Source organism: Parasteatoda tepidariorum, chromosome 5 (assembly GCF_982258835.1).
Source record: "Parasteatoda tepidariorum strain Cologne lab strain chromosome 5, Ptep-v5.0, whole genome shotgun sequence".
In the NCBI taxonomy this organism is placed as follows: Eukaryota; Metazoa; Arthropoda; class Arachnida; order Araneae; family Theridiidae; genus Parasteatoda; species Parasteatoda tepidariorum.
Genome location: NC_141759.1, coordinates 96075193 through 96215584, shown reverse-complemented (window position 1 = coordinate 96215584; position 140392 = coordinate 96075193). Strand labels below are relative to the sequence as shown.

General features: G+C 31.8%; 1 protein-coding gene across 2 annotated transcripts; it reads left to right on the top strand.

The window, feature by feature from the left end:
- Positions 1-25975: 25975 nt before the first annotated feature.
- LOC107443541 (rabphilin-3A) lies at positions 25976-131914 on the top strand. Of its 2 annotated transcripts, none has more exons than XM_087164563.1 (19): positions 25976-26180; positions 56636-56750; positions 58296-58431; positions 59867-60010; positions 78276-78402; positions 80579-80665; positions 82822-82987; positions 85213-85317; positions 85813-85977; positions 89425-89582; positions 91000-91087; positions 105710-105780; positions 107469-107543; positions 109335-109444; positions 110954-111074; positions 116745-116896; positions 123413-123491; positions 128958-129054; positions 131081-131914. In XM_087164563.1, the coding sequence occupies exons 3-19, from the start codon at positions 58361-58363 to the stop codon at positions 131203-131205; spliced, it is 1941 nt and encodes a 646-aa protein (XP_087020689.1). In that variant the 5' UTR covers positions 25976-26180; positions 56636-56750; positions 58296-58360; the 3' UTR covers positions 131206-131914. The 2 variants fall into 2 exon arrangements, with proteins under 2 accessions (XP_087020689.1, XP_087020688.1); XM_087164562.1 differs by having other exon boundaries at positions 25981-26180; positions 116742-116896.
- Positions 131915-140392: the final 8478 nt, after the last annotated feature.

The following is a 140392-nucleotide window of genomic DNA, read 5'->3' as shown; positions in this document are numbered from 1 at the left end:
GCTTTAAAACATAAATGTAACTAGGTTCTTAAAACCCTTGATGCCCTATTCGTTCTCCTTCTCTTTTGTAGCTTGCGGCATCTGCCTTTTAATGTAACAAGGAGTAAAACCTATTTTTTATATTGAGCTCACAAGCTTGTATATTAATTGTGTGAATAATCGCAAATAAGGTTACCCATATTACATATTTTAGAAAAAAAAAACAATAGAAGCTTAATACAAAATTTTGCCTCGCATTTAGTAGGATTCAAGAACAAACATACGCAAAATAAAAAATATATAATTAATATACCGCAAGAAATTTTTAGTGACAAAAATATATTAGTTTATGCTTAAAAATTTCCTGATCTAATTTTTTTCTTAAAAAAATAAATAAAATTCTAATGGCTAAATGAGATAAATCGTAGATGAGGTGAGAGACACTACGATCATAAAGTTGTCATCATATATTATTATGATTATTTTTTAATTTTTTCTTGGCAGATTTGGACTTATAGCATATAAAACTAATTTTAAAAAAAGACTGATTTTCTAGTTGCCCATAAGAGAATCCGTTAACTGGGAAATGTGGCTCAAATAGTTAAATTATAATTTAATCCCATAATTTGATTTTTGCATTTTTCAATTGCCTGTGATTAAGCTTGAGGCGCCAATCGAAAGATTTCTTCACACTCTCATATAGAAAGATAAGATAATATCAAGATAATACCAAGGAAAAAATATTTTAACTTGTGAAATATGCAAATTGAAACGTGAATGAAATTAAATAGAAAATTTCGAAATTTGAAATGCATTGTTCGAATAGTCGCATAGCATAAAGCGTGGCTTGTACCACAGAAATAGAAAAAGATTGTTCCGATTTCAACAGGATATTCCGTAAAGACCGTCCTTGATATGCAGTTCAGTATCCTTATCAAAATTATAGCAAAGAAGGATATAGAAATTGGGTTTCAAATTAATATTTAAGCGAGTAAAAAACGAAATTCTTTTCAAAACCTAAATAATCGCAATAGAAGAAGGCAGTAAATATCGAAAAAAGTTTGAAATATAAGGTGCTCCTAATCTTTTTACTACTAAATTCTGTTTCAATCGCAATCAAACATATCTTGCACTTATTATTCCAGTCCTCCTGTACCATGATTTGTCTAATTTTGAAAGCGTTTTTTTCTTCTATTAAAATTAGTTTGCTACCCCCAATGTGAATACTTTATCTGTTCTCATTTTCTAATACATATTAAAGATGGTCTTTCTACCGCTTCGAGCACAAAAATTGCAATGAATTACAGTTGACTGTTTTGCTAAGCTCATCTGTGAATTTCTGACCAGCATAAAGGGCTAAATAAGAAACACGAAAGCATTTCATGGAATTAAAATTAAACAATCAAACAGTTAAGGACATTATCAAAAATTCATTTAAAAATAATTTGTCTGAAAAGTGATTTTGCAACGTTTTAGAATTTTTTTCAGTTTATTGAACTCACTAGCATTTGAGTGGTAACAAACGATTTTTAAAAAATTAAATTCATGGAAATTAACATAAGCATGACAAAAACTTAAAGTAGGCATAGTAGAAAATCAAAGACTAGATTTATGATTTAAATATGTTGATCGAACAATCTTACTCTTATCGCCAACTGAAATTAGATTTTTGAGTAAGCCATTAAAAGAGATACATGGCAGGGCAGAAATTGTTCTTATTTTATGTGATTGTTTTGTATCTCGCCATCGAAATGAAATGTGATGATAAAAATCCTGCTCAACAAAACCTTCCTTTGATCCCTGAAAAAGAACAGGAAGATATGGACCAGCCTATGATTGAACAGAAGCGAGACATGGATGGATATGGTTACAGCGGTGGTCAAGGCCAATTTGGACAAGCACCTGTTCCGCAAGGTCCTGATGAACAAGCATATGCAATGGGGGATCAAGGAACAGGACAAAGTGACAAAGTGCCCGAAATGCAGTTTCCTTCGAATCAAAATGAGGGTAACTTAGGTCAAGATGATTATGACCAATATCAACGCTTTAATCCAAATCAGCAGCCACAGCAACCGCAACGTCCTTTGAAATTGCTCCGAAATTATTACGGGGGAAAATGATTTAAATAATACAATATTTTGTTCTCTATTTGGAAAGCATTAAAAAAAAAAAATTATCACTGGTATTTTTAATGCAGTGAATTATTTCATTTAAGTCAAATATATTTGCATAGCATTTTAAAAATAGGCATTTGCGGTATACATTTGGCGAAAAACTGTGAAATTTATGCATTAACTCCGTGACCAGGTCACTCAAACTCCGGGTTCCCGAAAAAACAATTTTCATCAGTTAGATTACATTAGATGAGTCAAATCGTGCATAAACTCAGTTAGGATTAAGAAAAAAATAGGCCATATTTTATTTTTGTAAGTCATAATGTCATATTGTAGATGCCATATTGAGTTGCTTAAAAAGTTATTTGTTGTTTTTTTCCATTTTTTTTTAATGAAAATCAAAAGCAATTTTTTCATACTGATTAAATATTTTATTGAATCATTCTCCCATTTTGATCTAATATCCTTTCTGGAAGAAACCTGATTTAACGCGCATAAGACTTTTGTCCTTTGCTGGTAAAAAACTGATAATTTTTAACCTTATTTTAAAGCAAAGGATTCGCTGTAATAAAAATTTCGTAAAGACCGGATAATTGTTTTTAAGAAAACTTATTTTTCTTCCTCAGAGATGATTTCGTTTTCAAAACTTATAATTTTCTTGACGTTTGAAAAACAAATCACAGACGTCAACGCGACGGCACAAATTTCTTTCCGTTAGAACATGAGGATCCCATATGCTGCTCTTTGAGATTAAACTTTAGGCTTTTCAATGATCATAAACGGTCGAATTCGATAAATTTAAGTACCGCAGTGGACTGATCGTTAAGACACGGCTCCCAGCAGATCACCGAAGTCAAGCATCACTGGCCACGGTCAGTGTGCGGGTGGGTGACCACTTGGATCAGTCTGCGTAGGGACCGAGGGTGTGCGGTATTGGTCCTCGTAAAACTGTGCTACCGTAAAGTGCTCGACTTCACGCGCAGGTCGTCGGGCAACCGAAACGGGAGTGCCACCCCCTCCGCAGTGGATCAAAATTGTGATGGCATGTCTTCGGATCATCCTCCGGGATGTTTCCCAGACCGTCGCCAATAGCCCATTGTGCAGCTCTAGTGCGACGTAAATTAACAACAACAACATCGATAAATTTAATGTCTCAGTTTTCTCACAAGATGCTATTTGGATTAATTGATACCTTTATTGTGTCTTCATAAGCCTAAATTGGAGTGGTGCAACTTAATCGAAATTTTGCAAGATTGAAATTTTTACAAACCAGTTTTGGCACCTGGTGTTGTACTGCCAGCAGGCAATCGCAACGCTTGAACACGCCATCTGGGGAGAAGACCGGTTCCATGCCTTTGGCCCTTTCCCTCTCCTCGTCTTTTCAGTTATATAGGAATGTACTGTGATATTTTTCGTTTTCTTAATATTTTTCATGTTTAATTGTTAAAAATATTTTTAAAATTTCCATGACGCTTTCTTTTAGAATTATGTTCAATGTAGTTTTCAGTTCCATGTAGTTTCCTAACTTGCAAGATTTTAATCTATTTGAAAATCAAGACAGAAACTTGCGTTCTTCCTTCTTCTATGACTCTCCACACGCTTATGGCGAGAGCATGCGGAGTGTTGCCATAGGTAGAGAGTTCTGCTCTACGCCACCCGTAGCCCATTTCGATCGCCAATATATGTTCTTCATAAACATAGGAAATTTTATTTTCTTACTTATTATTTTTATCTTTTCGATAAGAATACAGTTCAAGTAAGTCAAAAAGTAAATAAGTCGAAAAGTAAATAAAAAGTAAGTATAGTGCGGCTTTGAGGAGAACTCCTCTAGACTGAAACTTTGGAGCTGTCTGCTGCTATGGCAACAAGCGAGAGCACATTTCTAATGGGGGTTAAATAAAGGAAAGAAAGTGTCGAATGATATACTCACGACGATATACGCTATGATTAAGACAAAACTATTCACCCCACACCCTTATTCGAAGTGACCTTTCCTCGTAACCATAGTACCCGCCCCGACGCGATACGGGTGTCTGGGGGAGTTCTCCTGAGAGCCGCACTATAAGTCAAAAAAATAACGTTTTTCCCTTTCCGAATTTGAAACGTAAGAAACGAAAAACTACTACTTTAAATCATTGTTTTTTTTTTTCACAAATAAGCCTTGCTAAATTAGCTGTCGAAATATAAAATGATTATACACATTTTTGGCTGTGAAAAAATGTATTAAGTCCTCTGTTGGAAAAAAAAGAGATTACTTTCTAAACAACCCAATAAATGATCACATTCCATATTAAGAATTAAGAACAGCGTTACAAATTTTGTCTTGCATAGTGATACTTATATATATGGTACTATATAAGTATCACCAAAATTTGTTGGCAAAAGTAGACAATCTTCTATAATTTTTTAGCTATGTCCGAAAGAGATATTTTAATACTATTTTGTAGCCTCGCAAATATCGACATGCACTGATGTAAAGGAGGAATAAAAACATGTCTTTCTTTAATCTATTTAATTATTATTATTATTCATTTATTTATTTTATTATTTTCTTTTCGCATGTCAAGGCAAAAAATAAACTTTTGAAATCACATTTTATTTTCTAAAAAAATATTACGGCATGCAATAGCGTAAAAAAATTCTCGATTATGTCAATGAAATAAAAAGAACTGTAACCCTGAGTGCCTTTTGCTGTACTTATCTAATTTTCACAAATATATAGCCAATGTCATGAATGGTAATTAGTTATAACTAATGAATGATAATTAGTTATAACTAAGTAATAATTATGTTACAGAATCAGACGCAAATGCGCACTGCCTCTAAATAAACATATCTGAGCCGTGGTGGCTCAGGAGCGTTCGCCTCAATATGAGGTGATCAGGGTTCGAATCCCAACCACAGCTGGACTATACGAATTCCACCCTCGTCTCGAGCTGACCACAGTGCTAACGAAAAATATCCTCTGTGGTAGACAGACGGATCATGAATTAGAGTCCCCTTGCAGCCAGGCTAGCAGTGGGAGGTTCTCGTGGTTTTCTTCTCCATGAAACGGAAGTGTGGGTTAGTTCTATAAAAAAAGTCCCGCACGAGGGTAAACTTTTTACCAATGTTTGATCTAGGTGTTCCCTTGTCTTCTGGACTCAGTTCAAAATTACAAGGGTACGGAGTTGAACATTGGTAGTCGTAAACTCAAAATTAGGTCGTATGTTCAACGATGGTTATAAGGAAAAATAAACAACTTAACAAATTTAAAATAAAACACATTTGAAAAAATAATAATAAATTGGGTATAATATGAAAAAAAACACAACTACTTCTACTTACTAGGAATAACATTTACCTTTTAGTTTAATTAATAAGCTGAGTTCTAAATATGTTTGCTAAATTCATATTTCAAAAGGAACTAAACTAATACAATTCCAACCTGCCGAGTAGCGACTTATAACAACACACTTCATGTAATGTTTACTTGTTGCTAAAAATCAGATTCGCAGAAAATGCTGTTTTTTAGTCAAATTTAGTAGGAATAACACATCCTGTGACGTAGGCTATAGTATACCCAACTATTAAACATATCTTTTTTTTTTTTCTCCGAGTGATCAGGATTTTTGATCAATTATTAGTATTCCCAGTCATACGTGCCCCGTATTTTGAATAGAATATATTGCACATTAGAGTTGTTAAGTTTAAAAAGAAAAGAATAAAAAACATAGATATCGGGTTTTGATACTAAAATTATAAGAACGTGCAAGAACTTTAAACGAATGTGGCACTACGTTGTAAAGGTTAGTATGAACACGGCAATGATTAACTAAAATATTTCACGAGAATAAACAAACCATTTTAAAATATCAGCAAAAGTTGCAATAAGATAATATATTTCCCGCAGTAAACAAACTTTCAAAAATTTTATAGCTAACCACCCACATCGTTTTGTTTTCTAACTTTTTCTTTTCAATTATAAAGTTAACAATCCTTCTAAGAGTCTTCATCCTTTTGCAAAGGGCAAAAAACTGTTGAAAAGTCGGCAAAGCAAACTCCAATTTAAATGGCAAAATCGACCGTGACTTTTTCTCTAATTTTCTTGTGTGTGATTTTTGCAACGAATTGCGTTGAAAATGCTCCCGAGCAATTGGATCAAGCTCCTGCAAATGTCCAGCAAGATTCATTCGAGCCATTGATGGTACAAAAACGTCATCATGCATATGGACATCAGCAGTATTCACAGCGCCAAAAGCCTGATGATGGATATTGGCGAGACTTTTGTCAGCGGTATATGAATTACTACGGGGGGTACTCACAAGGTGCGAAGGCCAAACCTAACAGACTGGCGAAGCTATATTACGGCAAAAAGAAAAAATGAGGGTAACCGGGAATAAGTGAAATGAATCGAATAATTATAATATGAAACAAATTAATTAACGATGCAATTTGTAAATTTCAATTATTTAATGAAAATTAATTTCTCAAAAATGCATTTGTCTTTTCATTATTTTTTTTCCGTATGTATCTGTAGGATTTACTGTGGTACAAAAGTGTGACGTGTCTGCTACCATTTTCTGAACCAATCCATCTTATTGTTGTTGTAGTTGTTGTTAATTTACGTCGCACTAGAGCTGCACAATGGGCTATTGGCGACGGTCTGGGAAACATCCCTGAGGATGATCCGAAGACAAGCCATCACAATTTTGATCCTCTGCAGAGGGGATGGCACCCCTGCTTCGGTAGCCCAACGACCTGCACGCGAAGTCGAACACTTTACGGTAGCACAGTTTAACGAGGACCAATACCGCACACCCTCGGTCCCTACGCAGACTGATCCAAGTGGTCACCCACCCGCACACTGACCGCAGCCAGTGATGCTTGACTTTGGTGATCTGCTGGGAACCGTGTCTTAACGATCAGTCCACGTTTACTTATGATTACATTATGATGATTATTATCCTATATTTCCGTGCATTATTTTCAACATTTGATAAATTTTATTTTAAAATCTCCTTGGTGATTTTTTCAATAGCTAGTTTTCTGGCAAAAAACTGTATCAAAGCCTTCGGGAACTGAGATGGTTTAGGGACAAGAAATAATCTCAAAAAATGGTGTAAACTTGAAGTCAGACTAGTCACTATATGTATAAATTTTTCAGTAATTTTCCTGGCACTTTTTCTCTCACAGATGCTAGTAAATTAGGCCATTTTTTCATTTATTTAATTTTTTTTTGGCTTAATCCTTGTATACGTTAAACGGTGGGTCTGGCGACATTGGCGATACTTGGAAGGGCGATAAACTTCGCCCTTCCAAGTTGTAATTGCAATTTACTATTGTACTTCATAGATGCTTGCCTTTTTATGATATGTTTATTTATTTATGTTTTATGTGGTTTTTTTTCTTCATGATTTTGTCATGTTATGTGTATGCATTTACCATTTTTAGATTACGTATTTCTGTATTTTTGTCTCCGTCAATTCTCGGCGACAATCGCAAAAACGCAGTTTCGGCGTTGGCAACAGTTTGGCGATAAGCTTCAATGCGTCATCATTTCGACGTTGGCGACATTTTTAAAAATCGCAATAAGCGTATTACGTATACTAGAATTTTACCAACTAAATAAATAGTTCCATCCCCGCCAGTCGAAGATTCCCCGTGTTGTAAATGGCGACTGATGCCAGTTATATCTGTCGAGTTGCAAAGTCATCCATGTTCCCATAACAAATCAGTACCTCTGTGCGTACAGATCTAGGAGTTTCCTTGGATTGGTTCAAAATTACAAGGCTACGGAGTTGAAATTAGTAGTCATATACCCAAAAATTGGGTAAACAGTTCAACGGCGGATATAAAATAAATAAATAGAGCCGCGATGGCTCAGGGGATAGAGCATTTGCCTTCCAATGAGGTGAACCAGGTGCGAATCCCGGCGATGGCTGGTCGATACGAATCCGCATCCGGCTTGCACCAACCACAGTGCTGACGTGAAATATCCTCAGTGGTAGACGGATCATGGGTTAGAGTCCCCTTGTCGTCATGATAACCGGGGGAGGTTCTCGTGGTCTTCCTCTCCGTGCAACGCAAATGCGGGTTAGTTCCATCAAAAATCCTCCACGAAGGCAAATTTCTCCCAATACTTGATCCAGGGGTTCCCTTGTTTTCTGGAGTACGTTCAAAATTACAAGGCTACGGAGTTGAACATTAGCAGTCGTAAACCCAAAAATCGAATCGGTTGTTCAACGAAAGTTCTATAAAAATAAATAAATAAACAATTGAATTTATTTGCACTCGGCAAATTGAATTTATTTGACTTTATATCGGCGACTTCATCGCTTGTTGCATCAAAAGAGAAAAGTATCCTTTTCCGTTAGTCAGGCTGAGGACAATTGATATCAATTATTTTTCAATCGCTTTTTTTCTTTAAATTGTAAACAAAATGGAAGTTCCCCAAAATAAATAAGTAAATAAATAAAAAATGACGAATTTATCTGTGCTCAGCTAACGAAAAACTTTTTATTTTTCAATTTAATTTAAGTACAAGAACCGAGCAGTAGAGCTTTGGTAATTGCGGTTCGTGCAAATGTCCTCTATCAAAGTATTTAATCTACCAGGGTCAAATATTCTGATAACCAGCTAATGAAAAAGAATAACATTTTAGTTTGAAACTTCATCCGCTATTTTGAAAATCGATCGTTGTTTACCTCAATTGGCGCTAAAGCAAACATCGCCAACGAAAATTTTGTAGCCAGAGGCGTGAAAATATTTGTGGATGTCGGGGGGGGCTCTTTAAATAGATGCTTCTGAAAAGAATAGTGTAGTCACTAGAGGGGACATGAAAGAAAAAAGAAAAACCAAACAGTCAATTTAATTAAAAAAAAAAAAAAACACAAGAAAGATGAGATATATATAGTTACATGCAAATCTGAATCCAGTCTTTGAATTCACTTTTAAATGCATACGGAAATTCTTCTAAGGAATAAACTTCATTATTCCAAACAAAATATTATTAATTTTGCTTCAAATGCAAAAAAAAATTGAATCTTAATTATTTAATTAATTATTAAATTTGTTTGAAAATTATAGTTCAATTCTTTATAAAATATTTGAGTCCATTATTTATCAGATAAAAAGTTTAATTTTGCTTCAAATGCAAAAAAAAAATTGAATCTTAATTATTTAATTAATTATTAAATTTGTTTGAAAATTATAGTTCAATTCTTTATAAGATATTTGAGTCCATTATTTATCAGATAAAAAGTTTAATTTTGCGCTAAAGATATATACAATTGATTTAAAGTTTTATAGTCATTACAACAATCAGTGTACGTTAAAAATTGATTGTCTAAAATAAGTATAGAACCTTTTTAACCAGAATCATGTTTTTATGGAGGAAATGGAGAATAATCCCATTTACTCAGTACCCATATCTGCATTTTTAATTAAGCAGTTGTGTTTTCTTTTTAAACTTGACTTGCCTATCCCCCAAAAGTAGTCCCTGATGTGGCTTTATGTGATTAAAAATCAATTATTAGAAATATTTCATAGCAATAAAATTGGTTTTTAATCCTTAATCATGTGAGGATTTGATGGACTTCGATATCTTCCTTTTTATTGCTTAAATATCAATACATGCACTCTAATAGCCATGCTATTTTAATTTTAATAATTTTTTAATTATGATTCTAAATAGATATAATAAGATTGTATAGGTACGTATAATTCACAAGTACTTAAATATTCGTGTTTCCATACAGTGATTTTAAGTACCAGTTTTATGGCGAAATTTCAACAATATAAATGTTTCACCTAAAAGTCATTTTACTATTTTTCTAACAATGAATTGATATTTTAAAATTTTTAGCAAGATAAAACTTAAACGAAATTTCATTGTTAAAAACCCTTAACTTCTTCTTAACAATTCAATTTTAATCGTTAGTTCATGAACAATAAACCACATTCATTGTTAAAACACTATATAAACTCCTTCTAAAGCATTGTTGGTCATTCTAACTTGTGCTTTCAAGATTGAATGTGCTTATTAGAGTTCTTGCTAAACAGCAAATTGATTTTGGGAATTGATTTCCTGCGTTTTGATAAAGAGTTTGAAAAATGGGAAGATTCGGTGTTATCACGGAGAGTGATGATGATGATCAAGACGAACCCATTCCCCCTGATTTATCAGGAGAACACTACCAACACAGAAGAGATGCCATGAGAGTCCTAGAAGCCAATCAGTTTGTATGCATCGACAAGCTTGGGTCTGGCGCCTTTGGCGATGTGTACAAAATGATTGACTACTCCGGCAGAGAAGTTGCCGTTAAAGTGGTCGCCTTAGAAGCAGCCAAAGGAAATGAAACCGAAATTTGGCCAAAACTATCTCACCCAAACATTATCCCCGTTCTCGAATATTGCTGCTTCCATGACCCAGATGTAGCAATTTTTGTGATGCCCCTGCTAAGGGACACTTTGCTACATGCAGTTCAGGACAGGCCATTCTTGAGTCAGCCAAATGTCCTAGACTGCATAAAATCATGGCTTCATGGCATTCTCTGTGGCTTGGCATATCTGCACTCAAATGAGGTTTGTCACTTAGATGTGAAAGCAGATAACGTCTTGATCTCGCACGATAACAAAGCTGTTATCTGCGACTTTTCATTTCTTGCATCAACAACGAAGGCAATACCAAGGTGAGCAATTAAAGATTTGTTTAAAATTTGTCAAACTGTGTAGCTTGGATTATTTTAAGATAAAAATTACTATTCTACTCCGTTTTTTATTTAAATTGTTTTTTCTTTTAATTTTTAATTTGAGTTTTTTTTAAGTATAACTGACATTATTATCTTATAATCTATTCGACACATTTAAACCGATAACAAAATTTTTAGTTTTTCGAGAAAGTCTCCTTGAACATTGTATCGAAGCAAGCCTCTAATATGTAAGACCAAGATAGTACGGCGTTAAGAATGAAATTGTTAAATTGCTTTGAGTTAAAATAGGCTTAAGTTATTTTTTTAATATTAAATTTAACTTATCTTTTACCTACATAATATTAGTAGTAAAATGGACCTAAAATTACAAACTGCACTAGGAAGCTGATGGATACCTTTAATTTTTAATACACAATCGCCATTGCTCCTTGAAACAGCTTTGGTACGTCTGTCACCTTAAAGCTGAGTAAAATCCTTTAATTGTGAAGCAATCTTCAATATCATTATTGAACCGGGATACTTTTGTCTCAGAGTAGGAATTTAAAGAGTACTTTTGTTTTATTTTACAGGTCTGAACTTGGATTGCCACCTTTATATAGACCTCCCGAATCTTGCCCATCTTTTGGTAGTGAAGCAGAGATTGAGGGCAGAGCATATGATATGTGGGCGTTTGGAATGATGGTTCTGGAGCTATTTACCAACCAAGCTCTTGGTGGAACATCAGCCAACGCCGGAAATTGGGAAAGGGATGTTTATCCAGCCCTGTTTAACATCCTTCAGGTAGATTCATATTTATTAAGATTTTTTAATCAATCTTTTTAATAGAATACTAAATTTATTAGGTTGAATGATTACTTCTGGTAATCCAAGCAGCACTATATTTAGTTTACTAAAACATTTTTTCGACAAAACACAGCTAAATTGAAAACCTCAACAGACTCAAAGCATATTTATTGTATTTGGATCAAAATATAACTTTAAGAACTTTTTATGAAAGAAATCAAACTTTAAAAATTATAATAACTATATTTTTTATATACAAAAATAATTTTTAAAGCTTTTTTTGTATAAAATAATTTTTTACACACACAAAAAAAGAAAAAAGTGCAAAATTAATTCTAAATATAAATGTGCTATTTTTTTTCCTTGGAGAAAGTGGATACAGTAATGCAAAGGAAGGATTCAGTGTGAAACAATGTCAAGCCATATGTTTTCTGTTTAGTTGAAAACTTCTATTTTACTTACTAAAACGTGGTAACATTTTTAAATAATAATCTATATTTGTATTAGTTAATATGTGAAACAATGTCAAGCCACATGTTTTCTGTTTAGTTGAAAACTTCTATTTTACTTACTAAAACGTGGTAACATTTTTAAATAATAATCTATATTTGTATTACTTAATAATCTCTTATGCAATACCGTTATACTTTCCAAATCGTCAGAAAAAATATAGAACTTTAAAATGCTACGAATAATTATCAAATGCCTACACCGTACAAAATTCCGGTATGAAGTACCGGCACTTTGTGTGCATCATACAGTTTATTATAAAATCCATTTTTTTCCAAAATCCATCTATACTGTAATTTTTGCAGTAATAGTTATTTAATTAAAGGTATTCAGTGATTTTAAGGTAATTATTGCTGTAAAATTACGGTATATTAAATATTTTGTACCGGTAGAAATAAATTTTATGATAAAAGAAACCTGCACCCTGAGAGCAAGTAATTTTTTATCGTAATTAGATCTGGAATTTTGTACAGTGCAGACTCTTTTTCAAATCTTTGTAAAACAATTTTTGAAGTTTCTCTTAAGTCTTGTCATTGTTTAACACGTTGAATACCATGGGGGTCACCGGTGACCGGCACTGATTTTGTTCGTAGCGCCACGGGGGTCACCGGTGAAGCCAAGATTATTAAAAAAGCATAATTCGAGTCAATTTTCAATTTTTTAATATTATTATCATTACTAAAATGGTTTGAAGAAATTAATGCAATGTAGAACACACAAAAATAGTTTTATTTATATACAGAGATGCCAACTTGCTCCGGACAGCGAATAAATATGTTCAAGTGGTAGTTTATAAATTGTGATTCTTGGTTTAATAAATTCAATTTAGTGGATTTTTATCCACCACTATTTCTAAACAATTCGTAGGCTTATATAATTCACCACTTTCTTCAAACATGTCATGCTAAACCTTTTAAAAAACTAGCAAAATCTGTCTTATATTTGAAAATTTAGTTTGTAGTTATTTACCGTTTGGTTAGACGGGCAAGCCATGTGTTAAAGAAAGATATCCAAATATTTGTTGGGACGATCAAAAATTTTTAATAACATGAAGGTAGTTTACAAATGTTGTTTTAAATTCTAAAAGGTTATTCATGATTAAAAATTAATTGCGTTTTTTTTTCTTATTTAGGGAGAATTTTTCAAGAGTTCCATTCGTGGAATGTTCTGTGAGACGGGCATTTCAGAAGGGCAAGTGAAACTTGCTTTGAATTTTATTCACACTTTTCTGATGCCTGATCGGAGAGAGAGGTGGAACGCCACAAAGGCAGCTGACCACTGCTTTTTTGAGAGTGGTAGCCGAATTGGAGCAGGGCCACATCCAAAGTGGATAAGTTTTGGTAACCCTAACATAGAAGAGCCCCGAATGGTTAGCGTGAACAGAAATCGGGGAGTGAAACGTGAAGCTGATGAGAGTGTTGAGCCACTTAATGCTAAGAGAGCTAACACTGAATGTGAGGAAAGAGACCAACAAGAGAAATGCGAGGAGTGCAAAGATATTGAGGTATCGGATAGAAAAATCGAGGAGTTAAAAGAGAAAGTCGAAGCGTTGGAACATAAAAATGCAGCATTGGAACGGAAGGTTCGGAAAAAGAAGATGCATTTGAAAATCGACGAATTTGCAGAGAGGAAAACATCTGTTCCTAAAAAGATCACGATTTCTAACTGTACCCAAACTACTAGCAGTCCGAAATTAATAGCCGTGGATGATGATTCGCCTGTGCACATCACCACGAGAAATAACAACTCAATTCGTGACGATACCTTTATGAGTTGGGTACGGAGGAAATTAAATGCCTGCAAAAATCGAATACTTCGATTTTGTTTTAAATAGTTTAAGGTTGAAATGAAAATTGCTCTCATTGTGTTGTCTTCGTAATGATCGAGTGATGTGTCAGCATAGGGTTACCAAGAAAACAAGTTCGGAAAAAAAATAGTTAAGCATTCTGAAGATAAATTTACTCAACGACGATGACAGATCTTTTTTCACTGGCCCTGCTCTTTTTCATGAAGTAAATATGATTCAATGGTGGTTGATGAAATATATGATAGACATCATTGAAAACGAAATACTGTTCCTAGCATCGAAATTTAAAGAAAATTAAAATTGCATATTATTGCCAGAATTTGAGGCAAAGTAGTGGAAAACGTAATGAATATGAAGTTTTGAACTTTCTGCAAAAAAAAGAAGAAAAAAACAGTTATGGAATCTATGGAATCGTACAATTATGGACTATCGATGTGGTATGCTTCTTAGTAGATGATTGGTCAAAGATTGAACTCATGTATGAAGCTGAAATGATGACCTTGAATAAAAGTTGCAATGAGTTAAATTTAAAAGGAAGAAAAAACCTTTTGAGTTTTAAGAAACGATTCATACAAGCTCTGACTAGCATTACAGATTTGATATCAGAAATTTTCTGAAGACAGTTTATCTGTATTGTAATGAAACGTTAAAGGACTTAGCAAACATTTTTAGTCAGTGAAATTGCAAGGACTGTTCAAGCAGCTGAATATAGTATTTTGTGCAAAAGATGGACACCTTTGAAGAAAATATGGTGCGTTTCGATAAATCATTGACCCAAAAGATATCCTTAGAAAAACATCATTAGCGTGAAAAGACAGGTATTAAATACTCATTAATTATATATGTTTTTTTTAATATTTATTCATTAAATATTTGTTATTGCAAATAAAAAATTGTCTATTTTCTGACAGATGTTTTCATGGAGCTAAAAGAAAAAGAATCTGTAGAAAGGACTATAAATAGAATTCAGTATCCAAAAAAAGAGAAAATCTCAAGTGCAAAAGATGGACATCTTTAAATGAAGTATGATGTGCCTTGATAAATGATAGGACAGACTGGCATTTTTACATAGACATCATTAGCATAAAAATATCAGGTATTAAATACTCATAATATTTAAATGTTTAGCATATTTATTCACTAAATTTTAATTACTAAAAAAAAACTTTATATATTTTTACACAGATGTTTTCACACAACGCAAAGAGAAAAAGAACCTATAGAGAGGACTATAAATAGAATTCAGTATCCAAAAAAAAAAAAAAAAAAAAAAAAAAATGAAGTATGACGTGTCTTGATGAATGATCGAACAAGCTGACATCCTTACATAGACATCATTAGCATGAAATTAAGCAGGTATTAAATACTCATAATTTTTAAATGTCATTATGTTTATTCATTAAATTTTGTTATTAAAAAATACTTTATGTATTTTCGTACAGATGTTTTCATAGAATGAAAGGAAAAAAAGAATCTATAGAAAGAACTATAAATAGAATTCAGTATCCAAAAAAAGAAAATCTCAAGTGCAAAAGATGGACATCTTTAAATGAAGTATGATGTGCCTTGATAAATGATAGGACAGACTGGCATTTTTACATAGACATCATTAGCATAAAAATATCAGGTATTAAATACTCATAATATTTAAATGTTTAGCATATTTATTCACTAAATTTTAATTACTAAAAAAAAACTTTATATATTTTTACACAGATGTTTTCACACAACGCAAAGAGAAAAAGAACCTATAGAGAGGACTATAAATAGAATTCAGTATCCAAAAAAAAAAAAAAAAAAAAAAAATGAAGTATGACGTGTCTTGATGAATGATCGAACAAGCTGACATCCTTACATAGACATCATTAGCATGAAATTAAGCAGGTATTAAATACTCATAATTTTTAAATGTCATTATGTTTATTCATTAAATTTTGTTATTAAAAAATACTTTATGTATTTTCGTACAGATGTTTTCATAGAATGAAAGGAAAAAAAGAATCTATAGAAAGAACTATAAATAGAATTCAGTATCCAAAAAAAGAAAATCTCAAGTGCAAAAGATGGACATCTTTAAATGAAGTATGACGTGTCTTGATAAATGATAGAACAAGCTGACATCCTTACATAGACATCATTAGCATGAAAACAGCAGGTATAAAATACTCATAATTTTTAAATGTTGTATTTATTTATTTATTAAACTTTCGTAATTGCAATCACACTATATAAATGTTAAATTTATATTATTTTTTTAATGTTTCAAAATTGCAAAAACTTCATATTTTTTAACAGATATTTTGCTCGAATAAGACTTATGTGCAAAGGATAGTCATCTTTATTGGAAGTATGGCGTGTATCGATAAATGATTTCTCCAATCTACATAAACACCAATGGCATGGAGTCGATAGGAATTAAATACTCATATTTTTTAAAACTGTTAACATTAGTTAACTGTACAAATTAGTACGGTCAGTTTTCAAAAAATGGCTCTGGCTTTTATGAATGTCTCATAGTGAGAGCTGATTTCGGTGGTTTCAGAGAGGTTAGGCATCTGTCAAAATAATATTCAGTTTATATCGCTTTGAGTTTCATACAAAAACCCTGTTTTTTACTTTGTTGAATACGTCAAATTTTGTGGTAAACTAAGGTTTTATGTCTCTGCTTTAATTGCAAGAAAAGAGCAGCTGAAGCGCATCGAATGCTTGTAGAAGTTTATAGTGACAATGCTCCTACTGATAAATCATGCAGGGAATGGTTTCGACGTTTCAAAAATGGTGAATGGTGAAAGAAGAATGATGAATGATACTATGAGCTGCTACAACCTGGTGATTCCATTACGGGCAATCGGTTAAGACTACAATTGATTCGTTTGAGCCGTGCATTACGAGAAAAACTGCCGGAATACGAGCAAAGACATGATAAAGTTAAACTTCTGCATGATAACTGTCGGCCTCATGTCGCAAAAGTCGTAAAAAGTATTTGGAAACGCTCAAGTAGAATATTTTACCGCACCCGCCGTATTTACCGGACATTGCTTCTTCTGATTACTGGTGGTTCCAGCGGATGCAGCACGATTTGGCAGGTCATCACCGATTGATTTCTTTCGCAGAAATCGAATATTGGCTTCTAACTTGTATCGCCTCAAAAGACGAGACATTTTTTCGAGATGGAAATCGAAAATTGTCTGAGAGGTGGGAAAAAGTAGTAGCCAGCGATGGAAAATACTTTGATTTATCTGTTCATTCATTTTGTTCAAAAATAAATGCATTTTTGACCACAATAAAAACGGACCGAAGTAATTTGTACTCCCAATATATTTATTAATTTTTTGTAATTACAAAAAAAAAAAAAAATTGTATTTCAGAAATTTTCGATGAACGACAAGAAAATGAAAAATCTGATGGAAACTGATGGAAGCTCTGAGAGAAACAACTTAAATAATTTGGGAAAATTAACTGAGAAAGATAACTTTTGTTCTCAAAAAATGATTACTACGAATGCATCAATGCTGATGATACAAATATAGAAGAATAATTTACTATTTTACATTATTATTTATACCCTAATTGAAAATATGTTTTCACGAATGTTTGTATTTGGAAATTAATTCTTATAATAAATGACTTAAATTTTACGATTATTTCTCATGTTTCATTTATCTTCAATTTCAAATATTCACGTACAATGTCTATTTATCTTGTACTCACATTTAATCCAAGAATAATTATGTCGGACAGGAAAAACGCACAATCAGATATTCTTCATAGTTCTGAAAGTAAACCATCATAAATTATAGGAGACTTCCGACAAATTTTTTTTATTCTGCAGAAAATAATATTTAAAACAACTTAAAAACTTTTTCAGAAACATCTCATGCTTTGGCTTGCGGGCTTGATAGAAATGCCACGTAATTTTGACCACGGTCAGATGACGTGGAAATGCCTGAGCTGGTATCCCTCTCTTAAAACTCCTCCCTTAACCAACGAGAGGACTTTCAACCGCAACTAATTTATAGCGCACTTAGCTGCTTATATACGTTGTTTAGTTAGTCGGGTGCTAGGATCGAACTCAGAGCCCCCATTTTTTTTTATCAACGGTATGATCGCATTGCACCACTGACAATCCTAACTAGATTGCCACCCCGGCCTGGTTGTTAGGGCACTGGACCCATGTCCAAGAGTTCGTGGGTTCGATACCCGCCTGTCGAAGACTCCCAGTGCAGTAAATGATGACTGATGCACGTTAAATCTGTCGAGTCACAAAGTCCTCCATGCTCCCATCACAAATTGATACCTCTGGGTTTACTGATCCAGGAGTTTCCTCGTCTTCTGGATTGATTCAAAATTACAAAGCTACGGAGTTGAGCATTAGTATTTGTAAACCCAAAATTGGGTTGGCAGTTCAGCGACGGATATAAAATATAAAATAGCCCTCAGCAAGCCGGTGTGACTTAGGACAGTGTTTCCCAAACTTATGATTTTTGTGCACCCTTTCTAAATTTTTCGTAACGCTGTGTCCCACTAATAAAAAAATGAGTGTATTTTTTACTATAAAAAAAATTGCACAAAAGTTAAAAATCACAACTGGCTGTTGACACCACTAATTATTAACTGTTAACTCTGCAAAAAATAGCGAATAGAAAAATACGTAATCGTCAACTTTTATGGCTATGGAGTTGAACATTAGTAGTCGTAAACCCATAAAATTGGGTCGGCTGCTTAAGGACGGTTATAATATAAAATAAAAAATATAGTTTTAGATAAAGCCATCACATTTTTATTATATATTAATTTATTTCATTACATTAATTTCTATAAATTTATTTCTATTGCAAGTCATTTTAATTCATTACATATTAATTTCTATAGACATAAATTTCTATTATATATTAATTTATGTATTACTTCCAATACATGTTTTACCGAAACATTAACACGTAACCATTGCTACCATTAGAATTTTTTGTTCTTCAATTCTGTAGGTGCAAAACTAATACTTTGACTTTCGCGACTAAGAATTTCAGCTCTCTTCATAAACATTTTAGTTAAGACCACAAGCGGATTTAGTTAAGACCATATTTTAGTTTGGACCATAACTTAAATTAGTAACCGCATCCGGAACAACTTATCAGAATGTTCCTCTAAAATTTCTTTAACCCCTTGGGGACGGGTGATTCAGAAAAGCATTCGTACAAAATCAGAATCAAGCTGTAATTAAATAAAAAGCGGTAACTTAAATGCAGTCGTTTCTAATTTGACAGACTTACTTTGCTTTGACTTTAATTATTGTTAGTTTAATCATATATATAATCAATGTTAGATCAAAGTATAACTAAATAGTTTTATTTTGAACAAAGTAATGGTGAATTAAATAAATCAAAGAATTATAACTCCGCCCACAAATAAACTGCTAACGAATTACTTTGATTACCAGTTTTATCTTTTTACCCTGGTTGATACGGTTTTATGCTGTCTCGTACTTGTGACAGTTGGCCTCGAAAGGGTTAAAAAAGAGCGAAATTTCATCTTTTTCAATCCAATTGCTTTCGAGTTTTGGTTATGCGAATGCGAAGCGAGTGTGGCAGCAAGTTTGTGAAACATTATGTGGCGGAGAAGAAGGTTTAGTTTGAGATGCAGCTGAAGTTTTAAATTCAATGGGTTAGAATGTGGGACTTTATATTTATAGTGTCATTCTAAATTAATTTATACATTTTTATTATAAAAATTCTTGATCCTGATTTAGATTTGTGTTTGTACTTTTGAAAGAAAATGGTTAAAAATCGAAGAGGATATATATACTGTCTACTCTTTTTTTAATGCTAATTCCAAAAGTTCAACAAAACACGATATCACATTAAACCTTAAATAAAAAGTTTCGTACAGGAGGCATACTTTTAACAATATAATTAAAATATAAATAAATAAAAATTGTAGTACCACTTTTTTAGTTAAAGTTTAAAATACTCATAAACATAGGTTCTAAATAAGTATCTCCAATACTTCCTAATTAAATTTATGCTGGTTATATAACTAGCATAGGCCTCAAAAATTTATGATACATTAACCTTTTCGGTCCGACTGATAAAAATAAGTGCCAGCATAAAACTGTATGAATCACGGTAAAAAGATAAAACTGGTAATCAAAGTAATTTTTTAGCAGAGTATTTGTGGGCGGAATTATAATTGTTTGATTTATTTAATTCACCATTACTTTGTTCAAAATAAAACTATTTAGTTTTACTTTGAATTAACATTGATTATATAGTATGATTAAACTAACAATAATCAAAATAAAAGCAAAGTAAGTCTGTGGGGAGAGTAGTTACAGACCATGTCAACCGTCATCTATGAAAAGGTACCCCAACATAGAGTCGAGTTAACATGTCTTATATACTAGTGAAATGTAGTTGTAATTTTGTAGTGGTAGATACGCTACAAGTCTGTCAAATTAGCAACGACTACATTTAAGTTACCGTTTTTTTATTTAATTACAACTTGATTCTGATTTTATACGAATGCTTTTCTGAATCAACCGTCCCCAAAGGGTTAAGTAAATGCTACAAGAATTTTGAATTGAAACACACGTATAGGACTGCTAACTTACCAGAAAAAAATTTAGATAAACCAATCTATACGAAATCAAGCTAGACTTTATTTTATAATAAATGAAATGGTATTACTACCAGTTTCAGTTGAATCGACTTCAACCGAATCATGCATTTTTGTTTGGGCACATTACATAATTTTTTTTTTTACAATGCAAAATATTAATCATGCAATTACTTTAATATTGAGAAATTGGTAATTGATTTAGTATTAGTAGGTAATTATACAACCCATCCAATTGGCTACAGTAATTTTCATTTTTATTTAAAATTTTATTTTTTATTTAAAGTGGTATTATTTTTTTTTAAATTTAAAATAATTTAGGATAAATGCGTGTTTAAGCATTAGAAAAAATATATCTCCTTAAAATTGTAACTTAACTGTCAATTAGAAAATGGAACAGGAGATAAACTGAAAGAAAATATGTCACACCAAAATACAGATGATACAATAGTTGAAAAGGTTAATTGAAATGTTAGTTCACAGATAATCAAGGAACCGATCATTTAAATTAAATTTATTCGGCAATTTAAGAAAATTGAAACTTGTAGAACGTTTGCTAACAAGGGCCAGATTTCGTTATACTTGCGACAAGCTGGAACGCATGCACCTTGTTAAACTATTATGTTGCTATTTAACTACGAAATTAACTACGATGACGTGTTCGTAGGTAAATCACGGTTTTTTTTAAATTTATTTTGAAAAAGTCATATCTATAAAATTTGATTTATCAGAAATTACTCGACCGATTTCGCCCAAATTTTGCATTTTGCCATTTTAAATTATGTTCTTTAAAATGATGTAAAAAGAAATTCTATACCTAAAAATTCAAAAAAAATTTCGACTATCATTAAATTAAATGATGAAAAATAATAAATACTTGCTAAAAATTATATTTTGCATGGAATTATTTTTAGATAAACGAATTTCATAATTGTGGGCAAAAATTTTAAAATTCGCTTATAAAGCTCTCGAGATACGGCGAAATACGCAAAAAGTAAAATTAGCATTAAACTTTTGTTAACATTAACATTGTCGAAACTTTGGATCCCTTTCCTGAATAAGCTATTGGGACCATATTTCCCAGATTGCGGCTACCCCCTATATCCGAATTTCGAATATGTCGAAAAAATACATCTTTATTTCAGAGAAAGCAAGTTTTGTGTCAGGTTTTGTAACTTAAAATATAGTAAGTACTAATTAATTAGCATATTGGAGGTCACTCCTTCGAACCATTAAGATTGAGTTCTAGAACGTGAAGGTTCGATTATAAGATCAAACGTTATATAAAATGGCCCGTTTTCTTTCCTTTTTTTTGTTCACAGTACAATTATAACAGTTAACAAAAAGTGATAGATAAAAAAATTTAATCCTCCTGTAAAAAGGAGTTAAAATGAAAGGTTGTTATTACCAGTAATTTGTCTTTTTCGAAAACTCTGAGCTCTGACGTAAATATGAATTCTATAGCTGTTTATAAGTAGTGCATTAGTCTCGCATCTTTTTCATGATAAAATATTCATATGAAAAATATAAAGAACGTAGGTGTTGATCACCATTGGATATAAATAATTTAAACCAACTTATAAAATGGGGCTTTTTCCACTTATCTTCTAGTGTGCTTCCACTTTTCTTCTAAATAAAGCGCTTTCCAAACAGACGATTTTAAAAATTTAAGTTTTAATATTTTGCTAATTTATAAAAAAAAAATTTGCATTAATAAATTTAAAAAAAAAATTATTTTTAATTTTTTAAATTTTTTATTTTTGGTGTGTAAAGCTATAACTCTTTAATTACAATTCTTCCACTGATTAAACAATTTATATCTTAGAATATTTTACAATTCGAATAGTTTTAACATTTTTTATATATAAAGTTAAAACCATTTTCCGAAAAGTCAGTTTACAATATAGAATAATTATTCATACGTTGATCATTAATTTCGTGCGGAAAGATTGTAATTCTACTATTTTCATCTTTCGAATAATTTTTTTTTAAATATACAAAAAATATGTTTAGTATTAATAACTGTTTAACATAATACATATTAATTAAGTTTATAAGAGCCATTAAAATCTCGTTTCGCAATAAAATGTGGATGATAACTTAAAGTATCATGAATCTAAGAGTAACATTTTGAGTCACGTTAAGAGTAAAGTCGAAGTGTAACATTCAGTGACATTTTGAGTAACGGTCAAAGTAAAATTTTTCACTTACTTTGAGTAGCTTTCAAGAGTAAGGACTTTTGAGTAAGGTCCAAGAGTAACTAACGTAATTTAAATAACGAATAATTAAAATAACGTTTAAGAGTAAAATTTTTGAGTTACATTTAGAGTAACGTTCAAAAGTAACATTTTTGAGTGATATTTAGAGTAACGTTCAAGGCTAACATTTTTGAGTTACAATTAAAATAACGTTTAAGAGTAAAATTTTTGAGTTACATTTAGAGTAACGTTCAAAAGTAAAATCTTTGAGTGATATTTAGAGTAACGTTCAAGGCTAACATTTTTGAGTCACATTTTTGAGTTACAATTAAAATAACGCTTAAGAGTAAAATTTTTGAGTTACATTTAGAGTAACGTTCAAAAGTAACATTTTTTAGTTATATTTAGAGTAACGTTCAAGGCTAACATTTTTGAGTTACAATTAAAATAACGTTTAAGAGTAAAATTTTTGAGTTACATTTAGAGTAACGTTCAAAAGTAAAATCTTTGAGTGATATTTAGAGTAACGTTCAAGGCTAACATTTTTGAGTCACATTTTTGAGTTACAATTAAAATAACGCTTAAGAGTAAAATTTTTGAGTTACATTTAGAGTAACGTTCAAAAGTAACATTTTTTAGTTATATTTAGAGTAACGTTCAAGGCTAACATTTTTGAGTTACAATTAAAATAACGTTTAAGAGTAAAATTTTTGAGTTACATTTAGAGTAACGTTCAAAAGTAAAATCTTTGAGTGATATTTAGAGTAACGTTCAAGGCTAACATTTTTCAGTCACATTTTTTAATTACAATTAAAATAACGCTTAAGAGTAAAATTTTTGAGTTACATTTAGAGTAACGTTCAAAAGTAACATTTTTTAGTTATATTTAGAGTAACGTTCAAGGCTAACATTTTTGAGTTACAATTAAAATAACGTTTAAGAGTAAAATTTTTGAGTTACATTTAGAGTAACGCTCAAAAGTGAAATTTTTGAGTTACAATTAAAATAACGTTTAGGAGTAAAAGTTTTGAGTTACATTTAGAGTAACGTTCAAAAGTAACATTTTTGAGTGATATTTAGAGTAACGTTCAAGGCTAACATTTTTGTGTCATATTTTTGAGTTACATTTTGAGTAACATTCAAGAGTAACATTTTGAGTTACACTTTGAGCTACGTTTAAAGAGTAACATTTTCAGTGTCCATTAAAGAATATTAATAATGACAGATAGTGACAAGTAAACCGAGCAAGAGTATTTTTCTGTAGTATTGGGAATATATAAATACATGCAAATAATATACAGTGCCGCTCAAAAGTATCAGTACACCTAGAAACTTATAAAAAAATGGCAAAATTCAAAGTGTCATAACTTCTTTAAAAATGATCAAAAATGCTTCTGCTTTATCTCATTTTGAAGCTTAAAATCTCTACTTTTATGTACTCTAATTGATTTTAATTAATATATTTTGCAACTATGTACAATTACACTCTAAACAATCATAGAAAATTGTATTAATTTTTTGTTAAGTTTGACGCGATGTACGGGCACAAAGGGGTTAGATATTGTTAATTTTTATTCTACCATTGAAAAATGTGGACTTTTAGCTTTCATTTAAAAAAAAAATTCCTAAAAAACATGTTTTTTGACAAAGTTATTGTCAAATAAAAAAAAAAATTTTTTTTTCAGAATTTAATGATTTTTCAGCAATTATAATGAATTTTAGTGTAATTATAATATGATATGAAAATTTTTTAATTAAAATAAATTAAAATTTAATATTTCTCGATAATATTATTTCATAATTTATTATAAAAATTTAAACTTTTTTTTTGGAAAATATAATGGTGAAATAAGAATCAACGTACAATGTACATACATCTACATACAATGTACATACAACGTACAATGTACATACAATTTTGTTTTCATATTTTTTCTGAGAAAAATACGAAAAAATAAATTTCAAAATATTAAATTGTAAACGTTGATTCTTATTTCATTATTATATTTTCCAAAAAAAAAAGTTAAAATTGTTATAATAAATTATGAAATAATATTATCGAGAAATATTAAATTTGAATTTATTTTAATTAAAAAATTTTCATATCATATTATAATTACACTAAAATTCATTATAATTGCTGAAAAATCACTAAATTCTGAAAAAAAAACTTTTTTTTTATTTGACAATAACTTCGTCAAAAAACATGTTTTTTTAGAAATTTTTTTTTAAATGAAAGCTAAAAGTCTACATTTTTCAATGGTATAATAAAAATTAACAATATCTAACCCCTTTGTGCCCGTACATCACGTCAAACTTCACAAAAAATTAATACAATTTTCTATGATTGTTTAGAGTGTAATTGTAGATAGTTGCAAAATATATTAATTAAAAACAATTAGAGTACATAAAAGTAGAGATTTTAAGCTTCAAAATGAGATAAAGCAGAAGCATTTTTGATCATTTTTGAGGAAGTTATGACACTTTGAATTTTGCCATTTTTTTATAAGTTTCTAGGTGTACTGATACTTTTGAGCGGCACTGTATATAGTATATATATATATATATATATATATATATATATATATATATATATATATATATATATATATATATATATATATATATATATATATATATATCTTAATTTTGGGGCACGTTTGTCATGTTTGTTATCTTAAAAGTTTACTTTAACAGGAATATCAGTGACAAAGGGACAGGGATAGAGGGGAAGTGACATTTTACAGATTCAAATTTATCAGTTAATTGCAATATTTATGATAATATCAATTTAATTAAAAATTATAATTGCATTGTTTCGACATTTAAAAAAAAAGATGTTTGTGAAGAAAATAAATTGAATGAAGGCAAATAACACATTTTCTGGAGAATAGCCCGTAACTATAAGTTGATAGTCAAGATAGAAATTCTATAATTTCCACTTTTTTTTATATTTTTCAACTCAAATATTCAACTATAATAACTGGCAGTATATTAAATATTAAATAAAGTTTTTAACGACGCTAAAAAATTCACTTCATAATAAAATTAAAAAAAATAAGAAGAAAAAAAGTATATTTTCATATCATTCTGTCCGCGCAAGCTTATTGTAATTCTTCAATTTTCATTTTTATCACTTTGAAATAATTTATCTCTTTCCTGAATAGTAAAAAAAAAGAGCTCCTTCGTGCAAGGAAATTCCATCTCCATCATTTATAAGCTTTCATCCATCATTGATTATAAATTTGTCTAAGATTTATCAGTTACCCGTCAGATGGCGCTATAGGGCATTGAGTCGTCAGCATGCGATGATGTCGAGGGCGAAGATCTCCGTGAATGCAATGTCCATTCGAAAGTGACGATAAAAAAACAGTTAATCATTCGATTTGAAATGAAAAAATAAAGAATGAATTTGATAATTCACCCTCTTATTTCTTATGAACAGTTCATGAAATTATTTTAAGTACCTAGTACCTTTATAAGGGTGAGTACTTTTACTTTAATTGTTAATGATATTTTATAACACCTGTCAGACCGCTAAGCCATATGTTGCGTGCAGTCAACAGTTGTCGACATAGAAGGTCGATAGTGGTGGGGGATGTAAGGTTTTATAGTGGGGGAGTTTATTTAATTTTATTTCTCCCCCTCTTTTATTTTCTTTATCGGAAACGAACAATCTGTTGTTTGTTTCCGGCTTTTCAAAATGATCCCGTTTAATTTGATACCTAGCGCCGATCTTTCCTGTTTCACATAAATCGAATCCTAATATGACATCCGAATATTTTTTTTTTCTTTTCTAATTTTTTTAAAGATATACTTGCTGACCTGTAATATAGTTCGAATACAAGTTTAGATAAATATTTAATTTTTTCTCTTTACAAAATGTTAATGTTCATAAAATTTTTGATTTTTAAAACAATAATAAAAAATGTTTTAATTACTCAGTTTAGTTATTGTTTCACAATATAATTTTTGAAATAATAATAATAAAAATATTTGAATTATTTTGTTTCATCGTTGTTTCTACGACGTTCTTTTTAAAATTATAATTAACTTGTTTTAATTAATCGTTGTTTTACAATATAATTTTTTAAAATAATAATAAAAATGTTTCAATTTTTTTGTTTTATCGTTGTATTTCAATATAGTTTTTAAAAAAGATTAAAACTTTTTCAATTGGTTTGTTTTGTCGTTGTTTCACAATATAATTTTTATAATAATAATTAACATCTTTCAATTATTTTAATTAATCGTTGTTTCACAATATAATTTTTAAAATAATAATAATAAAAATATTTGAATTATTTTGTTTCATCGTTGTTTCCACGACGTTCTTTTTAAAATAATAATTAACATGTTTTAATTAATCGTTGTTTTACAATATAATTTTTAAAATAATAATAAAGAAGTTTGAATTGTTTCGTCGTTGTTTCACAATATAATTTTTAAAATAATAATAAAAATGTTATGAGTAGTGTGTGTTTCGATAAAAATGTTTCGATTTAAAATGCTTAAACTATTTTGTTTCGTCGTTGTTTCACACTTTAATTTTAAAAATGTGTGTTTTTAAAGATGATTGTTACACTTTGTACAAAAACAAAAATTAAATACTTAAGATTAATGAAATTAATACCATTTTATTTCTAAATATTTAAATACATATGATTTTACACACTTCTTATTCACTAATGAAAGAATCTTCATTAATATTTCCACTTGCATTACTCAGTTTCTCAGAAGTAAAATTAGAAATTAAACACTAAGTAACTAAAACTTTTACTTATGTCTTTTAATTATCAATAAATTGTGGTGGTCAAAAACTTTTTACATTCAATGCTAAAATAAAAATTTTGCTACAACTTTAAACATTTGGGAAAAATCGGCTGTAAAAATCCGGAGAAGTTGACAAGTCTCATTAAAGTATGCATTTTATTATCACAGTTAAAAAGTAGGAAAGTTGGCAGCTGATATGGTATAATTATAATAATTTACATTTATGATACGATATAATTATAATAATTTATATTTATGATGTGATATGATAATAATAATTTACAAAAGACAGTGAATTAAAAAGTCATATTTTTTCTTCAATTATACAGAGTCCTTATAAAGGTCAGACAAACGGTGTAATTTACCCTGGTCTTGCATCTATGACTCTAGCGGATTCACTCCAAATATATATTTAAAAAAAATAATTTTTAATAATTGTTAAAATTTAGATAATTTTTTAAAAATTATTTTTAAGATTGAAAATTTCAAAAATGTGGTAAATAAATAAATAAAATTTCTTATTTATAAAATAATTATAAATTTCATAAATTTCTTAAAATATAATAAGAAATTTAATAAGATATATAAGTTTATAATAAGAAATTTAAGTTAATTAATTACTTATTATTTTTAATAAGAAGAAATTTAATATTATTATTTTAAGTAAGTAATATAAGTAATATAATTATTTTAAGTAATTTCTTATTTACCCTAAGCAGTGGTCTTCATATCGTAATGAATAAAAATTATAAAATCAGAAAATAATTTTTTTTTCTTCCGTTTATAAAATTTGGGGCATGGTAACATGAAAGTTTTTATTTATACTTTATAGGTCCGGTGTCTGATCAATAATTAATAAGACTTGAGTGATGAAATTGAAAATAAAATAAAATGATAGAATTTTTTTTTTAAATAGTGTGCTCTTAAGAATGAAACATATAATTTATTTCAATAATTTACGGTTTAATGGTAAATATGGGGCCCCGCAGAAAGACAGGTTGAAGAATTCAAAGTCTAGCATTAGCTACATAAATAAATGAAAGTTTTAATGCTTAAAATTATTTATAAAAAATTTTTGCGCTGCAAAGCGCGCTGTTTTTCCTGTCATATTACATTGGCTACTGGAAAAAAAGGCAGAAAATGGGCAAGGAAGTCTGACATTTTGATTACTATAGTGATTACGTGTTACATTATCAACCAGCTGATTACACATTTTCTGTGTCAGTAGCCTCATTTGTTTCAATATACTGATGGGAAGTGTTAAAGTATATATATATTAACACATTAATATTTAAGTCTATATTTTTCAATGTAGTAAATTAAAAATAAACGTCATAAAAACAGTTAAAACATTTCAGTAGGAAAAAGTATACGTTGTAATTGCATTTATGTCAATTATACGGTCGGAAAATATTAAAATAAAAATATACATATTTTCGTATTAAGGTTTAAATTTGAATATAGTAAAATAAAAAATAATCGTCGTGAAATGCGCTAAAGTATTATTTAAGAAAGTGAAGAAAAAAAAACATAATTTAATCGCATTTATGTCAATATATTGCAGGCAAATCTTAAAGTAAAATTTTAAATATTAACCTGGTCGAATTTAAGTTTCAAGTTTTCAGAATCGGAAATTGATAATAAATAACGTGAAATCAACTATAACATTACTTAAAAAATTAATTCAAAACGTAGTTCATACTTTTTACATCCAAATTTGTGGAGCATGTTCTATCACGAACAGAATTCCTGTTAAAACTTATATTTAATGAATTTAAATTTTCAACAACTTCTTTTTTTTATGGATTTTCAATGACTTTCAATAAGACAGTTGTGCTTTCTATTGTCTTATTCCTTTCTCATAAAAAGATAAGCAGAGAATGATGTGCATGAATTTTCGCGTTTAATGGAATACTCTACATTTTTGAGCTCCTACTCAAAATAAATACTCGTATTTACTTAGATACAAAGGGGCGCTACCTGCTGTTCGATCCTTTAGTCAACCCCTAGAACTACCTTTATGAAGGCAATTTATAATAAAGAAAGACCGCACAAAGCCCGTTTTAGCTCTCAATATAGAATAATCAAAAATGTAAATGTAGCAGAGAAAACGAGAAAAAAAGAAAAATAAATAATTATTACAGATTAATACTTTTAAATCAGACTAAATGAAATATTCTATAGATAAATAATACTTTTATAACTTTTATTAATTTTACTTTAATAAAAACTAAAGAAATCTGAATCTTAATATAAGAAAATTGGGTCATTTATTTCCTGGCCAGTAAGAACGTGCCGATAATAATTGAAATGGTTTTATGCTATTTGTTTTTTAAGTTATTTAGGGAAAATAGGATGAAAAAAAAATTCTCAGTAATAGTTTTTTTTAGTAAAATAATATTCATATATGCCGTTATAGTGTTCTAAAAATATCCAGCTAACACAATCATTATTTAACAACCAGTACGAGATCAAGAAAAAAATAAAAAGATACAGATAAATTTTTAATGCTGGAGAGTTAATAAATTTTTTGTAGAAATTGTTTTAATTTTTATTAATTTTTTTATTTATTTTAATTGGAAATGATATTTGTCTTAATTTTTTGTTGACGTTTCTAAGTACTAACCCGAGACAATAATTGGCCTATAACTGATAGCCTATCTGCCTTTTTTAGATTTTGTTGACGTTTTAATTACATCTTTTCTTTTTTTAAAATTAAAACTGTCTCTTCAGTACAGCTCGATTCGGCACAATGCGCAAAAATAAGAAACGGATCACCCTGAATAACTTTTGATTTACAGATCGGGTCTTCACGTTCTTGGATTCATTCTTTATGGTTCAAGGGGGTGACCTCAAATACTTCAATTAATGAGTGCAGACCTTATTTTAAGTTACGAAATAAAAAACAAAAACGTTCTTTCTCTAAGTAAGCATACATTTTTTTTCCTGAGGGATTTCTGACCCTCAAAATATAGGGGTAGCCTCAATCTGAAGAAGTCATATTTTTAAATTCGATTTCTCCGGAACTATTCGACCGATTTTGCTCAAATTTTGTATTTTCCCATGTAAAAATACATTCTTCAAACCGATGTAAAAATCTGTATGTCTTACAATTCAAAATTTTCTTCGACTATTATTACATAAAACTAGTGGGCTGCGCCCCCTGCTCGGTAACGCTCGCCAACCCCCGAAAATTGCTACTCAATCTTATATGGTTTGCTTCGCAAACCAAGCTCGCTACTAACTTAGGTACATTGCAAATGCACAAAATTCTAAGAATTTAAAACAATCATTCAAATCCATATAACAACTTTTTTTTAAAAAAAAATTACATCTTTTTAGTGAATACTAAGTCATTAAAATAAATTTGAATTCAAATAAAGACTCATTGACTGAGACTCATTTTTCAATGAATAACTAATAACAATAATAAAACAAATAAATTCGTGATTTGAATCAAAAATTGTCGAATAAATTCATAATATATAAATTCGTGAAAAAAAGCGCTTTCGTCAAAATACTAAAATAGAGATTTATCGACAAGGACTACTCACTTCTGCCTAGCTTAATAGTATGAGATTGCCGCAGCTGAATTGTTATTTCAGTTTCCGTTTTTAAAAGCGCTATATGTTGAGCCACCTCTGCTAGATTTGGCATGTGATATTTTTAGCGGCAATCATTGGTTGATTTTCTAGGGTTGCCATTCGGGGAGTAGTAAAGAGGCTTTTTTTTGTCGCCGTGTAAGAGAAATATATACAGGGTGTCTATAAAAGAACTCCGGGGTTTTAAAAATTCATATCTCACTAACTATAAAAGATAGCAAAATTTAGTCGATTTCTCTGAAAAGAGTAGCTCAAAAAGTTTTACTCATACCAATTGGGAATGTTTGTATCAACTGTTAGCGACGCTGCAGGGTGTTGACCTTGAAATGACGTCGCGAAATTTGAAATGATGGCTACTCCGCAACAAAAGGCTCAATGTGCTATTTGGCTCATAGAAACGAAGTCTTTAGTTACCGTACAAAGTGCAGAGAAAATTCGTGATGTTCAACATCTCAGGGAACGAATAGTCAATTGTATGGCAACCGTCCCCCCCAGACATGCTCGCCAGGACATGGGAAGAGGTAGAATACCGTTTAGACGTCTGTCGTGCCTCTAACGGGGCGGGGCTCATATAGAACTTTACTAAGTGTAAAAAAAAACTTGAAAATGTAAACTTTTCAGTCATGTATAAAACATGTATGTATGTTTTTTATTTCATTAAAATATTTTGCCTCAAAACCCCGGAGTTCTTTTATAGACACCCTGTATATAGATAATAAAAAGTAATAAATACTCACAAAATTTTATTTTTTGCATGGAATTATTTCTGTGGCTAAACAAATTTTGTAATTCTGTGTGAACATTTTTTCAACTCGCTTAAAACTCTCTCGAGATATGGTGAAATTTGCAAAAAGTGAAATTAACGTTAAGGGGTTCGAAATTAATGCCGCTTTTCTGTCCAAACTATTGGGACTATATTTCCCAGATTGTGGCTATCCCCTATATTTTGGGCGTCAGAAATGCGAACCCGTTGGAAAAAAAGGTATATTTATTTAATGAAAGTACAACTTTTTGTCTGATTTCGTAACTTAAAATATCATTGCATATTAGTATATTTGAGGTCACCCCCCCTCGAACCCTTAAGTTTGAGATGATTCAATTATTGGATCAAAAGTTATTCAGGGTGGTAGGTTTATTTCTTTGTGTACTGTACATCGCTATTACTTTTAAACTAAAGTTAGTTAATGAAGACAAGATAAATAAAAACAAGTTTTTCTCCGTAATTAGTCTGATTTGTCTTTTAAATTTTAGCAGCTTTGTATCTCCCGCATTACATCAAAAATATTCCAATTATGCAAAATAATCAGTTTTTTTTGTAAAATAAAAGAAAGCAAAATATTTAAAACTGTTTCTTTGTTTTTGAAATAGCTTGGCAGATACAAAGTAGCCTATGGAAGAATTCAAATAAATAAAACTTATTAGATTATGTTTCAGCAAATCTAAGTGAACGCTTTTCTTTAGAATTATATATATTTTAACATTGCAGGAATTTAAATAATATGATTAATAATTTTGAACAGAAATGAGCTTTTGTGGATTCAACTTGTTTAAACAAATATTTACTTGTGATTTTTAAAATATTATTAAAGCTATAATATTGGCCGCCTAAGTAATTTCAAACTATCTTGATACATAAGAAATTAACAATTTAAGAATGTAATAAGTTAAAGTGAAATAGTAGATGAAATTCACGTAATTCACGATAAATTTTCACGCAATACCCGTTTTTTATTTCAGGAAAATATCTTTATAGATGTAAAGAAAAGTATTAATAGAATAAACTAAATAAATACATAATAAAAACTATATTTTATAAAAGAAAGTTGAAGTTAATTTTTTATTCTATTGAAATTTCCCGTCTGCATCCCATGAATATATAATTGTTAATAGATAGTGCATTCCGAATAAAAATTAGTTAATGTAGAAAAGGCTAGTTTAAATATTTTATCATTGAAAATTACCTTTCATCGATTACTAAATCCCTCCGGAAATGCTTTCAGCTAGAAGCTGCAAATTCAATTTAAATAGTAATTCGAACACTGTGCGGCGTATCTTTTCCAAACTACTTTTATTTTTTAATTAAATGTGAAAGTTGCAAACGCTAAAAGGAGTGTCTCTCGCGAGCTTTTAAAGCTCTATATTCCGCAGTTACAAATAATTCCGACGATAAATGTAAAATGTCTATATCTATAAATTAAGTATGTGCCACAGTTAAATATACGTAAATTACTTGTAAATAGACTCAAGGTTTAAAATTAAAATATTAATATTCGCAGACGATATATCAGAAGTTTAAGTTTCATCCAGTCATTAAAATGTCGTCTGCTCTGTAGTTGGTGCCTTGAAATATAATATGCTGTTATCAAAGGTTTTAATTTCTGAAACAGATTTTACCCTTAAATAAATAGTCCCGTTACCATATTATGAATAAATAATTCTAGGATTTCCGAAAAGTTATGACATAATTTTCGTAACAAGTGGCCGTTGTTCCTTTGTTTGAATGAGCTTCAGTTTTTCCTATGATTTTTGTTTAGTGTAACAGCTGATAATAAAACGAATCTATCATAGAAACATATAGAGGTACAGTGCTAGTTAATCATTATAGATTTGTAATCCAGCATGATAATGCAAAGCCACACATAAGTTCGGTAATTCACACAAAAATACTGAAGCTTTTATGGCAATTAAGGCATGTGTTACCCTGCCTACCTTACTTAACTTTCCCCTACAAACATCTGCTTCTTTTGCTGTTTTTATGGTATAACATTCAATTAATATATCGTTGTAAATCAGCACTTTTTTTTCTTCAGTTTTTTGCTACTAAAAATGAGTCTTTCTTTTATAATAATTTTTGCCCACACTTTGAAATTACAGGGAAACATTATCGAACAAAATTACTAATAGGCGATTCATTAGTCAATACAATTGATTCATTAGTCAATTCAATTGATTTTCATTCTAAATAAACTTTAAAAAAAAAACGCAAAGGAAAAAATCTTTGCCACTGACTGAGTGTTCTATGAAAATTGGTGCCAAAAGTTTCAAATCATATAAAACGACTGATTCTTTGAAGAACTATACCATATTTATAAACTAACTAGGAGGCTCCGCCCCCTGCTCGCTAACGCTCGCCAACCCCCGAGAATTGCTACGCAATCCTATGTGGTTCAAGCCGTGAACCATGGCTCGCTGCGCTCTCTCGCCAATGAACACAATGTTCTAGCACAAAGACATAATATATTATCACCAAAGACATAGTATTTTATCATCAAAGACATAGTATTGTACTTATGTAGATGAGCCGACCAGTCTGTGTAGGGGGCAGGGAACTGACCTTGCATCAGAAAGGTTCTGGGTTCGAATCCCGGGCAAGGCATGGATGTTTCTTTCCCTCCTGTGTTCCGTTCCTTTCTCCTTTGTGTGTGAATGTGTGAATGTGACCCGCCCTATAAACGGGTTGTGGTAGTGTGACGTGGGCGACGCTGTTCCACCGCCGTGGCTTCGCCACAGGTGCCCACTGGGTAACGAAAAGAGAATTATCAGTTCTGGCACTTTCTGTGGCCAATGGACAATAGCTCCAAGTGCCCGCCATTAAAAAAAAAAAAAAAAAACTTATGTAGATGAATTCTACCAATGTTCTTATTGGCTTTTAAAAAAGTATATTAGCTATTTAGATTGTACATGGTGAAAAAATCAAAACATTAGCTAAATAAGAAACATATTAGCAAAATAAATTATCAAATATTGCTTCACTAATATTCTGCATTTTAAAGCGTGAAAATTCAATGCATAAATAAACGCGAAATATAAAAAAAATTCAATGCATTCAATACAAACACTTAAACGTTTTTTAGACGTTTAGGTAGCTCCCAGTAGAAAAATATCAATTCAACAGCGGCCTTTTAAAGCATTCTCACTTCAATTAATTCCTAATTGAGTTTAAATTAAATATTGTCATGTTTTTAGTGCATGAATCTGAATTGAACAACCTGATAATGCTCACTCTGGTTATTGTTATCTGGTTGCTCACTACGTGCTCTTGCGCGCCGAATCCAATCAATTAAAAATGAAAACTGTTGCCAGCACGAAAAAAGAAATATCATCGGTTTTATTGATACATACGTACGTATTAGCGTTTTATACAATATATATATTTCTTAAATGGCAATGGTTTTAAGAAATTGAAGCGACACCGCAGTATTTCAGAAAGCACAAATTTTGAACAAAAGTTTGCCAAATAAATTTGTTTTAAATCTGTTATTATCTTATGCCTCGCAATTGCTTCAGTGATTTTCCAATTAGGAAATAAAGACAAGTCAAATGTATTGAAATATTTTTTTTTTAAATGCAAAAAAAAAGAAAATTTAGAAACTTTCGATATTGAAAATTTTTAACGGTGAATAAAATGTGATTTATGTGTTTAGAAATGTTTTTTTCCCTTATTTTTTTTGCAGTTTAAATTGTGTTTCTTATTTTTGTCATTGTCAATTTCAAATTTCATCCTAATAAAATGCAGATTTTTTTTTAATTAAACAAATAAAAATTTATCCGTTATTGATACACTTATTTTTGTAACAATATTTACTACCTACCTGGTAGCGTTAATCTTTAATATATTAATTCCATCTATTTTTAATTAATTAACTCTTATCCTGTAATCTGGAAATTGCAAGAATATTTTTTCTTCTGAAATTAAAACTCCTCACAAATTAAATCGCGGTTAATATCCCGCAAATAATTACAGTACAGAAAAATGTAAAAATTGCCGTTGTTTGTTTTTAATAACCATTAATTGAAAACTAATTAAATGAATATCTACTCCTTTTCTAATTAAAAGCTTTTCAATTTGTATTATTTTTTGTTTAATTCTAATGAGCTTCATTTTTATACCCTTTTAAGTTAATTAATTTTGAGAACAGAATCACTGTTTAATAAAATTACTCCAATTCTTCTGAGATTTCGGGAAATTTACAAGCATTAAGAGATAATATCAGAAAAGTATGTAACAAATAACAAAAGCTGTGTACGACATCCTCAAGAGATATCTCTAATTTAAAATTTTCTCTTTCATGATTTGGTAATTGCACATTTCGTTAAATCCTTTGAGTGAAATTTTAAAATGGAAAAACATTTGAGAATGAAAGTCTGAGTCTTTTTGCGGAAACGCAATTAAATCCCAGTAACAAATTCAAGTATGACTTTACAGTTCAATAGCTTTTATAGACTCCATTTCGAAAATAATTTCTCATAGAATAAATAGACTGATATTAATGAAAAATATTATTCATAATGTCTTTTCATCATAAATAATATTTATGCGCCCCTCCGAATCAGATTCAATCCTCGACTCCGCCAAGACCTTGGCCAAGTTCGCCAAGGCCAAGATCTGCCGAGTACATGCGTACTGTGGAATCGAAAGTTCTGGTTGGTCGCTGAGCAGTCCCTTTCTTATCTATGTTTAAATTGAGGAAGTGGTCTCCTGACTGAGTGGTGCTGCCATCTATCCGGGGGGTTCGGAGCTAAGATGCGCTTTCACCCTTCCGGTGCACTTTCCTGATTTAAATCGCAAAAGGCCAATGGCTGGTGAACTTGGATTGTTCAAGTTTCATTACAAACAACACAATATTTATTAACTAATGGTTTCCAACCCCTGCTCGTTTCGCTCGCCAACACCCGGAACTGCTTTCACAGTACCTTTCTGACAGTTACACAATTCGAGCTCACATTATTAGCCAATTGGTTAGTTATGTATTTTGCATGCATCTTTGCATGCAACATATTCATTCCGTGAATATATATATATATATATATATATATATATATATATATATATATATATATATATATATATATATATATATATATATATATATATATATATATATATATATATATATGCTTCTTACTGCTACATGAAAATTATATTTGAATAATTCATATATTCTTTATACTTAATTTTAATTATCAGTGTTTGAAGTAATTACTTTTTTAAGACCTTTATTCTAAACAACATAAGTAAATTAAAGCATTGGTCGAAATAATTATGCTACCCACACAAATAACCTTATAGAAATATATAACCTTTCTGCCAAACTTATTGATGAGTTTGTTTCAGCATTTCGCTACACACGCGAAAAGCATTTAAACGGGAATAGGTTTATTGTTAGGAAAATTAATAATTTTCTTTTTCATGCTTATGACTGCTCTTTCACTTGATATTTCAGTTCCTTGTTGCCCACATGAAAAAGAAAATTCATTTGTTTAGTAACAATATACACACGCATTTAAGTTTTATATAATACAAATATTACTAAAAATGATACGTTTTAGAAATTTTGTGCAACTTTTTTATTAACTCGCGACCCTATCTGAAAAGGGTGATTCTTACTATTAAAATTTCGACCATTTTTCGTCTAGCTAGAGCACTTAAATCTCTATTAGTTTCTGTACTTGATGACGACGCAAATTTCAATTGTTTCCTGGGCATCACAATCAGAATTGATAGTCATGTTTTCAATAAAGAGAATTAATCTTTAATTAAAATTTCAACGACTGTCTGGCAAAAGTATTTAATCCTTCACGGTCGTCTTAAATTTAAACATAGTTCTCACACCGGTCGGAATTAATTTTTGTCAGAGTAACATAATATGCAGGATAATGAAGATAAAAAAGAGCAAACACTTAAACTTAATTTGTAATATATTATTTTGAATAATTTATCTATCTTAAATATACCTACAAAGTCTATCGATTTTAGAGAACAATGTTATTGAATACTCTAAGAGCTATATGGTTTTCTGCTGTGGAGTCTGAGAGCAGACTAACGACTGGAACGGTTAAATCCTTTCAAAACTGAAAGCAGATATACGTCAAGAACTGTAAAAAGCCTTGGAGTCTGAGAGCAGACTAACGACTGGAACGGTTAAATCCTTTCAAAACTGAAAGCAGATATACGACAAGAACTGTAAAAAGCCTTGGAGTCTGAGAGCAGACTAACGACTGGAACGGTTAAATCCTTTCAAAACTGAAAGCAGATATGCGACAAGAACTGTAAAAAGCCTTGGAGTCTGAGAGCAGAATAACGACTGGAACGGTTAAATCCTTTCAAAACTGAAAGCAGATATACGACAAGAACTGTAAAAAGCCTTGGAGTCTGAGAGCAGACTAACGACTGGAACGGTTAAATCCTTTCAAAACTGAAAGCAGATATACGACAAGAACTGTAAAAAGCCTTGGAGTCTGTGAGCAGACTAACGACTGGAACGGTTAAATCCTTTCAAAACTGAAAGCAGATATACGACAAGAACTGTAAAAAGCCTTGGAGTCTGAGAGCAGACTAACGACTGGAACGGTTAAATCCTTTCAAAACTGAAAGCAGATATACGACAAGAACTGTAAAAAGCCTTGGAGTCTGAGAGCAGACTAACGACTGGAACGGTTAAATCCTTTCAAAACTGAAAGCAGATATACGACAAGAACTGTAAAAAGCCTTGGCTTATGGAGTTGAACATCGAAAGTTGTAAACTCAGAATTGTGTCGGCTGTTCAACTCTGGTTAAAAATAAAAAATAAGAATAAAATGTCGAAAAATGATCGACAGGTATGCATCTTCTATTTTACATTTTTTGAGTACTTTAAATAAATCGTCGTATGTCACGCTTGTAACCTTTTTGTTTGTGACCACCTTCGCCTGCATTTTATGTGGATTAAAAGGGAGAAAAAAATTACTTTTTCTGATTCATGGAACAAAGAACGTACTACGCATTATGTCTGCAATAAACTCTTGATCTCCAGTGAAAATACTCCTTCGACACAGTTCGGACTGACAAAAATAAAATTATTTAAATCTTTAAAATTTTTAAATGCAATTTTTTAAAAAATTTAATTTACAGCGGATAACAGTTTAGAAGTTTGTTTTGATAATCCCTAAAAAATAATTTTACTGAACCAAATACGCAACATTCCAAAAGATGCCAATTAGTCATATCGAAACCAAGTTGCCACTGGATGGTTTTCATCAAGCACATCTCGGTATTAAAACATTAAGTAGGTCGCTACTTATTACAGAATCATTATTTCATAACTACAATGCCTGACGTAACAACCCCCCCCCCTCCTCGCAGACTTCCTCTCGGGCTGCGATTTTAATCTATGAACAACTAACTCACTGAACGAAATATGCAATTTGCATAAGCAGTTTCGGCATAGAGAAAAGCTTAACACAAAAGGAGGCTTGCATACATTTCCGATTAGGAAAGCGCAGATGGTTCAAGACTTAATTAAATAGGGATGGCTATAAAAATGTGACCGCAATCATCTCTAGTTGCCATGGAAACAATGGAAATGGACGGACCCATCTTCCGCATCCCGTCTCAGGAGATGCTCGAGAGAGATCTTTCATAGATGAAATGAATAAAAAGGTTGTGTTTTACTCTCAACTTTCCCCCCTATTTATGACTGATCTCAGGGATATTTCGACGCTGATGTCAAATCATTTTGTGTTTTATTTTCTTTATTTTTCCCTAAGGGATTCCCTTTCCGAAAGTGTAATCGAAAGTGAGACAAGATTTGATATGTTTGTGATGTTGTATTTTATTTTTGATGTAGTTTTGGAGGGCATTTTTTCTTTCTTTTTAATGGGAATAAATCGTGTCCTCGTGAATGGTATTATAAATTATGTTCGAAAGATTAAGATATATAATCGTAAACTAAAATTTACAAGTATGTTTTAAAAGTTCATTTTATGTACAATAGAATTCCGATTATCCGACATCTAGTTATCGGACAATTCACTTGGCTTACTAGCGTCCAGGTAAACTGGTAGTACTAATACTGGTAGCAACATTTTTAAAGTTATTTTGACGCTTTACTTATGATATTTAATATTTTTAGAATAGAAAGCTATAAAAGAAATGATTTTCTTAAAACGATTTTTCAGATATCCTGTAAGAAACTTTATTGGGCTTGTTATTACTAAGAATTATTATTTTTTTGACGATTAAGTTATCTTTTGGTAAACATTGACATTAGTTGTTATAGCATTAAATCACAAATACATGTACTTTGTATTAAAAGTAGTGTGGAAAAATGTAAAAAGTGGTAAAATGAAATAGTTACTGAAACTCGTTTACTAACCGGACTTACCGGTAACTCATTTTTACCAATTATGAGCCTGGAAACTCGTTAGTTACCGGTAATTCATTTTTACCATTTATGAGCCTGGAAACTCCTTACATACTTATAACTCATTTTTACCATCTAAGTGTGTAGAAACTCATTATTTACCGGTAGCTCTTTTTTACCATTTATGAGCCTGGAAACTCGTCAGTTACCGGTAATTCATTTTTACCATTTATAAGCCTAGAAACTCTTCAGTTACCGGTAACTCATTTTTACCATTTATGAGCCTGGAAACTCCTTAGTTACCGGTGACTCAATTTTACCATTTATGAGCCTGAGTACTCAAAATAATTTTTAAAATGCAATTATTTGAAAAAGTAACTGATATATTGTATAACATCTTTTTTTGTTACTTATATTTTATTTGTTAATATATTAAGATGTCTATTTAACCCAAATAAATATATAAAAAAAATGCAAATAAAATTACTAACACCAGAAACATTCGTGTCATAATTGGAAAATTTAGGTTTGTTGCAAAAAAAACAAGATTGACGCCTGAAAAATCACCAATTTTTTATAATTTTCAGATAACTCAATAAAAGGTGGTTAAGAGGTGTATATTGCATCAAAATTTTATGGTAATTACATTTTCAAAAATTTTTTTAAAATAAAAATCGTGACGATGGATCTGAAAATTTGGGTTCGTTTTATTTTCATCTGATTGACTGAATTTCTCTAAGACAACTCCACCTTTTATAGTCTGTGAACGTATTATGAGTTTATGTAAACATGACCAGCATCTCAAGTAAGTCTCTAAATTACAAACTTATATAAATTAGCTATTTCTGGGTCTATTTGAATGCAATGTTTGACAGTAGTTACTACAAAATGTAAAATTAACATAAAATTAAGATAATTTAAATAAATAAATGTACCATTCCAAAAGCACAAGAACAACAATCGTCCCTAGCTGCGTAACATGACAATAAAATTTAGTACGTTATTTTTTAAATTCAGTACTTTCACTTTTTTTCAATTACTTCTTTCGGGGAAAAAGTACAAGTATTTGTAACGAAAATGTCAAAAAAATGCTTACTTTTTCTTAATTTTTTAAAAAAATTGTCTTTTTTTTTTTGTTGAAATTATGCATTTAATGTGTACCTGTTTTTGTCAAATACCTTTAAGAATTGCAATTTTTTGAAGGGAAGAGTGCGGCTCTCTTGAAAACTGAATGACATTTTTTAAAATAAGTTCTTGTTTTAACGTTTATAAAAACGAAATATAATTTTTAATTTAATGGATTTGAATATAATTATATACAATATTTGACAACAATTTCTTATTTATTTAACAAACATTTTTTTGAACAAAAATTATTTTATCGAATTCGTTCAACAATTTATTACTATAGTTTCAAAGTCAAAATAAAATTTCCAAAGATTTGGTGGTTCTAAAATTCACATAAATTAAAACTCCTTTTTATATGCAAACTAGTCCCGCAGTGGACTGATCGTCAGGCTTGGTTTCCATTCTTATTGAACTAAAGTTTAAAAAAAAATCTTCTACTGAACTTAATCGTGTTAGTTTGATGAATGATCTACACATACTTCCAGTTTTTCCTTTATGGCAAGACATTTATTTTAGCATATCTAAAATAAAATGTTCTCAAGATTATCTTATCTCATTTTACGCTTATCTTATGTTAACGCTTATGTGTTTCTCATTCGTTTTGCACATTAGTGGGAGAGAATGAAATGATAAGGTATGTTTACAAGTACTTAAACTTAAATCGTTTTTTTTTCTCGCTTTTAGTAAGATGCATATATGGCAGTACTTTTACTTTCGTTACTTGTACCGCCGGTACAAGTAAAAAGTACGTACTTTTACTTGTACTTCGTTACTCTTCAAATTTAGTACTTTTATTTGTACTTTCGTTACTTTTTTAGGGAAAAAGTACAAGTATTTGTAACGGAAATGTCGAATGAAATCGTTACTTTTTTCTAAAACTCGGTAAGCTTTCTAAAAAAAATCCAATCGTAAAAAAATTATATGTGAAATATAATACTGCAGTACCTTCTAGTGCTCCCGTGGAGCGCTTATTCAGCGTGGCTAAGGACGTTCTGAGAAATTTTCGCAGCAGACTCATTGACACCACTTTCGAAATGCAATTATTTTGCAAAATGAATAAAAATATTAATTAGCAAGTTATTTTCATTCATTTTCGAGTTTTATGCATTTATTTTATACATGTAAAAAATGTTGGATTTTGTTATTACGTTTTTCAATTTTAATTTTGAACTCACTAATAATACATTTTTGTCTTAATACATTTTTTACTAAATACATTTTTTATTAAAATTATGTTTATGCCCGACCTTGTCAAATAACGTCTAGTCAAATCTCTCAGAACTTCAGAACTATTTATGCTACTGAAAAGTATTATAATTACTATTTTAATTCTTGAAAACTCGGAAGTTTAATTATTCCGTTAGGCAGAAATGTTCGGAAAATGATTTTCTCGCATTAGCCATTGTTACAAATAAAACTGTAAACTGTTCTGTTCCAACTTATATTGCACATTCAATTATTTTTTACTAGCTCAAAGATCATAAAGCTATCTGAAACCCCGTGTTTGCTTTGTTTATGATTGTGCATTTAAAACGCGTTTCTATAGAGTAAAACAATTTTAAATCAATAGTAATTTAAATAAATAAAAATAATAAACTAAAAATTAAAATCAATAGATAAAATTTCTTTTTCGTGCAAATCCATAAAAAGTTTGATATTAAAATTATGTTATACGATTATATTATAAAATTATATTATAATATTCTTCCGAATTTAAAAATAAATTAATGTCTATAACTTTCAAAATTAAAAATAATTAAATAAATAACAACAATTTTGCAAAAACATTAATGAACATAAGAATATTATTCAATAAAATTTTAGGTTACTTTGAATTTTCGATTTCCTAGAAATATACTTTTAAATCGTTACTTTGTTTGTTTAGTACTTGCACTTTTACTTGTACTTTTTACTCGTTACTTTTTAAAATAAGAACCTTTTACTTTTTACTCGTTACTTTTTTTAAAAATACTTGTACTTTTACTCGTTACTTTTTAAAAGTAACGTTGCCATATATGGTAAGATGACAACAATTTATAAAAAAAAAAAAAATTTAAATGCAAATAATTTTGTAACAATACAAATTAAGGTTACTTATTATTAGCATTTTTATTATATATTTTGTGCACGCGGAACAACGATATAGAGCAAAATTAACGGTATCGCTAATGTATATAACAAATTCCAATTAAAAAATTGCCAGCAATCTCCTCTTGGATGCTCTTCTTTCACCGAAAATGCTTTTATTGTTTTTCTTTTTTTCTTTCTTTCTAATAAACATGAATAACATCAGATCTTAGATACTTAGGTATCGGTGATTTCAAATCCACGATCTGTATTTATAGTTTTTTTGCATGTTTATTTTATTCTGTTATCGAAATATAGAAGTTAAAAACCGTTATATATAACAGCGACAAACTTCTACTGGAGTTAGGACGCATCGTCCGTGTTGAAACTGCATTAGAACCCGTTCTCAAAATACGTCAGACTAAACAAAATAGAAGACAAAAATGGAAAAAAAAATTACAACGATTCTAAACAATATCATTTTGTCTCGAAGCTAACAAAATAACAATAGTATCATAAATAATAATAAAAATAAATAATAAAAAATAGGAATAATCTATGAAAAAATATGTTAGCGGAAAAACGAGGGAAAATACTCCAGTTTTTTCCAGACAGCAGCTCGCAATTTGTACCTAGAGCTTTCAGCTCAATGAGAATTTACGAATTGAACCTTCCGATACAATTTGCGAACGACAATATGTTCCAAAGTAGAGATATGAAAGATAGTTTACGGATATAACCATTGTTTGGAAGTTTTCACGGTGATCATTCCAAGTACAAGTTTGTACATAACTTTCGGTTATAAATTTATTTTGCTCTGTACTCGTACAGTTTTTCGTTTAATGTATCCGTGGAGGCTGGAAAAAAATAACTATTCTTGTAGTTAAATTTTTTTTAAAACAGAAAAATGTATTATCGTTTGCATAGTTCGTCGTTTTAAGAATATTATACCAAATTTTAAAATTTTTCAAATAAAAGTTTCGGTGGCAGTGTTTCGTCTTCGTCTCTTAGACCGAAATCCAATTCCTTGTCTTGATGCTGGGTGCCAAATCAGATTGCTCTTTTTTCGATTTGATTCAGTATCTACTTTAATGTAAGGCCCATGGGTAAAAGATCCACGCATTTTAAGTTAGACAAAATCCACGCATGACTGGACTGTTGGGGAGTGTGTTGCAGAGATCGGGGCTTAGCATAACTATTTGTTTATCCATCTAAATGGTAGTATTAGTGTAATTCGCGCTTTCACTGTGTTCAGATCACCATCAAGGACGTTTATGAGTGTATCCCTGATTTATGGGTGTGCGGATCAGCGAAATATGCTTTATAACTGTCTGAATGATTATTTACTGTCTGAATTGTTACCATCTTGTCTTTAACGCGTTTTTCTGAAAAACGCATTTTTTTAAACATTCACTTCAAAAACTTCTGGAACCGTTAACTTTTCATTAATTAGATCGATATAATTCGATTTCTAACGTAGAGCTACACTAATAGGCTATTGGCGACGGCTTGGGATTCATCCTTAGTGATAGTTCGGTGTGCATAATTCAGATCAGAAAACAATCCAGAAGATTGATAATTGATTTAAATGAAAAATCCCAAGAAACTGAAGCAAAATATGTATTTGATGATATAAAACATCATTTGCTTTACATTGTTGAAATTAATTGTTAGAAAAAGTCGACATGTTTAGGGCTTTAAAAAATAGGTGTCCATTCTCAAGATTCGCCAGACGCGAGTGAGGAAAACAAAAAGAATTTGGCTGACGTGTTCTAGCTTTGTTTTACACTTTGTTTTCCAGTTTTTTTGTTGGCAACTTACCGATTTCTGTTTCAAATCACCTTTGTTTTTTTCTTCTCATTCATGTCTGGCGAGTCTGTAGAATGAGCACTTATTTTTGAGCGCTCGAAACACGTTGACTTTCCTTTCCACTTTCTCATTTTGTTCAGCAAATGAAGTTTTAAATCATGAAGATAATTGATATATTTACTGCTATCAATTCTGATGTAAATTATCCTTAAATTTAGACGAATCGTGGGTCTGAATTCAATAGTCGTCTAAATAACTATGCAATGTTTAGCAGTTTTCCTTTCCATGCAACGGATTAATTTCATTTAGAAAGTCTTGCAGATAAGTTGATTTAGTTTTACACTTTACTACGATTTTTCCTTTCATTCTGAGTCAGATTTAAATTTACGAGAACTAGAGGTATGCGTTATTTTTCAAAAATTCTCCGATTTTCAAAAGTTTTCATCTTCTGTTTAAAATATTTACTAGTGTACTAATGACTTGTCAGAGTCTCATTTTCTAATTAGTAAAATATTCACCAAGGTTTGAAACAAATTATAGTCCCGTAAAGGAAACTTTTGGTGGCTTAAAAATAATCTACCTTCCAACGAGCAATGTTGTAGTCTAAAAGAATACTTTAAAACTTGTCTTGGAAATTGATTACAAATCATAATTAATGTGTTTTTATCATTCGTTGCGTTTGTTTCGTTCTGGATTTGTATGGATTTACTAACTCCCAGTAATAAACAATTTTGATGATTTTTAAATGTCGTAAGTATTTTTGACAGCTTTAAAACTCATTCGTGTTTTGGTTTAAAGCCTTCTTGTTTATGGTATTGTATGAGTTCATTTCAATACTATGCCACTAAATAATTTTGACTAAAAATAACAGTTTCATTATTTAAAAAAAAATTTGTGGGGGGGGGGAGAGAATGTAACTCTATAAAAGGCCAAGGAGATTTTATGTTAGAATATTCTTGGAATTGAGATTAAATAAAACGAAATTCATTTAGCTTATTACCTGTAATTAATTTGATTTTTATGCCAATTATTTTATAGGAAGGTGGGTGGGGTATTTAACATTTTACCTATTGTAAGGAATTGGCTTCAAACGTGTACTTCTGGGTTTATATATAGAATAATTTATTAAATATATGCAAATAAACTCAATGAAAAATGATCAAATAAACGAACGCATAAGAAACAAGAAAATAGCTCCTGTACCAACTGTACGGTCCCGTGATAGCTCAATTAAATTTTAATGTAATGGACTGTATGATAATTAATAAATATTTATTTAACATAAGTAATTTAGTTGATTAGTTCACGCATGAAGTTACATTACGGAGCGACCATACGCTCTCAAAGTGTCAAAACAAGAATGAATAGTTTTTAGGTTACATTAAAGATGGCTGGCGACAAATAATCTCGCCAACCGGTAATTCAACACCAAACAGCTCCCAAGTGCTGGTTTCTCTTCTTGACCTCACAATAACCTTTACTACAACTCACATTTATCTAAACAAATTGCTTCATTTTATTTTATATAATAACTGGCTGTGAACAGCAGATCCAAATCTGAGTTATAGGACTATCGATGTTCAACTCTGTAGTCTTGTGATTTTGAACCTAACCCAGAAGACAAGGAAACTCCCGAATTAGGCGCCTGAATCAGTCATGAATCCAAAAATCTCTGTACCGCAGTGAACTGATCGTAAAGACACGGTTCCCAGTAGAACACCGAAGTCAAGCATCATTGGCTGCGGTCAGTAAGCGGGTGGAGAACAACTTCGATCAGCCTGCGTAGGGACCGAGGATGCGCTGTATCGGTCCTCGTTAACCCTTTAATAGGCCATTTATTTCTACTGAAGGTAAATTAAAGTATTTTTGGAATTGAAATTTATATAAGAATAGTAATTGATATAAGAAAAAAAGCTCATTTAGTTTATATAAAAAAATCTAAATTTTAATGCCATTTTTTTTGGTGGTAAGTATATTTACCACGGCCTATTAGGAACTTACTGACTTTTATTTTTCGTTATTTATAAAATAAATTTTATAAAAGCTACAAACTTATACTTTTGTACGTTTTCTTAAACTACCAATTTTATTCAAACATTCTTCAAGAAAGCTGAAGTTATTAGCAAATGGAAACCTAAATTAAAAGTGGTAAAAAAGTTCACAATGGGCTTCAAAAATTGGTGGTAAGTATACTTACCAAGGCCTTCGAAAGGGTTAAACTGTTCTACCGTAAAGTGCTCGACTTCACTTGCAGATCGGATGGTTGCCAAAGCAGGGGAGCCTTTTAAAAAATACTGTTTTTACAGATTAGTCTGAATATATTGACGTTTACAGATAATTTGCTGTGATTGTAAAAGCAGGATGTATATTACTAGGAATAATAAAAAATTATAAATCAATCTCGTCATCAATTATATTAAAACTTAGCAACTCTAAACTAAACAACTTGAAAGAATCTTTTTCCCCCCGAAAAGCAGAATCTATGCCCAAAAATAATTTATCGAAGCACCAAAATTGATATTGATTCACATGATTTACAAGAATAACAAGTAAATGCATTTAACCACACACCTAGATTAGAACCGAATTCTCTGTTCTCTTGCTGGCTGCAATCTGCTCATTGGTTCAATTGCGGCACTATTAATCATGCTTGTCTCGGGGCCTTGTGCCGATAAGTCCTCATGCTGTTTGGTCTCTTGTGCTGTAGTGATGGTTTCCGGCATTGCGATGAGTCTTCAACTGTGTGAATATGGTTTACAATCAGCCTAAGATTGTATAATCTACCGATTAACTAAGCGTCTGATTTTGTTTTGAATTTCCACAAAAGTTTGCGTTATCATAAATGAAAAAATTTAGAAAACATGAAGCAAGATTGTCAAAAACTTTTCTTAGTGATAGTAAAATCGTAAGTTTAGTTGCCATGGGTAAAATGTAAAAAAAATTTCATAATTTGCCATTTCTTGTAACGGGGACTGGTAAATTTTCAAGAAGTTGTAACCAATGATATGTTTTCTTCAGTATTTGTCTTCTGAGTTAGCTTAAATTAATTAAGTTGGTTTTGAATAATTGAGTTAATTTCGATGTTAACTGTCATTTTCAAATTTGAATTCAAAAATAAAAATAAATAAATAAGTAAATAAGGTGGTAAACGTTAATTCTCATGAATAATAATGGACTAAAGTATGTAAAATGGATAAATTTATCTATAAGGATAATGGATAAATTTATTCTAGTACGGTAATATCTAATAATAGATTAAAGTATGTAAAATGGATAGATTTATCTATAAGGATAATGGGTAAATTTATTCTACTACGGTAATAATAGTAGACTAAAGTATACAAAATGGATAAATTCATCTATAAGGATAATGGATAAATTTATTCTACTACCGTAATAATAATAGATTAAAGTATGTAAAATGGATAGATTTATCTATAAAGATAATGGATAAATTTATTCTACTACGGTAATAATAGTAGATTAAAGTATACAAAATGGATAAATTCATCTATAAGGATAATGGATAAATTTATTCTACTACCGTAATAATAATAGATTAAAGTATGTAAAATGGATAAATTTATCTATAAAGATAATGGATAAATTTATTCTACTACGGTAATAATAATATATTAAAATATGTAAAATGGATAAATTTATCTATATGGATAATGGATAAATTTATTCTACTGCGGTAATAATAATAGATTAAAGTATGTAAAATGGATAAATTTATCTATAAGGATAATGGATACATTTATTCTACTACGGTAATAATAATAGATTAAAGTATGTAAAATGGATAAATTTATCTATAAAGATAATGGATAAATTTATTCTACTACGGTAATAATAATAGATTAAAATATATAAAATGGATAAATTTATCTATATGGATAATGGATAAATTTATTCTACTACGGTAATAATAATAGATTAAAATATGTAAAATGGATAAATTTATCCATAAAGATTTATTTATAACAATGATGAATAAATTTATTCATCTAGGAAAATAGTAGTAATATAAAGTGTGTAAAATGAATAATTTATCTATTTAGGGTAATAATAATAAATTATGTAGAATGGATACATTCATCCATAAGATTTCATTCATAAAGATAATTGACAAATTTATCCATTTAGGGTAATAGTAATAGAATAAAGTTTGTAAAATGGATAAATTTTTGTTTTCAATAAAATTTCTGTTTCGCAACGAAAAACAAAGATGACTGAGAAATAATAATGGGAGTTTGGTAGCAGAACAAACAAGATGCTCCTATTAATTAAAAAAGGATTAAATGAAAGAAGAAGAAAAATTAATAACTTGCTCACATAAATGAATATATTAACTAAATGAAGATCACTTAAAATTCGGAAGTATAAGAAAAACGAAAAAAGAAAGAAACTACATAAAGGAGTGAATGCATGAGGTTCTAGTGAAAGGTTTCAATAAATGAAAAAAGCGAAAATAGGGAGAAAAAAAGAAAGTAAAAAAGGACCACAAAAAAAAAAAAAAAAAAAAACAGAAACGAAAAAGTAAATAATATGGAACAGGAAGTAGGAAGGAAATAAGGAATAATTAATAGAAAGGGCAAAAGGGAGAAAAACAAGAGTAATTATTAAGAGAAAAAAAAATAATATAAAGTAATTTGAGGCACACGACCTTTAATGGCAAAGTAAACAAGAAAATAAAAATAACTTCATACATTAACGTTTTTTTACGGCGTATGTTATTACAGTAAAAGCTCGATACAACGAATATATAGTACGAGAAGTTCGCTATTACGACAATTTTATAAAATACGTACCGTCAAAATACTAATGATTAAGATACAAAAGTAATATGTTTATAACGTGTAAAATATTTCTAAATTTCCGCTATAGCGACAGTTTATTTTTAAGAGCACAAGGAATATATTTCCTGCTGATTAAGCGAGAAATGTTCTACGAATCAAGACTAAATGGAAGGAATTTTCATTAATTTTTGATATCACAACAGAAAAGTGAAAAATAGATCTCATTTTCTGCTTACAATATTAAACTTTTATTAGGGAAACATGTGTGGGTGATCACCGGCTAAGTTAACTTCCTCTTTCGAAAAGAAAATTTCTGCTGTTTTTGGGAATAGTACCCACACATCAAAAGAATAAACTTTTTTTTTTTTTGATCTTGCATATGTACCCGTATCTTATTTTTCCTTCATGGCCAGATTGCGAGTTAACTATTAAAATGAACTTTTAATGTAATCAGAGTTTTCAAAAGCTATTTCATTTTTTATTTTCTTGCTATTTTAACATTAAACATTCTCATTAACTTACGAAGACGAACTTGCTATAACAACAAGTGCTTTTCTGAATTGTCGATATAACGGATATTTACTGCATTTTAGTATTGACACCTTATTATTCTGGTATCTGTTATTTTGACTTACAAAACGTAGTTTTATAATATTTTACCTTATTTTATTATTTATTACCCGTTTAACCGTTTAGACGCCAATGTTCCATTTTTGGAGCATTGGCTCTTTTCAAACTTTTCACTTTTCAATTGTAACCTTTTCAAAATGTTAAAGATTGGCCAATCAATCAAATCTTTATTAATCAATCAATCAATCAATTAGAGCAGTGGTGGCTCAGGGAATAGAGCGTTCGCCTTCCAATGAGGTGTACCGGGTGCGAATCACAGCGATGGCTGGTCAGAACCAGCTTGCACCACCCACAGTGCTGACTTGAAATATCCTCAGTGGATCATGGGTTGGAGTGCCTTTGTCGTAAGGCTAACCATGGGAGGTTTCCGTGGTTTTCCTCTCCACGTAACGCAAATGCGGGTGAATTCCTTAAAAAAAGTCCTCCACGAAGGCAAAATTTCTCCCAATACTTGATCCAGGAGTTCCCTTGTCTTCTGTATTAGGTTCAAAATTACAAGGCTGCGAAGTTAAACATTGGTAGTCGTAAGCCCAAAATTGATTCGGCTGTTTAATGATTGTTACGAAAAAACTCAAAAAAATTAATGAATTAACCAAATTAATCAATCAATCCCAAGTTTCAAAATTTTCATTCTTAGCACTTACATTTGAAGAAGCTGATTATTCCTATCCGCCTGAATATATTAATAATATAAAATTATACGTCTTTTTCTAAAAATCCTCATCTCAGGCCTGGCGTAACATCTCCTCATCTTTCCAATAGAAACTCAAAAGATGTCAGAACAAAATATTCCGAAAAATAGCACAAGCAAGATGGTTTATCCGAAATAAGAACATACATCTCGAACTCAACATTGGTTTTTTAGACCATCATACTGCAAAGTTTAACTACAAATTTTTCGAAAAAGCTATAAATAGTGATACCGTAGGATTTAATGAAATTTTTACTTTTGAAAACCTGAAAGAAGACACAAACCGAAAGCCAATGGCTTCTTATTTCTGTAGTGACACATCTTTATCTAGAATACAAAATATTTAACTTATTTTTCACTCCAATTTGCATTCCAGCTACCAGAAAATACAACCTCAAAGTTTCAAGATGGATGGGAAAAGAACCGTAAGGGTTGGTAGGTTTTTGACATGTGACAGTTTTTGACGGTTTAAACCATGGTTTAAACCGTCACGTCAAAAACCTCTCTGTCAAAAATGTCGAAAATGTCAAAAACCTATATTTATATGTGAAATTTAATTAATCCATAAAATTTATATATTTTTTATAAAGGATAGTGTTTCTAAATATGTTCTAGAAAAAATAAATTTAAAATTTTGAAGAAACACTTATATTTTGAATAGTAACCAAAATCTTGTACTTTTGAAAGCTCACATCTTTTGTAATATTATGTATTCATTTTCATGTGTTATTGAAAATCTGCAGTGATAGTATTAAGAAATTTATTTATAACCAAATTTAGTGTATAGTATAGATTATACTAAAAATTAGACATTTTTAAAGATAAACATTAGCAGTTTTGTACATTAGACATCTTTTAAAGAAAAATATTTTTAATATTCTTTTAAATCTTCTTAATAATCTTTTTAACATAAGACAATACAAATTTAAGTGCTTTCTGTTTAATACACAGAGTAGTTAGTGTCGATTTACAGTATATTCAGCCTATTCATTTACTATGCTGAAAATTTAGTTTACCCAAATACTTGTGAATTTCATTTTGCTGAATACTATATAGTTTTGTTGAATATCTAAATATTCAGCTGTTGAATAATTATTTCTTGCTTTCAAGATATGCATTATTTGTATTCTTAATACAAGTGGAGAAAAAAAATTAAGAGGTAAAAATTGTTTTAAAATGATTAGTGTAATAATTATAAATAAATATAATAAACAATATGAATTATATTTATCATTATTCACAAATATAACTACTTTTAAATTCAAATTAACATACTGGATAATAAAGATATTCGGTATAACATTAAAAAAATTTTTTTATACACTTGTATCAAGTTTGTATTTATACAACATAACTTGTAAATTCCTTATAAATATTAGTTATATGTTCCTTATATGTCAAAAATGCATAGTAATAAACTTTTAATTTTCTTAAGTATCAAAAAAAAAATTTTTTTTTCAAAATATAAATATTTAAAAAATTTTTGTGCAAAATTTTTCTGCACATGCAATTGGATATAAATTTCTTAGATTTTAAATCTGTTATTTTACCTTAATTTTAATTAAAAAATATTTTAAAACCTGCTGATTACCTATAGTATAATTAAATTTCAATATAATGCATGGCAACTGTTGGTAGTTTTGAAGTTTATATATTTTCTTGGCAAACTTCAGTTTTTGACGGGTTTTTGACGGTTTAAACCAGTATTATACCCTTGTCATGTCAAAAACCACTTTTTGACGTCAAAAACCCAACCCTGGCCCAGATAAATTTTGATGATGATGGTTGTTCTAAAATCAAGCAGTTGCTAAATTTCAGCACCAAATTGATAGTTTGGCAGTTAACAGAAGATTTCCATTTAGTTTATATGCCAACCTATTACTACATTTTTTCATAAGGGCACTTTTGAGGCGGTTAATTTCCCATATTATTCGTTTAATTTGTTAATTTTATTTTTATTTAATGATGTTTTAGAAAAAAATATAAAAAAACTTCTTTTTTGCCAATTTAATTAACGTGATTCTAAATTTTAAACTTTGTTCATTCTTTATTAGTTCTATTAATTTTCATCAGGGATATTTTCTTTTTACATGCTATTGATTTTTTTTATTTATTTGAAGCTGCTTATCCCAAAGAAAAAATGAATAAAATCGCCATTTAGCTATTTTAGCAAATTTATTTCAAAATATAATCCTCTTAAGGAAATTAGTAAAGCGTTTTATGTTTAAATTGTCTAGACTAAATCGCATTTGACGTAACAGTCTGCCTTAGATTTTACTCATTTTTTTTAACATTAAACCTAACTGCCTACACAAGTTATTTTTTTAACATCTAACAATTCCTTCCAAATCCTTTTTCACATTTTCACAAAAGACTGGAAGCGGCATTTGGAATCTTTTAGTAACGAGATATTCTTTTTTTTTTTTTTTTTTTTTGTCGAGGTTTTGTTAAATCGAGTGTTTCTCTAGAATTTTCTTTTATCCCTCAAAAGCTTCTCTTCGTTCAAAAAATAGTTTTATCTCATCTTTTGTGAACTCTTTTCTGTGTTTTTTCGTCTGCCATTTAACTAAGAATGTGTCTTTGGTTTGCAATACTGCTGGCTAGGAAAAAGATTACATCTGAAAAGCTTGTATAATCCTGACAGTGTAAAGTGAGTGCAAAGCGAGAATACTTTTTTTGTTTTGTTTCTAGGATGATATTTTCCTAATGAAAAAAAATGGCAGTTCGAAGCAAAAAATGATTTTAAATAGATTCCTTAAGAATTCGTTCAAATAATAAACACTGTAAATGCGTATAAATTTTTTCTAATTATTTAAACATTCTATCTATTTTTTATGTACCTTTAACTTTTGTATTACATTTCAAAATAGATTAATAAATTTGTTGCAATGAAAGAAATAACAAAATTTTACTTTTAAAATGTTCACTTTCAAGTAGTAAGCTGTTCAAAGTGCTGTACATAGCGATACTTATATATATTACGGTGAAACACCGAAATATGGTGAATGTCGACATTCACGTAGTTGCTTGGTGTATGTCCGAAATATTTGCTAAATACCCTTATTTCTGACTCTCACCGGTGAATGTCAACAATCACATAGTCGCTTTGGTGAATGTCCGAAATATTTGTTACATCCAATTTTATATTAATTTATTCATTAATATTATTATATTTATTTTATATATTTATATTTATTCTATATTTTAATACTTACTGACGATAGATTAGAAGAAACATCAGTGTTTGAAGTAACTTAACCTTAAAAAAACATCACTGTAGGGTATAACGGGCAGTGGCACTTAACCTTAAAAAAACATCAGTGTAGGGTTAAAATATCGAATAAATGTAATTATATCCACGAATAAATTCATATAAAATCGAATGTAATAAATATTTCCGACATTCACCAAAGCATATCTGTGATTGTCGACATACACCGGTGAGGGTCTGAATGTACAAGAATGTAATGAAATATTCGATCTTTCACCGACGTATTTAGTGTTTGTCGACATTCACCGGTGAAAGTCAACAACCACCGATTTCGGTCTTTCGCCGTGACATATATATATATATATATATATATATATATATATATATATATATATATATATATATATATATATATATATATATATATATATATATATATATATATATATATATATATATATATATATATATATATTCCTTAAAAATTTGTTTAAATAAACACTGTAAACGCGTATAATTTTTTTCTTTTTATTTAAACATTTTATCTATTTTCTCTTCTATTACAGTTAACTTCCTTAGCACTCTTTCAAACAGATTAAATATGTAACAATTGACAAAATAAAAAATTTGCTTTAGTTTTTAAGTGCTCACTTTCAACTACTAAATAATTTATAAAGTACACTTACTTATATTTAAATACTTAGTTAGTTTTGAAGAAACAAGTAATGGTGTTTATATTTTTTAACTAAGTAATTTTTTATTAGAGTGTTCTCTCAACGTTTTAAAAGTGGTGACGAAAAACAAATATCTATTTTAATATATTTGCGATTATTACACTAAATACAATTTTTTAAGAAAATGTATTTAAATGAGAAGTTATGTTTTTGAAGAACTTTCTTTTGTCTTTCAGAACCTGGTTTCTCTGCGCTTAAAAGATAGTTCCATTTTTTCTTTTATATAATTTTAAATAATTATTATATACACAAAAACTAATTATAAAATAAAACAAAATGGAAAATTTCTTAATGAAAAAACGTAAAGGTCTTCTTTAGGACGCATTCCTCTACGATGGTAAATGCAATATTTCAAAATAAAGAATAATTATCAGAAATAATTTAATAATTAAAGAATAATTATAAGAAATTACTTTTTATAATGCGTCTATATTGCTAAAAAATAAAAATGCTTTTGAAATTGAACTCAGATATTCCGAAGCTGAGATAAAAAAAAAAAAAATAAAATAAACTTACCGGTGTGGAATTAAAGTTAAAATGCCTGAAAAATAGGTATACTAATCTCACAGTTAACAAAAATTCGTTAAGAAGGAAAAGATATAAAACAGAGCTTATAGCTTAAATCGTATAAAATAGTTTTTAAAAATATATTTGGTAGAAAAAATGTGAAGCAAATTATATTTCATTGCTGCCACCTATTAAAAAACACATTATCAAAAATATTTGGAAAATTTAATCAACAAAACCATTTATTGGAAGAAAAAGTAATAAAAATGAATAATAAAAACTTTAAAAGAATTAAAATTATTTAAAGAATTAAAATTGAAGTGTAAAATATAGTTGAAGAGTTTAAATCGCAGTAATTAACAACGTAAATTAGGAATAAACTATTTTATTGGTATTCTTACTCTTATAGAGTGCTGTTTATAAAAATATTGTGAAAATGTGAAGATTAGTGAGTGAAAGTGACTCTAAATAGAATACTTCTTAAAATTCCGATTAACGTGGTATTGTTTTTTTTTAGAACTTTATTATTATTATTATTTATTAATTTATTAGAAATTTATTATTATTATTATTTATTAGTTTATTAGAAATTTATTATTATTATTATTTATTAGTTTATTAGAAATTTATTATTATTATTATTGTTTATTAACTTATTAGAAATTTATTAGTTCATTAGAAAGTTGTTGTTATTATTATTGTTTATTAATTTATTAGAAATTTGTTATTATTATTATTTATTAATTTATTAGAAATTTATTATTATATCTTAGATACTTTAAAGACTCAGAAATTTCACAGTCACAGAATCTCTTATTCACTATTTATAAATGTACAACTATTTATTTATTCTTGTCTTGCAGGCACATAACTGGATAAACCGAGCCACTTTAAGCAGCCGGATGTCACGCTAACTGCCGGACGTTTTGTAAAAACATTCTCTCTCCCCCTTCCTTGCAAATATGCTTCAATTGAATGGTATTCTTTTTCCTTCCATCACTCCAAATATTCATTTTTCTTGCGTGTTTTTCAAAGATTTATCTGAATAATTCATAACCGTCATTCCTTGGTATGAAATGTGAATATTTATAAATGATATCGTGCTAGAGGAGATTTCATTATTTATCTAGATAAAAATCCCTTTTAAACAATATTGGAAATTATAGAAATTTTTACAAGAGTTATGTGATCTATCGATTTATCACAGAATACGATACTATATACGATAATTATTGACAATAATATCGAATATACAAAAATTATCACGATACATTTTGAATGTCTTGTCTTACAATAAGTATTGAAAGCATGGATCTAACCGTGATATTTCTATGAATAATTCATAACAGTCATTCGTTTATATGAGATGTGAATATTTATTAAATATATCGTACTTGAGGAGATTTCATTATTTATCTCGACAAAGATCCCTTTTAAACAATATTGGAAATTATAGAAATTTTACAAGAGTTATATGATCTATCGATTTATCACAGAATACGATACTATATACGATAATTATTGACAATAATATCGAATATACAAAAATTATCATGATACATTTTGAATGTCTTGTCTTACAATAAGTATTGAAAACATGGATCTAACCGTGATATTTCTATGAATAATTCATGTCATTCGTTTATATGAGATGTGAATATTTATTAAATATATCGTACTCATTATTTATCTCTACAAAGATCCCTTTTAAATAATATTGGAAATTATAGAAATTTTATGAGAGTTATGCGATCTATCGATGTATCACATTCTGTGATATATCGATAATTATCATGCGTAATTATATCAATAATATCGAATTTACGAAAAGTATCACGAGTAAAAAATAGTTGAAGTTACAGAAATTTTACAAGGATTATGTGATCGATCAATATATAATATATAATACGATAATTATTGACAATAATATCGAATATACGAAAAGTATCACCATACATTTTAAATACCTTGTCTAACAATAAATATTGAAAACATAGATCTAACCCTGATATTTCCATGAATTATTCATAACAGTCAATCGTTTGTATCATGCGTATTGTTTGTATGAAATGTATATCATTTATAATATACATTTATACACAATATACATTTATACATATACATTTATACATAATATACATTTATACATATACATTTATACATATACATTTATACATATACATTTATACATATACATTTATACATATACATTTATGCATATACATTTATAATATACATTTTAAATATTCTACACCTTTCTTAACTAAAATCAAACAACTCAACTCTGCCTTTGGAGTACAGAGAGAGCAATTTTGGTCTTTTGTCGTGCTCTCTCGATAGAAAAGGTTTTGCTTTTTGACTTCCGGCGCTGGTACCCCCTGAAGACGTCAGATTTGGTTGTCATATTTATCAATTTTTTTTCATATTTCATTGTTTCTTTTGTACTTACTTTTGCTTACTTATTTAAGCCCTAAGCATTATCTGTATTAAAATAAATCATTATGTACTGTGTATTTGTTGCAGGTCCTGACACCTAAGGATTCAAACTGGATAGCAGTACTTCATCTTTCAGGCCCAGGGGTGGCAGTATGGGAGATTTTGGAATGGCCCGAGATAAGTGGGTCTGTCCAAACGATCGAGAGCTTTCACTTCGAGCAAAGTAAGAAAGTTTATAAAGAATGCATGAGCATGAATTATTTTATTGATTGTCAAATAAGTTAAGAGTTTAAAAATGTCATTTATATTCTTCATTTTTAATTTCTTTATTTGTATATTTATATTGATTACATTTATTTGTTTGATTATAGATAATATGTTGTATGATTTGTTATGTTATATTGGTTAAGACTATTTTTCGAAAGGCTTTGTAGTCGCAAAAGATTATGGTTTTTTTGTGAATGATTTGCTACTTTCTTAACTAATGTGAGTTTGCAACAGTTACTCACATTAGCTAAGAAAACTAATGTGAGTAACTGTTGCAATGAACAATAACCGTTCGGTCAAGTTTAGTTTATTTTCAGCCAGCTCCACCGGGCGTTACTGCACCTTTAAAATGTATTCAACATATACAGTTAAAGTTCTCAATTATAACAAATTATAACACACAAATATGCACTAATTTTATTGTAAATTTTCAAATAGTCAGAGAAGGAAGAAAATAAAACTATCAGTTTTATTAATTTTTATTTTAATTTTTACGGCTGTCGTAAAGACTTCGAAGAATCTCTAGGGGTTTTTGCTTCTTTTTCTAGCCTCGATGCATTTATTTTAATAAATTTTATTAAATTTTAATAATTATTTTATTAAATTTTAATAATTATTTCATTAAATTTTAATAATTTAAAAAAAGATGAATACTTTTAAAATCAAACCAAGTCCCCTTGAATATGAAATTTTAAAAAAAAGAAAAATTAACACATACTGATTACAGATCTGGGCTCATAAAAATGTGTGAAAATTGGGAACATGATATTCATTCTGATAATTTCCATATAGATGAGAAATTGTTGCCAAATTGGCGAATTTTAATAAGTATAATACAATTAAAATATTAAAGTTACTTGCCTATTCTAAAGCCCATATAATACAACGAGATTGCATATACCGTTTAAAATTTTAGCTTTACTTCAGGTGTAAAGCGCGTACACTGTGGCTATTTTTTTAATTTTGTTTGGCGAAAAAGCTTCGAAAATCTTTGTGAAATTCAGAATCCAAGTCAAAATTTGAAAAGCATATGTTTTAAAAAGAAAGAAATAGAGTAGCATTGAGATTTCATTGTTGCAGTCTTTGAAATCGAATAACTCGACATCATTATTTATGAGTTTTAATTAAATTTTAATAATCACGTTTGAAGAATAATCACGACGTTATGACGCCATTTTGGCAAAACCCACAGAATGTGTGGCGCCATCTCTTAACAAGCGATTGATCTATTTTCTGAAAGGCTTGTTATCCTATGGCAGGATATAAAAAAAAAGTTAATTTGGGAAAAATTTTTAGACTTATCATCATTGCTATTTAATTTTTCTCTTCTGATAAAATGATTTAACATAATGAAAATACTATGTGGTTAAATAAATCTGTTTCCTAATTAGGCTTAAGACAGGATGGTCTGTGAAAACGAACTCTATCAATTCATTCAATAAACCGGAAACTCTGAGCGATGCAGAACAGGAAGTCATAATGGGCGTAATCAAAAGAGCTGAGAATTTGGATAAAGTAGAACAAGAAAGAGTAGGGTAAGTAGATATGTATTGTAAGTAGATATGTAGGGTAAGTACTCTCAATGTTTGAATGATGAACTATTAAAACATTGAGAGTTCACCTTCCTCATTGAACGTTCACCTCAGTGGTAGAGAGAACCTGGAGTTCACTTGCCGTCAGGCTAACCGTGGGAGGTTTTCCTCTCCATGTAACGCATTGTTGTTTACATTAGCAATTGTTCTTTTTATACCCTAATAATACAAACACATGCGCAAATTGAAAAAAGTGTTTGTTCATAAAAAGTTCAGTACCCTTTTTCTAACAAGTACAAATTTTTGCACAATGAAACAATAATACAGTCAAACCCCGATATAGTGAGCCTTCAAGGGACCGAAATTTCTGTTCACTATAACCGGGAGTTCACTATATCCGTTACGCAGGCAATTTAACTAATGGTTCCCAAACTCCTCCCTTTTATTACACATTATTTAAATAAATGACTGAAAAATATTATTTAGTAGCGAAAATGTGTTATTTTTCATTACTCTTCGTCTTGCTTACAAAAAAGAAAAAAAAATTAGTAATCTTTAGTTGATGAGCAATCTCATAATCCTTACAGAAAATGCATATTGATCCCACTGACACCTTACAGGTGCATTATCTGCCAGGGTTGGAAATATCTGCTTGGTTTGTTTAGGGATGGGAAAGTGAGATAAAAGAAGCTTATCGCTAAATTCCCCTCTATAGATGGTTTTAAAAATCGGTATATGTATTTATTTTAAAGTAAAAATTTCAAAATTATTACAAAAAAATGAGGAAAAAATCAGTTGAAGACAGAAAAAAGTTCATTATATCCAACTTCCTCACTTTTTTGGTTCACTATATCCACAAAAAATAACATTATACGTGTGTAGCAAGGCACGGGACCCAACATTTCGTTCACTGTATCCGGAAGTTCACTATAAACCGTGTTCACTATAGCGGGGTTTCACTGTAATTATTTTTTGCACATTCGGTTCTTTAAGTTCATCCCACAACACCCCAATCAATACTTTAACTTTACAGGATTCCTATTGGTCTTAGAAAAATGTAAAAGTTATTGGAATTTCCGATTTAAGTTAGTTAGTTAGTTAGTTAGTTAGTTGGATTTTATTGGCACAAGAGCCAGAAATGGCTATGCTGCGCCAGGCACTAGGTTAATAGTCGGACTCTAGGTCAAACTACTGATTTATTATTTAAAGCAGAGAATGTATTATTTTAAAGCAGAGAATATAGTCCAATAGTTTTGATGAACTTTAAAAGGTTGTGATGTATAGGGTCACCAAGTAAAGATTGAAGATTAGGATAAAAGCTACCAAAAAGTTTGTTCCTCAAATGTTTGAATCGTTCGCAGTCTGTTAAAATATGTTTAATAGTAATGTCGACATGACATAGAGAACAACTAGGTGCAGGTTCAGATTTTAGTAAATGCATGTGAGTAAAACGAGAATGACCAATGCGCAGTCTATTGATAATAACCTGGGTTTTGCGATCAATATGTATTGTTTTAAAGTTGTCAAGATTAGGATAAATTTCGTGCAGTTTATTATTAGCTTGTTTATACCAATGTTCTTTCCAAGCCTGTTGTATTGTGGATTTACATATGCGTTTGAAATCAAGAGATGTTATAAGGTTATTGCTTACGTTTTGAGTGGTTTTAGCCGTAATGTCAGCAAGGTCATTCCCCCTGTAACGAGCCCTCATCCCCCTCATACCAGAAAACTATCCCCAGATGGCGCCACTGGCGCAACAGAAGTAATAACTTTTTATTTTTTCAAAAACTTAAAAACAGTAGAAGTAGATGTAATGTAACTAGAGACGCGCCATGCAGCGCTAATACCTAACTGAATGTTTTCATCACTTTATAATCATCATTTACCATTTCATGTAAATTCATCTTCATCTATTTATAATTAAAACCAATAAAGGTTTATGAATAATCAAATTGGCGGTCTAAAGGTAAGTGGAATATTTTCCACAATTCATATTGAAAACAGGAATTCATTTTAGATTGAACATTTTCTGGCGCCCGAACAGGGACCGCCATTAAGAGATTTCTTGTTTATTTTCGATTAGAAATTTAGTTTCATAGAATAGTGACTTTAAGTGTATAAATAGTTCGCTTATAAATTAAGATGGAGAAATCCAAACAAAAGCGCACTACGATAAGGTCATTAACAACTAAGTTATTAACCAAAATCGAAAACATTTATCAAGACGATAGGGTTACAATAGATGAATTGGATGAGTTAATGTCTGAATTAATATTAAAACAAGAACAATTGAAAGAAATTGATCTCGAAATTCAGCAGGATATTACAGATGTAAATGAAATCGATACAGAAATTATAAAGTGTGATGAATATTTGACAAATATTGTACGAAGTAAAAGCAGATTAAACAGAAAAATAGAAAAACTGTCGACTTCGGTAGTGTCTCCTGAGTTAAATCCGAACATTTCCGAACCGAAGATAAACACTAATATAAGAATAAATGAAACTTCTTTTGTGAAACTGCCTCTTTTAACTATAGAGAAATTTTCTGGCGATCCTGCAGACTGGCAAAGATTTTACGATCAGTTCGAATCTGCCATAGATAAAAACACTGGTTTGTCGAATGTTGAAAAGTTTAATTACTTGAAAACATATTTAGTGGGATCGGCTTCAGATGCGATTAAAGGATTCAGTTTAACAAATAATAATTATGTATCAGCAATTGAAACATTAAAAGAACGCTTTGGCAAGAAAACGTTGATAATTAACTCTCATTTGAATAAATTATTGAGTTTAACCCCAGTAGAAAAATCAACAGATATTTTTTCATTAAGAAAACTTTTTGATTCTTGTCAAACTGAAATAAGAAATTTAGATTCTTTGGGAATTAATCAGGAAAATTACGGGGCTTTACTTTGTCCTATACTTATTAAATTGCTTCCCTCAGATATAGTGTTAGAAATAACCAAAAAATATAGCAATGATGATGAGTGGAAAGTATCAGAGATCCTCGATATTTTAAAAACAGAAGTAATTAGCCGAGAAAAAGCCACGGCCTTGAGTTCGTCTATAACACGAGTTTCAGAATGTTCCCCCTTCCCCTCCTCAAAGCGTAGCAGTGGAGGCGAGAATTCGAATAAACAAAATAAGATTCGCATATCAACGGCGTCAGGTTTATTGAATGAATCGAGTAATAAGAAAAATAAATGTATTTCTTGCGGTAACGATAGACATAATTTATGGGATTGTAATGAATTTAAAATGAAAGAAATGAATGAGAAAAGGGATATTTTAAAGAGAAGCGGTTGTTGCTTTATTTGTTTTCGCTTTGGCCATACGGCTAAAAAATGCAGGAGTTTTGTAAAATGCGATATTTGTTTTAGACGTCATTATACATTTATGTGTCCGGAAAAGAAAACAGATAGTAAAGTGGAAAGTACGGTTTTATCGAATGAAACTTGTAATCCGGAAGTATTAATGCAAACGTTAACAATTCGCTTAATAAACGGAAAAAAAGAAATAGTTATACGCGGATTGATAGACACGGGGTCCCAAAAGTCGTATCTTTTAAAAGAAACAATAAATAAAATTGGTTACAAACCAATAGGGCAAGAAAACTTAAATCATAGTCTTTTCGGTGGATTACAAAGAACTAATCAGCATAATAAATACAGAATTTTTTTGAGCGATTTAAATCGGGATTATTTTTGTAACTTTGAAGTTTATGATCAGGAAAAAATTTGTACAGAAATTCCTAAAATAAGAGACGGCTCGTGGATAAAAGAAGCGAATAAGTTAGGAATTAAATTTTGCGATTATAAAAACATGGAAGGGTCGAATTCAGAAACTAAAGAAATTGATTTACTTATCGGAGCCGACGTTTGCGGTAAACTTTTCACGGGTATTATTAAATCAGTTTCAGAAAGTTTAGTTGCATTCGAAACGCGATTAGGGTGGACACTTATGGGTAAAACTCGTGATCCTGAAAACAGTAATAGTACCAACACAGTTTTGTCCCTTCATGTGGCTCAGGCTAAAATTTCGGATCTCTGGAAACTAGATACGTTAGGGATATTAGACCCAGGTGAAAAAGAATCAGGAGAAGAAATTGCAAAAGCTACCGAAGACCATTTTAATCGCAACATTAAGGTACTTGAAGATGGGAGATATGAAGTGAGCCTTCCATGGATCTTAAATCACCCTACTTTGCCTAATTATAGAAGTGTTGCTGAAAGAAGATTGAAGAACTGCGTTGAGTCCTTAAAGAAATCAGAAATATTAGAAGATTATGAAGCGGTATTTAAAGAATGGCTACGAGAGGGAATTATCGAAGAGGTTGACCCAGACGATACAGCCACCAATGAACATTTTTTGCCCCACCGAGCAGTGATAAAAGAAAATTCTACTACCAAGATCAGACCTGTTTTTGATGGTTCGACAAAAATAAAAAATTTCCCCTCTATCAACAATTGTCTTGAAAAAGGACCTAATCTTGTGGAGCTCATTCCTTCAGTGATCAACAGATTTAGATTAAATAAGATTGGAGTCATTGCAGATATTCGAAAAGCTTTCTTGCAGATCCAACTGAGTGAAGCTGATAGACCTTTCCTAAGATTTCTATGGTGTGAAAATGGACACCTTTCGAAAATCAAAATTTACCAACATCGAAGAGTGGTGTTTGGCTTGACTTGCAGTCCATATTTGTTGGGAGCCACTCTACAGTACCATTTGAAGAAAGCGCCAGAATCAATGCTGGAAACTGCAGTTAAATTAGAAGAATCATTTTATGTAGATAATTGCTTAACCAGTTTTGAAGATAGAGAACATTTGCACAAATTTATTACTGAATCGCAGTATATATTGAAGAGAGCTCAATTCGATCTAAGAGGGTGGGAGCATAGTATCCTAAATTCACAAGAAGTAGCCATCCCTAATGAAGAAAGAAAAGTACCTGTTTTGGGACTGATTTGGAAATTAAGTACTGATTCATTGACTTTGGACTTAACGGAAACATCGCATTCATCTGAGACTTTAACCAAAAGAAGAATCCTGTCTGAAGTTCACAAAGTATTCGACCCAATTGGTTACACGTGTACAGTAACATTAAGACCGAAGATCATGCTTCAGGAGTGCTGGAAGCTAAAATGCACTTGGGATGCAGAATTACCATCTTCTATTAGAAAAACGTTTGAAAAATGGCAAAAACAACTAAGTCAATTGAAAGATATAACGATTCCGAGATGTCTCTTGGACAATCCTGAAGGTTCGAGAAAATTAAGTTTACATATTTTTTGTGATGCGAGCAAGATAGCTTATGCTACATGCATATTCCTGAGAAGCCAAAACGAAGACTCGACATGGCAGCTCATTCAAGCTCGATCTCGAGTAGCTCCTCTAAAACCCGTCACAATACCCAGACTTGAACTTTTATCCTGTACAATTGGAGCTAGACTGGCACATGGAGTTAAATCAGACTTAAGACTTGAAAATATTCCTACATTTTTCTGGTCAGATTCAGTAAATGCCCTCTTTTGGATAAAAAGGAATGAAAATTGGGCCCCTTTTGTTTACAACAGAGTCCAAGAAATCAGATCTCTCAGTTTGCCAGAAGAATGGAATTATGTTCCCGGAACTCTTAATCCAGCTGATCTTCCCTCACGAGGATGTTCTGCAGAGCATCTTAAGCAATCTAAATGGTGGGAGGGCCCTATGTGGCTGAAAGATCCACCACAGCTCTGGCCAAAAGATATTAGCGATCCAGATTTGGACATTATCAACGCTGAAAGAAGAAAAACGGTAGTGACTTCAACAAATTTATTCAAAGGACAAATTCTGTTATATGATACTTTAACATCATATCGAAAAATGATAAGAGTAACTGCTTGGATTTACAGATTCTATCGAAACATCAAGAGTGCTGCGGATGAACGAAACCTCGAAAAACAGCTGACTATTGAAGAAATGAAAGACGCTGAAATGGTTATTATGAAGTACGTACAGAACAGATGCCTAGCAGAAGAAACCAAGCCTTGCTATACTTCATTACAAACTATAACGCATGATGAAGGCCTTATACGAGTTAGAACAAGAATAGCCATGAGGAAGGATTTGAGAACATTTAAGTATCCTATTGTTCTGCCATCTGACCATAATGTCACTCACTGCCTTATACTTGATAAACACAAAGAACTAAATCATGCCGGAACTCAAATTGTAATGTCAGTTCTAAGAGAACAATATTGGATCCTCAGATGCAGAAAAACTGTTCAACGAGTGATTAAAAAATGTGTCATTTGCAAAAGATTCAGCGCTCGTCCTACAGAAGTGCTAAGTGGTCCTCTACCAGAAGATCGTGTACGAGAAGCATTGATTTTTGAGGTCATTGGAGTGGATTTGTGCGGACCACTCTTTTTGAAGGATGGAAGCAAGAGTTGGATCGTGCTGTTCACCTGTGCGGTTTTCCGAGCCATTCATGTTGAGTTAGTAACTTCACTTTCCTCGGATAGCTTTCTGTTGGCATTTAGAAGGTTTATAGCACGACGAGGAAGACCCGCAACGGTTTTCTCTGACAACGGCACAAATCTGACTCGAGCGGCTGCAGATCTGAAATCAGTAGACTTCGAAAAACTAAAAGAGTTTGCTACTTCGAAAAAGATTCACTGGAAGTTCAATCCTCCCTCTGCACCCTGGTGGGGTGGATTTTTTGAAAGAATGATTGGAATGCTAAAATCAATTTTACGGAAAGTCCTTGGAAGAGCAAACCTTCTCTATGAAGAGCTATACACAGTCATTTGTGATGTTGAAAGCATCATAAATTCCAGACCACTTACGTACATCTCAGAAGATCTAGAGGACCTGATACCATTAACACCTGCCATGTTTTTGCACGAACTTAAAGAATCTGGAGTACCAGATATTGATTTAATTGATGCCACCAGGATGAAAAAACGATTTGCCTATCGTCAAAAAATTCGAGAGGACTTAAGAAAAAGTTTCCGAATTGAATACTTAGGACAACTTAAGGATTTTGCCCGTAAAAAGAAAGACTCTCAAGTTAAAGAAGGAGAAATCGTTCTCGTAGGAGAAATCGTTCTCTTTACCCCGGCAAAGATGGAAAAACAAAAGTGGTGCGCGTAAAAACTCGGCATGGATCATACTTACGACCCTGTCGAAAACTTTATAGACTTGAATTGACTAATTGAGTTTCGTTATGACATTTGTCGTCCAAAACTCAAGGTGGGAGGATGTAACGAGCCCTCATCCCCCTCATACCAGAAAACTATCCCCAGATGGCGCCACTGGCGCAACAGAAGTAATAACTTTTTATTTTTTCAAAAACTTAAAAACAGTAGAAGTAGATGTAATGTAACTAGAGACGCGCCATGCAGCGCTAATACCTAACTGAATGTTTTCATCACTTTATAATCATCATTTACCATTTCATGTAAATTCATCTTCATCTATTTATAATTAAAACCAATAAAGGTTTATGAATAATCAAATTGGCGGTCTAAAGGTAAGTGGAATATTTTCCACAATTCATATTGAAAACAGGAATTCATTTTAGATCGAACACCCCCTTATGCCAACATGTGATGGTATCCAACAAAAGTAGATATGGAAACCTTCACCACACAATTCTGTAAAACAACTTTGGATTTTACATATCATGGGGTTTCGCCCGGTGTGAGGAGCACTTGATATAAAACTGCGAGAGTCAGTATAAATTATCCACTTGCGGTAAGTTTGGTCAGAGATAAAATTTAGAGCTAGTAAAATAGCGTAGCATTCTGCAGTGAAAATTGATGCGTCTTGGTGCAATTGTTCAGATATAGTAAAATTTTCAATAACCACACCACAACCAACATGGTTATCATGTTTTGAACCATCAGTAAAAATTGGTTTAAAATCATTATAATTATTACGATGTTCATAAAATTTTTGGCTAAAAACACTAGAGTTGGTGTCAGATTTCTTGAAATTTCCAAAAATATCTAAGACACACATCGAGAGATTAACCCAAGGTGGGATAGTCTCTATATTAGTAAAAGCTGCGAAATTGAAAATATTAAAATCATTTAAAATTTTTATGATTCTTAACCCAAATGAAGGGATGTAAGATGGACGTGAAGAGAAATGAGTGGTAAATTGCGGATTGAATTTCCGATTTAAAATCATAGAGGTCTAATAGGGCCAGGCCTGGTAGCGAGACGGAAAATAGAAAATACTGGTCGTTAAATTACTTCAGTAATAGATAACTTTCGGAAGGTATAAGTTTATTTGTAACAATAACAATTTCAGGGATCTAAGTTTTAAAAAAAAGAAACATTTTATTAAACAGGAACGGGCGACTAAAACTGTTAAAAGTGGTGACATATAAGAATCAAAAGTCTATTAGCACGTTCACGCCGGGTGTTGCGTTTGAAAGCGGGACGGAAAAGAGAAAATACTGGTAGAAGAACTATTTCAATATTAGATAATATTCGGGAGGAGTTAATCTATTCTCAACAATAACAATTCACTTTAAGGAAATTTATCACGGCGAAGAAGAAATTCAATATAAAAATTGCATCCGTTAAAAACAATTGGTAGTTATGGATTTTTATTATTCCCGGAAAAAAACTAAAAAATGAAATTTATTTGTTACCAGTTTTTACTCCGGTGCGCCGCCAAGATGAGAAAATCTAGCGTGACCCACCGGTGGGTCACCCCGGCGTGAACGTGTTAAAAGCAAAGCTAGCCATGAAAATTCACGATTATTGGCTATTTTTTGCAGAGTTGGCAGTTAATAATTAGTGGTGTCAACAGCCAATCGCGATTTTTAACTTTTGAGTAATTTTTTATTATAGTAAAAAATACAAAAATTTTTTTATTAGTGGTACACAGAGTTGCAAAAAATTTAGAAAGGGTACACAAAAGTCATAAGTTTGGGAAACACTGGCATAAGCCTTTGAATTATTTAAAAGATATGGTGAGTAAAAACCCTATAAATCGAATTTGCTAAACCAAGAATCATATATTAAAAGTCTACCACTTGCAAATATTTATCTGCTGTCCGGAGCAAGTTGACGTCTTTGTAAGAGTAAAGGTTATCGTTTTACACGTAAATAATTTGCATTAATTCATGGTGGTAGTTAAGATTGAATAATTAAACAGATCAAATTTAAAAAAAATTAACTGAGTAAACTACTTCTTACATTTTTTCTCGCCTTTAATCTTTACAAAAATTAATTTAAAAAAACTATATTGTATAGTAAAACACAGGAGATGATATTATGGTAGTTAATGATATGTTGTTGTTGCCGGAAACCAATAAGGCAAGGGGTGCGATTGTTCTTGTTTTCCAGTGGTGCCATCTATCTTCAAGAATACAACACCTGCCGCATCATACGTCTCACTCGTTCATAGGGCAGACCCATTCATACATCCATTCATTCATCCACAAAACGTAATTTTGACCTGAACCAGAGAACGATTATTCTTTAATTCAGTACCCTCAGAGGTATAATTTGTTATGGGAGCATGGAGGACTTTGTGACCGGACATATTTAACATGCACCAGTCACCTATTACTACACGGAGGAATCTTCGACTAGCTGGATTCGAACTCCCGTTCTCACGAACGCGAGTCCAGCGCCCTGCCAACTGGGCAATCCCGGTCCATATGAATCACTAAGTTTTTGACCTCAGTTGCTACTTTTTTTCCCCTCCGAAAATTTGCATTCCATGTATTGAACAATAGAAGTATCGTTCCAAGCGGAATAGTACTCGTATATTTAATTTGATAACAATATTGTTTGCAACCACTTTCGCTATCTTATTGACATAAAACACCCGTTATAAATTCCATAACGGATTTACCAGTAAGCATAAAACATATTAAATACCTTTCTCAAACTTTTCAAAATAATGTTATTCTTATAAAAAAAATTAAAAATCTTCTTTTCCTTTGGAAATAAGGAGGAGAAAAAAAAAATCAAAGGCTGAAAAAAAAAGCGGAATATGGAGACGTTAGAAAAGGGCAATTTTCACTTTGCATTTAAAAAACTTATTTATATTCATGTAAGCAGTTGACGTCTTAATTAAGCCATTATTTACTCACTGTAACCGAAAACTGACTTCAAACAAAACACTGAAGATTGTTTCTTCTTTCAAAAAAGAACAAAAAAAAGTTAATGCATCGTCACTTGAGATTAAATGATATTCAAAATGAGTCTGATCTATACGTTGTTTGTTTTTTTGCAATAAATAAAACGACGGAGAAATTTTTTCTTCTTGCATTTGTAACTATATTCGCATCAATACATTTTGAAAAATATGTTTTGATATGTGAAGGTAGCACCATCTAGAGTTTTAATTTTATTTTTATATCTAGTTTCTCACTCTTAATCAAGGCTTTGGCAATTGATAGGGAAAATGACCGACTCCAACTATGACTCAGTCATCTGGAATTTTAATCTTAACATTCCGACTCCTGGAATTTAAAACTTGTAGACTCCGACTCCTAGAATTTTAAGCTTAAAGACACCGACTCTTGGAATTTTAAACTTAAATATTCCGTCTTCGACTCCTAAAATTTGAACATTAAAAATTCTGATTATTTTAAATTTAAAGATTCCGACTCCTTGAATTTTAAACTTAAAGACTCCGTCTCTAATTCAGGGAAAGTGACCGACTCCAACTATGACTCGAACACCTGGAATTTTAACCTTAAGATTTCGACTCCTGGAATTTGAAACTTGTAGACTCCTAGAATTTTAAGCTTAAAGACACCGACTCTTAGAATTTTAAACTTAAATATTCCGTCTCTAACTTTGACTCCTAAAATTTGAACATTAAAGATTCTGATTATTTTAAATTTGAAGATTCCGACTCCTTGAATTTTAAACTTAAAGACTCCGTCTCTAATTTAGGGAAAATGACCGACTCCAACTATGACTCAGTCATCTGGAATTTTAACCTTACGATTCCGACTCCTGGAATTAAAAACTTGTAGACTCCGACTCCTAGAATTTTAAGCTTAACGACACCGATTCTTAGAATTTTAAACTTTATTATTCCGTCTCTAACTCCGACTCCTAAAATTTGAACATTAAAGATTCTGATTATTTTAATTTTAAAGACTCAAAGACTCCGTCTCTAAATTCGACTCCTGAAATTTGAAAATTAAAAGCTCCGACTCTGACTGCAACTTCGTGAATTTTAAACTTAGAGACTGTGACTCGATTTCTATTCCATTCATATATATGTAAACATATGCACATGTGATACAACTTATTCTTTTAAAATGTAAGAGAAGTAATAGATGCTACATAAAAATAGTAATGGCATATTTAATTATTTATATTAATTAACATTTAATATGAAATGGAAAACAGCCATTAGCAATTTCTAAGAAACACTATATCTTCGTAAATTTTGATTTGATTAATTTCAGACTATCTAGTTTTCTATCGATTAATTTCTGACCCTCAAAATATAGAGAGTAGCCGCAATCTGGGAAATATGGTTCCCATAGCTTGAACGGGATAGCGATCCAAAGTTTTGGACCCTTAATGTTAATTTTACTTTTTGCGTATTTCGCCATATCTCGAGAACTTTTTAAATGAATTGAAAACTTTCTACACACAATTATAAAATTCGTTTATCAAAAAATAATTCCTTGCAGAACATAAATTTAGTAAATATTTATTATTTTATTAAATAATAGTCGAAAAAGTTTTGAATTGCAAAGTGTAAAATTTTTTTACATCACTATAATATATATAATTCTGCATGATAAAATACAAAATTTGAGCTAAACTTCTTAACTGCACAAGAAAAGTTAAACACCCCACCAGATATCTATACTTTATTGACTGATCAGTATTATAATTTCAACCTAACTTAAAAGCCTGACTTCTTACTAATTAAAGTCTATTTTTCTTCGAAACATGCCGTTAGACAGCATTTTTTTTAAAGGAATATACTTAAGCCATAATTTGATAACAATTACGATTGTTATAAACTTAATTTGTAATTTTGTAATTAAATAGTGGTAATAAAAAGTTTTCCTTTACTAACTTTAATTTTTTTAAATAAATAAATTTTTATTATTATTTTTTTAAAATTCTTACTACATTGAAATGTGAACTTGTTCTGCTTTTAATAGATATGTTTTTCAGAGGGAACAAAATTTAAGTTCTAGCATTTGATTTAGTAAAAAACTGATTTTGACCACCATCGCATAGAAAAACACTGGGGAACAGTTTTTGCTTTCTGTTATGCAGGAGATTTTAGAAAGAACCTTACATGTTTTCGGACCACTTATTTTAAATCTGCAATCGGTTTCCCTTTATAGATCCCAGTTTTTAAGCAATTTAATTTTATATTCTAGACCAGGATTTTTTAAAATTTCTTTGATTGAATACGAAGTGTCCCCACTTCTCTGGTACGTAGGGAGTGGGAGAAAGAAAGCAATAATACGTTTCAGTTTATAATGCGATACGTTAAGATCATATATTTTTGTCTTAAGTAATATTTTCAAAGGAGAAGACAAGTTTACATGAATGTGCAAGTTTACATGTATGTATAAACCTATACGTTCATCACCTTCTACAGCAGAAAGCCTCTACGCTGTTTTTTATCAGTAGTCTGCGCTGATACCCAAATTCTATTTTAAAAGTATTGTTCATTGAATTTGCATACATTTGCAGGCTTGTGTGCTCAATTTTAGACTTATAAACCTTTGTCAAATGGAATTACAGATAGCGCAATACAGAGAAATACAGTATGAAGATACATCCAGGGTAGCGGCAGGATTCGAACCCGCTACCTCCACGCTTTTCACAGCGTTAGGCAAGCAATACCGCTCGGCCCCTATTTTAAAAATAATTGGGGGGAAATTTCTCATATATATTTGAGAATTGAATCGGTAGTGATTGACAAGTAAATAAGACAAACCAATCATATAGGGGAGAGTCGGGTAGCCCCGCTCACTTAAGGAGTATTGCTTATATTTTTGTATAATATTGAGTAATAATCAATATTTTTGTATGTTTCTATTGTTTTATCATCTATTTAAATAATGCAAAGAGAATAAACCAAAAGAAGAATAGTTTAACTTAAAAAAATAGAAATTTAAAAAAACATGTTTTTCAGCTCTTTTCAAAATGCGTCGGGTAGCCCCGCCCAGTTACAAAAATTATGTTTTTTGGCTGTTTTTTCAGGAGTAAATGAAAGTGACCAATGTATTGACAATAGATAAACCTCATTTATCATTTTTATCAAAAAATTATTTTATTTATTACATATTTATGTACTTTTAGTGAATTCTATCATTTAATAACAATCATTTAATAACAATATTTGTTGTTAAAAATGCATATAACATTCAAATTTGAAGCAATAAAATAATAATCTTTGCAACCGTACATTTATCAACGAAATAAAATTGGGCGGTGATACCTGACATTCATGTGAGCGGGGCTACCCGAAATTCAATTTTTTTGTAAATTTGTAATTACTCGAACAATTTTTCAAAAATAAACTCCTTTCTTCGTGCAAATTAAATGCTGTATGTATAGAAAAAATTATTTTATAAGTATTAAAATGAAGTTTAAACGAAACATTCAACCAATTTTTCTTAACTTCATGAATACTGTATTCAACATATTTTCAAAACTATTGTTTACCATGTTAACAGCTGCATAAATACTTGAAACTTTGAAAATAATCTCTTTTTAATATAACAATTAATGTCCGATGGCACATTGACTTGAGAAAATATTCTATACATATGAAATTGACGTTGGGCGGGGGTACCCGCTGGGCGGAGCTACCCGACTCTCCCCTACATAAATTAAACAAATTTTAGACATATATTTTCTACCACTTTCTTCTTTTTGTTAGATTTCGTGAGCTGGTTTACCTTCACGGTGGTCTGATCGATCTACCTATAAGAAACCGTGTGAAGGCTTTGCTTTTCAACTTGGTGCATTCAGACAAAGCATAAACTAAACTATAAGTATATTTTTAAGAGAAATGTAGTTTTCGGAGCAACAATAATTTCAGTTTTGAAATTCCCACATCCGAATTAGGTTACCTCAAGTATTTGTATAAATGCAACAAAAAACTTGTTCCCCATCGTAATTCAAACCTAAAGAGCGCAAAATAAAAAAAGACGAACCCCGCTGAATAACTTTTGATTCTAATGATCGGATTTTCACGACTCAGTCTTAAAATGTTAAAGGCGGACCATAAATATGCTATTTAACCCTTTCGTAGGCCCCACGAAGTATACTTCCCACCACTTTTAATTTAGGTTTCCATTTGTTAATAACTTCAGCTTTCTTGAAGTGCGTTTGAATAAAATTGGGTAACCATTTGTTAGTTTAAAAAAACGTATAAAAGTTATAAAATACATAATTCTTTTTTAAGTTTGTAGTATTTATAAAATTTATTTTATAAATAAAGCAAAATAAAAGCCAATAAGTAATATATGGTCGTGTTAAATACGAGGGTTGTAAATTAAATAGTGGCAACTTAACCTTTAAATTCACAGAAGGACGGGCATGCGCAAATTAGATATGGGAGCTGTGAGGTGGGGCTGTTGTCGATGTGTAGAGTGCAAAAAAAAAGGTCGATTAGCTTAGAAGGGTAGTTGTTGTGTGGCGTTAAAGTGAGGAGTTTCGTTTCCATCCCTCTAAAGCATGTTTTCAAAAGGTGATCAGCGGTCGTGGCTTATAATCGAGGTTGCCCGTGGCAAAAATGCAACAGAATGCTATCGAGGATTAGTGGAAGCCTTTGGAGCAAATGCTTTACCATATAGGACAGTAGCACGATGGATTCAAGCATCTCGTCTTTTTTCGTCATTAAGCCTTTTCACAACATGCTTTAGAGCGATGGAAACGAAACTCCTCACTTTAACGCCAAGCAACAACTACCCTTCTAAGCAAATCGACTGTTTTTTGCACTCTACACATCGACAACAGCGCTACCTCACCGCACCCATACCCTATTTACGCATGCGCGCCCTTTTGTGAGTTTCAAGGTTAAGTTGCCACTATTTGATTTACAACCCTCGTATATTTACCACCAAAAAAAATGCATTTTTATAAACTAAATGGGTTTTTTCTTTCTTGTATCAATTACTATTCTTAAAACAATTTCAATTCAAAAAATACTTTAATTTACCTTTACTAGAAATAATACCGTTTTTTATTTAATTACATCCTGATTCTGATTTTGTAGGAATACTTTTTTGAATCACCCGTCCCCAAGAGGTTAAGTTTGGACATAGCTAATTTGGCTGACTTATCTTTGCTTTCGCTTTAAATCTAACACATCCAATCCTGGTGTATTAAAAGTGTAACTATACAATTTTTAATTCAAACTAAGTAGTGGTGAATTAAATAAAGCAAACTATTATTACCCCGCCCACAAATAAACTGCTATAAACCACTACTTTTACAGAGATGCCAACTGCTCCGGACGCGACAAAATAATTAAAAAAACTGTAATAACTGTAAAGTAAGTTTTTCAAATATTTGACTATTTTTGCTTGCTTTATGAAAGGTATTGCATGACTTAAGTACTATAAAGTGAGGAATTATATAAGCCAACGAATTATTTAGAAATAGTGGTGGATAAAAATCTATTAAATTGAATTTATTAAACCAAGAATCATATTTGATAAACTACCACTTTAAATTATGTATTTGCTGTCCGGAGCAAGTTGGCATCTCTGCTTTTACCACTACTTTTATCTACCACTTTTATCTTTTATTACCCTGATTATCGACACCCTGAGAATGCATATATGACTCTCCCGTCTCGAAGAGGTTAAACTGTCCCCATATTTCGTTCGTTCGTTCTAGTGGAATTGGGTGTCTGAGGCCTTACGGCCCTTTTCCCATTCATCCCGAAATTAGACTAAGAAACATACAAGACAAAAATAAAGTTTAGGAAACAAAATGGAGTTCGCGAGAGGAAAAAAAATGGCACTTTGCCATTATTAGATAATAAAAAAATTACAAGTGATAAAAAAGTACATGAAAAAAAGGTAAAATTTAAGTACAATGAGAAAATAAACACTAATGAATATTTACAGAACTACAGTTTGGGAATACATATAAAAGAGGGGCGGTTTTAAGGAATGTGAGGATGTGAGTATACATACCCTCCAACTGCTACGGAATTTCCGTAGTTTCAGAAATCTTCTTTTCAGACGGTAGCAAAATTAATGTCTTAATATTTAAAAAAAATTAATTTTAGCGTAACTTGTCCACTATTACTTATAAAAGTGCAGGCCATATGGCTAGATTCTTAAGTTCTGATAAAAGTTTTATGAGAGATCCATTTGCTTTAAAAATTTCTACTTTGGTTCGCTACCACTAGAAAGAATTATTTTCAAAATCCTCATAAGTTGGAGGGTCTCTGTTAACCCCTTGGGGACAGGTGATTCAGAAAAGCATTCGTACAAAGTCAGAATCAAGTTGTAATTAAATAAAAAACGGTAACTTAAATGTAGTCGTTGCTAATTTGACAGACTTACTTCGCTTTTACTTTAATTATTGTTAGTTTAATCATATATATAATCAATGTTGCTGGATGCTGGATATTGGGGTTATCTCGGCGTTTGGCGCGAAGCGCCACTAACCGATTCATCGATTCTGTTTTGTTGTATTCTGGGAGGTCCTATATATCTTTGAAGTTGTAGTATGTTGTAACAACAAGTCAAGTCCTTAAAGAAGTAAATCTTTAGTTTTGAAGGGAAAATCATCTTTGGAATGGGGAGATCCCCTTGAGTAGAGTTGTATGATAAAGTTAATAGTATTTTGATAGTATGCAGTCTGAGCATAAAAAGGCGGTAATTGGGCTGAAATTCGAATTATCACAGATTATATCAATATCGAACAATTTATTGAAATCTGATGTGGTGCATGTTTTTGCGTCGCTGTAAAATTTTGTGGTCAATTTAGCTATAAAGCAATTGATATATAATCAATGTTAATTCAAAGTATAGTTAAATAGTTTTATTTTGAACTAAAGTAATGGTGAATTAAATAAATCAAACAATTATAACTCCGCCCACAAATAAACTGCTAAAGAATTACTTTGATTACCAGTTTTATCTTTTACCAGGGCTCGAAAAAACACCCGTCCGCCCGTCCTCGGCGGTCAAATATTCCCCGCGGACAACGAATTTCTTGAATCCGACGTACGCGAGGACGGCCATTTTTCCATGTTGGTGATACATTTTCAATTTTTATTATCTTACAAGAGTCTAGTTCCTCACTTTTAAAATGACCCTCTAATCTAGAAATACAGCAACATACTGCGCATGGTGGAATTGGTGTTTTCTCTGTCTCCCATACTGCAGCGGTTGAAACGGACTTTTCAGCAATGAACTTACAAAAAAAAGAAAAAAAAGCATTACGTACTGGTCTTAAACAAGAAGCGTTAAATACAATTATGAACATATACCTAAATGGAAAACCCCTTTCAGATTTTTGTGCAGAAACCTCTGTAAATCACTAGCTTGATTGTGGAACTGGCAAACGTCATGTTTGGTTCATTTAAAAAACGCATTACCCTCGGATAAATTGACATTCCAGATAACTTGACATTTGTCATTTAAATTATTTCATAAAAGAAATAAATTATTTCATAAAGGAAATAAATTATTTCGTAAAAGAAATACTAGGTTCCTATTAGTTACCTAGTATTCCTTTTATTACTGTATAATGCAATCCTAGTATTTGTAATCCTAGTAACAATTCATTGTGTAATTTATATAAATGTTTGTAATAAATAAGAGAAAATTACATTTTTATTTATTTAGAAGCGACGGGTTAGTTTCCAAGGAGGACGGGTACATTGTTGGACAAGCCGTCCTCGGGGACGGGTAAAATTTTTGAGTTTTTTCGAGCCCTGCTTTTTACCCTGGTTAATACGGTTTTATGCTGGCGCGTATTTGTGACAGTCGGCGCGAAAGGGTTAAAGTAGAGACCCGGCCGTCCTGGTAATTACCACTCGTGCCAGGTTGCAGTCTTCACTTATGTTACAGGGATTAGCTTACCCCTGATCAGACCCTGAGGCGTTAAACTGTCCCCATAAGCTACGTACAATAAAGTTGATACTTTAAATTTTTGATATGTAGTGGTGGAAAAATATCGTTACCACTTAAAAATATTTTTTTACTAAATGGGGCAAGTTGGCAACTAGTTGTGTATCCACGTCTTAAACACTGCTAATGATAAAGCATTATCTGTGTGTATTTTTTCAGGAGACTTGTTGATAGATTGGACAATATGAAAAAGAATGCTATGGGGAATGGTTCAACCCAGTGCGTTCTTTGTGCTGAAGAGTTCGGAATACTAGGACAGTCACAGCTGTGCAAAGATTGTGAAAAAGTGAGTTTTGTTGTCATCCATCTTCCACATCAGCTCTGACCAGCTGAAATCGCGACTCATCTGACCAGGCTACAGTTTTTCAGTCATGTAGAGTCCAACCAATATAGTCAAGAGAGGCACTTGACCAACACCTCCTAAATAAGAGCAGGCCTGAGCACGGGTTACCATAAATATCCTTTAGTAGTCCAAACGTAATGACATATTTCGTATTTTCAACCACTGCGCAGCTTAGTACCCCTAACGAAATGACATCTTTCTTATTTTTCATCTACTGCGCAGTTAACTTCGCTAGATCGGACTACTAAATTGATCCGTGCTGAGGCCTTCCTTCTTCTAGAAGGTGTGGACTTGACCCGATGTCGCGCTGTTAGTAAATGCACTCACGATGATCTTCTGCTGCCATATCGAATTACAGCCAAATTTCACAGCACTGTCCTAAAGGACACGTCTATTTAACGTCACGTATTGGTGCTTAAGGTAATTTCACGCTATGTTATTTTTCAGTTAACACATGAAATTTTATGCACATGTCGGTGGTTTTGATCTTTATACGGATATATCTCGACGTCAACATGAGACTACTATCAGACACTTGTTTGTCACAGAGACGTCGGCGAGTCACGAAGTTGTGACATATTCACGTCTCGAAAGGGTCAAGGTATGACGTAACTGCGACATATTTGCGTCTCAGCAGGATCACCGAGTGACAAAGATGTGGCATATTCACGTCTTAACATGGTCACCGTGTGACATAGTTTTGACGAGACTATGCCAAATCTTCGTTGCACGGTGAAATCACAATTAAAAGCCTCATTGTGGTCTTATGTTGATGACTGTATGGCTACAAAATGCGACGTCGCCAAAAACGGGTCTGTTGTTGTTGTTAATTTACGTCGCACTAGAGCTGCACAATGGGCTATTGGCGACGGTCTGGGAAACATCCCGGAGAATGATCCGAAGACATGCCATCACATTTTTGATCCTCTGCGGAGGGGATGGCACCCCCGCTTCGGTAACCCGACGACCTGCGCGCGAAGTCGAGCACTTTACGGTAGAACAGTTTAACGAGGACCCATACCGCACACCCTCGGTCTCTACGCAGACTGATCCAAGTGGTCACCCACCCGCACACTGACCGTAGCCAGTGATGCTTGACTTCGGTGATCTGCTGGGAACCGTGTCTTAACGATCAGTCCACTGCGGGATCAAAAACGGATCTAATAACCTTTTTAGACCTATTGATCTTTTTTTGAGACTCTTTTAAATAATACGGATATCACAGGAGAGAAAAATAAGAGCCTCAACTCTAAAGGCAATTTCGCAGTTCGGAGTTGCCGATAGAGTTGCTTAATTGCCCAAACAGTTGCTCGTAATAGGATTACCATTTTTTATTACTTATCTTCACTTTTGGCTAATACTATTATTTTTTCATGTGATGCTATTATCTCATATTTTTTCAACGTTGTTTGTAAAGGAATGCTTTCATTATGATCCCAGATATATGTTTATTTCATTATGATCACAGATTTATGGGTATTTCATTATGATCCCTGATTTATAAGTGTTGTGACGTGTGGTGCTTAGGGGGGAATTAAAACAACGGCTAGCTAACTTTTATTTATTTTATAAAACATGACTATAGTTAGCACTCAACACATTCACAAACAAAACATATAAAACATATATGAAGAAGAAAATTAGGAGCTCTGCATGGCAGGCTTTCTACCGTTCGTTCGCTACCACTCACTCTCTGTCTCTGAGTTTTTTATCTAGTTTCTCGCTAGGGGGCGTTACTAGTTCCAGTTTCTCCACAGTGTTTCATTATTATCCCTAATTTATGGGTGTTTCATCATGATCGCAGATATATAGGTGCTACATTATGTGGATGTTTCATTTTGATCCCAGATATATGGGTGTTTCATTTTTACCCCAGAGATAGGAGTGTTTCATTATGATCCCGGATGTATGGGTGTTTCATTATGATCCCAGAATTATGGCTGTTTCATTATGATCCCAAACGTATGGGTATTGAGGGGATTAGTTAATATTTTGTTCGGTACACTTTTCAATTTTACTTCGGTGTTCTAATTTTGTTTCAGTTCTTGTTTTTAAACTTTAAATAATTTGACATTTTTAAGTTTTTTTCCACTTCAATTTGTTTTCCTTTTTCTTACAGGCGGTCTGCTCAAAATGTGGTTTAGAAACATTAAGTGCTCATAAAGAACCGCTGTTTTTGTGCCGAATCTGTGCTGAGACGAGAGAGGTACGTCACTAATACCTTAATTATAGTTAGTAATGAACAGAACAGTGTATTATTTATAGTATGTTATGCAGTATGTTATGTTAACTGTAATCTGTTGATTGCTTTCTTTCAATATTAAATCCATAAAGCAAAGCGGAAAGCAGGTGTTTAATCCTTATGAATTTTTTTTAGTGCCTATTGTCACCATCTTTTAACATTAAGCGTTTAATCTATAAATCGCACATCACTTAAAATTCTATTCATTACTTATCACTCATTAGAACTCATTAACTCGTGATTTTGAACTCACGTTTTCAAATACAAAGATCTTATCGTTGGAAAAATGCGATAAATATGATCGAAAAAGACTAAAGTATAACTCACCCTCAATAGGCAAGTGGTTTGATTTTACAACCACTTGAACTTTCATAGTCAACTTGATGACAACAGAATTTTAACCCTGGATTCAATGGTGATTACACAGCAAGCCTCAGAGCAATTTTTTGTCTTCATTTCTTGTAGATTTGACGTAATGACTTCAGCATTCTATTTCATTAAAGTTTAACAGCTGACCCATTTTTGGGTTTACGACTTAACTCTGTAGCCTTGTAATTTAGAACTCAACCCAGATCAAAATGGAACTCCTGGATTAAACATTTGGGCAAGCTTTTCATAAAACTCACCTGTCTTTGCATTATATGAAGGGGTAAACTAAGAAAACCTCATACGATTAGCTCGACGATAAGGTGATTCCAAGCCATGAAACGTCTACAATTGAGGATATTTTACGTTTGCACTATGATTGATGCAAGCCTGCTATAAAATTCATATGGACAAAAAACGCTGGATCGACCATAGGTCACCTCATTGGGAGACGAACCCTCTATCCTCAAAGATATATGGGATTTCTTTGATATAAGTTGTTTGGAAGCTGGAAACGAAGAAAATACTGAGTTTGCCTCTTTTTGGAAATGAAATGGAATATCGCCAAACTCTTCAAATTGGCGATATATTAGTGCTTGTACGTAATATGCGAATCCGTTAGTGTAAGTTGAACTTATAACGTGTTTCAAGAGCGATTTACACTTATTCTCCTAGCAATAAATCATAAAATTTGGAGATATATTTAAGTTTTAGTTTCACTTGAGTACAATAAATTAAGAAACTAACTTGCTGTAAACTTTTTCCTCGCTGAAGTTAGTCGATATCTTGAGGATAAATTATTGTCAATTTCAATTTAGTATTTTGTCTATCATGCGAGTCTTACCTTATTTTCTCTTTAGTGATCAATTTTTTCTGGAATCAAGCTTAATATTTCAGCCCCTATTTTCTATGGTTAGCAAATGTATATTTACATTAAAAGAAATCTTTATTCCAAATCTTTTTTTTTTTCAAATGGCACGCACTGAACATTATTCTTCACCTTAGAAAATGCCGGAATTGTTACTCATTTTACGTTACCCAGTGGGCACCTGTGAACCAAAGTCACGGAGGCGAGCAGCATTACTCACGCCACACTGCCACAAATAGTTTATAGGGTGGGTCACATTCACACATCACACACAACAGAGGACAACACATGGAGAGAGAAACATCCGTGCCCAGAGCGGGATTCGAACCCGCAGCCATTGGCTTCGTAGTCAGGCGCGCTAAACCAAAACTATTATTCGAACTATTATTCGCTACTAATATCAGTAACTAAATTTAGTTACTTAAAAATTTTAATTTACTTCTTAATTTCGAAATTATTCTTCAGCATAATTTTTTTTTTAAAAAAAAGCTAGCTTTTAAGTTCAGCTCTTTCATCGCATATTTAACAAATGAAATAACGTAAATCATTATGCGTTAATTATCTATGTAAAATATAACCAAATGGCCATTCTTCATTCACTGAAATTAATATTGAAATAAAAGATGAAGGTTAGAGCATTTTCTTCAAGCATATCAATGATACTCGTAAGCATATCAATAATACTCAAGCGTATCAATGTTACTCTCAAGTGTATCAATAATACTTAAGTGTATCAATGTTACTATCAAACGTAGCAATCTTAAACTCAAGCGTATCAATGATACTCAACATAATGTTAATCTCAAGCGTATTAATGATATTAAAGCATACCAATGATACTTTCAAGCGTATTTTATTTTTCAGAATTTTTTATTTTGTTTTGCAGACTTGGAAGAAATCAGGAGCTTGGTTTTACCGAGGTTTGCCAAAATATATTCTGCCTAGTAGGAAAACAGAGCCCAGCAAATACAGTTCGACGCCTTCAACACCCCTTAAATCCCATGAGCAAAATACACCCTTGCGCTCATATAACCCAAATCTCCAAACTAAAGGTAAATATAGCCATCACAAATGACTATTTTTTTTCAAAAAAATATTTATCAAATTACATTATAATTACAGTGGATTCTTAGTGTTTTGAATTCAAAGAAAGAAAAAAAATATTACAATATGAATTTCTTTAAGCAGAACGATAAATACTACAGAATTGACATGTTTTTAACTAAGAAATAAACAGCAATAATGGTACAGTAATAAATTAACCTTAAAATTTCTTTATTTTAATGACAAACTACATATTGCTTAATGTTTTAACAAGTTTTAAATTCTTGTACTTGTCAAAATATTATGCAACATTATTGTTTTAACTTACACAACTGAAACTTGGATATTGATGAAAAGAGGTTAAGAAACCCAGGTAACTTTTCCGAGAAAGATTTTAAGAAATATTTTTGGAGTTGTACAAGAAAATGAAATTTGGAGAAGAATAAATACAGAATTACACGAAATTTACAAAAATATTGACATTCGAAGGTTAAGATGGGCGACGGCACTAGCACCAACAAACCAAACAGCAATCAATGGCCCAAGCTTAAGCGGTTAGATTATCATCATGGTGATCTAAAAAGCAATTGCAATGTAGGCAGCATTGCTCGCATACCGCTTTTAATTCCCAGACAAATGGGTACCCATGGATCGGAAGCTGGTAGGGCTATATTCCGCCACCAGGAATAAAACGCCAGTTACAATGTCAAATTCTTGCCGAACTCACTGCAACAGGTCACGATCAATGCTGACATAGAGGGCACGAACACGCAAATGTTAAAGATGTAAATACATTAAAAAAAATCACAGGGAGTTTAAGTCTGTAGAGCACGGTGTCCGTGAAAAAAGTTGATTGCCGTCGTCCGACATTCGTCCAATCCAACGACGAGCAGGCTCATTATTTAATAAATCCTGAACGTCTGCCTGATAATGGAAGGGATGCCCCGTCTTGTGGGAAAATGAAAGACGCCTAATTTTCCTGTCACTGTGTCATTAACCACAGTTGTTCCATATTGACGAAAGAACAATTGAATCGAGCCATATTGCATCTAGTGTGGCCAGGGCCGGATTAACCTATAGGCACACTAGGCACGTGCCTAGGGCCTACGAAATTCAGGGGCCTACGAAAAACTTGGGAGAAAAAAATTTGTTGACAAAAATAATTTAGCTTTAAAAACAACAAGTGTATTTTGCACAAAATTATGAAGATACAAATAAAAATATAATATTTTACGGTAATAAATTATTTTGCAGAATCTTATGATCTAATATATTACTTTTTTGCGATTTTTGGATTCAACGAAATCTTGTATTATGCTGTCGAATTCCAAACTACGCAAAATGCCGGATTCAATAGACATAAGTGCGAGCGATGCCAAACGATCTTGATTCATTGTTGAAAGCAAATAATCTTTTATCAATTTTAATCTGGAGAAAGATCTTTTTCGTTCTGCATTTGATTTAAGAATCGACAAATATATTCTTAATGCAATGTGAACGTTAGGAAAAGTATTCACAAGTTTATCTTTAAATTGAGCCTTCAACATTTCTTGTGCAGATTTATGTTCATACAAATTTGAAAATAGTAAAAATTCATCTACGAAGTTTTCCTCTAAATCGGATGAGTAAATTTTCACTAAATTTTGCGCTTTTAGTTTAATCTCAGGTTCTGGCAAATTTTTGTGAACAATAAAAACGAAATTATCTCACAAACCACTGTAAGCTTTACGCCTTTTAGTCATTTCTGAAATTAATGCATCTAAAATGGCGTAATACGTTTCCATACGAAGAAAATTTTAACATATATTTTGAAAAGAGGGGAGGAGTGGGGGAAGGAGGGGAGAGCCCATAAACGGCTGTGCCTAGGGCCTACGAAAGGTATAATCCGGCTCTGAGTGTGGCAACAATTCGACTTTAGAAGGCCGCGTCACCAAAGATTCACATGTTGAGCATTTGTGAGGGAAAAAAAACTTGTATCAGATAAAATAAAGTTGTTGATTCATTAGTAATATTCCGTTTGTAGAACTTTCAAACCTCAAAAAGATTCGTAACACATCCTATATATTGCTCTCGTTTGAACACTTTATTTGCATACAAGTGTTTTGACCCTATCGTTTCAACTTATAACCAGAGCTGGGAGAAGTTGATAGTGAAACAGAACACACAAATGCTGAGCTGTATTTTTGTTTATTTTTTTTATTTTAAAAACCTCTTGAATTTTTTATGGTTTTAGGAAGAAGTGGTAGTGACCGAGAATATACAGACAGTTCAGATGAGGAATTTAGGTCTAGTAGATTCACTAAAAGAGGAACTGTGCGGAAACAGCACGTAGACTCAGGTAATTTCTGATATCATAGAAAACTAACATTATAATTAAAAAACTGGTTTAATTACATTCGGGAATAATCGAGTTCGAATCTGTAAGACTTAATTTCTACCCATTGGCAAAATGGGTCTTGTTTTGGATTTGATGGCGTCGGCACATTATTTATACGTCACCTCACTTTTCAACTGTGTTCAAGAATAATAGTAAACAGTGCGCATGCGTTGCTATGGCGACAGTTGATGTTTGATAACTTTTTTTACATTCTTTTTTTTTTAACTTTTATTTTTGTTATTCATGTGTTTTGTTGGTGAGTTTATTTTTGAGATATGGGACCATGCAGTGCGCATGCGTCGTCATTGCATTCGTTGCTATGGCGACCGCTGCTGTTTGATAATTTTTTTTACAAAAATGCTGTAACTACTCAGTTGGAGAGTTGTAGTAGACCAATCCATCTCTATCTGTATTCACTCTTTTACTGAATCTGTCATGTATTTTTCTTTTATTTAGTTGAAAATAACGAGCCTTCAGTAACGAACCTTCAACCAATGGTGGCATCAGATCTTACTTCTCCGAGACCCTCGCCAACACATCTGTATTCACCTGTAGTTCCTGAATCAGTTCAACACCGAGATGTTCCCAATTTAGAACAAAATCGCTCCCCTGGATACGAAGGTAAACTAGTTACTTAGTAAAATAGAAAGTAACCTAGTTACCTAGTAAAATAGAAGGTAACCTAGTTACCCAGTAAAATAGAAAGTAACCTAGTTACCCAGTAAACTAGAAGGTAACCTAGTTACCTAGTAAACTAGAAGGTAACCTAGTTACCTAGTAAAATAGAAGGTAAACTAGTTACCTAGTAAACTAGAAGGTAAACTAGTTACCTACTAAAATAGAAGGTAAACTAGTTACCTACTAAAATAGAAGGTAACCTAGTTACCTAGTAAAATAGAAGGTAACCTAGTTACCTACTAAAATAGAAGGTAACCTAGTTACCTAGTAAAATAGAAGGTAAACTAGTTACCTAGTAAAATAGAAGGTAAACTAGTTACCTACTAAAATAGAAGGTAAACTAGTTACCTAGTAAAATAGAAGGTAAACTAGTTACCTACTAAAATAGAAGGTAAACTAGTTACCTACTAAAATAGAAGGTAAACTAGTTACCTAGTAAACTAGAAGGTAAACTAGTTACCTACTAAAATAGAAGGTAAACTAGTTACCTACTAAAATAGAAGGTAAACTAGTTACCTACTAAAATAGAAGGTAACCTAGTTACCTACTAAAATAGAAGGTAACCTAGTTACCTAGTAAAATAGAAGGTAAACTAGTTACCTAGTAAAATAGAAGGTAAACTAGTTACCTACTAAAATAGAAGGTAAACTAGTTACCTACTAAAATAGAAGGTAACCTAGTTACCTACTAAAATAGAAGGTAAACTAGTTACCTAGTAAAATAGAAGGTAAACTAGTTACCTAGTAAAATAGAAGGTAAACTAGTTACCTAGTAAAATAGAAGGTAAACTAGTTACCTAGTAAACTAGAAGGTTAACTAGTTACCTAGTAAAATAGAAGGTAAACTAGTTACCTAATAAACTAGAAGGTAAACTAGTTACCTAGTAAAATAGAAGGTAAACTAGTTACCTAGTAAAATAGAAGGTAAACTAGTTACCTAGTAAAATAGAAGGTAAACTAGTTACCTAGTAAACTAGAAGGTAAACTAGTTACCTACTAAAATAGAAGGTAAACTAGTTACCTAGTAAAATAGAAGGTAAACTAGTTACCTAGTAAAATAGAAGGTAAACTAGTTACCTAGTAAAATAGAAGGTAAACTAGAAGGTAAACTAGTTACCTACTAAAATAGAAGGTAAACTAGTTGCCTAGTAAAATAGAAGGTAAACTAGTTACCTAGTAAAATAGAAGGTAAACTAGTTACCTACTAAAATAGAAGGTAACCTACGACGGTGGATGAAACCTAAACTTTGATAACCTAAACTTTTGTCCCCAATCAACAATTTTACCTTGGTCCCAGTTGGGTTCAAAATTGGCTCAATATGGGTCCTATAAGACCATGCACCTGGAGATCAATATTGGGAAGTCTAGATCTTCTAATATTGGTCCTAGAATGGCCTATATATGGTCTACATTGGCCAATATCGAACCTACTTCGGTTAAATAATGGATATGAAATATCGGGTGAATCTGACAATTCTATATAGGACCGATATTTGTTGTAAAGTGGCTGTAAAATATCGGGAGAATCGGAAAATTCTATATAGGGCCAATATCAGAAAAATAACGGCTCTTTGAACCTTTATTGAGCCAAAATTCATGAATTTTGGCCCAATAAGGGTCCAAGTTATTTTGCTGCTAGGGTCGGTACGCTCCGGTAGGCACGTAGGGTTTTTATTGAAGCTTCTAAAATTCAGCCTACCGGTTCTTAATACAGTAGGAAACCGATTATCCGGAACGATCGGGACCATCGGTATTCCGGATAACTGATTTTTCCGGTTTTCTGAATCGCTACAAAAAGCCGTTTTTTTTAATTGTTAAACCCAACTAAAAAAAATTTTTTTTTTGGAAATAATCTTACAAAGAAGAAAAAACGATGGAGTAATACACTAATGATTATTTCCAAAATGATGTTAAGGTAAACATCTTTCAAAAAAGAAGGAAAAATCCTAAAATCTTATGAGGAAAAAAAAATTTTTTTTTTAAAAAATGGCAGGAAAATTTATCGAATTTCGTTCCGGTTTTTTGGTTTTCCGGTTTTTCGATTTCCGGATAACGGGTTCTGTACTGTACTTCTAAAGTTTATTGCACCAGCTCTTAAAACTTCCACAGATAAGACAGTTTTTAAAACTCAAAAAATTCAGGTTACCAGTTCTTAATACTTCTAAAGTTTAGTGCACCGATTCTTGAAAACTCGTAGATGAGCATACTGATTCGTAAAACTGACACAGTTTTATGTACCGATTTTTAAAACAATTTTTAAAAATTTAACGTACCAATTTCTAAGTTTAGTGTACCGATTTTAACTTCTGAAATTTAGCAAGCCGATTATTAACATTTCTAAAGTTCAGCGTACTGATTTTTAAAACTTCTAAAATTCAACTAGCCGATTCTTAAAACTTACAAAGTTTATTATACCGATTCTTAAAACTTCCACACATAAGCGTACCAATTCTTAAAACTTAAAAATAGTAGCTTAACTGTTCTTGATGCTTCTGAAGTTTAGTGTATCTATTCTTAATAATTCGTACATGAGCGTACCGATTCTTAAAACTTATCTAACTGGACTAAACGGTTTTAAAAACTACACAGTTTTATAAACCGGTTCGTAAATTATCTTACCGGTTTCTAAGACTTTAAAATTTTCTAATAAACTCAACTTGCTGATTCCCAAAACTTATAAAATTTTACGTATTAATTCCTAAAACTTTTAAAGAAGAGTATACTGATTCATAAAATTTTAGAAGTTCAGCACATGGTCACTAAAAAATTTCCGAATTTAAAACTAATACTTTATAAGATACAAATGTGTTTTGAAAATTGAAATCACGTGCATTGAAATCGGATAGACTTGATTTTGAGTTGGAAAAAAAATTGCCATCCTAGAGATATCTAGGCTGACGTTGCTTCACTTACCTGTTCACTAAAATTCTATCACTAATCTATCAGGTACAAATGCATCTAACGGGAATACGTTTTTATTTTGTCAAGAATACGAATTGCCCAATAGGAATAATGCAAACGGAAATAGTTTGAATGATAGCGGAACACTGATCTAGTTAAGCCTCTGACTTGAACATCTCTATAATTCATTAATCTTTTCCTCCAATTTAAATCGATTTTATTCTCTTTTGAAGCAGGTTTAAACAATAACGGACTAATCCGTAAATCAAAATTATTGCAAAATAAATAGAATTTTTTTTTTGTAAGTTTATAGATTTGTTCGCTGGGAGAAAACCGAATCCCACCGATTATTTCCTTCTTCACTTCATTTCTTTCACTTCAAAATTCCTATTTCCTTACATCTAACCTTTTATATTTAGCTTTTTTCCTATAAGCATTGATTTTCACCTATAACACGTGTCACATTATGAAACTATATTATATTATCAAGGCTACTCACCCTATGCTAAGGATTCAAGAAGAGGAGACGAGGATCGAATCCAGACCCCGACATCTTCCTCCACGCACTGGTATAAACCAAATATCAGAAGCCAACCTACAGAACAAGAAGAATATCCTGAAAGAACATATCGAGGCCACGTCAGAAAGGTAATACATAGAACTTTGCATATTATTTAGTTGACATGGGCTATATTTAACTACACGTCTTGTATTTTTTAATAACGATTATTTTAAAGCATATACTAACAATAGATCGTAAGTTAATATGTACTGTCTAAGGCCTCACTTACTAATGTCTTAAATTACTTCAAATTTTCAACTGAAAATTGTTTTTCCGAAAAGGGTTAACGAAAGTTTAGCTAACCCTAGAAGAAATTTTCCAAAAAAAGTGTTGAAACTTGGCTTCTCTGAAAAGCATGTATTGGAAATGAATATCAGTCACACACTTTCTTTTTGCTGTTACTAATGCCACTTGCCAATATCAGCAAAATCAAGCGAACTTTTAAGGAAGAGGGTGCGTTTTTTGTTTTTTCAGTGGTGCCATCTATGTCTAAGAATACTGCTTCCACCACACACACGGCACAACCCGTTTTGCAGATAAGACCCAACCATACTCCATTCATCCACAGATCGTGATTTTGACTGAAACTAGAGAACAATAAATCTCTAGTTCAGTATCTATAGAGGTATTGCTTTGTTATGGAAACTTGGAGAACTTTGTGACCTGAGAGAGTTAATGTGCACCATCTAATACACAGGGATTCTTCAGCCAGCTGAATTCGAATTTCCGGTTCTCACGAACACGAGTGCAACTTCCTGCCTACCAGGCTATCCACGCGCTTTCTTGAATGAATGAAATCAAAATCAGGCTTGAGCCGCGATGGCTGAGAAGATAGAGCGTTCGCCTTCCAATGAGGTGAACCGGGTTCGAATCCCAGCGATGGCTGATTGGTACGAATCCACATCCGGCTTGCACCGACCACAGCGCTGACGAGAAATATCCTCAGTGGTAGATGGATCATGGGTTGGAATCCCTTTGCAGTCAGGCTAACGGTAGGAGGTTCTCGCTGTCTTTCCTTCTATGTAACGGAAATGCGGGTTAGTTCCATCAAAACGTCCTCCACGAAGGCAAATTTCTCCCAGTACTTAATCCAGGAGTTCCCTTGTCTACTAGATTGGGTTCGAAAATACAAGGCTACGGAGTTGAACATTAGTAGTCGTAAACCCAGAAATTGGGTCGCTTGTTCAACGACGTTTATAAAATAAAATATAAAATCAAAATCGCGTAATCTACTGTGGATTTTGTATGGATAATGACTTGTTTTCAATCTTATAAATTCAAATTTAGATCCAACCATGTGCGGCGGTCAATTTTCATTTCTTAACCAGCATGAAACAGTGCAATGGATTCTGAACCATTTTGACTCGATCGGAAAAAATGGAAATATGGTCACACGCAGAAATTAAACCCGGACCGTTAATGTTTTGAATTTTATATAAAGGTACTTTTTAAAAGGTACTCTTTAAAAGGTATTATTATGTACTTTTTTTTTCTTTCTTCTAGGAGTCTCAGCATTCTCCAAGACATCGTACTGCTTCCCTAAATCGTAGCGAAGAAAATTTTGAAGAGAAATCTACTGTTGAAGAATCTAGTAAGAAGAAAAATTTATTTTACAAGAAAAATAAACGTAAAAAGCAAAAGTAGTATAGTAAAAAAAATATTAATGTAATTCGTGCTTTGATCGCTATCCATCAATTCTTTTCAAAATTCGAGTTTTTTTTTATGCATTTGCTGCAACTAGTTGAACTATTTACGAACGATAAAGGATTTGATCTTTGTAGGACGCATCCGAGGCACTGCTTTCTAAAGAAAAAAAAAAACTAACTTTAATATTAAATAAATAAACCGAAGAAACTGAAGCGGTAAGATATTGCTGGATTAAAAATTTCTTTTGCTTCTAAAATATACAAATTGGAAATAACAGTCAACGAGTTTCAAGCACTCAAATATAGGCTCCCAGTTTCAAGACTCGCCAGACGTGAATGAGAAGAAAGAACCGTTTTTTCTTCCTCACCTTCATTTTTTGATGGCAACTTTACATTTTTATTTCAAATCATTTTTGTTTCTTCTTATTCCTGTCTCATTCACATCTCATCTTTTCTCATTCACATCTTGAAAGTGGGCGCCTACTTTTGAGGGCTTAAAACTTGTTAACTGCTATTTCCAATTGGTTAATTTTTAAGCGGTTAATTTTTAGTTTTTAAAGTAACACCTATTTAATAGCTCAAAGTTTTTTATTATTTGTATTTGCAATCTTAACAACATTGTCGAAATGTTTGTTAAGATTATATTTTGTAAAAATTTTAATTGTGGCATTCTTTGGTTTTGAAGCAGTTTATAAATTTTAATAATTTGTTAATTTGCCCTCTAACATTTGAGGTTTTGAGAGTTATTTCTTACGGTGGTATGAAATAAAGCAGATATTTCTAAATGAAAAACTTCATTCACTTCAAAAATGTGTAAATAAGAAATAAACGTCCACATGTTTCCAGCGCTCAAAAATCAGGCACCCATTTTCAAGATTTGTCAGGCATTAAAGAGATCCACGTTACATCACATGAATTTTCATTCATCTCTGGCAAATCTTGAAAATGGGTGCCTGTTTCTAAACGCTTGAAACATGTATTTGAAGCGAATGAAGTTTTTATTCAAGTAATATCTTACCTTTTTCAGTTTCAGGGATTATTTATTTAAAAGTAGATATTTATTAAACAAACATGGATTTTCTTAAAATTTTTAACAGAATTTAAGAGCAAAACTATGTATTAATATGACTTATGATTTATAAATTATTTATATGTAGTGGTTGACTAAATTCTTTTAATTGAAACTTTAAAAAAAATTACCTTAGTAACCACTAAAAAAATATTTTCTGAAACTACCGATAAAACCTAGCTCTAGTAATAAACTTTAGAAACTAGCTCAAAAAAGCCCTTAAAAATAATCCGTAATTAGTGTAGTATTATTTTTAAAAATGAAGCAATTATTTTAAAATTGAAAAAAATTTCCTTTACGTAAAAGAGAGTTTACTAATTGAATCAAATTTAAAAATTTGCATTTCTTTCTAATATTCAATAACTAAACTGTAATAACTATTTTTATGGTTGTTCTGTGTTTACTGAATATGTTTTTATTTGATTGACTGTTAGTCGCTTCTCTGAAAAATAAGTCCAAAATTAATTTGTTTATTTCACATTTTGTTAATTTTATTATTTTTATTTTGTATGATTTTCACTTATTTCTGCTAGTCAAACTTGTGATGCTTCACATTTCTGTTTCTCTTTAAATTTGTTTTATGTTAGTTTTATTAAAATTTATTTTATGTCATTAAAGTTTACTTTTATTTTATTTGCTTCTTTGTGTTTTTGCTTTTTACAAAATTAATTTATTGCCACAAAAAATTATCTTTATTCAGACAAAATTTTATCAATTAATTCTCGAACACATTTTGCAGTTTACAGCCGGGACAGATTCTAATTTAGAGGGGGGGGGAGGAACAGGACTTAACCCTTTGGCCACTAAAAATTACTAATGGGGTGAAAAGCCCTTAGAAACTCATTGCAATATGTACCAGTCGTAGAGTGAAACCAAGTATACGTTGCGTCAAATATCCCCCAGATGGCGCTAAAGAGTTTCTTGCATGAAATAGCATTGTGATTTTGCTCTGGAACAGATATATCCCACTAGTACTCTTCATTGGGACACATATATCCCACTCGTATTCTTCATTGGGATCGTTATGTCCATTCATATTTTTTCAAAAGAACAAAAATATGAGTTGTCCAATGTGTAATGTCGGGTTATGCAAAGATTGCTTCACCCTGTATCGTACCATGTAAAAAAAAAGTCCATATAATAAATTTTTCCGGAATGATAGATGTGCTTGTAGTAAGTCGATCACTACAGGAGGGACACATGTATTCCACCAATAAGTACGCCCGGGACATATATGTCCCAGCCTCTAAATTGATAACCGCTTGTTAGAAAAATCCCAAATACTAAATTTGCCTTACTTGTGACCTATTTTGTCTTTTTGAATAATAAACGGGACAAAAAAATCATTTTTATTAAATTCGTAGTCAAAGGGTTAAAACATCTTTTCTTGTGTTCTGTTTGACATTTTTATTCAATTATTACTATTAGGTCACACTCTCCCTATATCTTGTTCAAATTTTCAATCGTTAAAAGAATACTTTTTATTCATACACTCAACGACAAATACAATTTTTTAAGCATGTAGTGTATGGCACTTGATGTTAATGCAGTTTTTTCAAATATTAATTCATTCATTAAATGTAATTAATTAATTTTAGTTTTATATGGAAGGAAAAAAATGACTATTTAATAAAAAGTAACTAAAATAAAATTTTTCTTTGTTGACCTAAGTAGGGATAGACTTTAAAAAATAAATTTTTGTAAAACGTAGTTTGGAATATTAAAAAAATTTATTACAAGTAAAAATTCCAGTTCATAGTTTTCTTTGTTTAGCCTTTAATTTATATAAGAATAAGTGATATTATATAACATACAAGTAATAATATGAAACATCTATTAATTGAAACTTTTGTGGCGTAACTACCACTATAATTATTAAACTTCAATTTACTAGTATATAAAACATGCCATCTGTAAACAGACTTTAGAATCTTTTGGTTTTTAAAAGTTGGCGTAGTCTTAAGTATCATTATTGTAGCACTGCCAATATAGTATGCATTAAGAACTTCGTAACCGTGAATTTCTCGTTCTTGTGACAGCAGAATTATAATTAAACTAGGAGGCTCCGCCCCCTGCTCGCTAACGCTCGCCAATCCCCGAGAATTGCTACGCAATCCTGTGTGGTTCACGCAGTGAACCATGGGTCGCTGCGCTCGCTCGCCAATTAATACAATATTCTAGCACAAAGACATAGTATATTATGATCAAAGACATAGTATTTTATCAAAGACATAGTATTGTACTTACGTAGATGAATTCTATCAATGTTCTTATTGGCTTTTAAAAAAGTATATTAGCTATTTAAATTGTACTGAAAAAATCAAAACATTAGCTAAATAAGAAACATATTAGCAAAATAAATTATCAAATATTGCAGTTACTCACCTAAATTCAACTAAATGTGTATAATAAATTAGTTAATGCTAGAAATTCTGAATGTTTTAGAGAAAAAAAATTATTATTTAAAAATATAAACTTTAAACCCTAACTTTTCCTTGTGAGATAATAACCCTCAAAAAGTCTTTCATTTTCAAGAACACAAAAATTTGTTTTATCGCCAAATGAAATATTTTTTGGTGATCAGCATTATTGAAATCAATTTCTATATTAGTTAACTTTTGTGATAAAGTACATAACATTTTAGAACAAAATATGGATGTTTTACATACAATAAATTAAAATGCATGGCTGTCAGCATTACCCGAGAAATATCACGTGGAGGTCGCCATGCTGCATTTCTAATCGGTGAGTTTTGATTTTGGCAGTTCCCCTTGCCTACTGCCAATAGAAGTTTCAATTAAATTTTTTCCAAAAAGCATTTTTTTCTGCAAAGCTCTAAGAAATTAACACTAAGCATTTAGCATTTCTTTGAAAACACAATTATAGATTTGGCATCTTGGAGCAATTACTGAAAGGCTTGACAGGCTAACTCTTGACAGGCTAACATAAAGTTGTCCATGATTAAAAACTTGTTTAGTCAATACTAAACTGATTTTCTCAAAAGTCTGACCTTGTGACTTATTTATAGTCATAGAGAAGGCCAGCCTAATTAATTCCTAATTGAGTTTAAATTAAATATTATCATGTTTTTAGGGCATGAATCTGAATTGAACAACCTGATAATGCTCACTCTGGTTATTGTTTCCGTTTTTAAAAGCTATATGTTGAGCCACCTCATGTGACATTTGCCATGTGACATTTTTATCATCAATCATTGGTCGATTTTCTAACGTTGCCATTCGGGGAGTTGTTATGAGACTTTTTTTTGGTGCCGTGTAAGAGAAATATATATATAGATTGTCAGTACTTTAATTTGATCTTAATAAAATTTAAGGGTATTGGCATGATTATTTCAGTATAAACATTTATTTAAGAAACCCCAGGCATTTGTGAAGTATAACAGACCTTCCATCTAGTATGGTCATGGATAAATATGTCTTTTATTGCAGCAACATTTAAGCTTTAAAATCAAAACTTGGTGTTAAACAAATGGTTTTTTTCACATCGGCAAATAAATAATCTCTCGTTTGGCAAAAATGCCTTAAAGTGTTGGCAAAGTAATTAAATGTTTAGAAAATGTGCCCCTCATAAATTATTTTGATTACCGCTGAGTAAAATTTTTAACTACCGTACAAAGTAATCAGCCTACGCACACGGAAAATTTAATAAATGGTATCGATTTTGTTGTAAAGAACCTGAAAATTTCACAATATTAGCTTTCACCATGGAAGTAAAATTTCATACCTACAGAGATGCCAACTGCTCCGGACGCGAAAAAAGAATTAAAAAAACCGTAAGTAACTACTAGGTAAATTTTGCAAATATTTGACTATTTTTGCTTGCTTTTTAATAGGTGTAATATGTTGTAAGTACTCTAAAGTGGTGAATTATATAAGCCTACGAATTATTTAGAAATAGTGGTGGATAAAAATCTACTATATTGAATTTATTAAACAAAGAATCACCATTCATAAACTACCACTTTAAAATATATATTTGCTGTCCGGATCAAGTTGGCATCTATCACCTTTGGAGCTGTATTTATAAATTTAGAGAAAATAAAATATTCTGGCTGCAAACATTATAATAATAAAAATTATATTTTTATAAGTGTATTAAACTATTCCTTTTTTTCTTTCTTTTTTTTAAATCTCTTGTTATTACTATTAATAAATCAAAATATATAGTACACTGAAGAGCCAAAAAAACTGGTACAGGCATGAGTATGCAAATAAAGGGGTATGGAGCTAATCAAAGTACAGCACTGCGATCGGCAACGCGTATATAAGACAACGAGTGTCCAGCACAGTTCTTAGATCGGTTACTGCTGCTACAATGCCAGGTTATACAGATTTAAGTGAGTTTGAACGCGGTGTTATAGTCGACGCACGGGAGATAGAACATAGCATCTCCGAGATAGCAATGAAATTTGGATTTTCACGTACGACCATTTCAGGAGTATACCGTGAGTATCGGAAATGCTGTAAAACATCAAATCTACGACATCGCTGGGATATTTGGGATGCCTTGCAACGTGATGTTCAGAAGATATCCCCACCCCCTCTTACTCCCACTGGTTTATGGACAGCCCTGAAGGATTCATGGTGTCAATAATTATCTCCAGCACTACTTCACACATTGATCGAATCCATGCCATGTCGTGTTGCGGCACTTCTGAGTTCTCGCGGGGGCCTTACACGATATTAGGCAGATATACCAGTTTTTTTGGCTCTTCAGTGTAAATTATAGTACTATGAGAACAATTTTCCTTTTAAGAAGACTCAAATTCAGGAAAGCCACAGGCGAATAATGATGTTAAAAGTGGTGATTCATGAAAATCAAAAATCTATTAAAAGAAATTGAAATGAGCAAATTTTTCTTTCATATTTCTTTTAGTTTTACTATTAAAGAAATTTTAAGTAAAATTTTACTTTAAATATGAATAATTCACAATGAATGTATTGGTGGTAGTTACGATTCAATAATTATATAAATTAGAAAAATAAAAAATGAATTAAGTTTTTACCGATTCTTAAATTTTTAGTCCCCTGTGGCCACCCTGCAAATTGAAATTACCCAATTTTAACAGGAGATTTTTTTCTTAAATATTTAAAGTACAGGGATGACACGGACTGATAAAAATGTAAAAAGAGTTCAAAACTCAATTTATCTTTATTTATTTAATTATTCAATCGTAACTACCAACATACATTGCAAAATATTTATATTTATTATCAAAACTATTCTTTGCATTTACTTTCAATTGTAAACTGGAAGAAATATACAAGACAAAGTTCCAAATTTTAATCTGGTTTAATAGGCCTTGCATCAGAAAGGTTCTGGGTTCGAATCCCGGGCAAGGCATGGATGTTTTTTCATTATCTGTCCTTACTGTGACAGCAACGTTGGCCCACCTAATATGGTGTCCCTGAAAGAGTGGCCAACTATAGTTTGTCTAAAATAAGAACTCCTCCAGACATTCGTCTGAATCTATGGCGGTGACTATGGTAACGAGGTATGACTATTTCAAGTAGGGGTGTGGGGTCGGGTCGGCGAGAGAAAGGGAGTCACTTTCTTCGGTCTATTGCGTTAATCCTAGAGTGAAGCTACCCTCCCTAAAATGACCCATTCTTGTTTCCACAGCACCAGACAGCCACAGACTTTGTGGCGAGAGGAATTAACTTAGACAAACTATAATCTGCTCTTCGGATGCCTGTGTTGACGGAAGTTCATTCCCCAGACAGGCATTAGTCAAAAAAATCTGGTTTAATAGATTTTTGCTGTTTATTAATTACCACTTTTAACGTTTTTAGTTCGCCCGTGGCATCCCTAAAAGTAAGAGCAAATTTTATACTTTCATATGTGTTACTTGATTTAGTATTGATTTGACCTACAAAAAAAAATAAAGAAATATATCGGTAAAAGGTAAAACATTTTATCAACTAAATAAACAAGTATATGAACTGATAACACTGGAGAAAGAATTTTTGGTTCCATTTATGGAAATGATTGATCTTAACTAATTCGAGAGTGGAGATTTCAAGACTTAAATTATTTTTGTCCGAAAGATGATTTTTTTTTAAATAATAATTTTAGTTAAGCTTCTTTTTTTCTTTTCTTTTTTTTTTGCCAAATGATGTGCAAGTTAAGAGCGTATTGCTTTATATACATATATATAGCCTTGCCTTCTAATTTGAAAATAACACTCAAGGCAAAAAATATATTACTTAAACGAATGGCCTCACAAATTAAAATGTAGTATCACCTTTGTACTACTCCCTACGTTTAAGAAGAGGAGCACGTACTATAGAGAAAAAAAGTCATTTAATATTCACTCGAGTACATTTTAAAGAATCCTGGTTAGAAAGATATTACATAAAAACTGTAGACCGAGTAAAGATTTGAAATAAGTGATGCGCAAAGTTCTAATATCCATTCAAAAATCTGTTTCCTGGTGTAACAGTTTAGTGAAGTCTTTGAGCTCTGCCAAAATTTCCACATTTGAAGTTATACGATGCGTATGCAGGAGCATCGTTCGTGTCATATTAAAGTTGTGTTTTTTCATAAATAAAGACAGTTTCCTTGAATGCCCCCCGGCGGGGGCGGAACAGGGTAGAGTAATAAAATAAATAAAGGCAGTCACGTGATGAAACGCTCATATATTATAGCTGTATTACCCCTTTTTTCTCTGAAGTGCAAGCCCGGTCGGAGATAGTAGTGCAAACTAGCGACCCAATAGTAGTAGTGAGCCAAGTTAGTGCAGTACTCAGAGTAGTAAACCCCTCTCATGTTTAACAATTTTTGATAATTTTATGGTAATGAATTTGATTAAAAGGAGGAAAAAAAGTATTTTCACCATTAAACTTCTTCAGAGAAACAAGCTGAAAAGTTCTGTTAAACATGAACTGTTTGGGTTTTTTTAATCGTCACTGAACAGCTGACCCAATTTTGAGTTAACGCTTACCAATGTTCAATTCCTTGTAATTCCTTCTGGATCAGGTATTACTAAAAAATGTATGACTTTTTGATGGCACTAGCATTTGCGTTTTATGGTGAGAGAAACCTCGCACAGTTAGCCTGACGGCAAGGGGACTCTAACCCATGATCCGTCTGTGGATATTTCACGTCAGCACTGTGGTCGGTATGAATCAAGTGCAGAGTTCGTATCAACCAGTTGTCGCTAGGATTCGAACATGGTTCACCTCATTAGGAGGCGAGTGCTCCATCCCCTGAGCCACCACGGCTCAAACATAAACTGTTGCAGCAAGGAGGTAGATTTTTTTTCTGTTGTGTGAAATTTTAGAACGAGTCTTAGATATTTTCGCTTCACTTATTTCAAATATGTAGTCAATTTCTCGCTAAAAGCTGCAATTTTTTTGTAATTCAATTATTATATGTATTCCTTACACCTATATTTGTTAAAATTCACTCTAGTAAATACTAAGCGTTCCCCCCTTCTCTACTACTTAGGAAGTGGTAGAATGAAGGGATAATACATTTCAGTTTACGTTAAAGTTCAATGAGTTTTTTAATGTTTGTTGTCAATGGAGAAGAAAAGTGTATGTACATAAATCTATGCCATCTTTATAAACCAGTACATTCACATGCAAATAAACTTAACTAAAAACACAATTTTTTAAAATAATTTGTAGTATTCGGAAAGAAATAGTTTTAGATTTGAAACCCGAATTAGGAAGCCTCAAGTACTCGTATAAATGTTACAAAACATTTGCTTTCCACAGTGTTATTATTTAAGCCGTTAAATTTCTTATCAAGGTTAGAGTCTTGCAAAGTTTTAATACATGAAAAATTGCTGCGAGGTGGGGTTTGGGGGTATTTTTCCTTAAAATTGCAAAAGTGAAAGAGAAAAAAACTCTTTATAATCATCAGATTTTTTTTTTTTTTTTTTGAAATTTACTTAACTTAACTTCAAGATATTTAAGCTTTTATCACCCCATGCCTTCCAAACAAGGAAAATATTGAGCAGTACTCATGGTTTAACCCTTTCGCGCCGACTGTCCCAAATACGTGACAGCATGAAACTGTATCAATCAGGATAAAAAGATAAAACTGGTAATCAAAGTAATTCTTTAGCAGTTTATTTGTGGGCGGAGTTATAATTGTTTGATTTATTTAATTCACCATTACTTTGTTCAAAATAAAACTATTTAGTTATACTTTGAACTAACATTGATTATATGTATGATTAAACTAACAATAATTAAAGTAAAACCAAAGTAAGTCTGTCAAATTAGCAACGACTACATTTAAGTTACCGTTTTTTATTTAATTACAACTTGATTCTGATTTTGTACGAATGCTTTTCTGAATCACCCGTCCCCAAGGGGTTAAAGCAGACTGTGAGGTTGGCAGGTATTTTATTTACGTCGTTCTAGAACTGTACAATTGGCGACGGTCTGGGAAACATCCCTGAGGATAATCCGAAGACATGTCTTCTGCAGTGGGGACGGCTCCTCAGCTTTGGTAGCTCGAAGAGCTGCGTGAAATAGAGCTCTTTACGGTAAAACAGTTTAATGAGAACTGATACTGCTCACTCTCGGTCTCTACGCAAGCTGATCAAAGTGGTCATCTATCCTCTTACTAACATCAGCCAGTGATGCTTGACTTCGGTGTTCTACTGCGAACCGTATATTTACGATCAGTCTACAGCAAGCCTCCGAAGATCCAAGAAGAAATTAAGCCTTCTTCAAGTGAAATTTTGAAAATTTCGCCCAAAAGCTTTAAGAACTTAACTCGCTGTTAATTAAAATCGTGGCCTTTTTTTCCTTTATCAGGCAATGAATTGGGAAAAAAGAAAAAATAAAGCTGCCATCTGGAAATTGTAAAAATTAATTAAAAAAATCGCGAAAAGAACCAAAATAAGGTTATTTGATTTTTTTTTTACCGATTAAGATACCTCCGAAATCATCGTTGCCACAAATTATCATATTTCAGAACTTTTCGTCTGTCTTGCTCCACTTAAAAAGTCTACCGGTAAAAATAAACATTATTCTTTCCTTTTATTAAAAAAAATGGTAAACGTAGGTGAGGGAGTGTTTTCAGAAAACGATGGGTGATGCGTAAAAACGGTGGGTCATATGCTATACTTTTTACAAAAGCAACTTATGGTTAGTTATCTTTACAGAACCAATGATGTCAAGACCTAATGACTAAAACACACTCGTGTAAGCAGGGAAATAAGCGGCTTCAACAATTTTTAAATTGAAAATTGGGTCATAGTCAAAATATTGATAAATAAGCAAAATAGTTTTTTTTTTTTTTTTTTTTTTTGTATCACCAAAAACTTAACCGATAGACGTCAAAATATCCAAAAAAAATTTGTTCAGAAAGTAAATCAATAAAATACTAAATAACAATAAATTTTAGAAGAGCAAAAAATTTTCTGTTAGCTTTTGAAATAATTCGTTGTTATTTCTTATGACACTTCGACAATCCTGGTCTTATGCGGATTTACGCTTCACAAGTGAGCACCGCAAAGGTGAAGGTACGTCTAGGTTCAAATCGTCAAGGATCGGTTTCAGCACAACTCATTCATCACTTCCTCAATTTAGGCATAAACCTGGCACGGCGCTGGACTCAAGTTAATGAGAATGCGAGTTCGAATCCAGCAAGCCGAAGACTCTCCGTGTAGTAAATAGTGACTGCTGCACGTTAAATCTGTCGGGTCACAAAGTGCTCCATGTTCCCATAACAAATCAACACCTCTGGGTGTACTGAATTGGAGACTGATAGTTCTCTGCTTAAGGTCAAAGTTACGATCTGAGGACGAATGAATGAATATATAATTGAGTCCGCTCTATAAACGGGTGTGACGTATGGGTGTGGCAGAAGTCGAATTCTTGGCCATAGATGAAACAACTGAAAAACAAGAACAATCGCACCCACTCTGCCTTAATGGCCGACTACAATAACAACAGACATAAATCTGAAAGGGAAGGAAATTTTCTCCAGATCCCTGTTCTTATAGTACTGTTCAGCGACCGACCACAAGACTTTTGATTAGACAGATCTTACGAGCACGTATATCACATGCACTTAGTGCGTCTTAGCTGAGGCAAGAATGGTGCCTTGGTTCCTTCTAACCGGATTCTCTAACCACTGGGCTACCACGGCCCCTGTTAATTCGTTAATTTGGGATTTATTATTCACTGAATTGAGATTTTTGACAGCATTTCAATTAGAGGAAAAGAAAAATATGTTAAATCGCTTTATTTGGTAACTAGAAGAGCGTTAAAGTGGAGTCCAATTGTATTAAAGTGAAACAAAAAGTTTTTAAACTCAGATCAAACAGCATGAAACAAACATGGTATCAAACCAGACTATTAAACAACAAAGTTAAAATGTTGTTCTTAGCATTAAGTTTATAAATTAAAGTAATAGTTTAAACCCATAAGCAATCAAACCGTTTTTAATTTTTTCTTTTAATCCAGCCTTTGCTCTTTCAGAACTCAATAATGATTGGTCAGAGTTATAAAACCTTTTTTCCTTATAATATTAATTTGTGATGCTTATAGTTTATTTTTTTACTTTATTTTATAAAAATAAATACGAAATGAGAAAATGGTCATAATCTTGAATATACCAGATATTATTAATCTTGAATGTTTATAATCTATTCATGATCTTGAATATTAATTATATATTCACAATCTTGAATATATCATACTAGGAGGCTCCGCCCCCTGCTCGCTAACGCTCGCCAACCCCCGAGAATTGATACGCAATCCTATGTGGTTCACGCCGTGAACCATGGCTCGCTGCACTCGCTCGCCAATGAACACAATGTTCTAGCACAAAGACATAGTATATTATCATCAAAGACATAGTATATTATCATCAAAGAGATAGTATTTTATCATCAAAGACATAGTATTGTACTTATGTAGAAGAATTCTATCAATGTTCTTATTGGCGTTTAAAAAAGTATATTAGCTATTTAGATTGTACATGGTGAAAAATCAAAACATTAGCTAAATAAAAAACATATTAGCAAAATAAATTATCAAATATTGCAGTTACTCACCTAAATTCAACTAAATGTGTATAATAAATTAGTTAATGCTAGAAATTCTGAAAGTTTTAGAAAAAAATTTTATTATTTGAAAATATAAACTTTAAGCCCTAACTTTTCCTTGTGAGATAATAACCCTCAAAAAGTCCTTCATTTTCAGAACACAAAAAATTGTTTTATCGCCAAATGAAATATTTTTTTGTGATCAGCATTATTGAAATCAATTTCTATATTAATTAACATTTGTGATAAATACATAACATTTTAGAACAAAATAAGGATGTTTTACATACAATAAATTAAAATGCATTGCTGTTAGCATTACCCGAGAAATACCACGTGGAGGTCGCCATGTTGCATTTCTAATCGGGGAGTTTTGATTTTGGCAGTTCCCCTTGCCTACTGCCAATAGAAGTTTCAATTAAATTTTTTCCAAAAAACATTTTTTTTCTGCAAAGCTCTAAGAAATTAACACTAAGCATTTAGAATTTCTTTGAAAACATAATTATAGATTTGGCATCTTGGAGCAATTACTGAAAGGCTGTCAAATGACATAACTCAAATGACAGACCAACATAAAGTTGTCCATGGCTAAAAACTTGTTTAGTCAATACTAAACTGATTTTCTCAAAAGTCTGACCTTGTGACTTATTTATAGTCATGGAGAAGGCCAGCTTAATAGGAAATTGTTTTCTCTTAAAAGAAAACGGCATGTTGTTATCAGAGGGGATTAGAGGTATTCTCGGAATGAAAAATATACCTGCTTCATCATCATCAATCAGTTTAGCTTTAATTAAATTACGCTGCAAGTTTGTAACAATTAATCTAGTGCCATTACAGAGTCCTTTAGATGGCATTAAATTTTATTATCATGTACTTAGGGCATGAATCTGAATTGAACAACCTGACAATGCTCACTCTGGTTATTGTTTCCGCTTTTAAAAGCGCTATATGTTGAGCCATCTCATGTAACATTTGCCATGTGACATTTTTAGCAGCAAACATTGGTCGATTTTTTAACGTTGCCATTCGGGGAGTTGTAATGAGGCTTTTTTTGGTGCCGTGTAAGAGAAATATATATATAGATATTATTTATCTTGACTGTTCATAATACTTTCGTAATCTTGAATATATCATATTATCAATCTTTAGTACTCATATTATATTCAAAATTTTAAATACAGTAAATTCGCGATAATTCGAATCTGATAGGACTCACGAAAAACTTCGACATATCGGAAGTTCGACTTAACGTTAGTTTCGGTTTTGGACTTTCAAAATATTGTCGGATTATTTAATTAATGCTTATTAATCACAAATCTTCTAAATGCTTACAATATTTAAAATCATTTTTCTGACAAGCCATTTACGATAAGACTTTTTGAAGCACTTTATGATACCCTGGTCCATCGGCTGCAACTCTGCTGTTGTGTTTGGCGGGAGAAACTGCAAGTTTACTGCTTTCAAATTAGGTAGATCATTATGCGCTGTGCTTTTATCCATAAAGAGTATCACTTTTCTTTTTTTAGCGAAGAATTTCCCATCCAATTTTCTTAAGTCTTCAAATAAAACTGATGTCATCCAAAACTTTTTGTTAGACTTGTAATCCAAAGGATACCTTTTTACATTCTTGAAACATCGGGGATTTCGGTATTTTCCGATAACAAGTAAGGGCGATTTCTTTGTCCCCGACGCATTTCCTTCAACTAGGACAGTCAAGCGTTCCTTGCTCATTCAAGACATTTAAAAAATAAACCCATTTCATCAATGTTGAAAACATAATTTTAACTGTATCCTTGAAGTAAATTTGGTAACGTTTCATTTAACCACTTTTCACATACTTCAAGAGGGACAGCTTTATCTTCTCCATGAAGAGTGCGAAAGACATTGTGTGTGTGTTGCAAAGGAAGGGGCAAGATATCAGCTCCTAGGTTTTTTTTCTTGCTTTAAAAGATTAAAAAAAAATCGAGTTAAAGGGAGTAAAATTCGAGTAATCGAGAATAATTAACATGAAATTGAAGATAAAAGGGTCGGGACCTCATGAAAATATCGAGTTATAGTAATATTCGAGTTATCGTACTTCGAGTTATAGCGAATTGACTTTATATATTTTGACCTATATTATTTATCTTGAATAGTTATAATTTTTCGTAATCTTGGATATATCATATAATTTCAGTCTTCAAAATTCATAATATATTCATAATCTTGAATATATATAATATTTTATTAATTTTGAATATTCATAATAAATTATTTATCTTGAATATTCATAATATATTCATAATTTTGAATATATCATATATTAATCTTGAATATTCATAATATATTCATAATTTTGAATATATCATATATTAATTTTGAATATTCATAATATATTCATGATCTTGAATATAATATACATTATTAACCTTGAATATTTATAATCTCTTCTCATTATTCATAAAATTTTCTTTTTTGTTTTAGGTACTTTAGAATTTAGTCTTTTGTTTGATGCACACAACCAAGTCCTCCACTGTACGATATACAGAGCAAAAGTAATAACTTAGATTCTTAATATACTTGAACTTACTTCAGGGCTGTAACTTATCTTAAAAAAAGGCAATGTTTTTGCACCAAAAAAAAGGAGAAATGGCTGGCAGTAAAATCGTTTTATTTCTAGATTGTTTTCGGCAGGAATAAATGTCCATTAACACCAAGACTTATTAATAATTATTATTCACTGTAAAAGAGGATACTTTCTTGTAAGTGCGTTATAGTTATACCCCTGGGTGAAAAAATAACTGATTGTATATAACAGGGCTCGAAAAAACTCAGAAATTTTACCCGTCCCCGAGGACGGCTTGTCCAACAATGTACCCGTCCTCCTTTGAAACTAACCCGTAGCTTCTAAATAAATAAAAATGTAATTTTATCTTATTTATTACTAACATTTATATAAATTGCTCAATGAATTAGTAGTTACTAGGATTACACATACTAGGATTGCATTATACAGTAATAAAAGAAATACTAGGTTACTAATAGCAAAACCTAGTATTTCTTTTATGAAATAATTTATTTCATTTAAGAAATAATTTAAATGACAAATGTCAAGTTATCTGGAATGTCAATTTATGCGAGGGTACTGCGTTTTCTAAATGAACCAAATATGACGTTTGCCAGTTCCACAATCAAGCTAATGATTTACAGAGGCACAGAAATCTGAAAGGGGTTTTCCATTTAGGTAGACGTTCATAATAGCGTTTAACGCTTCTTATTTAAGACCAGTACGTAATTTGTTTTTTTGTAAGTTCATTGCTGAAAAGCCTCTTTCAACAGCTGCAGTGCTCCCAGACAGAGAAAACATTAATTATCACCATGCACAGTATGTTGCTGTATTTCTAGATTAGAGGGTCATTTTAGAAGTGAGACGATAGACTCTTGTAGGATAACAAAAATTGAAAGTGTATCACGAACATTAACGGAAAAATGGCCGTCCGCGCGGACGTTGGATTCGAGAAATTTGTTGTCCGCGAGGAATTTTTGACCGCCGAAGACGGGCGGACGGGTGGTTTTTCGAGCCCTGGTATGTAATATACATAGTTTTTTTTTATTCAGCTAAAACTGTGTATAAAAAACTGTGTGGAGGCTTTCTTATGTAGGAAGTGATGGTTGGGCAAAGTGCTTAAAGCGTTTAGAAATGGAATCTGCTCCCCGAGAAAAATTCGTACTGGCCAAAATGAGGATAGGAAATTAATAACATTTTTAGATTTTAATAGCAGTAATTATGAAACGATTATATCATCATCATCAAAATATATCTAGGCGCCTGGGGCCGTTAGCCCATTCATCTTGTATTGTGGTCTTTAAGGTGGTTCTTTCTGGTAATTGGAATGCAATTGCAATAAAAGGAAATTAAATATTTTGTATTTTAGTTAAAATTACGTCAATATACAAAAATGATCTGCCATCGGCCTGAGGTTTATGTCTTTTCTTAAGTTTTCAAAAGAAGTTCAGAAGTTTCCAGAAGTTCCTTTGAGTTGAGTTCAAAATTAAAAAGCTAAAATTTTGAACATTGATGTTCGTAAACCCCAAAATGGGACGGCGGTTATAAAATTAAATAAAATGAATTATTAACATTCTATTAAGGTATCAAAATCTTTGCATGATAATATGATTCAAAAGACCGACTTTATAATTCAAACGTGGAGGGATTATTCTTATTCCTATTTTTTTCTTGCAGGGTCTTAAACCAACCGACTGTGATGGCCTTGCTGATCCTTATGTTCGCCTTCATCTTCTTCCCATTCAGAGCAAAGTAATAAATTACTCTTTCAAATATATATTGTTTACATTTTATTACAGTAACATAGAGTTCATGCCAGTGTGGCGAAATGGCGACAGTTGTCATTAAATGCTCTACCACTGTCGATAAAATCATATGTATGGGCTTCAAATTCGTCGCCTTGAAATATGTTTCGAATTTACAAAATAGTAACGAAAAATAGTTTTCTGCATAAATTCAATGCATTTAAATAACTTTATTGTACTAATTTTATTGTTTTACGCATGATACGTAATTCAAACGCATGGTTATCAAATGGAATAACAGAAAGTGGCTAGTACAATTTTTTTTAAAAATTTAAACCGTGAAATTTCAAATTTACATGTTGTAATGTGCATTTAAATTTTGTGCAAGTACAGAGAGTGTAATTGTTCATTAATCAAATAATATTTTTTGCTCTTTTAGAACTGACTTTATTTAGAGTTGACTTTTTTTAAATTTTATAATTTTTATATCATTAATTTTAAATATATTTTTTAAGTTGTTACTTTCTCTGTTTTCCTCATATGTTCATTCATTAGGTCTCAGCTTTTTAATCACTATGTTGAATCTACTTACTAATATTATATTAGCTTTCTTGCTCTTGATTTTAATGAATTCTAATCTCCAAACATTATGGACTAATGAACCCAATTAGTTTTAAAGTGTTATAGATAGCAACTAATAATTTTTGATGTGTATCATAACATAAACTATCCAACTGTAAAGTTAGATTTTTTTTCTACGTTTGTCTAACATATTAGATTTTGGACCACTAAAAAAATAGTCCTACTGGACCATTAAATTTTCGTTGCTGATGTTAATCTTACGAGTAACAGTTATATTTAGTGTACGTCTCGAAATTGTCAAAAGTTTTGAATTTTGCTCCATTTATGCAACAAATTGTTGCTAACGGAACAAAATTTGGGATTCAGCTAACAATTCAACACTATTCGAAACGGAGCGGAACATGAAAAAAATACGTTTTCATTGTTGAGCAATGGAGAGCCATTCTCTGTTCTTGTAGTTTCCAGTTCTGGTGATCATTATGTCGAATACGGTGCAGATGACATCTCTGAATACTTATAAGAATTTGGCAGGTACTTTATTTGAGTGACACTAGAGCAGCACAATGGGCTATTGCCAACAATCTGGGAAATATCCCTGTCGATGATCCGAAGACATGCCATCGCAATTTAAATCCTCTGCAGAAATAACAACCCAGATCATACGATTTATCCCTTTATTTGAAGGTTTAGGTTTATGCCAACGAACTCATAACCACCAGTGCCTTGGAGGAAGAAATTCAACCAAAATTAACGAAATTCATTTCTACCCTATTTTTTGAAGAACGGTTTTTTAAAATTTTGATAAAATCGTGTGTAAGAGCTAACATAAATGCTGAGAACGTTTACCTGATATTCATTTTCATACCTAACTCAGTATTATATATATTATAAAGTCAATATTTCTAAATATATGAGATTATTTTTATACATCTAAGAAATAGGTCTAGCATTTTTCGTTATAATGGCCAATTGAATTTGTTGTACGATGAGGGAGAAAAAGAGACATGTATATCCAAGAAATTCTAAACCATAAAGTGGTACCGATACTAAGAAATAGGTCTACCGGAAAATTCGGTTTGCTATAGTAGTTAATAGTAGTAATAAAATGAGATTCTTATTTTTAAGACCTTACTACAATCGTGTCTTTTTAAGAATACCTTTAAATATTATCATTAATCTGTATATAAAACGTTGAATATGGCACTTTCTTTTCTAGATGGACAAATTAAGAACTAGAACTGTGCACAAAACTTTAAACCCTGAGTTCAATGAAGCCATTAGCTTTTATGGTATTTCTGATTATGATATTCAAAAAAGAACTCTCAGGTATATGTTCCATTTTCATTACTCAATTGTTTTTCTATTACAGGATGACAACGGTAAAAGTATTAAAAAAAAAGATTTATACTTCAGCTACTTGCATTTTTTTATTTTATAAGCGTCGTTGTACAGCCGACCCAATTTTTGGGTTTACGACTACTAATGTTCAACTCCGCGGCCTTGTAATTTGGAACCAAATACAGAAGACAAGGGAACTCCTCGGTCAAGTATTGGGAGAAATTTGCCTTCGTAGAGCACTTTTTGATGGAACTAACCAGCATTTGCGTTACATAGAGAGGAAGATCACGAGAACCTCCCACGGTTGACGTGGGGGGTTCTCGGTAAGGGGACTATGATACGTCATGATCCGTCTACCGCTGAGGATATTTCACGTCAGCACTGCGATCGGTAAAAGCCGAATGCGGAATTCGTATCGACCAGCTATCGCCAAGACCGAACCCCGGTTCACCTCATTGGAAGGCGAACGCTCTATACCCTGAGCCATCGCTCAATTTACTTGTATTATCACGCTTGTTTTGCAAGGCATGCAAAGGGTTCGATGTCAGTTCGATCCTGGGCGAAACCACGTTCCAAACACGTTATATATATATTTTTTTAGCCGTGGTGACTCAAGGGATAGAGCACTCGCCTTCCAATGAGGTGAACCGGGTTCGAATCCCGGCTGTGGATGGTCGATTTGAATTCCTCATTTGACTTACACCTACGACAGTGCTGACGTAAAATATCCTCAGTGGTAGGCGGATCATGGGTTAGAGTGCTAGGCTAACTGTGGGAGGTTTTCCTCTCCATGTAACGCAAATGCGTGTTAGTTCCATTAGAAAGCCTTCAACAAATTCATATTTCTCCTAATACTTGATACAGGAGTTACCTTATCTTCTAAATTGGACTCAAAATTACAAGGCTACGGAGTGGAACAGTAGTAGTCGTAAACCCAAACTTGGATCGGTTTTTCAACATCAGGGGTTAAACAACACCCATTTTGCCTATGGGTAATAAATAAGAAGTAAGAGTTGTTAGAGTATCGCATGCACACAAACTCTTTTCTTCAATTTTTTTAAATATATTTTTCCTGGTGACTTGTGTTAATAGCATTTAGAGTCAATTATGTTTTTCCAAGTCAAAGGATTTTGTTTGCTAATCATTAATACCTTCCTTCTCACTACCGTGAAAATGACGGATAGAGGTTTCTCCCTCTATTTCTCGCTCCCGTGATATTTCCGGGCTGGAGTATTCATTAGTAACGCGCCTATAAGAATAAAACTAATTCATTTCTTTTACCCGGAAAACATTTTATTTCTCATTTTACACACCAGATGGTAGTACCACGATATTTTTAAGGCAATTGTAGATAGTTAGTTTATTGTAAACTAGATGTCAGCACTATTCAAATACGTGTATTTGTGATTGGATAAAAAAAAGGCACTTTTATGACCGTTTTCTTGAAAATTAACCGATCGTTAAAGGGTTAAATATTAATGTGATAATTATTTTCAGAATGACAGTAATGGATGAAGATACACATTGCCATGAGCCTGTTGGCGAAATAAGGCTTTCCCTTAAGAAATTGAGACCACAACAGCCCAGCTATGCCACTGTGACCTTAGAAAAACCTAGGGTAAATATAAGTAATTATTTACTAATTTAAAAGTTGGCGAACAATCAATTAATATTTGAACTGTTTTAAAAAAAGTATTACATTTAAAGGTATAATCGCAAAAAGCATGTAACCTTACGCAGGGTTGTCACAAAAAAATGAACAAAATAGTTGCTTTTAGTAGCCTAAAGCACGAAAATAGTTGCCTAAATAAGAACAAAAATTTAGCAAAAATAATTGTCATATACCATGATACATTTAGTCAAGTTGGTGGCAAATACGATAATTTTTATGTCAACGCTAGTGTTCTAGCACTAAATTTTTACGTAAAAAAATTAGTATATTTGCAGAAAATTAAATACTTTTAATTACTAGAATTCATTCAATAAATATTTTTTCATTAAAAAAAACATACACTTTTTCTAAGAAATAACACTTTTTAAAGTGATTACTCAAGTCTAAAATTCATGCATCGTACTAAAAATTGGGATCTTTCAAATCATGCAGAATTTCTTAGCAATAACCGTTCAAAAGGCGATCGAGAAATGAAACAGACTTAGAATCTATGCAAATTGAACGCATTAAAAAGTGATGACTCAAATTTGCAATCGAACACTTTTTATTTTTTAATGTTTTAATTATTTATTTAATTGTTTTAAATTTTATTATTTTTATACTACATTTACTAAGAAAAGAAATTCAGTGTCTTCAGAAGAATTCGTGGGCTGCAGGTTTTCAACCCAATTGGGTATAATATAAAAAAAACACAACTACTTCCACTTAGTAGGAATAACATTTACCATGACGCAATGCTAATTTCTATGCCACTATCCACATAAATGCCACTATCCACATAAATCAATTATTAATCAAAAATCGAATATCAATTACTTTTCTTAATAATGCAATAAAATCTGGCGAGCGGCTATTTAAGCGATCAAACACTTCGTTTGTTTATTTGTGGCTTGAAGTTATGCTCGCAGAAAATGCCGTTCATGGGTTAAATTTAGTAGGAATAACACAACCTGTGACGTAGGCTATAGTATACCCAATTATGCTAAAAAACATTGCTAGGAGTGCAGAAAAGTCTCCTAATAGTCTCCTTTTCCTGAAAATAGTTGCTTTTTTTTAGTCTTTTCAGGCAAAAAAAGTTGCCATAGTCGCCTCATGCTGAAAATAGTTGCATTTTAGTCGCCTGTAGCAACCCTGCTTACGGCAACCTTGTGTTGGGATTTTCTACTTATTGTCACGAAAATGATTGTACTAAAAACCTTTTTTCAATGAAGCAAAAATATTGCAGTTTCAAACCTTTCATCCAAAAAGGATTAAAAATTAATTCTAAAGCATTTTTAAAAAGTATTGTCACACAAGTAAAATGGTTACTTAAGGCCTGGTTTCTTAGGACAGGACGCCGTCAGCTGGAAATCAGCGCTAACCTCTGATTGGTCCATTTGTGAGTTTGATAGTATACGTCATCGAGTTCAAGATGAGCGTTCGATGACGTACACTATCAAACTCACAAATGGACCAATCAGAGGTTAGCGCTGATTTCCAGCTGACGGCGTCCTGTCCTAAGAAACCAGGCCCTTAGGTCCATCATGACGTTTTAGCTGACGTCACACTATAGTGATAGGATCAAATTGCATTGTCCATTAAAATGTCATGACAAGGTGGATTTTAGCTGAGCATACAAGACGTTGCGAAAAGAAACCTTATAATGACCTAGATTTAAGATTTTTTTCACCTTGAAACTAGCTTTATTCAAGGAATTTTCCACGCTTGAAATCCCTAAGACAACCTCGATTTTCAGGTTTTTATATGGAAGGTTGTTTTCCAAGGTTTTGTACTAGGGTAATGTGCATAGAATAGAGCAGATAGTCGCAGATCTCGTTTTAAGATTAGAAGGTTTACGCGTAAACCGCATAAAAAACCTTGTTAAGTTTACATTAGAAGGTTTTTGCTGAGTGAAAATAAACCTTCTTTTGTTATCTGGGAAAGGTACGATAACTGTTAAGGGTTTCACGCGAAATTTGGTTTCTATACACACATGTATAACAAATATGAAAAAAATTAAGGGCAATTGTATTAAGAAACGAAATAAAATTCAAACGCGAAAGTAAAGGCTGTTACTTTTGGAAGGACTCAAGAACACCACCAAACAGACTTGTTGTCTTTTATGAATTTTATTAAGAAAGGTAAAGCGGGAAATTAAGCACAATGGTTTTATGCTAGTTCAGGCGCCATCTGTTGGCGTTAAATTAGAGTTGACATGAATATTAGGGTCAGAACAACTTTTTTTTTTAAATAAATATTAAAACCTCCCCATTGCGCTGTAATATTTATTATATCTCTATGTCTAATATGGTTTTCCATTGTTGTCTGTGCACTTTTATGGGACGGAAAATCACTTGGAAGAATCCAGTTTTCTGACAGTAATTTCCATATTGTTTTGGTTCACATGTAATATTTATTTTTCTTATTCTACTCTGTTATTATTACGTGTTTTTATTTTGATTGTTTTCTGAGTTAAGAATTTAAAATAGTTGTTTCGAAACTATGACGTGTAATCGGTGTCTTAAATATATTAACCGTTTTAAAATTATCATTTTTTAAAATTATTATTTTTATTTTATTCAGTAAAAGAGATTGAATTATTAAGAACTTAAACATAAGCTTCATGCACAATAGGATGCATGCATAAATTGTATTTATGTCATCGCATTTCATTGTATGTCATCCTCTTTGGTTAGAGAAAATATTAAATTATGGTTGCGAACCAAGTTTGATAAAACAATAAACCTTTAATTTTAAATGTTATTTTTGATAAAAAATTTTATGTTCACTAATAGATCTTAATCCTAAGAGAAACGTATGGACGTGGGAAGCGTATAGACGATTCGTACTATTTTCAACATAGAGGGCGCTGTCTAAAATAGGCTGAACTTGGTCTCACAATCAAAAATAACTACTGCGAACAAACAACAGTTATGAAAGTAACCAAAGAGCTTGGGATTGCTCGAAGTGTCATCTCTAGGCTTTGGAAACGATTTCAAGATGATGGAAATGTCAGTACACGTTGCATTACAGGTCGGCTTTTTCAGTAAATGTCAAAAGAAGCAGGTGGAGCATAGCCTCCTACCTGTCTCGTCAGCAGACTTCAGCTACTGGTACAACAGTTTCAAGGTCAACCATGTTTAGACGTTTGGGAAATATTGGTCTATAGGCTAAAGGCCACTCATGTGTGTTCCGCTTTCTGTAACTTACTAGCTCCAGTGATTAGTCGAAAGTAGAGAACTTGCAATGTGGAAAATGTAACGCTAATGCGATGTGTTCCCGACGAGTCTAGGTTTAGCTTGCAGTACGATTCGCGTCGGACTTTCATATGAAGAACGTCAGGTACCTGTTAAAACCAAGACTACATCATTGAGCCACTCGGTTACGGTGGTTCAAGATGGCTAGTTTGGGCTGGAATTATACCAGGCTCCAGAACATAGCTTCATGTTACCACCAAGACTACATCGTTGAGTGACATGGTTACGGTGGTTCAAGATCACTAGTTTGGGCTGGAATTATACCAGGCTCCAGAACAGAGCTTCATGTTACCACCAAGACTACATCGTTGAGTGACATGGTTACGGTGGTGCAAGATTTCTAGTTTGGGCGGGAATTATACCAGGCTCCAGAACAGAGCTTCATCTTACCATCAAGACTACATCGTTGAGCGAAATGGTTACGGTGGTTCAAAATGGCTTGTTTGGGCGGGAATTATACCAGGCTCCAGAACATAGCTTCATGTTACCACCAAGACTACATCGTTGAGTGACATGGTTACGGTGGTTCAAGATTACTAGTTTGGGCGGGAATTATACCAGGCTCCAGAACAGAGCTTCATCTTACCATCAAGACTACATCGTTGAGCGAAATGGTTACGGTGGTTCAAAATGGCTTGTTTGGGCTGGAATTATACCAGGCTCCAGAACATAGCTTCATGTTACCACCAAGACTACATCGTTGAGTGACATGGTTACGGTGGTTCAAGATTACTAGTTTGGGCGGGAATTATACCAGGCTCCAGAACAGAGCTTCATCTTACCATCAAGACTACATCGTTGAGCGAAATGGTTACGGTGGTTCAAAATGGCTTGTTTGGGCTGGAATTATACCAGGCTCCAGAACATAGCTTCATGTTACCACCAAGACTACATCGTTGAGTGACATGGTTACGGTGGTTCAAGATTACTAGTTTGGGCGGGAATTATACCAGGCTCCAGAACAGAGCTTCATCTTACCATCAAGACTACATCGTTGAGCGAAATGGTTACGGTGGTTCAAAATGGCTTGTTTGGGCTGGAATTATACCAGGCTCCAGAACATAGCTTCATGTTACCACCAAGACTACATCGTTGAGTGACATGGTTACGGTGGTTCAAGATTACTAGTTTGGGCGGGAATTATACCAGGCTCCAGAACAGAGCTTCATCTTACCATCAAGACTACATCGTTGAGCGAAATGGTTACGGTGGTTCAAAATGGCTTGTTTGGGCGGGAATTATACCAGGCTCCAGAACATAGCTTCATGTTACCACCAAGACTACATCGTTGAGTGACATGGTTACGGTGGTTCAAGATTACTAGTTTGGGCGGGAATTATACCAGGCTCCAGAACAGAGCTTCATCTTACCATCAAGACTACATCGTTGAGCGAAATGGTTACGGTGGTTCAAAATGGCTTGTTTGGGCGGGAATTATACCAGGCTCCAGAACATAGCTTCATGTTACCACCAAGACTACATCGTTGAGTGACATGGTTACGGTGGTGCAAGATTTCTAGTTTGGACGGGAATTATACTAGGTTCCAGAACAGAACTTCGTGTTACCACCATCGTTGGCTCCAGAACAGAGCTTCATATTTAAATCGGAACCATGAAAAGCCAAATTTAACGAGACATCGTTCTGGAATAACACGTATGTCTGTTTAGAGGTGTCATGGACGCAGAATTTGTGTTTATGGTTGACAACGCCAGTCTATCACCGAGCAAACATCGTAAACGAATGCCTTCAATTTCAAGATATCACCTGATTTAAGTCCGATAGAAAATGTGTGAGATATGCTTGGCTGACTGCAGTCTGTCAACCACCAACATGTGTAACGAAATTTCGGAGAGCATTGCTTGCTGAGTGAAGTAATCTTTCCCGAGATCAGCTGGATAATTTGATACTCTAGAGGCTTTAGGCGTTCTAACACGGACTCTGTATTTCATCGTATGAAAGACATGCAGTGTATTAATCATGATTCCAACCATATAATATTAAGTTATTGTAAAAGGAAATATTTTTTACAATTTCTACAGGGTGCTAAATTTGTAGTTTTTATGAATGGTATCATACGTACACCATCTTTTTTGTTCTTTACTTTTTGTTTAGTATATGTGCTTTATAAATAAGTTTGTTTTGTTCCTGAACCTCTATTTGCCAGAGCTGCCATTATTCCTAATGTATAAAATCTATACTAAAATATTTCTGATACCACTTTTCTTTCCTACACCTACCCGGTTCATGCCTTAAGCTCTTTATATGTTACAGTTTCTATGAAGTTCATTTGTAATTTTCTCTCACCGCTAATTCTTTGAACCTGCCCGTTTAATCGATGTTGATTAATATTTATAAACATGTTTATACTTCAATCAGCAGAGAGAAGATGGTGAAGACGAGTCCATGCGAGGCCAAATTCTTCTGTCCTTAATCTATTCAGATGAACACAATGCCTTAGTTGTCGGTATCGTCCGATGTGTCCGATTGCCAAGCAGAGAGAACAACGGATTTCCTGATCCTTTCGTTAAAGCGTAAGTCCTTGTTCTAATAAACTTTGTTTTAATACACCGGTTAAAAGTTACTCTGACTATAGCTGCCAACTTTTCAAACTTTTTCAAGAATATTTTTCGGACTGAGAACACTTCAATGTTTGATTCTAGGATTAATAATTTTAAATAAAAATGCATTAGCCGTAGTGGCTTAGGACAGTGTTCCCCAACCGGTACCGGTCCGTGGATCAATTGGTGCCGGGCAGCCCATTTCATAGAAACTGAATTTAAATTCCTAGGTTAATACACCAAATTAAATATATACTCGCTAACGCTCGCCAACCCCCGATAATTGCTACGCAATCCTATGTGGTTCACGCCGTGAACCATGGCTCGCTGCGCTCGCTCGCCAATGAACGCAATGTTCTAGCACAAAGACATAATATATTATCATCAAAGACATAGTATTTTATCATCAAAGACATAGTATTGTACTTATGTAGAAGAATTCTACCAATGTTCTTATTGGCTTTTAAAAAAGTATATTAGCTATTTAGATTGTACATGGTGAAAAAATCAAAACATTAGCTAAATAAGAAACATATTAGCAAAATAAATTATCAAATATTGCTTCACAAATATTCTGCATTTTAAAGCGTGAAAATTCAATGCATAAATAAACGCGAAATATAAAAAAATTCAATGCATTCAATACAAACACTTAAACGTTTTTTAGACGTTTAGGTAGCTCCCAGTAGAAAAATATCAATTCAACAGCGGCCTTTTAAAGCATTCTCACTTCAATTAATTAATTAATTCCTAATTGAGTTTAAATTAAATATTCGCGATCGCAACGAACTATAGGGGGCGTTGTTGTATGAGACGCATACCTGCGATTTCTATATGAACCGTCATTCAGTTACTCTGGAGACGTCGTTAATGTAGCGTGTAGCATTGCAACGTTCCTTCTTTAATGTGGCTTATTAAATTTAAAAAAGAAAAATGCTTGATCTTCTTTCTTGTACAACCGAAAACAAAATGGTATCTCTTTTTATTAGAGAAGGAACATCCAAAACACATCTGAAAAATATTTGTACATTAACAGAAAAAAATATGTATATTCTTATAAGAGTTAAAACCTAATGACCGAGAAATAGTATTACTAAATTTAATGATATAACATGAAAGGCCCATTTAAACTTTACATTCTATAGTTTTAAGAATCATATTAGTTCAAAAATTAAAATGAACAAAAAGTATACATAAGCCTCATAATTTTATGAAATTTAATTTTGTAAACAACGTTTTTTGACAACAATTTTTATCAAAAAATTTCAAGTTTCAATAAAAATCATTATTTAGAAACTAAGAAACGTAAAATAAAGAATGCTGACGAAACAAAAAAAAAAAAAAAACAATTCTTTTTGTCGCCATTCGTCTTTGGGATTTGCCAAAAACAAAACAAGATGCAATTTTATTTTTTCAGGAGGGAAATATTTTACCGAAAAAACGAAAATGTACCAATTCCCACAACATAAAACTTTATCTTGGCAAACGTACGTTTTGGAAATGTTATTTCATTTGGAATCTTATTCATCAGAGTTCATATGGCGATATGATTGTTTTGAATCTATGCTAAACTCTATATCGGCTCATTTTCCACCGAAATCCAATTAACTATTTTGATTTTAAATAAAGTGTTTTATTTTATGAACTGTCGCAAAAATTTTAAGTGTAGATTGGCGGCACTTAAAAACCGCCAAATCTGTAGCGGCGGTGGCGTTAATACGTCGTAAGTACCGAATTTTTATTGCATACTTTTCTGAATCATATTACTTCAAACATTGGAATATACAAGAAGTATACATAAACACATAATGTTATACCATTTAATTTTTCAAAAGTATTTTGAGAACAATTTTTATCAAAAAATTATAAACTAAAAAACGGAAAATAAAGAATTCTTAGGATAAAAAAAAACGATTTTAAGAATTATTAACATTGAAATAAAAACTTTCATATTGTTTCTTTTTTTATTATTCTTATAGTTCTTAATCAGACGTAAAAAACCATTCTGTAGAGAACCATCATCAAATGAAAAAAAAATATTTACAAGCAAATTTTTTATTGTAAAAATCATTGCACTTACCTGATTTATGATTCCCGGAGAATTCCAAAATGATAAGTTCCTTGTTTGAAAACTTTATTCTCAAATAATAGATACATAGTTTATACCTTCATTACTTTTAGATAACATACTACACAGCAAAATTTTATAATTGATATGAATTTGAATATGTAGCTAAAAACAGAATAGCTGAATTCTAGTTGAACTTATTCTTTCAAAATTAAAAAAAACTTACCAAGAAAACGATTTAAATTAATTAAGAATCAGCACAAATGGCACTATTTCAAGTAACTTGGATAATTTTTTATTGTTGTTTTCCGAATTATATGGATACAGAAATATATACTATTCTATAACGAAGAAGAATATGCTATAACTATTACAATTCTGTATGTTCTGAATTCATATTTATTCACTGGAATGACGAAAGCAATGTTGACTTCACTTTAATTCGTAATGAATTGAAGACAGAAGAAATGCATTTTACCTTAATACACACATCTGTAACAGTATCCGAAATCGGAAGTCATCAGTTGCAAGTTTGTTGATAATAGAAATTAAAAATTATTGAGGAATTTTTCTTCAAATGTTTGGCGTGTTCTGTTCCTGAAAGATTTACTAATATTCTGGAGATTTTTTTCAAGTTCTTCGGGCTTTTCCTTAGGGAAATTTTGTTTCTTATTTGCTGCTAAAAAATGGCGTCTGATTCAGTCAATGACTTTGATGGAACTAAATGAAAACGTGATAAATTAATGTCCGATATTTACAGGCTCCCGCTAGACGGCGTACTCGAGCGTTGCGATAGCGAATTGTCATGTTTTTAGTGCATGAATCTAAATTGAACAACCTGATAATGCTCACTCTGGTTATTGTTATCTGGTTGCTCACTACGTGCTCTTGCGCGCCGAATCCAATCAATTAAAAATGAACACTGTTGCCAGCGCGAGAAAAGAAATATCATCGGTTTTATTGATACATACATACATACGTACGTATTAGCGTTTTATATAATATAGATGTGTTCCATTAAAATTTTATTTATTTAAAAAGGGGGGTCCCCGAAGGTAGTGACATGAATTTTTTATTGTTTTAAAAAGTCAACAGAAGAAAAAGAAAACCACCGCAACTGTTTTCTCCTTCGATTAGTTTTAATTAAAAAAAATCAATCATCATAACTTTAAATATCATAAATAAAACACGAAAGCGCGGTGCGAAATTTACATTGGAACTAATGAAGAACATTAACAGCAACCAAGACAAAGCGACGGAATAAACTGGACATAAGCTAGACACTTCGGGTGTCATTGTCTCCAAACCCCCAGATGGAACCGTCTCATTGCAAAGAAACAAGCTCAGGGTTCTCATTGATTTAACGCTCTAGTAAGTTAAAATGTTAAATCCCTTTACATTTATTTTCTGGAGTAACTGTATTTTATTTTGAAGACATGTTTAAATACAATTAAATTTAAATTAATAAATCGAAATAATCTGAAATATAAACAATCAACGTCCGCCCCCCAGTGGTCCGCGGTGAAATTATCAAGCGTTGACAGGTCCGCGGTGATAAAAAGGTTGGGGAACACTGACTTTGGAGACAGAGCACTTGCCTCCCATTGAGGTGACCTGAGTTCGAATCCCAGCGACTGCTGGTCGCTGGGATTCGAACTCAGTGTGTTCATTCGAACTCCACACCCAGCTCGCACCGACTACGGTGCTAACGTAAAAATATACTCAGTGGTAGACGGATAATGGGTTAGAGACGTTTTGCCATCTGGCTAGTCGAGGGAGGTTTTCGTGGTTTTCCTCTCCGTGTAATGCAAATACTGGTTAGTTTCATCAAAGAGTCTTGTACAAAGCAATTTCTACCAGTACTTGATACATGAGTTCTCTTGTGTTCTGGATTGGGCTCAAAATTACAAGGCTACTGAGTTAAATATAGGTAGTCGTAAGTTCAAAATTGGGTTGACTGTTTAACGACTATCTATATTATATAAAACGCTAATACGTTCGTATGTATGTATGTATCAATAAAACCGATGATATTTCTTTTCTCGCGCTGGCAACAGTTTTCATTTTTAATTGATTGGATTCGGCGCGCAAGAGCACGTAGTGAGCAACCAGATAACAATAACCAGAGTGAGCATTATCAGGTTGTTCAATTCAGATTCATGCACTAAAAACATGACAATATTTAATTTAAACTCAATTAGGAATTAATTAATTAATTGAAGTGAGAATGCTTTAAAAGGCCGCTGTTGAATTGATATTTTTCTACTGGGAGCTACCTAAACGTCTAAAAAACGTTTAAGTGTTTGTATTGAATGCATTGAATTTTTTTATATTTCGCGTTTATTTATGCATTGAATTTTCATGCTTTAAAATGCAGAATATTAGTGAAGCAATATTTGATAATTTATTTTGCTAATACGTTTCTTATTTAGCTAATGTTTTGATTTTTTCACCATGTACAATCTAAATAGCTAATATACTTTTTTAAAAGCCAATAAGAACATTGGTAGAATTCTTTTACATAAGTACAATACTATGTCTTTGATGATAAAATACTATGTCTTTGATGATAATATATTATGTCTTTGTGCTAGAACATTGTGTTCATTGGCGAGCGAGCGCAGCGAGCCATGGTTCACGGCGTGAACCACATAGGATTGCGTAGCAATCCTCGGGGGTTGGCTAGCGTTAGCGAGCAGGGGGCGGAGCCTCCTAGTTATAAAATAAAATAAAAATGCTTCTGACTAACACGACGTGTGAACTAGTTCAGATATCAAGATTATCTAAAAATGGTGATTACCTCATTTAGAAAAAATATGCCACAAAAAGCGTAAAAATATGCCACACAAATATGGCACAAAAACTCGGCAGCTATGTAACTGGGGTGTTCCAATTTGTCCCAAATAAATGCATTATGGCTAACTTTATACGAATAACCCTCAGACTCAGAATTTTTATTAAACATACTTTTTCATGCTTTTTTTCATTATCTTGTATTAATTTAGATCAAAATAAGTAAAAAATATTATATTTTAATAATTTGTGTTTATGAAATGCAGCATAAAACACCAGTATCTTTTTCTGCGTCAAAGGTAAAATCTTCCAAACAATATTTCTTATTTGCAGTTATTTAGATCTGAGAGAAACAGTTATTTATCGTTTCCTTTAATTCACGAAATCATTTATTGATTAATTTCTTAATGTGAAATTTTTTCAAAAAATTCATACTTCTTTTTTTGTATTCTAGTACAAATATAATTCCGATAATCTAACTGATTCTTTTAGTAACTATGAACTGTTTTTTTTTTTTTTTTTTGGTACTTAAAAAGTACCAAAATATATTTTTTATAGTAATTTGAGAGCCAGAAAAAATATAAGTAAAAAGGACACATGCCCCATCTGCGTCAAAGAGTTAACACAAGCCTTTATTCAATTATGTGAAAAGTGGATTATATTAAGAGTAATAGTACAGTGCACAAAATGAGAGCATCTAAGTAACTTTTGATCTAATGATTAGATTTTCGTCTTTTAATATTAATGGCTCGAACGCTAAACCTTAAATATACTAAATAATTTGTGCAGATGTTATTGACTATGAAACAAAAACTTTCTGAATTAGCGTACATTTTTTTGGAATTCTTGGCGCACAAAGCATGGGTAAGGGGGGGGGGATAATGGAAGTTACCGTGTCCAATAGTTAAGACATGAGAATGATTGAAAGTTAAGATATTTCCATAATGTCAATTTCTGCACATTTTGCTTTCGCAAAGAATTTTCAAAGTATTTAATTATTTATTTGATTTGTGGTGTAACTACCACTACAGTTATTAAACATCAATTTTGTAGTATATAAAAATCGTTAACTGGAACGGGTAGTACGGTAATTGATAGGTTTTTATCAAAGGTTGGCATGGATTTTATTTCTTAAGGATTATTCATTAGATTGATTCACATCGATTTTTTTTAATAATTTTAAATTGCGCACCTTCTAATGGTGTAAAAATCAATAATGCTTAAAATTTAAAAACTTTACGATTCGCCGGTAAATTAAATAATAAAAAAATATAAATAACTATAAAAATTAACTTCTTACGTGGAATTATCTTTCGATAAAAATTCTTTTATAATTAAAAACATTTATTTTCTTTCTATCATTTTATTAGTCACAGACATACAGCGAAATACACAAAAAGTATAAATATGATTAAGAGATTCAAAATTTCAACCACTCTCTTGCCTAAACTATTCGAACCATATTTTCAATATTGCTGCTTCCTCCCCCCTAGAGTAATAATTTGTTCCCTAGAGTAATTAAGTAAAGAAGTATTTTTTATGTTATCTTAATTGGCACTTAAGAATATCTAAAAATTGACATTTTAAATTTAATCAAATTATTTATTTTACTTTCATTTTTGTTCTAGACAAATGAAACCTGACCCAGTGCGACGTCGATTTAAAACGTCGATAAAGAAAAAAACACTAAATCCAGAATACAACGAGGTTTGTGCATTATTTAATAATTAATAATTATGATAATTTTATAATAATTAATACTATTTATTTATTCAGACTTATGTATAGATAAAAATATATATAGCTCTATGTATAGTAATAACATGGCGTTATGTATAGATTAATGACAAACTAATGCACTAAAGTATGAATATAAAAAAAAATTTCTTATAATATTAATGTTAAGTTACTTAAGTTTTACATAACTTTTGCAATTTTTAAACATTGAATTTAGCATCACTTGTGCTAAAAATGTTGCTACCGAAAAAAAGAAATATGTTTATGTTTAAGGTTTTAAGTTAAAATTTTTAGATTGCCGTAACCTAATTTTTTTAAACTCTTTTTATATTTATGTTTTCTTTAGCATACTCTATTATAATTAACGGAAGAATTAACGAAAGAATTTAACAATCATGTTGATTATAACAAAAAAATTTTAAATCGTAGTTAAATTGGATTTTAATTGGCCTGTAATTGTGTTAAATAATAAATAAATCTTAAATAAATAAAAGTTCTATCACTAATTCCCAATTTAAAAATATCCTGCTTTAAAAATACGTTATTAAAAATGAAGAAATTTCAAGCTTCGTGTTAAAAACTAACCAAATTTAAAGAAATAAAAACATTTATGATTGAAAAGGTGCCAATATTTACCCTGTAATATTTTAAGTGTTAGTAAAATAATAGCTAAATACGTAATTCTTTTATAAAATATTTTTCCCAACATTTTTAAGAAAACTTTATCCGACCTTTCATATGTGCCGTTGAATTATTTAAATACATAGATGACAAAAATCACTTAAAATCGTTTATTAATTCAATAACCAAAAATAAAGCATACATTTTGCTACCATTTTATGTTTTAATACACACAAAAAATTATATGATATCTATACATAATAATAAAAACGGCTGTGTGTGTGTGTCTGTAATCACAATATATCGCCCCAGAAGCCTCGCCCAGGCACGAAACTCGGCACATAATTGTGTTTTGACATAATGAAGAAGTATTTTTTTTCTTTTTCAAAAATTTGGATTAGTTTCTTAGTTATCAGTCATTTTGTAAGAAAATCTATGCTTTTTCGTCTTCAACGAGCCATATTCAAGAAACTATTAAAAAATGCATATACTTTTCTCCACTCTTATAAATGTATGCTAATGCAAACCTTACAATTGAAATATTAATTTTCGACAACTTAAACCAATAATATACGAAGGAATTAATAATTTAATTGTAAGGTTCGCATTAGTTTACATTTATCAAAGTGGATAAAACTTTAACTTTTGTACTAAAAATGTGGCAACATATTAGATACGTAAATAGAACGCTACGCTTTGATATATTTATCGCTGTTCATAATTGTTAAAATAAGTTTTTCTTCTTCTTTCCACGCTCTTTTTTTTTTTCTTTAGCGAAGACGATAAGGGAAAATTATACTTGAGGATGCCCCTTGGCGAAATTGGTGACTTATGTTTGGCGCTATTCCTGTTTGCGCGGAACACCGTGGTAACAGAAATAACGGCCAAAACATAATGATATTTCAAAAAACATTGGAAAATTTCAACAAAACATCGGATAAAGCTTGCAATGAACCCAATATAAGCAAAATTAATAAATACAATAAAAAGGATTTTGAATCGAAGCAAAAATTAATGGAGTAGGTGCAGAAAGAAAAGGAAAAAAACAACAACTCACTTCTTCATTAAGCTTGAATATACTCAGATTTAGGTGCACAGAATTATCTAATAACAGTTAGATACTGTCTAAATTTATCGTGAATAGAATCTGTGTACCTCCATCGTCACATAAATTCGGCGAAATATGAATCGAAAATGGCGTTTGTGGTACCGAACTGGTGATGACATTTTTTTATAAAGTCCCTTTTTATGACTGCCCACATACCTTCGATGTTATTAACCAGAAGTAAAAGTAACCTTACCAGCCGGTATCTAACGAAGAACTAATGGACCTCTGAAATTACTTATACCGTTGAACATTAATAACACTAAAATCTAAACCGTTGAGAATCACGATTGGGTTTCAACATTGTCCAGCTTGGCGATCAACCGCGATCACAACTTGGCGAGAATCAAGGGGCACCCTCAAATATAGTCTACCCGACGTTAATTTTTGTAGCGATATAGAAATAAAAATTAAGAAGGTTACCATACCTTTTTTTAAGAAAAAAAAACAAGTCTCCACCTGATAGTTATATTATAGGTTAGGTTACCATAGCAAAGTTACATCTTCAAACATCCTCAAGAGCTATAACACATCTGCAGCAGAACTGGATATGAAGACAAAATTGCAGGACAGAAACACTTTAATTGTCCACTAATCTTCAGATTTCCTGCTATGTTTTAAAAAACTTTATTTGTGGAAACCTTTAGCGTGGCGGACAACTGGCCGCCTTAAGGCCTGGTTTCTTAGAACAGGACGCCGTCAGCTGGAAATCAGCGTTAACCTCTGATTGGTCCATTTGTGAGTTTGATAGTATACGTCATTGAACGCTCATCTTGAACTACAATTGCCGTCCAACTCAACTGCAGTTGGATTACAACGTGACGTTAACCACAGAAGCAATGGCGGACAACATCCATAGCACATTGAAATCAGCCAAGATTTTGATTTTGACATTAAACATATAGCTTCTTCATTAAACATAGGACTCTTCATTTAACTCAGCTATAATGTGTTTTTTCTTGGACAAAGTCATTATTTGTTCTCTAAAACACTAGTCGACAATAACAAAATCAATACAAATTCAAAATAAATATTTGTTTACGTTATTAACGCATGCGCAATGAGAAATAATGTCTGCGTTGGACCGACTGCTCAAGCTGAGCTAACAAAAAAGTATTTTTTTGGCGTCAGCTCTACGTCAACTTTCCGCTGACGCTCAGATAAGGCGCTTGTCCTAAGAAACCAGACCTTTAGGCGGCTAGTATAATAATAAACATATATGCTTCAAAATTAAAAATCAATCGTTTAAGCTTTAACAGAATATTGGCTTAAACTTAAGATAATTTTTATAGTGTTCTTGTTCTTAAATAAAACCGCGGTATACAAAATACAGTTTTTTGTCATAATAGGTATAAACAATATTTAAATACAATTATTAAATGCAGTTTTTAAACGCAATTAATATTTACAATTTTAATACAAATAATCTACGCAATTTTTAAATACTTTTACAGTATTTAGTATTGTGATCGTAGTAAATTCTATCTGTGTTAGATTCTGCTCCGCGATACTTTGCCAACTTAATGTTCCATCTAACAATATTTTTCTCAGGCAAGATTCAATTCTACTATGTTCTGTCCTTGCCATAATCCGTCTGATGATATTTAGTTTATTTAAGGTACGGTTCCGCGATAGCAGAACAAAGAATCCCACAATATTTCACCTTAATTCTTCTTTTCCTTTAATATTTTCAACGATAAAATAATTAATGTACGCAACAGTTAATATACAATTAATATACTCAATTTTATAATTTCTAGAATATTTAGTATTGCGACCATAGTAAATCCTACCTGTGCTAGATTCTTTTGTACTATATTTTGCCAACTTAGTATTTCATCTGACAATATTTTTCCCTGGCCAGATTCGATTCTGCTCTTTTTTGTCCTTACCATAATTCATGTGATGATATTTTTGTTCATCTGAGGTATAAGTTCCACGATGAATTGTCAGCACAAGAACCGATTCTGCTATATTTTGTCCTTACCATAATCCATCTGATGATATTTTGTTCATCTGAGGAGGTTCTACGATGTATTGTCAGCACAAGAATCGATTCTGCTATATTTTGTGCTTACCATAATCCATCTGGTGACATTTTGTTCATCTGAGGTATTCTACGATGTTCTGCGATGTATTGTCAGCACAAGAACCAATTCTGCTATATTTTGTCCTTACCATAATCCATCTGGTGACATTTTGTTCATCTGAGGTATTCTACGATGTTCTGCGATGTATTGTCAGCACAAGAACCAATTCTGCTATATTTTGTCCTTACCATAATCCATCTGGTGACATTTTGTTCATCTGAGGTATTCTACGATGTTCTGCGATGTATTGTCAGCACAAGAACCAATTCTCCTATATTTTGTCCTTACCATAATCCATCTGGTGACATTTTGTTCATCTGAGGTATTCTACGATGTTCTGCGATGTATTGTCAGCACAAGAACCAATTCTGCTATATTTTGTCCTTACCATAATCCATCTGGTGACATTTTGTTCATCTGAGGTATTCTACGATGTTCTGCGATGTATTGTCAGCACAAGAACCAATTCTGCTATATTTTGTCCTTACCATAATCCATCTGGTGACATTTTGTTCATCTGAGGTATTCTACGATGTTCTGCGATGTACTGTCAGCACAAGAACCAATTCTGCTATATTTTGTCCTTACCATAATCCATCTGGTGACATTTTGTTCATCTGAGGTATTCTACGATGTTCTGCGATGTATTGTCAGCACAAGAACCAATTCTGCTATATTTTGTCCTTACCATAATCCATCTGGTGACATTTTGTTCATCTGAGGTATTCTACGATGTTCTGCGATGTATTGTCAGCACAAGAACCAATTCTGCTATATTTTGTCCTTTCCATAATCCATCTGGTGACATTTTGTTCATCTGAGGTATTCTACGATGTTCTGCGATGTATTGTCAGCACAAGAACCAATTCTGCTATATTTTGTCCTTACCATAATCCATCTGGTGACATTTTGTTCATCTGAGGTATTCTACGATGTTCTGCGATGTATTGTCAGCACAAGAACCAATTCTGCTATATTTTGTCCTTACCATAATCCATCTGGTGACATTTTGTTCATCTGAGGTATTCTACGATGTTCTGCGATGTATTGTCAGCACAAGAACCAATTCTGCTATATTTTGTCCTTACCATAATCCATCTGGTGACATTTTGTTCATCTGAGGTATTCTACGATGTTCTGCGATGTATTGTCAGCACAAGAACCAATTCTGCTATATTTTGTCCTTACCATAATCCATCAGGTGACATTTTGTTCATCTGAGGTATTCTACGATGTATTGTCAGCACTAGAATCAATTTTGCGATATTTTGTTCTTGCCATAATCTATCTGATGATATTTTCTTCATCTGAGGTATGGTACCACGATGTATTGTCAGCACGAGAATAAATTCTGTGATATTTTGAATTAATACCAATTTTTTTAATCTTTTTAGTGATTTTTTTTTCATTTATAAAAAGAGCAAGAAAACGAAAAGTAACACAAAAAGTATTCTGATTATATACGGTAACCACGAAGAATACCGTGGATAATCGTGGGTTTACTAATTTGATGACAAACAAATTTGCGAAATTAGAAACAAATATAGGAATTTTATCGTACTATTATTTTGCAATATATTATGTACTTTATTTAATGAAATGTTGTATTTCTTAATTTAGCAATTTGCATTTGAAGTGGATCCCCAAGATATGTTGAAAAGAACATTAGAAGTAACTGTGTGGGACAAAGACACAGCAAAGTCAGAGCTTTACATAGGTAAACGATTAAAATTATTCCGAAAAACTGGATAACAGCAATAAAGTGATTAATCTCCTATACATGTACGAAAAAGTAAAAGGCGGTGGCAAATTATTTCGCTAGTAGTTTTTCCTAGTCTAAAATGAAATATCGTTGCCATCAGCTTTCACAAATATTATTTTTAAAGGGATAGAGCGCTTGCCTCCCAATGAGGTGACCCAGATTCGAATCCCAGCAATGGCTGGCAGATACAAATTCCGCAACCAGTACGCACCGATCACAGTGCTGACGTTAAATATCCTCAGTGGCAGACGGGTTATGGGTTAGAGTCCCCTTGCCGTCAAGCTAACCGAAGGTTTTTTTCATGGTTTTCCCAGTAACGCAAATGCGAGTTAATTCCATCAAAAAGTCGTCCACGAAGCCTAGTTGTATCACATACTATATCCTGGTGTTTCCTTGTCTTCTGGATTGAGTTCAAAATTACAAGGCTATGGAGTTGAGCATTGATAATTATAAGTTCAAAATTGGGTCGGCTGTTCAACAACGGTTATAAAAAAAAGAGAGCAGATAATATTATACTTCAATTTTAATTTAAGTGGACACAGGATCGTTAATGTGAAAAATTAATTTTTTTCTTCTTTTATAAATAGATGTTTTTCAGTTTTGTTCAGCCATGCATAGTGTTAATGGATAATACTGATTTATTTATTATTTATGTTTACCCCCCGTTATTAATGTTTTACATTTTTTTTACTCTATAACTTACATTAAATAGAAAACATGAACAGAAATTGGTCTATAGTAGTTGTAGAATAAGCATATCAACAGTTATCAACTCGCACTTTCAGTGGTAAAGAGTTTGTCTATCATAATATTAGATTATTTTGTTTTGTTTTACTACTATTTTCACGTAAAATATTATTGATCTACACACCACTCAACCATAGTCAAGCCTTAAGCCCCATTTTAGAGGGCTCTATATTTTGACAATCATGGCAGGAATGCCGTGTAACTTTGACCCCGGTCAGACAACGTGGACTGCCCCTGATCTGGCACACCTCCTTCTAAACTTCTTCACAATAACTAACGAGACTACTTTTAAAAACTAAACTCAGTGCGCGACACTCATAGAAGGCCAAGGCCTACTATGCCCATCTCAGTTTTCTAGACCTTGGGCTCTGGGGTGCAGGAGCAGATGTTGTGGTTAGGTGGTCAGCCGAACGCGGAACCCCTAGTGTTTAGTTCCCAAGCATGCTTGGTATTCATTTATCGACCCACTGAAAGGATGAAAGGCTGAGTCAACCTTGCCCGGCCTGAGGATCGAACCCAGGACCAGTGGCACGAGAGCGCGAAATGCTACTACTCAGCCACCTGGCGTCTAGACTACTTTTAGCCAAAGCAGATTTAACGTGCTTTTTTCAGCAAATACACGTCAGTTGCTTAGTTAGCTCCCTGAATCGAACTTACAAACCCCGGCTCTTCACCAGCAAACTGAGCGACGCCTTTACCACCTGCGCTTAATGTTGATCTTTATTACTTAAGCCAGTGTTTCCCAAACTTATGATTTTTGTGTACCCTTTCTATATTTTTCGTAACGCTGTGCACCACTAATAAAAAAAATGAATGTACTTTTTACTATAAAAAAATTGCGAAAAAGTTAAAAGTCACAACTGGCTGCTGACACCACTAATTATTAACTGTTAACTGTGCAAAAAATGGCCAATAGAAAAATACATAATGGTAAATTTCATGGCTAGCTTCGTTTTTAAATAAAATTTTTTGAAATTTTCGTTCTTTGCAAGATATTTCGCATAAGAACGCGTACCCCCGCTAAACAGTTCCCGTACCCCTAGGGGTACGCGTACCATACTTTGGGAAACACTGACTTAAGCTATGTGCTTCTTGACTATTTTAAAAACTAACAAGTGGTGGTGAAATTATTTCTAAGCAAAAACGCTTAATGTCACGTCTGAACATGACATCATTGTCACCGAACATTTTAATGCGTGTAATCATTGTTAACAATTATTTCCATCTGTTTCAGGGGGTCTAGCCTTGAACATGCAGTCTAAAGGAGAAAGACTACGCCATTGGTTGGATGTCATGAGCAATCCTAATAGAAGAATAGAGCGATGGCATCCTTTAAGTAATGTTGTCTTCATCGATTGAGAATCGATCATTGTTACGATTAATCGGTCTTCATCTGAGTTTTAAATTGATTCCAAGGGAAATGGAATCTCGCCTTCTGTCAATGAAGCTTCGGCGTTTAAGTGGAGTTCTTTGTATGACTCCTCAGAAGGGGCTGTGCTAGCATTAGTTCTTTCAACAATAGCTTAGAACAATTACTATTCTATGTCAGAATATCTAATAGCTTTAAATATTTTATGTCATCTAATATCACGAGAAAGCACATTTTGATCTAATCGTCCAAAAGTCAGCATCATGAAATATTAGATAATTTATACAAGGGACTTCATTCCCTGATTTACAAAAACTATTATTAAAAATACTATGAATGGATTAGGTTATAATTATATGACCAACGGTATCTCACTCATTGTGGTGGTCCTGAAAGAGTGGATACCACCTCTGGAGAACGCACTAGGTCTGCTCATCGGCAAGACCGATTGTGCAGCTCATTGGAAATAAAATAAAAAAATAAAAATAAAAAGGTTATAATTATAAGATTTAATTATATCCTATTCCATATTACTTACTGTAAATAGCCCATAAGATTTTAATTAACATAGTTTGAAGTTGCATTTTGATGTGGCTTATCAATTTGTAGTAAGTGCGTGGTGCCATCTCTCGGCAAAGGATTTAAATATTTTTGAAAAGGCATGGTGTACTGTTGCCTTACTCTGGATGAAAAGAAAAATTTCTTTAAAAAAAATTTAAACTAGGTATTTTCTTATAATAAGCCATTTAATTAAAATGCAATCATTGGAAGGCTTTTAGGAATATAATGATTAGCCTCGTTTTCAAATTTTTCATACGAATGTTTTGTCTAAAAACATAAAAATTTCCCCGTAGACTGTAGGAGGTTTCTGTTTAGTGTGCTAAGGCATAGCGATCATTTCTGACACTTGTAAAGTACGTTTCGAAAAAACGTGTCTTTATCACTATATTGACCCAAGCTTTTTAATTTAACAGAAATATATATATATATTTTTTAAAACCTACAAATTTTACTTGCAGTATACACACGTAATAAATTAAAATGATCCGACATTTTGTGGTGCTGCCTCTTGGAATATAATTAATGTGCCTATTTTTAAAAATGATGTCCCAAAATGAGTATTCATAGTTGCTGTAAAATATTTTGTAAAACTGTAATTTAATTTATCAGATATTCTCATGATATTCTCCGATATTGTACAGCATTGTTATACCTTAGATATTCTATGGGAAAAGTCTATGATACATATAATATGATTATTCATACATGAATTATCAATTCATTATCCAATTTTTTTGCTTTTTATTCGAAAAAAGTAATTTCAGTAACAGAAGCTGCTTCCACTTTTTGTATGAAGCAACTAGAGTCTGTACGCTTATTCAAAAATAGAAGTTATTTTCATTTTCAACAAAATAAAAAAAAAATCTGAATAGCACGAACGAAGATTTGAAACTGGACAACTCGTAATTTATTAAATGAAATTATAAATATTTAAAATTAGTTAATGTGCAAATGTGTACATTTGTTATAAACGTCATTGAATATTGTATAAATTGTCTTAGACATTATAATGCCTGCAGAACTTTAACCAGGAATTAAAAATTATTTGTTTAATTTGCAAAATTTTTCCATTATATTGACTTACACTAAGAAAATACTTCAATTTGAGAGTTGCGCAGGTATATGTCATGCCGAAATAAGCATGAAATGTTTTATGCCAGTATAATAAGTTTTACGATGTAGCATTCAATGGAGGTTTCTACACTCTTTTTTTTTTATGCATAATATTTTACTTCTACAACGTAAGATAAATTTGTCCATATTTTTCTGATATTATAAGGTAATGTATGCAATATTAAAAAATTATCTACCACGTGTTTTTTTTTTTAAAATTTCTTTATTTTTATTTATTTATTTATTTTTACTTTAAGATGATTCTGTTTTTTTTTAAATTGCAATATAAAAAAAAATTTATAAATTTCCCTTTGAAATAAATAATTTCTTATAACAAATTTTATTAGATTACAGCATAATAAAAATTCTGGAATAAATATCACCATAGCCTGATAAATAGTGTTACTGCCAAAAAATCGTTTTAAATTTTTAATTTTCTAATAAGAATTTCTTTTGTTAACTCTTCACCTTTAAAAAAAAAACTTTCTGATTAAAATTTAAGTTCTTAAATGGTAGTGAGTACTATCACCTTGATTCTCTCTCATAAGTGCAACTAACAAAAATTATCCGCATTATAAAATCTGTCATATACCAACAGTAACGCTAAGTTTTTTAATTTGAAATAAGCAAATAGAAATACAACAATATGCAAATAAAAATTACATAAATAACTTGTTGAATATGTTATCAGTGTAATTTATCTGAACAAAATAGAATGTAAAATTGTAGCTCTTACGTGTGGTTATTCGCAAGAATAATCTATCAGTAAGAATGAATTCTCACAGTATTATTCCATGAATGCTGTTGTAGATGTTCAGAAAGAAGGAAATGTTCCATTAACTATTACATCCGAAAAAATGCTTTAACTCATAAGCATCTTTAAGAGAACGAAGGTTCCAATTTTAAGGAACCGCTTACTATAAAGCATATTTTCACCGAACGCAAACTTGAAACCCAATGACTTCACCATTTCGGTACTTTAATCCACCATTATTAATATTAGTTGGCGATTTTGGAAGTTTTTTTAAATTGGCGTTAAGTGGCCAAACTGGCTCGTCAAGAACTCTCAACTAAATATCATACATCAGAAAATGGGAAGATTATTAGCTTTTTTTCTGCTTTTGGAGATCATTATGGAGATCTTTCAATGAAAAAAATATGTTCCGGTTAACTTCAAAAATCAAAACATTTATTTATTTATTGTTCGATTTATTTATTCATATATTTTTTTTTACCTGTTTATTTTTATGTATTTATTTTTTATTTATTTACTTTTATCCATTTGCTCCTTTTTATTTATTTTTTGCTTTATTTTACTTATTTTGTTTACAATATAAAATGAATTTTGTTCAATGAGAAGAAAAACATCTACTTATTTATGTTTACTTTATTGGTCCTCGTTAAACTGTTCTACCGTAAAGTGCTCGACTTCGGGAGCAGGTCGTGTCGGGCTACCGTAGAGGGAGTGCCCTCCCCTCTGCTGAGAATCAAAATTGTAATGGCATGTCTTCGGATCATCCTCAAGGATGTTTCTCAGACCGTCGCCAATAGCCCATTGTGCAGCTCTAGTGCGACTTAAATGAACTACAACATGTTTACTTTATTTTTCATTGTTTGTTTACATTGGCAAATAATGACATTTCATTAAACGATAAGAATCAAAATACTTATATTGTTTCACAATAGACCCGCATTTTATTATTAGCCCATTCATTCAGGCTAACATCAAAATGACTTCAAATTAATTTGTCTGTTTTTTTTTCCTCTCAAATTTTTATCCATTCAATATTTTTGAGCCATGAACAAACAAAACAAAAACGGGGCACCACCAATGCAACAATTAATAACAAATTGGGTACTTTCACTTCAAGAAGAAGATCACAAATACCCACAATTGCGGTCCGCAATTGTGGGTATTTGTGATCTTCTTCTTGAAGTGAAAGTACCCAATTTCACATGTTATTAAGGTTTTAGAGAATTTGCATGATATTACTGTTTAAAATACCGCCATTAGGGTTCAAATTTCAACCCATTTTTCTGAGAAGGAATTATTTTTAATTTTGATATAAATGGTGCTATTTTTGCTCTCTATAATAATAATAATCTCTTCTTCATTTGAGGAGCATGCACATTTTTCTCAATCTGGTACAACATATCTTAAGTTTTAGCAGCAAAATGGGGAAAAAATTGTGATCTTAGTGGTAAATCTTTTGATCTTCCACTAAAAGCGGTAGATTTGATACAAGAAATTTCAATCTTTCATGTTTTTAGAAGAAGATAAGAGATCTTAATCTTTCGTGTTTTTAGGGGCAGGTATTCATTTTTTTTATGCTTCTAGTAGGAGATAATCAACAACAAATCAAGATCTTTCATGCTTTCACTGGTAAAATTTTTTTATCCTCCACTAAAAGCTGTAGATTTGATAAAAGAAATTTTAATGTTTCACGCTTTCAGCGATGAATTTTTTATCTTCCACAAAAAGTGATAGATTTATTACTAGAAATTTCGATATTTCTGTTCCGAGACTCTATCAGAAAGTAAAATATTCTGTCGTTCTCTTCTTCTACTCAAAATAATAAACCTGACTCCAACTTATAGTAAAAAACAACGACATTTTATTTACTCAACAATTTTAAGACGATCATTTTTTGTTCCACAAAAAGAAGTAACGTTGCCATAACAACTCGGCAGGTTTAAAATAAATCAAAAGGTTAGCTTTTAGCGTACATAGAAAGTATTTAACAACTTTTAACAATTTTCACGTTTTTAGGTGAAAATAACAGATCTTGATCTTTTATGCTTTTAGCGAAAGATAACGGATCGTGATTTCGCATAATTTTAGCAAGATCTAACAACAAATCACAATCTTTCACCCAATAGGCAGATTTTTTTCCTAGCAAGTATTTATAGCGATAATAAAATACATATTTTTGCGTTTTATTATTTATTTACAAATATGATTTAAAATTACTTTCTTCTCCATGAGAATTAATTCAAAAGATCTCAAGCACACTAAGATTCTTTTCCTTTCGGGAAAGTTTCAAACAGTTTGAATAACCGTAATTGTTATTTTCCCATAACTCTAAATATTGTGAGCAGATGAAACACATTAGGATCGACAATTATGCGTGAAGAAAGGACAATGTTAAATTAATGACAGTTGCAATGTTAAAAAAAAAATCTATTATTTATATATTATGAATAAAGTAAATTTTACTTTTAATAATAGTTTATTATGTCCAGAGATGAGTAAAAAAGTTTCCACTTTTTTTGTCCACCGATTCGTTTTATTTTAGAAACATGTGCATGTTCTTCCGTAATGAAGATTTTTTTTTTTTTTTTAAATATTCTCTTAGCTCATTTTCGAACCCAGCGATAAGTTTCCTACACGGGACCCTATAAATTCTTTAACTACAATTTCCAATTATTACAGAAAAGGTTCTAACTGAATTATGTCTATATCCAACATCGAGCGGCGATGTCTTAGGGCAGTGTTTCCCAAACTTTTGTGTACCCTTTCTAAATTTTTCGTAACGCTGTGTACCACTAATAAAAAAAATTAATGTATTTTTTACTATAAAAAAATTACACTAAAGTTCAAAATCACAATTGGCTGTTGAAACAACTAATTATTAACTGTTAACTTTGCGAAAACTAGCCAATTGAAAAATACGTAATCGTAAATTTTCATTTCTAGCTTTGTTTTTAAGGAAAAAAATTTAAATTTTCGTTTGTTGCAAGATATTTCGTATAAGAACGCGTACCCCCGCTAAACTGTTCAGTACCCCTGGGGTACGCGTACCACACTTTGGGAAACACTGGCTTAGGGGATAGAGCGTTCGCCTTCCAATGAGGTGCGAATCCCAGCGATGGCTGGTCGATACGAATTTCGCATCCGGCTTGCACCAACCACAGTGCTGACGGGAAATATCTTCCGTGGTAGGCGGATTGTGAGTTTGAGTCCCTTTGCCGTCAGGCTAACCGTGGGAGGCTCTTGTGGTTTTTTCTCTCCGGGTTAGTTTCTCCAAAAATTCCTCCACGAAGGCAAATTTCGCCTTATACTTGATTTATTAGCTCCCTTGTCTTCTGGATTGGGTTCAAAATTACAAGGAAATGGAGTTGAACATTAGTAGTCGTAAACCCAAAACATGGATCGGCTGTTCAACGACGGTTATAAAATAAAATATATTCACTGCGAGTATTAAAAGTTTATTAAAGTGAAGTGAAGTTAACCCAGAAGCTGAACATTTTTTCATTCAATACTTTTGTTTCGTAACAATTTGACCGTTACAGGATATAGCTTTTTCATAGTCTACTGAATCAGACAGCATAGAGAAGCTTTGCTTTTTATCGTTAAATTTTGGAAATCTCTTTAAGACTAGCTTTAAATTCTAAAATCTGGTTAAACCCAGGTTAGAAATAAGTTGCTAAAAGAATTCTTATAATTAAAAGTAAGAATTTTTTTTTCGGGGGGGGGGGCGAATAGAACTTTGCAAATTAAAATTATGTGGTTATTCCGCAATTATGCTGCAAATCGCGCTGTTTTCCGCATCTTTGTCCACTTCATAGGGTCCTATCATACTGAAAGACATTTTTACGCACTTTCGACGGAAAAGTGTTAAACGATACGATGAGATGTATGGACTTATGACGTCATATTCTTACGCGTTTTTAACTAGCCAAACTTGTCGCCAGGTTCCAGAATGTCGCCTCTAATCTCACAAATACAATGCAGCTGCAGACTTGTCTTTAATTGGCAATAAAAATCTAAATGCAGTAATCTCTCATGAATTACATCAATCGCAGATGTAGACTGGGTGTCTTTAGTATTTTATCACTATTTTATTTACAATATATTTTTAGTACTTTTACAGAAACTAGCACAGCCCAAGATGTTTAGATTTAATTTAAACAAAATATCACAAAAGTGTGTCTTATGAAATATGAAAGAAATAAGTGTTATTTGTTAAGCTAATTTTATGTAAACTGTGCATGTTTATATAATTATTTTGTGTACTTAGTGCTAACAATATGGATAAGGGGCCATTGCTATGTATGTTTTAGCATGTATGTATTTATACAATATTAGAATCAAATGTGTTATATTAATTCAAATTAAACTATTGTCGTCGGGAAATGTTTATTCCTCGGATGTTAATTTGCAATATAAACAAGCATTTATATAGGAATAAGAAAATTTTAAGGACCTCCAAAATTAATCATTTTAAAATTGAAAATTCTTTACATTCTTCATAATAATGTTCATATTTTTGAGTTTAAGATTCATTTTCCCTTGAATCTTTATTTACGGTACAGATATTTCATCTTTTTCCAATTTTATATGTATTTTTATATTCCCCCCCCCCCTCCAAAATTTAACGCACAATATAAATGGAGACGAGATATAGGCTATATTAGGTTCATTTGCCTATATCCGACCAAACACTGAGTTTGTACACGCAGTTTATAAACAAAACAAAATTAATTGCATTGAGAAAGCGAAATGGAATAAGTTACGATCCATTTTCGGTGTTCCGTTCTTACCACCCTTAACGTATATTTTTAGCCCAAATTTTTAAAGCAAAGTTAGAAAATACGATAATGAAAACGCATTAACCCTTTTGAAGGCCGTGGTAAGTATACTTACCACCACGTTTTATCACTTTTAATTTAGGTTTCCATTTTTCAATAACTTCAGCTTTCCTGAAGTGAGTTTGAATAAAATTGCTAACCATTTGTCACTTTTAAAAAACGTATAAAAGTTATAAAATACCTAATTCCTTTTGAAGTTTGTATCATATAAGGAATTTATTTTATAAATAAAGAAAAATAAAAGTCAGTAAGTTCCTAATAGGTCATGTTAGATATATTTACCACCAAAAAAATGGCATTTTTGTAAACTAAATGAGTTTTTTTTTATACTATATATCAATTACAGTTCTTAAAACAATTTCAATTCCAAAAATACTTTAATTTACCTTTACTGGAAATAAAGGGCCCATTAAAGGGTTAAGTGTCACAAATTAATGTTAATATTAACGAGGTAAAAACGAAGTCTTTCAATGTTTTACTTTTCTTTAAGAACCCATGCAATAGTATTTGTTATTTTGCAAGGCCGATGTCTCAAAAACTATTGAGTTCTTAACTGAACATATCTAATTTTTTTGAGTCATTATGAATCCTGAAGAAATCCATTGTATTTGTAGGAGATTCTAAAAATTTCCCCAACAGTTAATTAACATTTTGTACGAATCCAACAGTTTTGGTGACAAAACAATGTAGTATTGTCAAAGAAACTGTTGGATTTAATTAGAAAACGGAAGAAAAAAGGCATTTAAAAATTTCAGCCCCTGAAAGACAATTACCATAGAATTTATGCAGGTTCTTAAAATTTTCACATTCCTTTCAGAACCCAGACAATAGTAATTGAAATTCTGCATGCTCAAAGCCTCAGAAACTATTGAATTTTTAACTGAACAAATCCAATAGTTGAGTCTTTGGAATCTTGAAAAATATCTAATAGTTGTTCCATTGTTAAACATGTACGGGGCTCTGAAAATTCCTCTTCAAACACAAACAATAACAGTTGTCATTTCTGCATTTAAAAACACTTTTTAAAAAAAATTTAGCCTAAAATATTGCTCAAGATAAAATCATATCAAATATTTTTATTACTATAGCACCAGACAAAATGCAATTAAACTTCTATGCACCAATGAAAATGAGAAAAATTATTTTGACCATGTTCTAAAGATTGATATTTTCTATTGTTCTAAATGCGTGTGTGCCTGTATTATATTCTATTATATTTGAACTAAATAGGGGGATATCAAGTGTCATCCGTAAGTTTCAGTCATTTAATCGTTCAAAATAAAGAGTTTACGAAAAAAAATAGTTTACATCCGGTCTGGTTGTATTTTCATAAGCCAAATTGCTTGCAGAGTTACGATTTACCAACTTCCAAACCATTTCACAGGCCAGGTTGCAAATAGTTTTGACCCATAAGTAAATTTCGCAATAATAACCAAAATATTAAATAAGTAATGGATTATTAATTCAATATAAATATAATTACTGGGTTTCAAAAATCATTAGTGATTAAAAAACTCTTTTAAGCCCTGTAGCCCAATCACGGAACTCTAGGGATCTGTGGAAGAAGACCTTTTGGGAACCACTGCTCTGATCGAATAAACTAATTAGAATTTTCGATCATTTTGATTAGAATCAACTGATTCTGACTAAAATAATCTAGAGAGTTAGAACCACCTAGTCAAATCAGTGACACGTGTCAATCAATAATTATAACTAATTCGTGATAAAAAAAAATATCTGCCTAAAACCACTTATTTAAATTGATGTGAAGACTAAACAAATGATTCTTTTCTCTGGCATCAGTGGGCTCAAATCACTTATCAGAACCAAATTATTCAAATGAATACATGCATGGTTCGAATCAGTGTCAAAATAATTAATTTAGTCGCACTATATCACCAGCAGAGTTGT

Excerpts from the sequence above, each read along its gene's own strand:
- LOC107443541 (XM_087164562.1), top strand. The coding sequence starts at position 58,361 with ATGGGAGATTTTGGAATGGCCCGAGATAAGTGGGTCTGTCCAAACGAT. Across the intron at positions 85,978-89,424 it reads TCGCTCCCCTGGATACGAAG|GCTACTCACCCTATGCTAAG; the intron begins GTAAACTAGTTA and ends TATATTATCAAG. Across the intron at positions 116,897-123,412 it reads CCTGATCCTTTCGTTAAAGC|ACAAATGAAACCTGACCCAG; the intron begins GTAAGTCCTTGT and ends TTTTTGTTCTAG.